At 40.5% G+C, this 122,239-nt stretch overlaps 12 protein-coding genes, 1 long non-coding RNA gene and 4 pseudogenes across 16 annotated transcripts; 10 read left to right on the forward strand and 7 right to left on the reverse strand.

Moving 5' to 3' along the window:
• The first annotated feature begins 12,717 nt into the window (after window positions 1–12,717).
• Window positions 12,718–14,699, forward strand: LOC115731509 (annotated as a pseudogene).
• A 4,131-nt stretch (window positions 14,700–18,830) lies between these two features.
• Window positions 18,831–31,253, forward strand: LOC115730785 (probable starch synthase 4, chloroplastic/amyloplastic). Of its 2 annotated transcripts, XM_048285379.1 has the most exons (17): window positions 18,831–19,084; window positions 19,226–19,460; window positions 19,762–19,843; window positions 19,934–21,032; window positions 21,106–21,157; window positions 22,536–22,658; window positions 22,743–22,818; window positions 22,894–23,078; window positions 23,171–23,365; window positions 23,706–23,777; window positions 25,182–25,391; window positions 26,534–26,659; window positions 28,723–28,872; window positions 29,112–29,173; window positions 29,270–29,345; window positions 30,654–30,825; window positions 30,922–31,253. In XM_048285379.1, exons 1-16 carry the CDS (start codon window positions 18,846–18,848, stop codon window positions 30,822–30,824), a joined length of 3,153 nt encoding a protein of 1,050 aa, XP_048141336.1. In that variant the 5' UTR covers window positions 18,831–18,845; the 3' UTR covers window position 30,825; window positions 30,922–31,253. The 2 variants fall into 2 exon arrangements, with proteins under 2 accessions (XP_048141336.1, XP_030517250.1); XM_030661390.1 differs by having other exon boundaries at window positions 30,654–31,253.
• A 535-nt stretch (window positions 31,254–31,788) lies between these two features.
• LOC115730786 (chlorophyll a-b binding protein of LHCII type 1) lies at window positions 31,789–32,756 on the reverse strand. The gene has a single exon (XM_030661392.2). The coding sequence runs from the start codon at window positions 32,685–32,687 to the stop codon at window positions 31,893–31,895; it is 795 nt and encodes a 264-aa protein (XP_030517252.1). The 5' UTR covers window positions 32,688–32,756; the 3' UTR covers window positions 31,789–31,892.
• A 2,231-nt stretch (window positions 32,757–34,987) lies between these two features.
• Window positions 34,988–51,872, forward strand: LOC125316435. Its single transcript, XM_048284760.1, has 3 exons — window positions 34,988–35,795; window positions 38,947–39,842; window positions 51,862–51,872. The coding sequence occupies exons 1-2, from the start codon at window positions 35,003–35,005 to the stop codon at window positions 39,825–39,827; spliced, it is 1,674 nt and encodes a 557-aa protein (XP_048140717.1). The 5' UTR covers window positions 34,988–35,002; the 3' UTR covers window positions 39,828–39,842; window positions 51,862–51,872.
• LOC125312566 lies at window positions 41,921–43,079 on the forward strand. Its single transcript, XM_048285621.1, has 2 exons — window positions 41,921–42,558; window positions 42,919–43,079. The coding sequence occupies exons 1-2, from the start codon at window positions 41,947–41,949 to the stop codon at window positions 42,970–42,972; spliced, it is 666 nt and encodes a 221-aa protein (XP_048141578.1). The 5' UTR covers window positions 41,921–41,946; the 3' UTR covers window positions 42,973–43,079.
• On the reverse strand, window positions 43,036–47,339 carry LOC115733542 (LRR receptor-like serine/threonine-protein kinase FLS2). Its single transcript, XM_048285617.1, has 2 exons — window positions 44,122–47,339; window positions 43,036–43,548 (listed from the first exon to the last, which is right to left on the reverse strand). The coding sequence occupies exons 1-2, from the start codon at window positions 47,261–47,263 to the stop codon at window positions 43,205–43,207; spliced, it is 3,486 nt and encodes a 1,161-aa protein (XP_048141574.1). The 5' UTR covers window positions 47,264–47,339; the 3' UTR covers window positions 43,036–43,204.
• A 963-nt stretch (window positions 51,873–52,835) lies between the features above and the next one.
• On the forward strand, window positions 52,836–79,774 carry LOC125316685. Its single transcript, XR_007199777.1, has 5 exons — window positions 52,836–52,921; window positions 67,132–67,134; window positions 70,860–70,870; window positions 72,944–72,951; window positions 79,748–79,774. It is a non-coding gene; the product is annotated as an uncharacterized LOC125316685 (long non-coding RNA).
• LOC115727998 (transcription factor bHLH144-like) lies at window positions 52,845–83,142 on the reverse strand. 3 transcript variants are annotated; one of them, XR_007199775.1, is made up of 6 exons: window positions 83,016–83,142; window positions 82,462–82,551; window positions 81,921–82,096; window positions 79,751–80,855; window positions 59,058–59,061; window positions 52,845–52,924 (listed from the first exon to the last, which is right to left on the reverse strand). XR_007199775.1 is itself a non-coding variant. In XM_048285618.1 (4 exons), the coding sequence occupies exon 4, from the start codon at window positions 80,550–80,552 to the stop codon at window positions 79,830–79,832; it is 723 nt and encodes a 240-aa protein (XP_048141575.1). In that variant the 5' UTR covers window positions 80,553–80,855; window positions 81,921–82,096; window positions 82,462–82,551; window positions 83,016–83,142; the 3' UTR covers window positions 79,433–79,829. The 3 variants fall into 3 exon arrangements, 1 of the variants encoding a protein (XP_048141575.1); XR_007199776.1 differs by lacking the exon at window positions 59,058–59,061 and having other exon boundaries at window positions 52,891–52,922; XM_048285618.1 differs by lacking the exons at window positions 52,845–52,924; window positions 59,058–59,061 and having other exon boundaries at window positions 79,433–80,855.
• On the reverse strand, window positions 52,931–53,992 carry LOC125316683 (transcription factor bHLH144-like). Its single transcript, XM_048285619.1, has one exon. The coding sequence runs from the start codon at window positions 53,694–53,696 to the stop codon at window positions 52,974–52,976; it is 723 nt and encodes a 240-aa protein (XP_048141576.1). The 5' UTR covers window positions 53,697–53,992; the 3' UTR covers window positions 52,931–52,973.
• On the forward strand, window positions 60,946–62,848 carry LOC115727994 (epoxide hydrolase A-like). Its single transcript, XM_030658318.2, has 3 exons — window positions 60,946–61,507; window positions 61,765–62,006; window positions 62,344–62,848. The coding sequence occupies exons 1-3, from the start codon at window positions 61,034–61,036 to the stop codon at window positions 62,588–62,590; spliced, it is 963 nt and encodes a 320-aa protein (XP_030514178.1). The 5' UTR covers window positions 60,946–61,033; the 3' UTR covers window positions 62,591–62,848.
• On the forward strand, window positions 66,215–67,089 carry LOC125316682 (annotated as a pseudogene).
• Window positions 69,180–70,628, forward strand: LOC115733064 (forkhead box protein G1-like). The gene is made up of 3 exons (XM_048285620.1): window positions 69,180–69,829; window positions 70,190–70,261; window positions 70,511–70,628. Exons 1-2 carry the CDS (start codon window positions 69,206–69,208, stop codon window positions 70,241–70,243), a joined length of 678 nt encoding a protein of 225 aa, XP_048141577.1. The 5' UTR covers window positions 69,180–69,205; the 3' UTR covers window positions 70,244–70,261; window positions 70,511–70,628.
• On the reverse strand, window positions 70,307–74,563 carry LOC125316681 (LRR receptor-like serine/threonine-protein kinase FLS2). Its single transcript, XM_048285616.1, has 2 exons — window positions 71,392–74,563; window positions 70,307–70,819 (listed from the first exon to the last, which is right to left on the reverse strand). The coding sequence occupies exons 1-2, from the start codon at window positions 74,531–74,533 to the stop codon at window positions 70,476–70,478; spliced, it is 3,486 nt and encodes a 1,161-aa protein (XP_048141573.1). The 5' UTR covers window positions 74,534–74,563; the 3' UTR covers window positions 70,307–70,475.
• Window positions 83,143–85,558: 2,416 nt separating the features above from the next.
• On the reverse strand, window positions 85,559–89,248 carry LOC125316436 (annotated as a pseudogene).
• A 1,763-nt stretch (window positions 89,249–91,011) lies between these two features.
• On the forward strand, window positions 91,012–97,153 carry LOC125316684 (annotated as a pseudogene).
• A 5,471-nt stretch (window positions 97,154–102,624) lies between these two features.
• Window positions 102,625–107,039, reverse strand: LOC115727995 (DNA replication complex GINS protein SLD5). The gene is made up of 6 exons (XM_030658319.2): window positions 106,757–107,039; window positions 104,724–104,846; window positions 104,330–104,412; window positions 104,127–104,236; window positions 103,117–103,192; window positions 102,625–103,010 (listed from the first exon to the last, which is right to left on the reverse strand). Exons 1-6 carry the CDS (start codon window positions 106,937–106,939, stop codon window positions 102,896–102,898), a joined length of 690 nt encoding a protein of 229 aa, XP_030514179.1. The 5' UTR covers window positions 106,940–107,039; the 3' UTR covers window positions 102,625–102,895.
• A 4,339-nt stretch (window positions 107,040–111,378) lies between these two features.
• LOC115727991 (agamous-like MADS-box protein AGL29) lies at window positions 111,379–111,923 on the forward strand. The gene has a single exon (XM_030658317.2). It carries the CDS (start codon window positions 111,379–111,381, stop codon window positions 111,913–111,915), a length of 537 nt encoding a protein of 178 aa, XP_030514177.1. The 3' UTR covers window positions 111,916–111,923.
• The last annotated feature ends 10,316 nt before the right edge of the window (window positions 111,924–122,239 follow it).

Genomic DNA, 122,239 nt, shown 5'->3' on the forward strand with positions numbered 1-122,239 from the left:
AATGCAGCATGTGAACAGATTGGAATTTGGTGGCGTTGTCAAGTCTGGATGAACCACATTGTAGAGGAAGTTCGCGGTGCAGACATAATGGATAAATACTTCACTGTGTTTCGATTTGATTCCAATTTATATTGGTCCTTTGGCCAAAATTTAGGCTTTGGATTCCACAAAGAAACGTTCTTGAGAAGTCTCCATGAGCTGTATGAAAATGTTGAACATTTTCATACAGTTCATGGACTGAATTGAACATGTATAACATAATTAGGGGTCACATTGAATAAATTAAAAGTTCATGGACGACATTAGACTTAAGCTAAAGTTCGTGGACTACATTCAACAAATTTAAAGCTCATGGACCACATTACACATTGGGTTCACGGTCCATATGTGTCATTTACCCTTTAAAAAGAAAAAAGAACGTCTTCCCTCTCGTGAGTCTCTAGTCGGCACCAACGGAACGTAACAAAGGAAGGAAAGCGAGAGGAAAATCAAATAGTTTGCAAAACGTAGGAAATCACAGACCTGTCGATCATGGCATTAGGAATATCGTCCGCCGATTCCGGTGAAGGATTATAACTAAGTGCCCGTCTCTTTCACAGACAAAGTGCCTCATTTTTCTAATTCATGTCTCCTCAAGGCTATATCAGCAAAGATATTGATGTTCTTCCGATAATGGATGGGAAGATTCTGATGTTCCTGTTGAAAAAAGAAAAGAAAAAAGAACATATCTTTTTGGAAAATTTTCAAATAAGGGTCGAAAATGCCCTCATTTTCTCAAATAATGGCATGAAGTGGATATTATTTCAAATAAGAGTGTGAAGTGCTCTTATTATTTCAAACAAAAGCTTGAAGTAGATATTATTTTAAATAAAGTAGCCATATTTTCTCAATAAAGGGCCTCTCACTAGTTGGTTAGAGACATTTTCGTCATTTAAACGTTTCCATTTTTTTATCTTTTATCTTTTTTTTCCTTTTTTCTGTTTTTTAAGAATTAAAAAGACAAAAAAAAAAGAAACATGCCGCGCCACCGTCGGTGGGGTGGCGATGATGGCCGTCGGGGTCATCGACACCTCGGTTAGGGCTAGTCCGGCCCTCACCTCTAATTAGTAGTGTCACTAGCCCTTGCCGAGGCGCAAGCAACCTCAACGGTATCGCCACCGCCCACCGGCGGTAAGGCGGCCCCGTATTTTTTATTTTTATTTTAACTTTTTGTTTCTTTTTTGTATTTATTACTTTAATTTGACTAAAAACTAAGTTAAAATTGTATTTTGATGAAAATTCTTTTGACCGGCCAAAATATTTAGCCGATCGGCGGTCTGGGGAGTTCGGACCCTTATTTGAAACAGTCATGACCGCTTCAAACCCTTATTTGGAACAATAAAGGTATTTCATGCCTTTATTTGAAATAAGAATCACTTCATGCCCTTATTTGAGAAAATGAAGGCACTTCAGGCCTTTATTTGAAATTTTTCCTATCTTTTTTTATACTAATAATTTTTGAAAGAGTTAGTTAAAAGAAACCGTTGATAAAAAAAAAAAAAGTTACCGATTGCATCGATTACTCATTGGTAACTTAAAATACTTTTATGAAATAATCACTTTTATTGATGGTTCAAGTTTTACTCATATTTTATTAACTTTTATCGGGAAAAGTATACTAAAAGTGTCATAACTTGTGTACGGCGTTCACTTGAGTGCCATAACTTTCAAAACGTTCACTTAAGTGCTATAACTTTAAAAAATCGTTCACTTGAGTGTTACGTCGGAGCAAAATTGTTCACTTGAGTGCTACAGTAACTTTTTCGGCGTGCCACATCAGCTTTCCGACGTGCTACAGTAAATTTTTCGGCATACCGCATTAGCTTTCCGGCTGCTGCGTCGGGTTTTCTAGCCGCCACGTCAACATGGCACTCAAGTGAACAATTTTTGAAAGTTATGGCACTTAAGTGAATGTTTTGAAAGTTATGGCACTCAAGTGAATGCCGTATAAAAGTTATGGCACTTTTAGTGTACTTTTCCCACTTTTCTCTCTCTCTCTGTTATCATCGTCTCAAATATATCAACATATATGAATTAACTAATCTTTATTTCAATGACTTATCGGATTTTTTGAATTAAATTATCAATTAATTTTGGGCTACCAACTCTAACTTGAGTTGTTCAATTATGTTTATTGGGTTTCTGAATTTATCATCTTGCGTTATCATTTACCGATCTCTCATACGAAAGTCTCAAATTTATTAACTCTTATCTAAATTCACCGATCTCTACTTTTGTAATTTATCGGTTTTCCGCTCATTTCTTTATTGACAGCTTTTGGTTTATCAAGTTTGATTTGATTAGCTTATCGATGTTTTTTTTTTTGGCAAATACCATGAAAAATCTCAAATTATGTTGATTGTGACATAAATACCCAAACTTATGCATATGTGACATATATACCCTCTATTATAGCTCCATCTATGGTATATTTGTCACATTGATATAAGATTGGAAAATTTTATGACACAAAAAAATTGTGATATTTTTTTAAACAACTTACCAAATATTCTATGGAGTTACTAGTTTTTGTTTTTAATGCTTACTTAACCGTTAAATTTGCCAGTTTATTTTAGAAACTATCAACCTTAATTGGAGTGGTTAGTAGCATTTGCCTAATTAAGTTACCAATAAGCTTTGCATTACCAATTACAATTTGAGTCGATTAACAATGTTTATTTGGTTTTCTAACTTACCAACTTCTCATACTATTTTTTTTTTTATCTTTTACAAATATTATTTACGTTTCTTACCAACTCATTAAATGTGCCAACCATAATATCAATTTAGTAACCTTTATTTGAGTGAGCTATCACTTTTCAATTAAGTTATTATCATTTGACTTACTTATTATCAATATTTTTTTAAGGCTTGCCAACTTTTCTATTGACTTATCTCTATCATTTTTCTTAATTATCAACCTTTTATTGAACGAACTCTTTTTTAGAGATTACTAAACTCAATCAGAACTGTTATCAAATATTCTCCGATTAAGTTGTCAGCTAGTTTTGCATTGCCAACTCCTATTTGACTTAACTTTCAATTATTTACTAAGGGGCAATATTACCAAAAACTATAAACTGATATACCAGGGTTACACTTACTCCATACTAATGTTTATATCAAAAAACTCCTAAACTAGTACACATATATCACATTTATTCCAAACTAATTTGTATGTCGCGAGCAATCCCTAACTAATACACTCATGCTACATTTACCCTAAATTGGTGTACTTGAGCCACATTTACCCTAACAAATCCCATAGGTCACCACTTTGGGGACAATTGAGGCATAGATGTACCAAAAAGTTGGCACAAGTGTGTCGGTTTGGAAATTTTTGTGACACAAAAATTAGTTTGGGGTAAATGTGATATGAGTATATCAGTTTGGCGTTAGGTGGTATTATTTCTTTTTTTAAATCCTAAATTTTCTTATCATTGTGAAAACAAAAAGCTAGTCTAACTACTTACCAACTTTTATTTGCATTTCTTACAGCTACCTAAATTTTCCTTTTTTTCAACTTGTAAAACTCTTTTAAGAAATTATTAACCTTCATTTTAGTGATGACAAACCTTTTTTCCGATCAATTTATCGACTAGTTTTGCGATACTAACTCTTATTTGAATTAGTTTCCAACTTGGTTTTTTGTTTTTAAATTACTAACTTCTCTTGCCATGACAAAAAAAAAAAAAAAGCTTATCTTATCTTTTATCAACTTTTATTTACCTTTGTTGGCAGCACTGTAAATTTACCGACTTTCTACATGAAATTAACAACCTTTTTCTTTCAAATTTAGCAACTTTTCTCCTATTAAGTTAACAATTAGACTTGAAATTTCAACTCTCATTTTAGTTTCTTATCATCATCTATTTGGATATTGATTTTCATATGGAGTTTCCACTTTTGTTTGCTTCATATACAATCCCTTTTTATGATTGGATTATCAACTAACTTTTGGTATTAATTCATAACTAAGTTAGTTGCCAACATCTATTTGGAAAAGACCTATTTCTTTTATCTCTAACAAAAAAACCTCTATTATTATTACTAACTTTTATTTAACTTTTTACCAACACCTTAATTTTACTCACTATTACAAGAAATCTAGACTTCATTTTTTAACTTATCAACTTTATTCTCAATTAAGCAACCCAATAAAAAGCACAATAAATTTAAAAAATCTAAATACATGATGTTAACTGGCTCAAATGAGAGTTGAGATAACCTGAGTTTTATTGATTCCTTAATAGGAGAAAAGTGGATAAATCTCTTAAATTAAAGTAGTAAGTTCATGTAAGAGGTGGCACATATAAGACGTTAGTAGAAAAGCCAGATAAAAGTAAGTGAACGACAGGAATAGTTGGTAATTAAAAAATAAATAAACTTGACAATAAGTCAAATGAGAGTTGGTAACCTAAAACTAGTTGGTATCTTAATAAACAAAAAAAAAACTTGATAAGTTACCCTAGTTAAGGTTGGTAATTTTTTTTTTAAAGTTTCAAAATAAAAGGCGTTATTAAGAAATGCAAATAAAATTTTGTAAATGACAAGGATGGAAATCAAATAAAAAAGCAAATAAACGTTGGTAACTCAATAAGAGTTTGTAACCCGATTCTAGTGACAAATTAATGAGAGAAAAATTGATAAATCATGCTAATTTAGGGTGGTCAACCCTGAATTTAATAGAAAGGTTTGTTCACCCAAGCCAAATAAAAATTGTAACTCAATAAAAAAAGTTGGTAAGTTAAAAAAAAAAAAGTGAGAGTCGGTAAGTAACTCGGATAAGAGTTGAAATTCCAAAATTAATTTGTAATTAAACATGACAAAAGTTCTTAAATTACTCCAATTTAGCTTGGAAATTTTATATAAAAGTTAGTAAATTCAAAGTGTTAGGAAATTATGCAAATAGAACTTTGTCAAGAAGTATAAAATTGCCGATCAACAAGGAATAAGAAAAGTTGGTAGTTTCATATAAGTATAGGTAAGATACCAACAAGGGAAAAATCAACCAAAAAGTCCTAAACCTATTGCATGGCGGCTAATTCAGTCTTAAATTTTTCAATTTGCTAATTTATTCCTCACCATTTTGACAACTTGCCAATTTAGTCTTAAACCTTGTGATTATTTGTCAATTTAGTCCTAAACATTCTAACGATTTGCTACTTTAGTTCTTCCGGTCAATTTTAGCTAGAAATGGTTAATGTGGCGATCTAATCAGCGTCAACATTCTTATGTGGCACAGCCGTTATTCACTTAGATAATTTCATTTATATTTTTTTAATTATCCACATTTGTTATATTTTTATATTTTATTTTTCCTTGTCATCGTCTTTTTTGTTTCTTTTCTTTCCCCCTTCCTCCGGCCGATCGTTAGGCATTAGTGATGTCTCGCGATCAACCGGAGGCAAGGTCCGGCGAGGCCGACCTCACTAACCTCTAGCTAAGCTCGTCCTCGCCATGGCGAGGGTCAAGCCTCACCAAGGCGGGGAGAGGTCGACCTCACCAATGCTCACCTCTGCCCGATCGCCGGCCATTGTTGAGGCCCGGCGACTTGGTTAAGGAAGAAGCGAAGAAGAAAAGCAAGAAAAGAAAAAGGAAAAGTAAAAAAAATACCTATAATAATTCAAGAAAATTATATATATATATATAAAGTAACCACGTAAGCGTCGGCCATGTCATGTAGGATGGCAGGTTCGACTACACCGCCACTTTAATGATTTCTAATCAAAATTGGCTGAAATGACTAAATTGGCAAATCATCAAAAGATTTGGGACTAAATTGACACAATTAAAAGGTTTAGGATTAAATTAGCAAGTTGTCAAAAGGTTTACTGAAAAGTGTAAGACTAAATTGGCCGCCGTACAATAGGTTTATGATTTTTTGGATAATTTTCTCGATTGGCAAGTTATAAGGGATAACTACCAAGACTTATTGAGATTTACCCAAATGAAAGAGAAAAATCCGTAGTTTTTGGTACAAGGCAAAAGAATTCTGTTAATGGAAACTATATACTTGATTTAAAAAGAATGACCATTTTGGGCAAACAAAATATCCACTAGAAAATGATGATACCCTCTTCAAGAAAAGAATTTTCAAGGCCTTGTTTATCACCGTTGATCGGCCACCATTACTTTCGCCGCCAAGACTGTCCAAGCCGCACTAGACATAGTGGTCAAAACCACCATCCAATTGAGGATAAATCCCATTATTATGGTGTGTCATTGCTATTGTAAGTAATAATGTCAATCATTCTAAAATATTTTCTAAAAACATGGTTCATGAACATGCTATCAACACGGATCGGTTGTTCCGCGTCCCCATCTGTACAAAAATATGATGCAGCGGATCAAAAGACTTGTGTCCACGTGTCCTCCCACACTCGTATAACCTTGAAGTGGAGTTTGTTGGTGTCATCATGGTGAGTGAATGATGCAAAAGGGAAGAAATAATTGGGTTTGTGAGAGTGGTGTCAGAGCAATTTGTGCTAGGAGTTCTATGATAGAAAGAATACATCCCTTAAGAGCTTTGAAAATGGGGTTGGCCTTCCGTGTACAAATTGGTCGGGAGATAACGCCGCTCTCCTAATTAAGCCATGGCGGATCGAAACCGGTTGTAGTGCCTAAAGTAATCTGTTCTCGCTCGATATAATGGATGCCTAAGCTAATTTGGGTATGGTATAATCCGATACGGGAAAATTACTCGCCTAAGTGCTTTAAGGGACAAAAAGAGAAACAAGGCGAGCTTGGCGTGAATGACTTGCCGGGCATCGCACAAGCTATTCCACGGCTAGGAAAGTGTAGAGCAAGGATCCCTCTAGTAGGTGCGTGAGTCGGAGAAAATATGTGGTCCATCCGATCCTACGAGTGCGGAGAGTGAATTGCCGAAGCAAAAGTGGCTCGAACAAAGTGCGGCTCTCGACTTGCTTCTAGGATGCCAATGGAGGCACAACACTAAACCGATTTACCACCGAAATGGGATAATGTTCCTTCATCAATTCAATGAATCTTAAGGTGCGTCATCTACCATGTTTTCAACGGGGAAAAACCTCAATTGGTCAACTAATACTATGAAGTGCTTAGTAAGGAAAAGAGGGGAAAAGTACACTAGAAATGCCATAACTTGTGAACGGTGTTCACTTGAGTGCCATAACTTTCAAAACGTTCACTTAAATGCCATAACTTTCAAAAATCATTCACTTGAGTGCTATGTCGAAGCAAAATCGTTCCTTGAGTGCTACAATAACTTTTCCGCGCGTGCCATGTCAACTTTCCGGTATCTATAGTAACTTTTCCGGCGTGCTACAGTAACTTTTCCGACGTGCTACGGTAACTTTCCGGCTGCCACGTCAACATGGCACTCAAGTGAACGATTTTTAAAAGTTATGGCACTTAAGTGAACGTTTTGAAAGTTATGACACTCAAGTGAATGTCGTACAAAAGTTATGGCACTTATAGTGTACTTTTCCCGAAAAAGAGAATCTTGCCAAACAACGTGGTTTGCCAAAAATGCCACTCTTGAAAAGTGCAAGTGACCGAAAGAAAAACATAGTTGGCCAAAAGTGCCAAACTTGAAAAAGTCGCGGTGACCGAAGAAACCCGAAAGGCCTTTGATAAAAAAGAAGCTATCAATGAAGAGAAGTTATTTTGTTGGGCGAGCGCACACCTGCCATCTATGTAAGACCCTACAACGGCGTTAATGGTAGGAAAAGGTGCAAGGAAGCGACAGAACAACCCACAATCGTTCTATTGGACAAGTGCGCGCTTGTCATCTATGTAACATCTAAAAAGTGGCATTGATGGTAGCAAAAGGCCCAAGGAAGTGATAAAATAACCTGCAACGAGAGAGGATGACACGGATTGGTTATTCCGTATCCCAATCTATACAAATGTACAATGTAGCGGATCGAAATACTCGTGTCCTCGTATCCGCCCACACTCGTATAACCTTGAGTGGAGCTTGTTGGTGTCATCATGGTGAGTGAGCAATGTAGAGGGAAAGAAGCAATTGGGTCCGTGGGAGTAGTGTCAGGGCGATTTGTACTAGGAGTTTTAGAATAAAAAGAATACATCCCTTAGGAGCTTTGAGAGCGGGGTTGACCTCTTATGTACAAACTAGTCGAGAGGCGATGCCGCTCTCCCGATGAGATCATGGCAGGTCGAAACTAATTGTAGTGCCTAACATAATCCGCTCTCGCTCGATATAATGAATGCTCGAACTAAACTAGGTGTGGTATGATCCGATACGGGAAAGTTATTCGCCTAAGTATTTTATGAGACAACAATAGAAACAAGGCCGGGCTGGCGCAACCGGTCGCCCGGACGCCGCACGGGGTATTCTGCAGCTAGGAAAGTGCTGGCCCGTAACACTAGAGTGTAAGACCTCAAACACCTACTTCTCCGTGGAAATGGTTTCTCAAGAAGTGCTTTCACCTATGGAAAACTCAAGAAATAGTACGACTAATTTACAAATTTGATCTAGAGATAAGTGCATTAAAAGTCTTAAACTTATCATGTAAGTGTTATTAAGTCCTAATGAGGGTGGCAGAGTCCTTGACTTGATTGTACTTTTTGAAGGTTTCAAGACTCGATTGCATTTTCGGGACAAATTTTAGGAATTGATTATACATTTGAAAAATTTTAAAACTCGGTTGCACTTTTGTGATAAGTTTTAGGACTTGTTTGCACTTTTAATAAGTTTTAAAATCCAATTACACTTTCGTAATAAGTTTTAAGATTTTCAATATACTTATGTTTTTAATCTAGGGTGGCGCTATTTCCACTCCTTACATAACTTAATCACTCTCTTTCAAAGTGTACTATATTATTCCTCCATGTGGGGCCCATTTTGGTTTTTTTTTTTTTGTTTCTTCTTTTTCTTCCACTTTCCTTCTTCTTGTGTCTCACTTGTGTTGAAGCGCGTCGTAGACTTCTTCATCTTCCTCCTCTGAAACCTCTATGCACACCAACGGATAGGTTCTAGACGGAACATGGATCAACCCTACAACTGCTCACCCCTACTTTTGATCCGTCATGTTTTCTTCTTCTTCTTTCTTGTTTTTTTCTTTTTTCCGTAGTATACTTGTTATGATGGAGATGGGAAATTGTCGAAGTCATCCGGTTTCCAAAGATAACGGAGGAAGCTTTCAAGAGTGCATAGATTAAGTACATGTACAATCAAGTCCTTGAAGGATGAGAATCTGTGGAGTAGTTACTCAAGCAGTTCTACTCATTTCAAGTAGAACAATCAAGAATTGGATGAATGGCATAATCCCTTTGAAACTAGAATACCTCAATGACTTTGATAATTACTTGATTGGAGTGATATGGGAAATCAACTCACGATCTTTAGGCTGCGAATGAGAAGCCACTTTTGCTCGAATGTTTATAAATTCAGTCGAATATTTTGTTGCTCTAATTTACCAGAAATTAGCAGCTATAATAGACGGTACAAATAAAGAGAGAATTTGATTACTTTGATCAGCTCTTTGAGATTACTCATGTAGATAAAAGAAAAATCAGATCATGAAAGTATCGCGGACTAAATCAGCATAATTGTTCTAGGAACAGTTTCGTTCATGTTAAGAACACAACTTTTCATCTCCGGTAATCATTGAATAATTCAAGAGCAATATGTTCTGGGGCCGATACAATTCTTTTACCGCATTGGTTGATTTTTTCTTGTCGTTGATCCTCGGATCACGGGAGGCAACGTCATCCTCGGATCCGGGAGTCCCTAATCAACAAAACCACCAAGACGAAAAACACTACAAAAAAATAAGAGTTTAGCCACGGATTTTGCCACAAAAAATTGACCAAAATTCGTCGCTAAATTGATTTGCGACGAAAATTAGCGACGAAAAAATATTCGTCGCCAATTCGGCGTCGTAAAATTTAGCGACGAAAAACTAAAGTTCGTCGCTAATTAGCTACGAATTTTGCGACGACTATTTATCCGTGGCTAATTAGTGACGAATAAGTTTCGTTGCAAATTAGCCACGAATTTTGCAACTAATTACTCTCCGTGGCAAATTAGCAACGAAACTTATTCGTCGCTAATTAGCCACAAAAAAATGTCGTCGCTAAATTTAGCGACGAATTTAGCGACGAATTTTTTGTTCGTAGCTAAATTTAGCGACGAAAAAATAATTTTCGTCGCTAAACTTTGCGATGACTGATTAGCCACGAATTTTTTTTCGTGGCAAAAGTCATTGTAAAACCCAATTAGCGACGAATTTTACCAAATTTTTCGTAGCAAAATTTGCTATGAATTTTTATTTGTCGCAAAATTCGTCACAAATTTGATTCATGGCAAAATTCGTCACAAATTTGCTACAAATTTTTATTCGTCGCAAATGTTTGTCGCAAAAAGCGTGTTTTTTTGTACTGTTCCTTTTTATTTAGTGGCGGAGGTGAGGGAGTCGTGGGTCGCAGCGGGTTGAGGGAGTCCCCGGGTTGGTGAGCTGGACGGTGGCGGAGGGGGTGGGTCTCAGCTGGAGCGGGGGCATAGCGGGCAAAGGAGGAGCAGAGGAGGAGGGTAGTCGGGGTGCAGGGACAAAGAGAGGGAGAGAGACCGAGAGATGGAGATGGAGATGGAGGTCGGGGGTTCGGGCTCGGGCTCGGGCTCGGGGCGGACGGCTGGAGGGACGACGACGAGGCCGACGGTGACTGGAGGAGGCGGCAGGTGGTGGCGTCGGTGGTGAGCTGGAGGGTGGTAGAGTAGCAGTGGAACAGAGGAGGAGGGCGAAGCGTCGCGGGTCTAGCGGCTTGCGAGGTTGGCAGGGCAAGCTCAGCGGGCTCGTGGGGTTCATGGGACGATGGAATGTCGCGGTGACGGTGCAGCTGGAGGTGGCGGCTGCAGGCTGTGGGCGTCGGGGCTTGCGTTGTGGGGAACAGAGAGGCGGTGGGGTGGAGGTCGACGACGGCTACGGGGGCTGGCGGGTGAACGACGACGGCCGCAACGGCAGGGTGACGACGAAGGTGGGTGGTGGTCAGCTGGAGGCTGGCGTCGGTTGGGGGGCTGCCAAATGAAGAAGAAGAAGAAGAAGAAGAAGAAGAAGAAGACGATGAACAGGGGGGAAGGGGGGTCTGTTCGCACAAAGAGGAGGAAGAGAAAAGGTGAGTGGGGGAAGGAGGAAGAGAGAGAAGGTGAGTGGGGGAAAGAGAGAGAAGGACGAAGAGAGAGAAGGTGAGTGGGGTTAGGTGGGGGAAATTGAATGCTGTGGAGAGGGGAATGATAGAAAGGGGCGGGAGAATTTATAGAAAGGGATTAGGCGGGAGGAGAGAGTGGGATCGCTAAAATTCAAAAGGTTCCTAAAAAATTTAGCGACGAAATAAAGTTTTTCGTCGCTAATTAGCGACGAAACACATAATTTCGTCGCTAATTTAAAAAAAAAAAATTGCGGCGAAAAATGAAATTCGTCGCAAAATTTACGACAGATACTCATTTAATCGCAAATTGCTTATATAAATTAAATAAATAATAATAATAATAATTAGCGACGAAAAAATAATTTCGTCACTAATTTCCAGAATAAATTAAATAAATTTGCGACGAAATGTATTATTTCGTCGCAAAATTTAGCGTCGAACATTATTTTTTCGTCACAAATTAAATAAATTGAATATTTTTTTTTTATTTCCTTCATATTAGCGACGAATAATACATTTCGTCGCTAATTTTAATGTTTTCTTTGTTATTTTTATTCATAGTGCTAATTTTGCGACGAAAACAAAAGTTCGTCGCTAATTAGTGATGAACGTTTATTTTCGTCGCTAATTAGCGACAAATGTCGATTTTCGTCGCTAACTTTTAATAAATGAATTTGTGACGAAAATAGACATTCGTTGCTAATTGGCGACGAATCCCATTTTCGTTGCAAAGGAGATAGCCACGAATAATAATTTCATGGCCGTTTTCGTCGCTAATTAGCCACGAAAAATATTTCGTGGCTATTTTCGTCGCTAATTAGCCACGAAAAATATTTCGTGGCTATTTTCGTCGCTAATTAGCCACGAAAAATTTTTCGTGGGAATTTTAATCGCAAATTAGCGACGAATTATTTTTCATCGCTATATTCGTCACTAATGAGCGACCAATTTTTTCGTCGCTTATTTCGTCGCAAATAGCGACGAATATTCATTTTGTCACTATTTTCATCGGAAATTAGCGACGAATTTTTTCCGTAGCAAATTTTTCGTGGCTAAATCCGTGTTTTTTTGTAGTGAAAGGGAAGTGGAAGAAAATTTTGAAACAAATAAAATAAAATCCTAGATGGACCTCACATTTGAGTTTTTGCCGATATAGAATTTTAAAGGAGAAAAAAGTAAAGGGTAATATGGTCAGTACATTGTGAAAGTGAGTGTCTAAATCAAATTGGGAGTGAAAAAAGCAGACCTTTAATCTAAAGAATAAACAACTGAAAAGCACCTTTCTTTATCTGCATTTATTCATTAATTGTGGAAGGCAGTCTTCCACTTAGTGGGGACTGCAGAACACAGCCGGCCAGTAGGATGGTTGAAAAGTGACATCATGTCTAGAAGGAAAAATCATTGTTAACTCCAAAAATCAGTGCAATTTGTCTGATTCTGGCGCTTTCCCATTTCTGATGAGTACGTTAAAAAGTGGAAATTAAATAAATGAAGGAAGAGGATAATGGCAAAGAATGATGTAAAAGGGTACTTGATTACCCACCCATTAAGGGATGGTGCATAGACAAGACATTATAAATATATCAGCTTGAACATTATTGGGGACTCTGCAGAACAAAGACTCTCTCAGGTGGATCAATTGACAAGTTTCCATGGGTGAACAAGTTCAGGAGACTCAGCTCAGCGTCAGGGGTAAGTAGAGACTTTCACAAGTAGGAATAGAGCACCAGATCAGTATATTTTCAGAATGAAAGTAATAGTCCTTTTTGCCTCTTTTACTAGAGTTCTAGCTAAATGTCCAGAACTTTTAGCTCTTGTTCATGGGCCATATCCATGGCATGAGGCAAAAGGTAGGTGAAAATGCTTGTGATCTGTGTTGGGTGTTTGGCAGGTTTTATTTTCTTTCTAGTTTCCTTGACTATTACTTACTTGATAGTATTTTCCTTCATGGGAAAAAAGGAAGCTGTCTATTTTTGCCTTGTTCAGACTAGATAAACCTGTTTCCATACATTAACTGGATCGATATCAGCTTGCATTCCTGTTGGCTTTGAGTGTCTTTTCTTGTGCTCAAGTGACTTGCTTTTGTGCAACTTATTGTTGCTGAATTCATATGCAAGTGTTCAGAAAGTGTAATCTGTGTCGCACTCTAGTACCTAAAACTTTAGAGCAAATGTCTGCGCATCCGGCTTTAGATAAAGTCATAATCCGAAAGTTATGTGCTTGATACCAGATGAAGAATCCAGAGAAACAAAATCACCTGCCCACATGAGCAACGCCGGCGAACCCGAGGCCGCCCCGTCTCCGGCAAGAAACTACAAGTGCTGGCTGAAAATCGCGGTATTTTCGCTGTTTGTCCTCTCAGGTCAATCAATAGCCACAATCTTGGGGGAGACTCTACTATGAGAAAGGAGGGAAGAGCAAATGGATGGAAACACTTGTTCAAATTGCAGGATTCCCAATCCTCATTCCTTACTTATTCTTCTCACCAAACAAGCCCTCTTCCACCACAAAAACCGCTCTTGACTCGAGATTGCTTGCGCTTGTTTACGTTGTTTTCGGCATAATCTTCGCGGCGAGCACTATGATGTTCTCGGTCGGACTTCAATACCTCCCTGTGTCGACTTTCTCTCTAATCACCGCGTCGCAACTGGGCTTCAATGCCCTACTCGCCTTCTTCATCAACTCGCAGAAGTTCACTCCCTTGACAATCAATTCTATAGTGCTCTTGACTGTCTCATCTACCCTCTTAGTGTTCCAAACCGATTCAAATAGTACTACTACGGTGTCCACCGGAAAGTATGTGGTCGGGTTTATATGCACATTAATCGCGTCAGCTGGATGCGCATTAATACTAAATCTCACGCAGCTTTACTTCCGGAAGGTCCAGAGGAAGGACCCGATTTACATGATCTTGAGCTGCTGACATACGAGTCCATGGTCGCGACATTCATCGTCTTGGTGGGGCTATTTGCTAGCGGGGAGTGGAAGGGACTAAGGGAGGAAATGGAGGAGTTTTCGCTAGGGAAGGTTTCTTATGTCATGACCTTAGTTTGGACGGCGATAACTTGGCAGGTGTTTGCGATCGGGATGGGAGGACTGATCTTCCAGGTGTCGTCGGTGTTTTCGAACGTGATCGCGGTCGTGGGTTTGCCGATCGTCCCGGTGTTGGCTGTAGTGTTTTTGGATGACAAGATGGATGGAGTGAAGGGGATTGCCATGGCGTTGGCAATATGGGGGTTTCTCTCTTATGTGTACCAGCAACATCTTGATGATGTTGCTTCCAAGGCTCAAGATAAAAGTGACAAGCAGTCCGGCCAAATTCAGAATGGGAGATGTTAATGCTCTAATTTGAGGTGGCGCTAGGGTTTTGAGATTTCTTTCTCTCTCTTTAATTATGCTCAGTGAAGTTCTCGGTTTTGTTTTTCGTTTTAGTCGTTGCTTTCGATTTTGCTTAAACTTTATTCATCTTGTCCCTACTGTATCGGTTGATTAGACTACTGATGTCTTCACTAAAGCACATCTCGTCGAGTGTATTCTTTTTCAATTTACATCTTCTGCATTATCTTGAGCTTAAAAAGGTATTAGGGATATGATTTTCATATTTTCCTTGATTGTATATGGACCGTGCTTTTTCATTCCTTATTTAACTTAGACACTCCCTATCATAATATTATGACTATACTGTCCCTTGTGTGGTCCGCCTTTTAGCATTATTCTCATCTTTTTATTTGGTCAAATGTATTGTCTTTCTTTTTTATTTATTTATTTTATTTCCTCACAGTCCCATTTTTCTTCTTCTTCTTCTTCTTATCTTTCCCTTACTATTCCCCTTTTTTCTTTTTCCTTTTTTTCACTTCAGACAAGCCTTTAGAGCAAGTATAGACTCCACAAGGAGGATTCGTGGAAGAGAGATTGAGCCAAAAAGTTCCATAACTTTGATGAAAAGGTCGAACCGATCAGTGAACTCGTTGAACTCAAGCTGGCAATGGCAGTCACGGAACCAATAGAAAAAAGGTCCAATCCATAGCATTCTATCGGGAAAAGTACACTAGAAGTGCCATAACTTTTGTACGGCGTTCACTTGAGTGCCATAACTTTCAAAACGTTCACTTAAGTGCCATAACTTTTAAAAATCGTTCACTTGAGTGCCATGTTGACGTGACAACCTGGAAAAGCCGACGTGAACGATCGAAAAAGTTACTATAGATCTTTGGAAAAGTTACTATAGCACGTTGGGAAAGTTATCGTAGACGCGGAAAGCTGACGTGGCACGCCGAAAGGCGACGTGGCATGCCAAAAAAGTTACTATAGCATTCAAGTGAACGATTTTTGCTCGACGTAGCACTCAAGTGAACAATTTTTGAAAGTTATGGCACTTAAGTGAACGTTTTGAAAGTTATGGCACTCAAGTGAATCGTACACAAGTTATGGCACTTCTAGTACACTTTTCCCCATTCTATCATTTGTTAGTTCCCTCGAACGGAGAACTGAAAATTAACCGATGAAGCAGCTCGCAGACGTAGGGATTAATGACCACGAGGGAGATCGAAAGTCGCACCGATACACCTTCCTCAAACAAGACAACGTCCACGGTTCGGTCCCTAGTCAGTTCGCTCACCAGATCCTGCCTCTGGGACTCCTCCCTCGTCCTCTCCAAGTGGCTCTCCACCGGAGCCCACTTCCACTCGTTCCCCTCTCGCCGGCAAGAATGTCATCAAGCTCGGCGCCGGGTCTGCCGGTCTCCCGGGGCGCATGGCGCAGGGGAATGAATGGAGGCGAGGGAGCTGGCATGGAGATCGGAGGAGTTAGCAAGGGGAATCGGGGAGGAGTTCGACGTCGTGTTGACGAACACGTGTTCTTGGACGCTGAGGTGGTGAGGGAGTCGTCGGCAAAACGCTGCGGGGTCGTGCGTTTTGGAATTGCGTGAATGTAACTGATGATGAAGTTGCGAGCGGAGAGGAGCAAACAATAACTCCAGCAAGTTCATTTGACATTTTGCCTCATAATTTGCTCTTCCTTATGTCCTTTTGCCGGAGACTCACAAGAAGAACAATGCTAAAAGGGGAGCCACATAACGGAAGATATGGTAAAGACATTATAATAGGGAGTGTCGAAGCCAAATGGAGAATGGAAAAACGCGTTCATCGTATATATCCCTTTAATTACGCATAATCTTGATTGATTATAAATATCTAACGTGCTCTCTATTACGAGATACACAAAAATCATGCGATTTTTTGCCATATTCTTATCTTAATAAGGTAAAATGAAGAAACTTTAGGTTTGACTCAAATAAGACTCAAATTTATCAAGACTTGAAATCACCCTAGACATATGAGAAAAGAGAATTTCCCCATTCGAAATTTTGGTAAGAATAATTCTGAAACTTGTTCAACAAAGTCAATGAGTGGAGGCACTTGTCCTCAAATTAGCGGTTTGTGTCCTCCCAACGGGAGCGACCACCGAATCGGATTCGACCGGTGTTGCACCGGACCAAACCGGCCTGGACCACCGGAATCGCAGTATCTACCCGAGAACCGGTTCGGAAGCCTTTTTTAAATAAATAAACATAAAACAAAACACTTTTGCATCCATTCGAGAATCGAACCTTCAACATGAATAAATAATCACAATCAATTGATCTGCGTATGTTTTCATAGTGAAATTGTGCGACTTGTTACTATGTATGTATGTTTGTTTGTTTTTTAACCAAAAATATTACATGGACCAATTCTCTTTTAAAATCGGGATTCGAACCGATCCCACCTAAACCAAGCTGAGAGTTGACTAACTAGAAACCGATCACCCTTATCTTCTAGGGATGATCGGTTTAAGTTATCATGGACAATTTGATGTCTCGATAGATGATAGAAAAATTCGGTTATGCTAATTATTATTAGGGGTGAGCAAAAGAATCAAATCGAACCGAATCGAACTTATCGATTTTGGGCGAATCACTTGGGAACCGGTTCCTAGTTTCATGGCTAGACCTACCCCTCTGGACCATCCGAATCGCACCGATTTTTTACTTCTTATTACTTCAAAATTTCAAGACCCTAATTCTCGTTCTCTTCTCGCCTAGACTTAGTCACACACGCTCGTACCATACGCCTCTTACTCTCACTTCTCTCAATCTTAGTCATGCAGTGCTCACTACTCCCTCGAGGCTCGACACCTCTTGTTCAATGAGCTTGTTCTATTAACATCACTCATATAGTAGTTTAGACGGCAAACAGACACTTTTAATGCCAAAAGTTGTGTACAAAGATCACTTTGATACCAAAAATTTTAATTGGGTCACTTTAGTGCCAAATCGGAGATAAAATGATCACTTTAGTGCCTCCAACGAGAATTTACGGTGAAATAAATACGTGGCATTTTTAATTAAATTTTAAATTTTAATTAGTATTTTTAAAAAAATAATGAAGTCCACTGGATTCCACGTGGACTTCAAAATTCAAAAATAAATTTAAAAATTAAATTAAATTTTTAAAAAAGAAAAATTAACATAAAAAATTTAAAATAAAACTTTATTAAAATAATAAGCCCAAAAAATTAACAAAAAACCATAACAAAAAAAGCAGATTATGCGACGAGGGTTGTTGTAACCCTTGCTTCTGTCGCCGCCGTTGCTCCATCGTCCCCGACCCTTGCCCCGATCTTCGGCGACCCTCACTTGCGGCCGGCGGGGGTTGCCGACACCCTGCTAGCCATGCCCCATCGTCGTCGACCATTGTCGGCGATGGTGGGGCAGCAATGGCGAGGCTACGGCCCTCCTCGCCACCTGTCAACTGTTTCTTTTCTTTTCTAAAAATTTTTTAGCTTTTTTTTTTTAAAAAAGTTTAGCTTATTTTTCAAATTATTTTAAATAAAAATTTAAATTTAAAAAGAAAATGCCACAATGGACCTCAAATGAGCTACATCACGACATATATTAATAAAAAAGTTCTACGTTGGATTTCCGGCAAAGAATATCGGAATTGGCACTTAAGTGATTCTTTTTCAAAGAACTTAATACTAAAGTGATTCGATTGAAACTTTTAGCATCAAAGTGATCTACATGCATAATTTTTTGCACTAAAAGTGTCTTGTTGCCCAGTTTAGACTATGCAACAACATTTATAGTCTTATAGGGAATAAGCAAAAGAAAGAAAGAACGGAAAAAAGAAAAGAAAAGAAGATACGGTGGATTCTTAACTCTATGGCCGGATGGGCCGGTTTCCGATTTCACAAATTGAGAACCGACCATTCTGGTCTAGCTCCTAATTCTAAAATAAGGACAAATCACCCTTACTTATCATATATAGTTGCATTTCTTTCGGACCGGATATTTTCTTACATCAAGGTTCCCTAATTGATGGTTCCATCTCACATCGATTCCTCTTAAAGAAACCTTGCTTCAAATTCCTGCCGCTGGAGCTGCTCTCCCCTACGCTAACCCTCATCTAACTACGCTAGTCCCCCAATCGCGTATGGACCCCACCGACCTCCCACCGTCGGATCTGGATAACGTTCTCGGAAAAGCGCCTCGCAACCGCGACCAACCGTTTGTTTTCTTGTACACCCGCGCGCACCGTAACCATTTCTCCGACCCAACCAAAAAAAAAAAAAAAAGACGAAAGCGAGAACGAAGATTCGAAGCCTCCGCAACTGCGATGACTGTAACAAGCGCCGTTTCGGCACTGGCTAATGGTGGTTGCTCGGTGAAGAAGATACCGTTGTCCGAGCATTGCGATCGGGGTCCAATGGCCGCGGCGATGTCCACGTGCTTGCTGAGTCGGGGGCTGAGTGGACCGAGCCGGAGGGACTCGAGCTTCCCGCGGCCCTTCGCTTCGCTCGCCTCTCACCGCCGGGTTCTCCCCGCTTCCTGCAAGATGCGGCAGCGCAGTCTCAGGTACTCGGCCTGGCTGATTTCTCGATTTCCGCGGGTTCCGATTCCGGGCGTGCGAAGGAGCGGTCGGAGGTTGATTGTTTCGTGGTTTCTTGGGGATGGGCGCGAGTTGTGATTCTCACTTTGTTTTTGCGTAATGATTAGTTCTCGGAGTAGGAGACCGCAAGTTAAGAAGGCTTCGCCGGATAGGCCGCCTTCGATTGTTGTTAATGGAGAGGGCGAAGGCGGTGGTGCTTCGGCCGAGAGCGCGCGTAGCGCCGATCAGGAAATTGTGTCTGAATCTGAGGAAGATGATTCCGATGGAGTCGTGATCGATGTGGAGAATGAGAATGTTGATACAGAAGAAGTTTCTAACAGTACGGCGTTGGAGACAAATTTGGTATTCTTCTTGAAGCATTTCTAGTGAATTCTTGGTTTTTTTTTTCCTGTCTAGATATGCGTATGCAATGTGCACATCGGTTCTAGTTCATGAATAGCTCGCAAATTGGGAATTTGAGAGTATGTTTTGACTGTGTTTTATGCTTTTGATTTCATCATATGGTGCCTAGACTTTGGTCACTTGTTGACCATGAGAGAGAGATAGATTGCAAAATAATTCACGCGTGACTTTGAGGAAATGTGATAAGCTCTAAATTTTCATTTTCCTGTGTGCCATCCCACCAATTTCACGTTCACTGGAGGCGATTGTCAGTGATACGGGGCAGCACTTATCCAGTATTCAAGTTGATGATCTGATGGGCATGATAAAGAGTGCGGAAAAGAGTAAGAAATTGCAAGTTCCTAATTTTTTGCCTTGATTGGAGTTTAAGTTTTAAAGAAATGGTGTGCTCATGTATGTCATCTACTTGCTAGATATTCTACTCCTCAACCAAGCCAGGGTGAGTGCACTTAAGGATCTTGATAACATACTCTCTGAGAAGGAAGCACTGCACGGAGAAATTAACAATTTGGAGATGAAGTTAGCAGAAACGGATGCACGAATAAGAGTTGCTGCCCGGGAAAAGATGCATGCAGAACTTTTAGAAGATCAGTTAGAGGAGCTACGGAGCGAATTGATACAAAGAAGTGAGCTAAGCATTGAAAAGAATGAGCATAGTATTTATGAGAATCAGAACATCCAATTGAATGCAGAAAAACCTTCATCGTATCAAACTAGCTCTCATTTCCTTAGTAAGGAGCTTAGTTCCCTGAGGGCAGAGAATATCTCTCTAAAAAGTGACATCGAAGCCCTTAAGGCAGAGCTTAATAGTGTTAAGGACACAGATGAGCGTGTGATGATGCTGGAAAAACAAAGGTTCCATCTTGAGTCAGCTCTAAAGGATCTAGAATCTAAACTTTCAGTTTCTCAGGAAGATATTTCCAAACTTCCATCTTTAAAGTTTGAGTACAAGGACCTATGGGAAAAGGTAGAAAATTTGCAACCATTGCTTGATAGGGCCACTGCACTGGCTGATCAAGCTATTGTAGGGTTACAGCAAAACCAGGTACTGCGGAAGAAGGTTGATAAGTTGGAAGAGACTCTTGAAGAAGCCAACGTTTACAAGGTGTCCTCTGAAAAATTGCAGCAATATAATGAACTGATGCACCAAAAGATTAAGCTGTTAGAGGAGCGCCTTCAGAGGTCGGACGAAGAGATTCATTCGTATGTTCAGTTATATCAGCAATCCGTTAAGGAATTTCAAGATACTCTCAATACCTTGAAAAAGGAAAGCAGGAAAAGGATGCTTGATGAACCGGTGGATGATATGCCACATGGATTTTGGAGCCATTTATTGTTGAAGTTTGATGGTTGGTTACTTGAGAAAAAAATATCTGCTGATGATGCTAAGCTTTTGAGAGAAATGGTGTGGAAAAGGGATAGACACATTTGTGATGCGTATATGGAATGCAAAGACAAAAGTGAACGCGAGGCCTTGGCCATCTTTTTAAGACTCGTATCAGCACCCTCGAGGTACTACCTTGCACTGAAAAATTTTGCTAAATCTGTTTCTGTTGTTTAATTTGCTCCTTCTGTTGATATTTAGCCCAGGATTGTATGTCGTTCATATAGCTGCAGAGATGGCACCTGTTGCTAAGGTAAAGCTCGAGACAGCTACAAAATTGAATACTTGATCTTTTGATGTGTTGGTGAAACATTGGTTCCAATTACGTTAATTTCTGCTGTTACAGTAGTTACCCTTATGTTGAATGGTTTGTGGCAGTTGTCACATGTCACCACTAATTTTGTGGCAGTTGTGGTTGTGGCAGCCCCGGTAGGATACTGGTTGTAGGATTAGCTTTCATATTAGTCATGTTCCTTTGTTTTTTGGGTAAACTTTTGTTAAACTTCTTTGTAAAGACTGCATGTGGCAGTTATATGACTGAGAAAAGTTGCAAGTCATTTCTCTTTGTTCATTGTACCTCCAAAGGAAGTTCATGACTAGCACCTATGTAGTTTCTGGTTAGAAGCTTTCTCTTTTTTAGTCTTCCTAGTGAAGTTTCTATGTATGCATCTTGGATATATGGTTTTTTGAGTATTTGTCCACACAGTTTGGTTAATCTCGGTTGAATTATCATTGGAACCTTATTGAATAATTATCTGCAAGAATGAAAGTGGATGTTAATGGACAGATACTTAACACAAGCATGGCCATGACTGAATTAAAATGGCAAATTGCATGACTACTGAACTGGTTAAGACTTTGTACTTTTTGTGACTCCTAGTTTAAGTCATCAGCTGTTGTCACTTGTCACCAAAAGCATTAGCTTAACAAACAAAGCTGTCCCATTCGCATGGCTTCTCGCATTGCGAGGTCAATGGTGTAGATGGTTGACATGCAGCCTTTCCCATGCATGCTGGATAGGCTCTTTACATGATGTTCTTCTGGAGTAACCATTACGTCACACCAATACTTGCCCTCATCATCCAAATAGCCATCACGAACTGAAATTTTTAGAATTGGAGTTGTTCCTAAAACTATGTCATTATAATTATTTCTCCTGATCTTTTAGCGTCTGCATTGGTTCATAGCCACTTAGCATCTTTATTCATGCTTTTTGATGAGATGATGATGTAAAAATGTTTGGCAGACTATGGAACAAGTGAGGTCTGATCTGGCTGATATGCTTACTGATGTTGAGTTTCACCAAAATTTTAGATAAATTTAACAGTACTCTAGCTCTATCTAAGCATGAGCAGTTGTACTGACAACGATCCAACATCTAGTATGCAAACAAATTACAATGTCGTGCAAATTTGAATAGCTTTTTTATTAGGCCACCTTGACCATTTAGCAGCTAAATTAGGTATCTCTCATTCTGAAAAAGTAGCGGAGTCATCTTTCTGTTTCTATGAACATAGATAAATTTAGCAATGAAACATTGTGTTATCTTTAAGCATCTTTCATATGTTTTGGTTGCATTGTTCACATTATATTCAGAATCAATAAGACTGCTCCTTTTGCAAATATGTCAGGTTGGTGGGTTGGGGGATGTCGTGACTGGTCTTAGCAAGGCACTCCAGAAGAGAGGACACCATGTTGAGATTATTGTTCCGAAATATGACTGCATGCAATATGACCGTATGCTCGACCTAAGGGTAATTGACTCTGTGATGGTTTGAGTTAATATTTGAACATCTGCAATTTCACTTAACAGATTATGTTCAACTTATCTTATGTAGGCCTTAGATGCTGTTGTAGAATCTTATTTTGATGGCAGACTGTACAAAAACAAAGTCTGGGTTGGCACAATCGATGGTTAGAAATCTCTTATTATCTCTTGCTCCTCATTTGATCTTCGTGTTCATGTGCTGATTTGACTTCTTCATCCAGGCCTTCCCGTTTTTTTTATTGAGCCTCTTCATCCCGATAAGTTCTTCTGGAGAGGACAATTCTATGGAGAGCATGATGATTTCAGGCGGTTTTCATTTTTCAGTCGTGCAGCATTGGAGTTGCTTCTTCAATCTGGCAAGAGACCTGACATTATCCATTGCCACGATTGGCAAACAGCTTTTGTTGTATGTTCAATTGCAAATGTTGTCGGTTTAAGTGTGCTTTTCTTGAGAGACTCACTCTTGATTCTCATACCAGCAATCATCTGCAATCATAGGCACCATTGTATTGGGATTTGTATGCCCCAAAAGGCTTGGATTCTGCAAGAATTTGCTTTACATGCCACAACTTTGAGTATCAAGGGACTGCACCTGCTTCGGAATTGGCATCATGTGGTCTCGATGTTCAAGAACTAAACAGGCCAGATAGAATGCAGGACAACTCTGCACATGATAGGGTCAATCCTGTAAAGGTATAAATTGCTTCCCATTATTAGAGAGAACAGAAAGTTTGAGTCATGATGAAATGTTTGGTAGGAATTTATCTGAACTGGAATTAGAAAGTACAGACTGAACAGAAGTGGTCTTTCCTTTTAGCAAAACTTGGAGCTTCATCTTATTTTTTATTTTGTATTCTAGATATACATGCATGCTCTACTCAACATTTAGCATTCTCTTTTTTCTGAGTATAAGTTTAGAATCTTGAGGAACCTGTCTGGAATATGTCTTCTGTTTTCTGAGTATATTTCTGTGAAAGTTCCTTCACGTTCATATATGTGGATTAATCTCTTCTTTCCAAATCACGTTATCTAGGGTGCAGTTGTCTTTTCCAATATTGTCACAACAGTATCTCCAACCTATGCACAGGAGGTCCGGACAGCTGAGGTATGGTCATTGGCCCTTTACTTTTGCTTGCTCTCTTGTTCATGAACTTGTTTATTTGTAGATTATAGGCTGAATAATCGAATCATATTTGTTCCGCAGATGAGCAGAAGTTTGCCTCTATAACCTTCAATAACTAGTTAGTTATTATGTGAATAGGCATAATCAATCACTCTTAATTATGTGTTAGAAACTGTGCTTATGCATCACAATAGACATATGAACCTCCGTAACTCTCTGCTTTGAGTACATGTTAAATCTTAGGGACAGTAGTCTACATCTTATGGTGCTGGTGCTTGATGTTTTGCATATTATGTCGTCATAGTACCATATTTTTGTATACTGAGGGTTCATATGAGCTACATATCAAAGAAGGAGAAGGGGAAACTATGGCTGCCATTAAAATGCTAATTGAAGGTTTCTGCATTGAATGTCTGTTAACTTTGTTATCCTTGTTGATGAGGAGTCCTGTCACAGGTGGATAAACAAATAAGTTTAGGAACATAATTTTAGTAACGTCAGTTAGCAAAAGGAGTAAAAAGGCAGTAGCTTTCTTGTGAAAATAAAGACGATGATCAAGTTGAATACTCTACTGCATCCTTTGGTGTTAATAATTTTTTTTCAATTGCTTGTGGCTTAATTAACCTTTCTTTTCAACTTTTGATATCTGTCATAGGATAGATGTATCTACATTGTCTCAATTCCATTAACCACTGCCATTCTCAAAGGAAGGGTACACCTTATTGTGGTGATTGGATGTATTTATTATTCCAGAATAACTCACTTAAGAAATAGGAAAGAAAACATGATTCCAGAATGCAAAGAAATGAGAGCTAAATTATATAGCAAGCAGGTGCATCTAAAGGAGTCAATCTACTGTATTATCATTAACATTGTAGAGTTTTCTGCCATATGCCAAAATATGGACAGTTGTGATTATTAGATAAAGTGCATTCTCTAAAAGCTTTTAATGTTTTGTATAGTTTCTGTTATGTTGTTTTTCAGCGAGCTACTGAAGCTTTCTGCGCCACAAAATTCCACTTTATTAGCTTTTTCTCACCGTGAAGATTGCATATTGCTGAGTCTCTGTCCTCATCTTTTTCGTTTCCATACCTTCTTCCATTTTATTGATTGTGTAACTCTTAAAGGCATAGTAGTTTAATGGATGAAAGTTTCATTTTTTATGAACTTCTGCATATGCATTATTTGGGAAACAATTCATATCAGTGCCATTTTAGACTAGTTTTCAGAAGAGTAGGTTCTAGAAAGTCTGAAGGGATATCTTGAGTTTCTAATGCTGAACAAGTCTGACAGAACTGTTCTAGCCGATACTTCTGAGCCTTTTTTGTTGACAGAAATGTTCTGTGCTTAAGAAGGGTAAATGTAAATGTTTTCTGTCTTTCACAGGGTGGAAAGGGTCTGCATTCAACACTGAATCTCCATAGTAAAAAGTTTGTCGGAATTCTTAATGGTGTCGACACAGATGAATGGAATCCTGCAATTGATGCTTTCCTTGAAGTTCAGTACAGTTTTAATGATATCCAAGGAAAAGCAGAAAATAAACGAGCAATAAGGAGGCAACTAGGTCTCTCTTCTGCAAATGCCTCGAAACCAATGGTAATCAGTCACGAGCTCACTTATAGCACAAATTATTGTTGTTTTGTGTAAGAAGCTGTAATCTATCATGGTTGAATTTGTTATATTTGACAACTCAGGGGTGTTAGATTGCTGTAAAATACACTCAATTTGTCTGCATCTTGATACTTTTTAATACGATAGCTTGCCCGTGCAATTAGTCTGCATTGCTATGTGCTTGTGTAGGATCTGACATCCTTACTTGGCATTGTTAATTTATGGAATGGTATGTTCATGAAAATAAATGGATGAAACACAAATTCAGTGACGGTGCTGTAGTAATATATCCAAGAATGATAGATTTCCTTTATCTCTCATTGTTACTGAAATATTCTTCCTCCCTCCTATGCCCAGACAAGTCAATTAATTTTTTTCACAAGTTTCAAGCTGAATCCAACTGATGGATTAGGTTAAATTGCTTCTTGGTGGTTCAACGTTGTTTCCTTTGTTAATCATGTTGTTGTACTTTAAGTTCCTCCCCTTTTGAAATCATGTTAAGCTGAAATAACTCAAATTCCTCCAATGAACTATTTGTGTCAATGGATCCGATAGATCCAAAACTTGAGATAATGGCCGTAAACCCCAAAAAAAAAAAAATTGCAAGTGATTGTTAATGGAACATGGAATGCCATATGAATCTAGAGAAAGTTCTAGTTGTTTTCCAATTGAATTAAACACAAGTTCTTGATTTAGTTTTTGTAACATGCTTGATGAAGTAATCCATATGAAACCATCTAGAAATCAGTGTGACTTGAGATAAAGTTTTGGAAGTGTGGCGGGATGAAAAGTAGCCTAAATTTAGGTGATTCTTCATGTCAGTTACTTCTTGAGAAGCAAAGTTTTCATCTGATTTGTTTTGGCTCTTTTTGGCTTTTCAATTTCCTCTTTTGCACGTCTAATTTTAATCGAGGCGGGTGAGATGATAAATTTTATGTATTCAACTTCTTTGGTTTGGTTTGATTTCCTTTTCTAACTTATGCTTGACCTTCTTTTTCCCTTTTCCTCTTTTGTACCCCTTTTGTAAGTTGTCACTCACGGTGCTGTTAGATTTAGCAAATTGCTTTGTGAAATTCCAATTCTTTTGCTTTTTATCATGCTCAGTCGCTCAAATATGAATTGATCAGGTGGGCTGCATAACAAGACTGGTGCCACAAAAGGGTGTACATCTTATTAGGCATGCTTTGTACCGAACACTGGAGCTTGGAGGGCAGTTTCTACTACTTGGTTCAAGTCCTGTGCCACATATTCAGGTAATAATTCACTTAGAGTTCTACCTTCAGTTGTTTGTTATTTTACAGGGAATCTGGTACAATTGTGGAACTTCCGTGGAATCCTGTTGTACTTATCCTCTTAGAGAAGTCTTTTTGGCTTAGGGAATCATGGGTTCTAATGACTACTATTTGCTTATTCAGGTTTAAGTTATGGTGTTATAGTAACTCAAAATAAAAGAACACGGATAAACTCTGGTGGTGTTGTATAGAGTTTAGTTATAGTCAAATGAAGAAGACATCACCTACTGGGTTTTTTTAATGTAAAGCTTTTGAATGGCATGAAAGGTGAATAACTCAAGACTTGACATGGTAGCTAATTATCCACCATCTTATTTAGTTGAAATAGGAAATCAAATAGTTGTCTAATTATCTTGTAAAGGTCTAAGAGAGCTTTTGGCTGATCTGTGTGAGGCTGCGTGTTGACAAACATTTCACCATATTTCGTGCAGTTACTAATAAAATGACTCTGTCTATGGACTTTTGCAAACTACAGTGGAATTTCTCTTAATGTGAATCTATCATATGAGGTCATCTTATGGCATCTAGTCTTATTTTCTGCAAGTGGACCAACCCTTTAAGATTTTGTGTATTATATTTCTTTGCAAATTAGTCATTAAAGTTCTGATGCATGCATTCTGATAAGATAGTCCCCGCCTGATGTTGGATTGAATTACTCTTCTTGATCATGGTTTATTGTATAGTGCTTTTTCAGTTCGTTTCCTTTTTCTTGAAGAGTCACTAAAACCATACTTTCATTTGATTGCTTTTGTTATAGATAATAGGCAATGGTAGCAAAAATCCCTGTTTTCAAATATCTCTCCAAGACCTGTCATTTGCCTCCCCCACTGTATCTAGTTGTCCTGGTTTATTTTTATACCAAATCCCTTCTCATGAGTGACTCATTTTGCAGCTTAAACTTTTAGAAAATGACAGCGATCTTATAATTGTTGTGGATGTAACTTGTGTATTTCGAATGAGTTACTTTGAGTTGTGTCCAGCAAACCTGACACCTACCATATTATTTCTTCCTGGCATTTCATGTGATTCAGTTGTTGTTTAGTAGGGATATCGGATTACTTAACCATTGATAGGTGTGAAATTTTGCTCTTACAACACTGATGATACTCTTATTCTTTTCATAATGTCGGACCAATTTTCCTCCAGTGTTCAGATATTCCTTCACTTTTCTCTTTTCCCATTCTTATGGATGGAACTCGGTTAATGTTCATGCACATATGCATGTGTGCAACTATGCTTATATATGTAATTGTGAATTTTTCCTGGTTGGGGCATTTTTTTAGTCCCCTTTATTTGTGGGAGCCTTGTGCAATGGGACACCATTTCTTGTGCATTAAATTGTCAATTACATGTGTTGTTCTGAGGGCCAGATTTGCTGCCATGCTCTTGACTGATTGATTGCACACAAGTATCTGGACATCGTGGCTCCTATTTTGACAGTCTAATCAACAGCTGATTTAATTGAGCTTCCAACTTTATGCTCCTTTATCTTAAACAGATCAGTTACTTTATGCCATACACAAACCTTTAGCTCATTTTATACATCCACATCATATCGACCATAATGAGATGGACCTTCATATAGTCTAACCAAGGAGCACCCCTGTAGTTCCATGTACATCATACAAGTTTCAGGAAGTTGAAGATTTTGGTGATGCACATGCTTGCACATCAATATTCATATACTGTGAAGTAACTTCACCACATCTATTTCTTTAAGATGATCATTTTATTCTGGAAGTTGCAAATCCTACACACATGCGCACGCGCGCATACATATACTGGGGTTCATAATCGTATGCGTGCATCGTTGTAGCACGGAGACATTCTCAACTTACTATAGTTTCCGTGCTTTGAATCTAATCGAAGTCATGGTTACAGCGAGTTAATTTAACCAGTTTTGAAACATGTTGTAGTTATCATCTGCATAAAATTGGTGCCACAGATATGATGAGCCAATTTCATTCACTTGTATGGACTGACGTTTGTTTTTTTATTGTGTCTCTTGTTTACTGTGAAATCAGAGGGAGTTTGAGGGTATTGCAAAGCAATTTCAAAATCATGGTGACATTCGGCTGATATTGAAGTACGACGAGTCTCTTTCCCATCGCATTTTCGCAGCATCTGATATGTTAATCATTCCATCAATCTTTGAGCCTTGTGGTCTCACCCAGGTACATTCTGCACATATTTTGCAGATATGCAAATTGTTTAATAGATGAAGAAAACTAGTTGCTGTGAGTTACTAAATTACTCATGTGGAGTTTTCCTCAGAATAATTTTTTAACAACTTTTTGATCTGTGGGGCCAGCTTATGGTCTTCAGATGTTTCATGTCTATGGATCCAAGCATCCTTTACATGCACTAATTAGAGCTGTGTTCTTGTTATATCTAATAATTTTTCCTTGTGCAGATGATAGCAATGAGGTATGGATCAATACCCATTGCAAGAAAGACAGGTGGACTAAATGACAGGTGGGACTACTATAAGTTGCTTAGTCGGTCTTCATGTTTCTTGGTTCCATTGATGGGAGATTACTGATGGAGGATCTTTTGGTTTGCCTTTTGTAGCGTTTTCGACGTAGACGATGAAACTATTCCTTTCCAGTTTCGAAATGGATATACATTCTTGAATGCCGATGAACAGGTAATTTACCTTACTGTCTGCTAACTCTCCTGCCTCTTATTCGAATATCATTTTGATAGTTACAGGAAACGTAAGGCTGAGAAAATGGTGGAGGGGGCGCTACGATTTGATAGTTGGGAAAATTAAGTGCATTTTTTTGGTCAAAATTTTAAGTACAGTTTAAAACGAAATTCTAGGTAAATTTTACTTTGCCCCTTCAAAATTAAATTCTGTCGGCTCACCTCATGAATTTTGAATTGCCTCTCTTTTCTTTCAAATTTGTATGCTAACTCTTTCACAAGTGATACTTATACCCTCCTAGCACATTTTCCACTTCAACAATGAGCATATTTGTCAAAGGCATTACTTCGTTGGGAACGACATGCTTCTTAGAGCTGCAAAAGTGCTTCATTCTGCAATTTCTTCAACTCACAACCTGAAAAGGGAAGGAGCGCAAAGAGTGCCGTGAAGTTCTTGCATTGGTGCAAATTTTAGAAGGCAGTTTGATGGCGATTGAAGGATTCGCAGAACAAACCACTTTTCAGGCTAAGAAGCATGTCGTTGGTACCGAACTGATGAATCTGGGTAAATATGATACTCATGAGGCTGAAAACTAGCCATACGAGGAGAATCATAAAACTTGTTTTATTTTAGAAGCTTGGGACAAACAAAGGCCTCGACTTACTTTTTTGCTTCAGCTATGAACTTTTTTGGCTTTAGTGGTGGGCTTTTATTGAACGTGCAGTTAAGAAATTGTAGCTCACGAAATTCTCATTTCTGTGCTGATAAAAAAAATCTCACGGAATTTTTTTCCAGTTTGCTCAAGAAAAAAAGTTTTTACTTGGGGACGGGACAGTTTTTCTTGGGGCATCTTCTTCTGGGTGGGCTTTTGATTGGCTTTTGATGCCAAATGACAAAAGTGAAAAGCTGAAAGCAAAAAAAAAAAAAAAAAAAAGGAAAAAGATGCGAAAGCTTCCTAGAATAACCTCTCAAGCAGTTCCCTAAATTTCAAAAGCAAATTGACACTGTTAGCTTGCATATAAACTAAGTTTAAGCTGTTTCCCTTAATCAGACATCTATCAACTCAAGTATGATGAAGTCGCTGTCAACTAAAATGTAGTCTTACAAGCAATCAAAGAAACATAGAACTCTTGTGGTCTGTTTCAACCCTGATTCCATAGAGAGTACTTGTTTGGGTAACAGCATATAAGCTTAAAGTAGTGGGACCTGTGGCACCGGAATAATCAGATAGGCATAACCTTTCTCTTTCCAGGAAAAGTTTTGTATTGTCTTGGTCTTTGTGGTGATATGAAGATACACAATTTTCAGGGAGTGAACGGTGCTTTGGAACGTGCATTTAACCACTACAACAATGACCCACAGAGCTGGCAGCAGCTAGTTCACAAGGTCATGAACATTGAGTTCAGTTGGGATCCTTCAGCATCACAGTACGAGGAACTCTACTTGAGATCTGTGGCAAGAGCTAGGGCAGCACGATGAAGCTAAGATTGCTCGACAATGGTTTGTGATGGAGCAAGTGCTTGTTCTGTCAACCAGAGTATTCTCAATGGCACAGTTTTCTACATGGCGGGTGCAGGATAAATTTCAGTCAATGTGTGGACATTCAGAGAAACCTAGATATCAATCTTGCGCAGCTGAATGGAGAGTTCATCCTCAATGTCGTAATGTTCTCTCATCATTTTTGACAGAGCAGTGCCATTGATTGGTACATACTTGCAGCACATCGTAGCCTATGCAATTTGTGTTCATATTCTTTAAATTATTCTTTCACTCGTTGTATGGCAGCAGGCGATGTCTGCGCCGCTTCTTTTAAGCTATAAACAACGAAAAGTTGTGTGTATATATAACTGTATAAAGTGTTGTAACATTTCGGATATGAGCATGACCATGTTCTTTTCATTGGTTCTACTTCTGTTGTGGCTGTATTTTGGATCTTCGGTTTGATTTACAACATGCTACATTTTCATGGACATTGAATTTCCAATGAAGTACTCGAAGACCCTGGAAAAGACTTGAGTTGTAAAGCGAGATAACCAATCGCCATTCAGTTGAAAAAAGTTTCTCCAACGGTCCTGGTCAGGAGCTCTGTACTGCATCTATGATCTCTGAAATGGATACTTGTTCGGTGAACTAGGCAATGCATGAACCTCTGATCAGTTAAAACATTGATAAGACTATAAATCTTTGGATTGGAAATCCTTCGATGGTTGTTAAGTTATTGACTCTATAACCAAAGATTTGACAAAATTTCACTTGGTTATGCTAATTTATCTGAACAATGATGATGCATTTTTTTCTCCCTTCTTTTCCGATGCCACTGCAATTAGACTTTTCGTATTAATTTTTCGTTACACATGTTAATAAGTATTTCCAGCCTATTACCGTGTCGAAGCAACGCATTAGTAGACTGGAATCATGAAAATGAAAAAATCACAATGATCACTGGATTAACGACAAAACTCACATTAACCTCTCAATAAAATTTGCACAAATTTACATTACACCAATAAGAGCACACTTGAAGCAAAAACATGTTGCTTCTAAAGCTCATTTGCCGGGGACGAAGTTGGTGGCATAGGCCCAAGCATTGTTGTTGACAGGGTCAGCGAGGTGATCAGCCAAGTTCTCCAATGGACCCTTTCCTGTCACAATGGCCTGCACATAGAACCCAAACATGGAGAACATGGCAAGCCTGCCGTTCTTGATCTCCTTCACCTTGAGCTCCGCAAAGGCCTCAGGGTCATCGGCCAGGCCCAACGGGTCGAAGCTCCCGCCAGGGTAAAGTGGGTCGGTGACCTCACCGAGAGGCCCGCCGGCAATGCGATAGCCCTCGACGGCTCCCATCAAGATGACCTGGCAAGCCCAGATGGCCAGGATGCTCTGGGCATGGATCAAGCTAGGGTTGCCCAAGTAGTCGAGCCCACCTTCACTGAAGATCTGGGCCCCAGCCTTGAACCACACGGCCTCGCCGAACTTGACGCCGTTCCGGGCCAAGAGCTCAGGGAAGACACAGCCGAGGGCGCCGAGCATGGCCCACCTTGCGTGGATGACCTCGAGCTCGCGGTTCTTGGCAAAGGTCTCGGGATCGGCCGAGAGCCCGGCGGTGTCCCATCCATAGTCGCCGGGGAACTCGCCGGTGAGGTAGGACGGGGGCTCGCCGGAGAACGGGCCCAAGTACTTGACACGGTCCGGGCCGTACCACGGGCTTCCAGAGGAGGCGGGCCTGACGCCTCTCCTCATGGTGACTCTCCCATTGCCGAGGAGCTCGGGGGTGGCAGGAGAGAGCTTCACCGCCTTGCCGGCAAAGGATGGGGAGGAGAGAGCCATTGTGGAAGCAGCCATGGTTTCAAAGTGGGGCTTTTCCCGCCTTGTGTTTAGAAACTTGTAGATGTTGAGAGGTCGTGACTTGTGAGAGGGTGGTGAGGTTAGAGGGGTATTTATATGCAGGGGTTCATACAAGTCTCTTATCTTGGGATATCTATATCTATCTTTCCATTGGGAGTTGAAGATTTTAGCTTTGGTTTCTTGTGTCCTCTTGGGCACTCTCTGATCCACCCAAGATTTTCTGTGCTCTTAAAATTGGGCCCAAAGAAAAAGCAGAGAGGGAGAGCTGAAGGCTTTCACTTGTATATGATGGATGACATGTAATTCAGTGTAAATTTGAACTTTCTTCACCATGGAACAACAGTAGAAACAGTAAGATCAAGATCGAGAACACTAAATTCCGGTATGAAATCTTGCTCTTGCATATCCTTGCCACAAATAAACATCATCGCACAAAAAAAAATTAGTCAGACAGTGAAACTGAAACATCTTATGTATGTTTCATCAAAATCAATGACAAACATCTTATGTCGCAAAGGCTACACACACCTTGCGGTGCTTTTCAAGGAGATATTTCAAGACGGTGTGGTGTGAAAGTAACAGTCTGACTTGTTCGGCTGAAAGCGTTTCTTGCATCACATCAATTACAAAAATAAAGAAAAGTGGCAGTTTGAACTTTTCAACATGTCTTTTTTTTTAAAGTGAAATATGATGTGCAGAAAAGATATCAAACCCAGCATGAGATTTTCCCCTCAATAATCGGAAATTACTTTGTTCCAATTCCACGATGTTCTATCTGTAACGGAGAAAAGTGCCAAAAAAATCCTAAACTTATTGTATTAGTATCAATTAGTCATAAATTTTTCAATTAAACCAATTTGGCTGGTGATGGTCACCATCAACCCTCACTGCCCATTGGGCAAGCTAGCCAGCCCTCGACAATCATTGGTGAGGGTCGGTGGAGGCTGCGAAGGCCCAAGGCGATGGCCTTCGCAGCCTCGAATGCCCTTGCTCAATGGTCGCCAACCAAAGTGAGAGGACAAAAAAGAAAGAGGGCCTTCGCGGCCTCGAAGGCCCTTGCTCAATGGTTGCCGACCAAAGTGAGAGGAAAAAAAAGAATAATTAAAAGAAAAAAAATTATTAAAAAAAAATATCTATGTTAGCTTGGCCACACCACATGAGGATGACCAACGTCCACGTTAGCTACTCCGACCTAAATTGGCCAAATGAAATGGATTGATACTCTTGCAAAAAGTTTAGAAGTAAATTGATTGTTTATGATCGAATTGGCACTAATGCGATATATTTATGACTTTTTTGATAATTTTTTCACCCGTCTCGGGAAAAATTTGGAGCCGATCAATTTAACGGGATAGTATTTTACGAGCTTCCGAGTAATTGGAACTCTGTGCTCGTGCACCTAAATCATAATTTCTACAATTACCTGGGAACATGTGAAGCCTAACTTTTAACAAAGTTTCAGTAAACTCCCCTAGCTTTTGCTGAAAAACCGAGGGGTTAGAAAAAAGTCGTTCTCCTGTTTAAGAACTTAGAAGTAAGAATGTTCGTTTTCCATGTACAACCCGCGATTTATCTTCTCCATTTTCTTCCAAATCAATTCTTATAAGGAGAAGCTCCGATTAATTATGGATTTAGCGCTTGAGTAATGATATCGATGACTTAGTTCATTGCAACCTCCATTGGATGTGCATATCTTTTCAAGAACATAAGTATGCATGGCATTGATTATACCATAGATATAGGCCGAGTTAAACCAAATTAGAGGTCGATGGTAACTACACAGAAGCGATTAATTATCCATTTAATCAACAATCCCAAATTCTCCAATCAATTTTTCTAGGGATATCAACATTCAACATCCTTCCTTTAATCATTTTGGTGGGGATAGCCGTGTTGGCACAAGAATTCTATGAAACCAAGAAGCTGGGCGGTCCCACTTGATGAACAATGAAATTCATGCAGAGATAGGGTTATCCAAATTAATCCAAGTGGCGCCCTCCCATTGGTTGAAAATGTCTGAATTGACAAAATTATCTCTGAAAATTTCTCCACTACTTGATACAAACAAACCTCAACATAAATAAATAAATAAAACGAAGGATCAGAAGATATAGTTAGTGGAGTAGGGAGCGCCAAGTAGATAGGAAAAAAATCGAACTGACTTGCAAAGCCAATAGGAATTCAGATAGAGATATCTAAGATAAGGACCCTCGTGCATTTATATAGCCCAACACAACCATCACCACTCCATCTCAACTCTCTCTTTCAAACACTTAAGACACACTCATCAAGCTCCCAAATCCACCACCTCAATGGCAGCTTCCACCATGGCTCTCTCCTCCCCGTCCCTTGCCGGGCAGGCCGTGAGGCTATCCCCCTCCACTCCCGAGCTCCTCGGCAACGGGAGAGTCTCCATGAGGAAATCAGTCAAGTCCGTCTCCTCCGGGAGCCCGTGGTACGGCCCGGACCGTGTCAAGTACCTGGGCCCGTTCTCCGGCGAGCCCCCTAGCTACCTCACCGGCCAGTTCCCCGGCGACTACGGCTGGGACACCGCCGGGCTCTCGGCCGACCCCGAGACCTTCGCCAAGAACCGCGAGCTCGAGGTCATCCACGCCAGGTGGGCCATGCTCGGCGCCCTCGGCTGCGTCTTCCCCGAGCTCCTGGCCCGCAATGGCGTCAAGTTCGGCGAGGCCGTGTGGTTCAAGGCCGGTGCCCAAATCTTCAGTGAGGGTGGGCTTGACTACTTGGGGAACCCTAACCTGATCCACGCCCAGAGCATCCTAGCCATCTGGGCCTGCCAGGTCATCTTGATGGGAGCCGTCGAGGGCTACCGTATTGCCGGCGGCCCGCTCGGTGAGGTCACCGACCCGCTCTACCCCGGCGGGAGCTTCGACCCGTTGGGCCTGGCCGACGACCCCGAGGCCTTCGCTGAGCTCAAGGTGAAGGAGATCAAGAACGGCAGGCTCGCCATGTTCTCCATGTTTGGGTTCTACGTGCAGGCCATTGTGACGGGAAAGGGTCCATTGGAGAACTTGGCTGACCATCTTGCCGACCCAGTCAACAACAATGCTTGGGCTTATGCCACCAACTTCGTCCCTGGAAAGTGATTGTGAGTCTTGAGCGGGATTGGCATTTCATTGATGTGACGTGGATTGGTTGGAAATTTATCAATTGTGAATTACATGTATTGGCTTGAGTGATATATTCAATCATCTCCCTTCCCTTTTCAACTCAACTCCCACGTTTCTTTGTTTTTCTTCGTCATCTGCTGCTTAAGATCCATAGATTAATCTGCAAACGCCGTCCTCAAAAGCTTTCTATCAGACAAGCGATCTTCGGCTCGCCCAATCCTGAATGACTTTTCGAGTTGCGAGTCGAGCCCTCAACCAAACGGTGCTTATCAACCTCTCTTCAAATAACATATGCTCGCAAGAGGGAAGGATTCGTCGGCGTAGGGTCTGCTGTCGAAGCAAAAATGAGCCTTTTGATAGCAATTATGAACATATATTGAGCTAACTAGATAGACTAGAAGTTTTAGGTCGTGTCAGATGTGCATGTTCGTATTTCGGCTAAGAGATGTCCGATCCACACATATTCACGAGCAACGTAGATGGACAGGCCAAAGTGCGTACATGACTTTTTTGTTGAACTGGTTGGTGATTTTTCAGTGAAATATGTAAAGCCTTTGACCTTATTTGTCTTTCGCTATCACGCCAACTAGTCGTCCCTGAATCTTTCCTACGCGACATTGGAGCGTAGACACCGAACTCTTCATGCGATAGAATCGAATTTATCTATCATAATAAGTCCATTTACACATCTATTCTTCTCTACTCTTGATCGTAATTATTAAAATAATGGAGTTTCGGTAAAGTAGAAGTCTTGAAGGAGCCGAGGAGAATTAAGTACAACAAAGTCATAATGATTTTTCTAATGTTTATTTTTTTTTCTCTTTTCTTTGTTTCTTTGTTTCCTAAACTTTTTTTTGTCTTACGAAGTTGGGCTAGAGTCGCCGGCCACAAGGCGAGGGCCGCGAAGCCCTTGACGGCAGCGGGTGAGGGTCGCAGCCCTCGCCCCATACAGCCACTGGAGCTCGAGGTTGTCTTAGCTTAACTCGAGCTAAAATCCCTTCGGTTCTTCCGGTGCTGCTACTTGCTACTCTCGTCCTTCACAAGGATCAACCTCAAGCTCCCTCGTGGCGTCGAGCTAAAGCCCCCAGATCGAGAGGGCTCAAGCTTCATTACAGCATTGAGCCCGAGAACCAGATCTGGCGGCTCGAGCTCCATGCCGCGGCAGAGGTTGAGGTCCAGAGGCAAGGCAACGAGCACATCCAAAGGAAAAAAAATAGTCAGGTCAGATATTTGAGAAATTAGGACGAAGGAGATGAGGTCCATAAGAAAGAAGAGAAAGAGCAATGCTCTCGTTAAGTGACCAATTAGTCTAGAGATACTTTAATATCATCGCTACAGTTCAGATTCTATTTTCAAAAAGTTTGTTTTTTATTGAATTCTTTTTACAATTCTAGTGGTTCGTACTTCTTCATAATTCTTAGACTCTGTTTGTACCACAGAAAATAAATGATTCGAAAACACACACTCACACACATATATATTTATTTATTTAAAAACGATCACTTATATCGCTTACAATATGCATACACATATTCACAAAATATTTATACATAAATTGTTATCGATAACGAAAAGAGTTTTCGATGAACTAATCATTCAAACGATCCAAGCTGATCGGTAAATATTTTCAATAAACCAAGCGGAATCACCCATTTTGCCAGTGAGCAAGTGAAGCATTTTGAAAATCGAGAAAAGAACAAAAATTTCTTATTATGCATATGTAGCGGAAGTCATTCTCCTGTCGCAGAACTTAGAATTAAGGATGTTCGTGTTCCATGTGCAACCCGCAATTTATCTTCTCGGTTTTCTGCTAAATCGATTCTTATATTATTAGTTACCAATTCACCGCTTGAATAATGATGGTGACAACTTATGCTTCGTTTGTTTTGCAAAAAATATAACCGTTTTAGAAAATGATTTCCAGAAAGTCATTTTATAGGAAAATGATAATATTTTTCGGTGTTTGGCTTATCTGAAAATGAGTTGAAAAATATTTTCTGTCTCATTTGGCAAAGAAAATCTATTTTGATTTCTAGCATAGTCGTTTGGCCGAAAATTATCGACGGGAATACTGATCGTCCTACGTGGTACGGCCGGTGTTAACGCAAATAATTTTATAAATTTAAAAAATTGATTTGTTAATATATATTTTCATGTTCTTTTGTTTTCTTTCTTTTCCTTTCATTTTCTTTTTTTTTCCTTCCTCCACCTCTGCCTTGGCCGGTGGTCAACCACAGAAGAAGGAAAAGAAACAAAAAAAGAAATAAAAAGAGAAATGAAAATAATAAAAGATATAAGGAATGTGAAGGAGCAGAGGAAAGATGAGAAAAAATGTTTTTTCTCTTTTCAAAAAGAAAAATCATTTTCCTCACTTTTGAAAGGTGTTCTTTTTCATGGGTGAAAAATATTTTTGTTGACTATTTTATTTTTCGCGAATCAAGTACCTAAAAAAAAAAATTCAAAAAGTTGTCTTGTGTGAAACAAATGGAGCCTTAGTTTGTTGTTAACTTCATTAAGTGAGTCGATAACAATTACACAGAAACAGTTAATTATCCATTTAATAAACAATATCAGATTTTTTAATATTTTTGCTAGCATAAAAATCATTAAGTGACTTTTGAGAGTAACAACATGTTGTGGATCACAAATTTTAGAATGAATGAACCCCACAACAATTTCTCATTACTTATTTTATTTTATTTCTTTGTGATTCGAAATAAACTATTAATCTCATAGTGGATTAAAAATAGTCACATAATTATTTCTTCTGCTCAATATTCTAAGGACATCTGGGATATTCGTGCTGATACAAGAATTGTACAACCAAGAAGGTGGCGGTCCCAATTTGATGAACATGCAACTTCATGCAGATATAGGGTTGTCCGAATTGGCCCCAAGTGGCACCCTCCGATTGGTGGGAAAATTCTGAATTTACAATAATTATCTCCCAAAAAAAATAAAAATAACAAAAAAAATTATAAAAAAAAATAAAACGAAGGATCAGAAGATATAGTTAGTGGAGTAGGGAGCGCCAAGTAGATAGGAAAAAAATCGAACTGACTTGCAAAGCCAATAGGAATTCAGATAGAGATATCTAAGATAAGGACCCTCGTGCATTTATATAGCCCAACACAACCATCACCGCTCCATCTCAACTCTCTCTTTCAAACACTTAAGACACACACATCAAGCTCCCAAATCCACCCCGTCAATGGCAGCTTCCACCATGGCTCTCTCCTCCCCGTCCCTCGCCGGACAGGCGGTGAGGCTATCCCCCTCCACTCCCGAGCTCCTTGGCAACGGGAGAGTCTCCATGAGGAAATCGGTCAAGTCCGTCTCCTCCGGGAGCCCGTGGTACGGCCCGGACCGCGTCAAGTACCTGGGCCCGTTCTCCGGCGAGCCCCCTAGCTACCTCACCGGCCAGTTCCCCGGCGACTATGGCTGGGACACCGCCGGGCTGTCGGCCGACCCCGAGACCTTCGCCAAGAACCGCGAGCTCGAGGTCATCCACGCCAGGTGGGCCATGCTCGGCACCCTCGGCTGCGTCTTCCCCGAGCTCCTGGCCCGCAATGGCGTCAAGTTCGGCGAGGCCGTGTGGTTCAAGGCCGGTGCCCAAATCTTCAGCGAGGGTGGGCTCGACTACCTAGGGAACCCCAGCCTGATCCACGCCCAAAGCATCCTAGCCATCTGGGCCTGCCAAGTCATATTGATGGGAGCCGTCGAGGGCTACCGTATTGCCGGTGGCCCGCTCGGTGAGGTCACCGACCCGCTCTACCCTGGCGGGAGCTTTGACCCACTGGGCCTGGCCGACGACCCCGAGGCCTTCGCTGAGCTCAAGGTGAAGGAGATCAAGAACGGCAGGCTCGCCATGTTCTCCATGTTTGGGTTCTACTTGCAGGCCATTGTGACGGGAAAGGGTCCATTGGAGAACTTGGCTGACCACCTTGCCGACCCAGTCAACAACAATGCTTGGGCCTATGCCACCAACTTCGTCCCTGGAAAGTGATTGCGAGAGTCTTGAGTGGGATTGGCATTTCATTCATGTGATGTGGATCGGTCGGAAACGACACTTCAGCAGGTGTGAATTTCGTGTGTTGCTGCTAGCTTTAGTGACATACTCAACTGAACTCCCACGTTTCTTCTTTGTTTTTCTTCATCCTTTGCGGCTTAAGATTCACAGATTTATCTGCAAACGCCATCCTCAAAAACATTCTATCATAATGAAGGATTCTCCGGCGCAGAGTCTGCTGTCAAAACAAAATAATCCTTTTAGCCATCATAATGATCTAATCAGACAAGTTAGAAGTTCTAAATCGTGTTAGACGTGCATGTTCGTATTTCATGAACAATGTAAATGGATGGCGCATAAGTGCGTACATGACTTTCCCGTGTGTGATTTTCCAGTGAAATATGTAAGGCCTCTCTTTGCCATATTAGTGTCGGGGATCGGCGTCATCGCCCACATTTGGTATTCCAGTGAAACGCGAAAAGCCATTTGTCTATCGCTATAGATACACCAACTAATCATCCCTGAATCTTTCGTCCTCGACATCGGAACGTAGACATCGAACTCTTCATGCGGTAGAATCAAGTCTGGAAGGAGCTGGGGAGAATCAGACTTAAAAAATTTTAAACTCTTGGTCTCAACTGAAGAATACTAATGGAATACATAATAACGTCTTCTTCTTGTGAATGGAAAAATCTGAAATGGAAAGAAGCCAATAAAACTAAAACAATATTCATTGTACATTTTTATACAAGATACAAGTAAAGATGCACCGTAAATTATTATCAAATGTCGATATAACTAGTATTCGGATGTTTTTTTTTTTTTTTTTGGGAGGGATAGTATTAGGGTGTGTTTGGTTAAGCTAAAGCCCCTTGGGAAAAATGTTGGGGAGGCAAGCCTTTTCAAGAGCCATTTGGCCAAATGTTAGCCTTGAGAAGCTTGAAAACCCAATGTTGGGAGGGACAGCATTGAGTTTTCAGCATATTTCGGAATACTGAAGGCCTCATCGATGAAAATAGTCAGTTACCTATTTTGCCCTCAAAACTTTACTAAAAACTCATTTTACTCTTTTTTAAAAGTGAAACCCTAGAATCATCTTCGTCTTCTTCAAGGTGGTCGGCGAAGGCCGCCTAGGGTCACACGACCCCAGGTGGCCTCAGATGACGATTGCCGGTGTTAGATCCGGCTCACCGTTGGCCAAAGCCGACCGGCTAAGGGTTTTGATTTTTTTTTCAAATAAAAAATAAAAAAGAAATATGTGACCAAAAGCCCTTTGAAATTTTTTCTTTTGCTAAACACTACTTAACCCAAAGTTGCATTTTATACAATTTTTTACCAAATGCCTGTTGCATTTTCACAAAACCACTTAGGCTAAAGACATCTGCATTTGCTTAAAGCCCATTTCCAAAGCCGGACCAAATGCATCCTTATTCTTTCCGAGGATTATCCCGATGGTCAACCTGGTCATGGCCCTGGTAGCCTCGTGGGCCCGTCAAGCCAACGAGCCTCGGTAGTCCATGGGCTTGTCTAACCCTACCGCTAAGAGGTATTGCCATAACTAAACAACGCAATACACGCCACTTACGTACATTCCGTTTGTTTCGCTGGAAATAAACGATTTGGAAAGTATTTTATTAAAAAGGATCGCTTGTATCGCTTGAAATAATTAGTCAATTCGAAATCTTGTCATTATCAATAATAATATATGTATAAATAATTTGGCGGACTTTTTTGTAAGTTATATAAGCGATCTTTTTAAGAAAAATATATCTCAAATCATTCATTTTTTCGCGAAAAAAGATATTAGGATAGTGTTTCATTTTGATTGCGTCACTATGAGAATCGCAAATCTCTCTCTCGCTCTCTCTCTCTCTCTCTTTCCCCTTGACCGATAACACAAATTACTTTTGAATTTTTATGAAATTTCTTATCATTAAAAAAGATTAATTTGATCTCGATATCACGCGAATAATGTGATTGATCGATTATAAATTATATTTGCAAAAATGGTATAATTGTCCCGGAAAATACTAATTCTCGACCGCGCGACCATTTTTCCCTCCATATCTTGCTAATAAACTTAAAAACTGCCGCGTCAGCGTTCGCCGTCTGAAGGATGCGCTCCAACTTCTTCTCTTCACTCGAACGAGTCGAAAAGCGACTCAAACTCGACCGCCCCCGCCGCCGCCAAACGCCGCAAACCACTGCTTCGTCATCACTCGACCATTCTCCGGCATCCCCTCTCCACCTTCTCTCCTCCCTACCCTACCACCACGACCACCAAGCCCTCGATCCTCCCCCTCCTCCTCCTCCTCTTCAAGATAGCAGCGAAGCACCAGAGGCGTTCCTCTCTTGCTCTCCCCAGTTCCATTCTCCGCCCGAATCTCCTCCGCCGCCGGCGACGGAGATCGACGCCGATTCGGCCGACGACATCGACCGGTTGATGCGGATGCTCGGTCTGGGGAACCGCGAGCCGAAGCCTCGTGGAGGAGGAGGAGCGGGCTGCGGAGACGCCGGGGCTTGCGAGTGCAAGGGAGGGTTCTACGAGCGAATCGCCGGCGTGAAGGGGCCGAAGTGCCGGAAGGAGGCTGAGAGACTGGATCGGTGGATTGAGTGCTTTTTGAACGGCGGCGGCGGTGGTGATGGGGATGAGAGGGTGGAGCCGTTGAGGTTGGTGCATCTGCTTCTGGGTAAAGCCGCGTCTGTCTGCGAGGGCGGTGGATGCGGTTCTGGTGGGTTGGTGTTTCCTTCCACTGTGGATGAGTTTCTTCGTAACGATCCTCCTGGTCCTGATGGTTAAGCCCCCAAAAAGGTACATAAGAGTTGACATTTGAGCAATCTTCACAAGGTTTTGGTAACTGTTTGAGGTTGATCGTCGTGATCATTTTGGTTATTCGCGACGAATTCTCAATTTCCTTTATGGTTAAAGTCTTGAGTTCTTGTTTGTCGGAATGTGATGCTCTGTAGAGAGTGAGGTTGAGTTTTGATGCAACGAGAAGATATATCTGTGCAATTCTTGTTTCTGGGCTTTTTTGTCTGATCGAGCTCTCTGGTCTACTTGCCATTCGCCATCTCTTTTCCGGTTCGATCTGAAATTGTGATGAAGGAAGCTAGGGACAAGCAGCTGGATTCTCTAATGTGATTAGGATATCCAATGCAAGTAACTAGACTGTCAAAGTTTCTTCAAGACTGGATTGAGATCTTCTATTTCCTTATGCCGAACCTGCTAAAATTTTCGAGAAATGGGACGAAAACAGCTGAGCGAATGTAATCCTGCTTCAAAATCGGTTCTGCTGGTGCAAGAACTAGCAGGATTCAACTATCATGCTCTTTACAATGCTTCCCATAACTCATAGCATCAAAAGTTTTCAGTTTTAGCTTGCCTTGGCCTTTATTTTTGTAAGGACAGCCAGGACCTCATCAATGTCTGGTCGGTTTGCCGGATCTGGAGAAGTGCACTGATGAGCCAGTTGGAAGAGCTTTTCTACGATTTCCTGCTGCTCCTTGGAAACATTCGCAGCTAGAAGCGGGTCCAAGATTTGGAAAATCCCACTGGTTCCTCTTGCAAGAGCCGTCTCTGCCAGTTGATGCAAACTGATTGGGTATTCATTCTCCTGAGTGAGCGCAGTTGGTCTCCTTCTTGTTAGCAGCTCCAGCATTATCATTCCGAAGCTAAAAACATCCACCTTAGTTGTGACTTTTCTCATGTAGGCAAACTCTGGCCAAAGGGAGAAGACAGAAGATGCTGATTGAGTGAGAGATAGAGAGAGTTGTTATTTACGGGTTAGAAATTGTACCGGAAAGATCATGAAAAGAGTCCAGACGGAGGAGGAATCATAGGACATTTCTCAGTTGTTATGCAATCCATTATCATGCTAATTGGAATGAACATGTTGAATGCCAGCTTTGATGATTTGTGTCTCAACTCTACGGTCGACACTTCAGTATATATACATGCATAAATATATTCCGATACGGTTTGCTTGCTTATATACTCAATTTTCGCTTGCATACATGTTCAAATATGTCATAGTATGAGTATGAATGAATGAGCTAAATACCAGCTGATTATGTTTTGTGTGCAACACTACAGTCAAGATTTCAGCTTGTATGCTTGCAGAAGCAGGCTGTTGGCTTTGACGCTTTTACCTAGTGAAAACTCCAAGGAGAGTGAACTCTTTGGGCTTATTACGCTCAAGAAATGTTCAGAACTCAAGTGAAATGAAATGGCTACTTGGGATGTTTTGGCTTAAATCACATGGCCATTGACTTGTATGAGCAAGATATTTACCTGGTGCCATGTAGCCGATCGTGCCTTGGAAATCTGATGAAGCAGTAATGCCAGTCCCATTCTGGGGATGAATCCCTAGCATCCGAGCGGTTCCGAAGTCACTCACGTGAGCCTCCCAATCTCCATCCAAAAGGATGTTAGAAGGCTTCAGGTCGCAGTGGATTATGGGGAAACCATATCCAGAGTGCAAGTAACTCAACCCGCTTGCAATGGAAACACAGACATCAATTCTTTTAGACAGCGTCCACCGCGACCCATCCATCTGAGCATCGTGTATTATGCTATCCAAGTTTCCATTCTCCATGTATTCCAGGACCAAAGCTTTCAATTTCCCGCTCTCCCAAGCATAGCCGATCACCCTAACCAAATTTCGGTGCCTCAGCTGGCTAAGGATCTTTACTTCTCTATTGAAGCATTTGTCGGATTCTGCGGAAAATTGACGTAAATTCAGTTTCTTCACTGCAACAACCTTCCCTTCTTCCAAGAGGCCCTTGTACACAGTGCTCAAGCTGCCTGCACCGATGATATTGTCCTCGCCAAAAAATTCAGTCGCAGCCTCGAGGTCTTTCTGCTCAAACCTCTTGAGGTTCATGGCAGATGCATAATGTGGTTCTGTATTCTCAAGCTCTTGTGACTTTTTTCTGCCTGCTTTGTACTTGACGATAGATAGTATCAAAACTAATGCAAAAAGTACAGTGACAGACCCCAGTGCCAATAAAATTCGTATGGTTCTCTTCGACAATTTCTTAGAACTCTTATTGTCACAAGAGCCGAGAAATTCGATTCCACAAAGAGCATCATTACCCGTCAAACTCGACGCATCGATGTTCACAAATATGCCTTTCTCTGGCACGCGGCCTTCAAGATGATTGAAGGAAAGGTTGAGGTGCTTCAAGCTAGAAAAATTGCCGAAGCTTTCAGGGATCACGCCCATCAAATGGTTATATGAAAGATCAAGCAAACTCAAATGCTTCATCTTTGCCAAATCATCGGACAGTGACCCATTTATCTCATTCTTCGAAAGATTCAGGCTTGTTAGGGAATCCATTCCTGTAAAAGCTTCAACCGGAAGTGGACCGGAAAGTCTATTTCCTGAAAAATCAAGTGAAAGCAAGTTTTTGCAGCCTCCGAGTGTTCTAGGAATGGTTCCTGAGAGTTTATTGTTCGAGATATCAATAGCCTGTATCATTTCCATTTCACCAAGCTCATCTGGCACACTTCCTGTCAGTGAGTTGCGTGAAAGATTCAGATATATCTGCATTCTTTTCATGCTTCCAATCACAGATCTGGGAATTGAGCCAGTAAGACTGTTATCAGAGAGATCTAAGGTCATTAACCGCGTCAGCATCTCCATCTCTCTAGGAATCGACCCACTAAGCATGTTTCCACTGAGGCTTAACAGAGAAAGTGACTGGAGTCTTGAGATTAAAGTTGGAATCAGACCCATCAACCTGTTCCGCTGCAACTGCAAGTTCGTCAACTGTTTCAGTTCAAATAGTCCATCAGGTAACGTTCCCTTCAGGGCGTTGTCATGGAGAGAGAAGCCTTGGAGGAGAGAGAGTCTCGAGATTTCTGGAGGAATCGGCCCGGAAAAGTTGTTTTCAGCCATCGACAGAATGAGTAACTGGGTCAAATTGCCTATCTCTGGTGGAATTTCACCCACAAAAGAATTGTTAATGATTTTCAGAATGCGGAGATTAACCAGGTTGCCGATGCTGGGTTTTACGAACCCACTTAACTTGTTGTCGCTTAAATCAAGAGTAGCAAGTCTGGAACAGTTGAAGAGATCATCAGGGATTTGACCAGATATATTATTGGCCCAGATAGATAAAAATGTCAGATTTGACAAATTTCCTAAGCCTAGGGGAATTTCTCCACTCAGATAGTTCATGCTGAGACTTATGACTAAAATACCGGTGCAGTTGGTAATGCTAGCTGGTATTGATCCCTCGAGAAGGTTGTCATAAAGGGTCAAGTTCTTCAAGTTGTAAAGCGACCCGATATTTTTCGGAATCTGACCTGTGAGAAGATTGGAGCTCATAGACAAGTATGTTAAATTGGTCAAGTTCGTCAAGGACGAAGGAATTGCTCCAGTGAACCTGTTGGAATGAAGGGTCAGAACCTGTAAAGATCTCAATGAACCTATCTCATGAGGAATACTACCAGTCAAATCATTCTCTGAGAGTCCTAATCTGGTCAGCGACTTAAGTTGGAATAGAGATGGTGGAATGGTGGAATTCAACCTATTCTTATGCAAATGCAAGCTTTTGATTTGAACCAAATGCCCAAGCTCTGTGGGAATGGAGCCCATGAAGGAGTTGATGTATAACTCAAGAGCGACAAGGTTGGTACAATGGCCGAGTTCTTTCGGGATTTCTCCAACGAGGACATTCTCAAATAACTGGAGGTATTCTAAATTGGACAAGTTGCTGATTTCTCTAGGAATGACTCCTGACAATTGGTTTTGACTCAAGTCTAATGCTTGGAGAGACTCCAGTAAACCGACAGAACTAGGTATAGGACCAACCAAGTTGTTTCCGAAAGCTGTAAAGAGCTGAAGATTGGTCAAGCTTCCTATTCCGGCAGGAATCCTGCCGGTGATATTGTTGCCGATGAGACCAAGCGCCAACAAGGATGTGCAGTTGCAGATACTTTCGGGGATACTTCCACTCAGGAAATTGTCGCCAAAATCAATTGACTGCAAACTCCTGAGATTCCCTAACTCTCGCGGTATCGGACCGGATAGAGAGTTCTCATAAAGGGTCAATTCCAAGAGCTGCGAGCATTTTCCGAGATCCGCCGGAATTTTCCCTGTAAAATTATTTAGAGTTAGATCGAGAACCTGCAGGGCTGAGAGGTTCCCTAGGAAAGGCGATATGCCTCCTGCGAGCTGCTTGTCCACCAAAGAAATGGACACGACCTGTTTCGACGCCGGGTCACAGGTAATCCCCGACCAGTTGCAGTGAGAATGACTCACTTCATCCCAATCATCAAGAGCTCCCAATGGGTCACTGGTGATGGAGCTCTTGAAGGCTTTCAGTGCTTGAATCTCAACCTGTGTGTTTGTTTCTAGAGAAAGAGAAGGAAGAACCAGAAGGAAAAACATTATGAACAACACAAAATCAAGACCGAGCATTATCATTTTTCCCTGAACTACTTCGAAAGTGAGTGGAGCTGAAACACTCAGTGAAGACCCTTTTATAGTAGAACGCTTGAGAATTATAGAGGCCTTGACATCATGTGAAGGGAAGTCGTCTTCTTCCTGCGTGCGTTCAAACCTAGATCAATGCTGAGAAGACAAAATTGGTGGTTCTAGGACAATGAAATGAGCACCAAAGTTTGACCAGATCACTTGAATGTTGTCACAAAACTCCATCGGCCACTAGCTGGAGATGAAGACGAGACCATGCCCATCAATCGAATCCCTCAAATCTACAGAATAATAAGATCTGGAGCTTGGCCTACCCTCCAAACTGCAATGTGAAATTTCTCATTTTCCTAAGAAAATGATGCTCGCTTTTGCTCTACCTTGGATCATTTAAATGCGAAAATTGGAGGTGGCAAAATGGGTCTAGAACCCATACTTGACTCATATTCCATGGCGGTTGGTCATAAATGGGTTGCTTCAATTTTAAAAGTGAGTCATAAATGGGTTAATTAGAAACTTTAGTCCGAAATGGGTTTTAATTGAGTCCTAAATGAGTCGGATAAAAAAAACTATACAAAAATTTAGCTATATACATATAAGTGTATAAGAAACAATTATCTTTAAACTGGATTTTAATATTGAAGTGTTCTAACAATATTGATCGAGTCAAGTATGGATCACTAGATCTGTGTAGCATGAAAATGGATTAAAACGGGTTAAATTGATCAATATGGGCCGGACAAGATTCGTTTCGATCCAAACCCGACCCGACCCGACCCGACCCCATCCCGTTTGACACCTCTAGCGAAAATAAACATCCTGAGAGAATGTCTTCCCTTTTTATTTTAGAAAGGCTATATAATCACACATAAAAAATAAAAAATAAAAACTTGAAAACTATGGATTTCTCCTATGCTCGTTGGCCAAATCCTTTGTATATTTGACCACTAACATGGCAATGGCATGGCTTACTTGATGGAATTTATGGGTGGGGGACATTCTTCATTGCACCCGTGATTAAAGATTCCTTTCAACGGGGCAAGTTGGATAGACAGAGCGTGGGGGGGCGGGGGGGGAAAGGACAAAGTCAGCCATTTGCACTGCGAGAACCAGACGAATAGAACAGATAGTGCTCGTTGAGCTGCCAAACGCGTTTGCTCCTTTTGACCGAGGCAGCGTGGAATGGATACGATTTCTGCAAATTGCAAATGACGGCCAAGGAATGGATCATTGGCGGATCATAAAGTGACCCAATGGATTGGAGTTAGATTGTGATATTCTTGGGTCAACCTGGTTTTGTGTTTCGTTTTTCTTTGTTTGGTCCCATCTCCCGAAACATTCGACACTATGGCGATTTGAACAAATTTATCTTGGAAAAATTATTCGAAAAGTCATAAACCTATTACGTTTTTATCAGGAAAATTGTCAAAAAAAAGTTCTAAACTTATTACACCTTTGCCAATTCAGTACTCAACCTTTTAATTTTGCCAATTTAGTCATAAACCTTATACATTTATGCCAATTCAGTCCTAAATCTTTTTTTCCGCCAATTCAATCATAAACCTTTTGCATTTGTGCCAATTGAGTCCATCCGAACAACTTTGACTAGGAGGAGCTTACGAGCGATTTCTAATAATATTTTAATATTTTTCTAATTTTTAATATTTTAAATTTTCATTTCTTTTTTTTTTATTTTGTTCATCTTCAACCTCCGATTTGGATGATCTGCATCGCCGGTCACTAGCGTCTCCGGATCTAGGCGAGCTCGCCCGACCATGGCGTCACCGTCGCCAAGCGAGGTCAAGCTCCCCTAGTGATGGTGGCCAGCTGGAAGTTGAAGATGAATCAAAAAAATAAAAATAAAAAATTGAAAAAAGTATTAAAATCCTATTAAAAATTACCTCGTCGGTGTCAATCGGCGTCCACGTCAGCATCAACCGGTCAAAGTTGGCTGAATGAACTAAATTGGCACAAATACAAAAGATTTAGGATTAAATTGACACAGATGCAAAATGTTTATGATTGAATTGGCAAAATTAAAAGGTTTAGAATTGAATTAGCAAAAGTACAATAAGTTTATGTATAATTATCCCTAATGTTTTCGAATCGTACTTCTCCTAAACTGCTGCTCCTGCGACGAATCTATCCCGCGACCGCTACCATAGTCAAAATCAGAAACATTCCATCAATATTTTTTGTGTTTTTTTTCCTTTAAATTTTTCAATCTATTTCCTGAGAGGAATCACTTGATTAAAACTGTTTCAAAATGGACGATCCCAATCTAAATCTCTTGAGAGCATAATAAGTACTTCGATCTCAATGCATCCCTTATCAGATTTTCTAAATCGTTATCATCAAACTTCTAAGCCAGCATATTCCATTTCATCTCGGCCATCAAGCCTAGGAATAGAAGGGCTTCCCACTTACCAATGACTTTCAGAAAATAGTTTTGTCCTTTGGCAGTCAGATATTCTCCATTGTTCGTGCTTTCACCACGTACGTAACTAAAGAAGCTCTTGGCATCCCAGGGTCGATGAACATGGTTTCATCACGGATGTGCCCTAGTGTTCCCCCTCAGATTGTCAAGAGCTGAATCAAAAATTGCAGAGATTACAAAACACAAATCAATCCTTTTCGAAATTACAGCTTTTTCGTACCTATCAGACTGTACTACACGCGCGTCGTGCTTCGAGACCCGCACTCAACACGTTAGCGGATCCAACGCGGTCAAGAGAGGCTCGCCCGATGCTTCGTGGTTATATTTTTTCTGCACCTATGTTGAACGGGATATGTTACCTGATATGACAAATTCTTTTCTCGTGAATTGGATTAACCATATGCATACGATATAATATTTAAATATTAAATCACGTTTTCATATAACAGTTTAAGCTTTTAGAACAGTTAAGAGTAATCTTACAAAATCTCATATGTTATCAAAGCAGGAGGATCTGAGGTCAAATCTTCCTGCCTCCTCCAATGAAATCTTTACAGAAAGGAACTTTGGAACTTGCTCTTGTGTATTAGTTGGGAACTGGAAAGGAAAGCAGGTAGTTCTAACATCAGTAGTTTTTGTGCTTTCTGGTTTGAGGGTTCGACTAGTCCAATCGCCGGGCGGGCATTTGCCGCTCCCGTCAAGTTTCTTACCAAACTGACAGTGCCGGAGTTGCCCAGTCCAATATCTTCCCAGTCTTGGCAATGCGTAAGAGCACACGCCTGTCTTTTACAATTTTTCTGGTGAGACTGTCCGTGGCAAAAAGAGTTCTGTGAGCCATGAAAGTTATCAACAAAAAGGTGAACCGCTTAAGCCATATCTGTCAATGTGGGGAGTCGCCCTTGTGCTTGCATATTGGATGACTTCTTCCTGGTGAAGCTGAGGGTACCTTTGCAATGAGTTTTTATTAGAAATGGTTTAGGAGTTAAAAAAAGTATTTACAAAAGAAAAATTCTGCGCCTTTAATTTTTGCTAATATCTCTGTTTTCAGTTGTCGATAATTAATCTCGGCTTTATTAAAACTACCCCTACAATATTTTCCGACAAAAAGTGATGAAAATCGCCGACAAGAACGGTAACTTGCATCTTTTCTCAGTTTTGACAACAAATGTGTCTTGAGTAGTCCAAGTCCGACGTCCGTGTCTTTCTTAAGCATAATAAAAAAGGCATACTCCCCATTGATAATGTCCTTGTGGAGCACCGAAAGTTGTTAATGGAATGTCATCCTCTGCCATCTTGATCTGCCGATGGCCACTTTTACCGTCATTTTCGAGAACCAGGAGGTACCCTCTTTTCTGTTAAATGATACTGTTCTGCTGGGAATGAAGTATTCCGTTAAGAACCAAATCATTGTTAAGCTTTCGGTGATTCCGGCTTCCGGTTATTCCCATCTTTCCTTTGGAATGGTATCGAACCATAAATGCAGGACTTCTGCTTGATTGAATGAGCTTCTTTGGTAGCAACTCATCGATTTGTTTGGCAAATTCTTGAATGTCCTTGTAAGCGTGTCATTTGGCGTGCTAGGATGCTTGTCTTTGGATTTGCAAGTTCTATTCTTACTGTCGAAACAGCATGATTTGAAAAATCAATCCGAGTGTTTGTACGCATGGTGAATATGACCTTTGAAATCGATTTCTAGTGATCATCTCATGACTTGGCTGATCAGTTGCGCATAACTTTTGGATTAAACATCTTATTCGTTCTCATTCTATTCCTAGATTTTCTATTAGTTCCTTCTTCCCGAAACACGGGGAACAACTGGTATCTATCGGTACTTCCTACATTAATTTCTTCTCTTTCAATGTATCTCACAACTGCTCTTTTCTTCTCCCTCGTGAATTGGTTCATTCAATGTTCTATAATTCCTGTTTATGAAAGCATAACCATCTTTTCTAGTTCTGTCCTCGAAATCACGGCTGTCCATGGGTGGCGTGGAAATTCAGAGTTAGGCCAGGGATGTTCTCGAAAAAAACAAACGAAAAAACAAGTCCACAAAGATAACTCGTACGAAGGTGCTAACAAATCAACAAAGACAAAATTCAACTGGCAAAAGAATAACTTCGAGAAAAGAGGTATGGAAGTTGTATCAGAGTGAAAGTGAGGCCTTGTTTTGTAGTGGGGTTGCTTTCCTCAATCACATACAACAGCACATGGTCAGAAACAAATTCACATATAGCGAAATTTATGGGCCACTTCATTAACTTGATTATGCAGTAATTAATAGGGAATTGCGCATACGGATCTAGCTTGCTAGGAGCTTAAAATCCACAGCTATAATAGTTATGAGCAAAACGTACTTGTGAATCCCCAAGTAAAAGTTAACTCGTACCAGAAAAACTGGGACTCCCTGTTGTTATAATGCAAGAGATTGTAGAATGGAAGAAGCCAACAGATAATAGCAATAAGCCCAATTTTTGAGATTGTACCCTACTGATAAACAAAGACTAGTTACAGTACCCCTACTAATGGAAAACAACTTGATAAATGACAGTGAAGCCAGTGAGGCACCAATGACAAATACTTTTTATTTTACTGTCTACAAGGCCAAGAGTCGAGACAGCTACAACATAAGAAATCTGCATCTTACACAACATATAAATGGTCATTTCTCAGTCTCTCTTCTCTTCAAAGCAGCTAACTAGGGTTCATAGTCCCAACATTGGCTTAAGTACACTACAAGTGCCAAAACTTGTGTACGGCGTTCACTTCAGTTCTAAAACTTTCAAAACGATCACTTAAGTGCTAAAATTTTTGAAAAACGATCACTTCAGTGCCAAAACTTTCAAAACAATCACTTAAGTGCCAACTTTTTTTTAAAAACAATCATTTAAATGCCAATTTTTTTAAAAAACGATCACTTTAGTGTCAACTCTACCGAGCCACGTCAGCTCAAATATTAATAAATAAAAAACACGTGTCGGATTTCCGGTAAGCCACGTCAGCTGAAATTGAAGTTGGCACTGAAGTGATCGTTTTTTAAAAAAGTTGGCACTTAAATGATCGTTTTGAAAGTTTTGGCACTAAAGTGAGCGCTGTACACAAGTTTTGCCACTTCTAGTGTTCTTTAGCCTCCCAACATCCTAACAACCATTAGCAAATATCTTAACAGCATCTACAAGCTAGCAAATGCATATTATCAGCACAAAGAGAGAGAGAGAGTGCTACCCGTATGTAGCAGCCCAGTCCCAGTGCCATAGCATGGACACCAGTCTAGTCCTTAAAGTCTCCAAGCTTCTCTGCTTCAATCTTCAAAGTCCTGAGGTATCTAACAGCTTCATCAAACAAAGTAACAGTGCTCATCTGATTGCCACCCGGAATGATTCCTCTCAGCGCCTTTACCATCTTCTTCATTTTCTGCTGCTTGGGTTCATTGCTCGAACTGCTTGTACTGCCCGAGGACTTCTGGAGAAGAGAAGAGATGCTAAGTTTCCTAGCCTTTGATCTGTAGCTGGAGCACGAATCGGGGGACGAGCTCCCATAATTGCCATTGGTCCTTGCAGTGCTCACCTCATCCTCGTCATACTCTTCATCTTCCTCCTCTTCCAAGCTCAGCAAAGCATCAATATCATCTGAGTCCTCTTTATCAGAAAATGAAACCTCCCTTTGTTCGTTGAAAGCACATTTTATCTCACCTTTCTTCTCCACATAGGTCGGATAGCTTTGAAAGCCTGGATTTCCAAATTTGGGGGCAATTGTCGGGTGAAACATGATCCGGCTCTGGTAAGCAGTCTGGTCAAATACAATGGAATTCTTCGGGCACAAAGTAGATGGTTGGAATTGAAGACCATGGACCGGTGGAAGGTGTTCCATGGCCTGTGGTGGTGGCACCGCACAAAATGCGTATGCAGTCGAAAAATCCATGTACTCACCACTCATTTGATTAGTCATGGAATATGATTCCTTTTTGGGAGGCAAGTGGTGGTTGCTCTCCATCAGCGTTACAATTTCCTACTAATAATCGTCTGCAGTGAAGATGTAAATCTTCGGCTGTTCGAGTTCGTAACACTGAATTTCAAGTGGCTGAGAAGGCAGCTAAAGTGACGACAGAGTCACAAAACTAAATACTATATAAGGCTACTGTAATGATTATCAGAACCAAATATTTCACTTTCACGGCATTACTCCTGCATATGCACAACCAGATCGCCTCTCTATTCTCCCTAATGTCCCAATTCCCAGAGCTTAACGGGGTGGAGACTACGTAACAGGTTTAAGTAACTGACGGAAGTATTCAGCCTGTTTTATTAGTGCTTGCATGATCCCGCTCTGAATATCGATATCAAGAATCAGCAATATGAACCCAATATGCTTGAGCACGTTCTACTGACTATCCGGCTTCAACTAACCCCACAGCTTCTTGAGCTCTAGCTTCGGAGTAGGCACGAAACGGATATCATTGCGACTCATTCGTATATAGATCGCGTGCTAAATAAATCAACATAAACCATGGACCGACCCAAAATTAGTCAATCATAAAGACATACATATGAATTGTGGATTTGGATTTTAGTTCTTTTAGCAAAGTGAAATGAAGGATGGGATGACATGTCGCAGCCTCGCGCACGTTTATCATGGCTAGTTGCCGCCTCGCATACATAGTTATGATTAGTCGGGTCCAATCATTTCGGCTTGGTTTGGTCGACAAGGGCAACTCTCGTGTATCATAGTCTCACGTGCATGAGAACGACCCTTGAGCCATTTTTTGTAGAATTTGGGATCCAAGTGGGATAACCTTTAGCGAAGCCTTATCACCAAGGTTAAAGAACCACTTAAATACCATCCTAAAACTATCGGGTGACCTGGTTCGGTCACAAGTCGATGTGGTGTAGTGCAATTATACTAGCGGCATGCACGACATTTTTAAAGCAATCAGCACTCCAACAATTCAAAAATCAAAATTCTCATCACTAAGCCTGCAAAATAGAGGTTAGCCACAGACTCCTCCCCTTATAACTCCGTTCCTACAAAACCATTTAACACCTAAGGATTAAAATTCAACCAAGATTACCAAACCAAGTCTTTTTTTTTTTTTTATGAAATTATCTAGCCTAAGTCCTCCTTAAATTTCAAAAAATCTAAGTTAAATCCCTAATGCAGTCGTCAAACCGTCGCAACCTAAAATTCGTGAAATTTCAATTTCAAGTTAATGGATTACCGGATTAATTAATTAAATTAACTAACTTGGCTCGAACTCTCCCAAGTTCTACCAAATCGTGACTTATGGTTCGAGTGATTATTTAGCAAATGATTTTAATCTTCGGAGTCGCCACTAATCATTTTTGGTAAGTCGATTAGAAACCTAAGTAAATTAGTGGGAAAACTAAATTACTTCTACGAACCGGAAATTCTAAATCCGGGATTTGGTTGCATTAATTTTTAAATTAATGTCCTTTCGGTACCAAGTTCATGAAAAATGTTTAGTTTGGCAATTTTGATGATGAATTCTGACATGAACCTTAAAGGTGCAAATTTTTTTGGGTTTTCTTTTTATGAATTTTTTTGTGTAATTTTCGAAATAAAAAAATAATGAAAAATGATGGTGAATTGGTTCAAGGCTATCTTAAATTTTTTCGGATTCAATTTGCATTAATTCCCAAAAATTTTAAGAAAATCTTTTTTACCCTATGTCTACATCTTTTAAAACCTATCCTAATAGATTCAAAATATTTTATTTATTGAAGGCAATCCATAAGATAGGATTTATAGAAAATCCTATCTTTCTAAAAACTCGATAAGACGTGGTTTTTAAGAAACCATATCTTTCTAATTTTTTGAGATTTTGTGACACGAAAATTAACATGAGGCATGAATGATTCTTATTTGTTTCTTTTTTTGAAATTTTATGATTTTTTTTATTTTGGGTTTTCATTAATGAACTTAAATTCAAGTTGCAAATTCTTAATGAAAAAGATAATTACCGCTGAATCATTCGAATTAAGTTTCGATCTAAAGCCTAACATATCTACCCTAAAATTTGAAATACCCGCTACGAAAATAATTCTATTTAAAGCCCGATAGATAGATTTATTTCCATATATGCGGTTGCGGATTAGGATATTTTCCTAATCAATCATATTTTGAAGGATTTTTGATATCTTGAGTATCTTGGATATATTCAAAAGATTTCCGACATCTTCTGATTTTATCCAAATTTGACAAGTAATTCAATCCAAGATTTCCAAAGAATATTCAGTCAGATTGCAATTTTTTAAATTAGGCAGGAAATATATTACGAGATTTTCGAAGATATTCAAGATCGAATTCCGACGTGCAATTTTCGAACATGCAAACCTTCGGTTATGCCAATATACACAATCGGGCATCAATTCAAAAATAGGCAATGCAATATCTGAAATATACAATTTCAATCGGCAATTCATGCAAGATATTTCATGAATATTTAGCGGTACGCCTAGATATTCAGAATTTTCAAACAAGGCAAATAAATATCGAGAAATTCAAGATAAAAAAAAAAACTAACCTAATATCGCAATGCTGTCTTTTCCGAATTTGGATCTACCAATCTAGGGACTGAAACTGATTTTTTTGGACCGAACATCTAAGAGATTCCACGCAGCAAGGTTGGATAAGGTGGCGTGATGCGGCAAGTGAAATCCCGCTAAGCAGAGGCTTTTAACGATAATAATTTGGCAGTAGCAGCTTTTGGACTTGGATTAGCAGCGAGCCTTCTCGCTTTTGGCCACCGAAAAAGAGAAGGATAATTGCAATCCACTGCAAAAGAACCTCCTGAAGATAGGAAGACGTCAGCCTCTTTCTACTGGACACCAATGGGTTGTTCAAGGAAGCTTTTTGGCCGAAGCTATCTCCTCTCACGTATATTGCTCCCGAGAAACTCACGTGTAATCTGATTTTTTCTGAGTGAATTCCCCCGCCCTCCCCCGCCTTCAAGGCATTGTGAAGGATCCTTTTATAGGCTCAGGAACCTGAGCTACTTGAGGGAAAGAAATCCCTCGCGGAATATTTTTTTTCAAAATATATATCCCCGCGAACAATTCGTGCAATATCTCTTCCTTTCTTTCATTTTTTGCCCATTATGTCTATCCCCTCTCTGACCCCGTCGGTCATATGTCACGGTTTTCCTTTATATGCGGGGTTGCTTAAGGAAAAAGAGTCAATTTTTTATCCACTTGTGGGACATATTACCTTTTTTTTTATTCTTTTCCTTATTTTCCTTTTCCTGCTTAAACTTTTTCCCAGCCGTGGATGTGTAAGAAGAATCTCCTATATTATTTTGTCACTTCCTTCTTTGACTTTTCTACATGAAGATCTTCCACGAATAAAAACTCTATTTATTTTCTTGTCCAAACCGTGAGTTCAAGCATGTGTCTCATGAGATGTGAACATGTGATTTTTGGTCCCGTGGCTTAATCCAATTGGCTCGGTTAAGCTTAGTGCCCCTTCAATTAAGTCCACTTACCGTCCATGAAGTTTGAATTCAAAATGTGATGCGATAAATGCTAAACACTAAAATGTGGAATATATAAAAAAATGATGTGATTAATTTTTGGTAGGGACTAAACTTAGTCCCTAATTTTCAAATGCAATTAATGACTAAATGACTAGTCAAAATTTAGGTGTCAACAGTCATCGACGTAGCACATCGAATTTTGCAAATCGGGATCGCTAGGTAGTACCTCCTTCGCTATCCAAATTAGAAAATCACTTTGGTGTCTCGAATAGCGGTTGTTAATAATCGGCCCTATGTCACATCGCTAGCGGAACGAAGCATTTCATTTCTAACCAAATTAAAAGGAAAATAATTTCCGTAGTCTCACGACTTTAGAACGAAATCAAATCATTTGATGGAATCGCCCAAAAAAAAGGAGGAAAAAAATAAAAATAAAAGAGAGGAAATGATTTTGTTCTTATCTATCAATTGATTGGTTTCACTTTTCAAGATTGTGACATCGGTTGAGGTTTTCATGCTCAACCGATCGTGTAGAAGGCCGAGAAATGCCCCAGGACTTGCTATGTCTGGGTCCCCTAGGGTTTATCTAGGGTTTTCTACTAGTTTTCTATAATATTCTGGAAGGTTTTCGGGGATGGGCGAATCGGTAATTTGACAAGGTTCTGGAACCTTTCTATTTAATCTCGGTGGTTGGGGAGTCGGTAGATGAAATCTAGGCCGTTAGATGAGAGTAAGAACTACGGTTGTAATTCGAGGCCCCCTCTTGTATAAAGGGGAGTCCTTCTTCTCATTTGATCATCCACCAAAGAAATACAAAGCTTCCTCCCCAGAGCCTCTCTCTCTCGATCATCTCCTCTCTCTACACAATCCAGGTTAGAAAGGCAACGAATATAGAGAAAAGGTTTAGCACAAGCGCTCCAACGATCCAAAGGAAGCCCGAGTTGCCGCACGGGTCTATCACAATCTCCCGGCTCGTGACAAGTAGTATCAAAGCAAAAACGAAGAGACGAGCTATTCGTGAGGTCGAGGAGCATCAAACGGGTTGAGGTAATGTCTAACTCAGAAGTGGATCATGTTTATGTAGTTATAGATGGGGAACTTCCCCAAGACAAAGCTCCACGGGAGAAACGGGGTAAATCAAAAAGAAGAGAAGCATCGTCGGACGCGGTCTCCGTGCTTGCCGACAAGTACGACATGATGAGGAGAACGGTGCAAGAGTTACTCGATGGTCTTGAAGATGCCAAGGACTGGATCACCAACATGGACGAGAAGATTCGTGAAGACTTCACCATCGGACTCAACGCAGCCATCGGACCACTACACATGAAAGACGAAGCTCTCGAAGCGTCAGTCGAAGCTTTGAAGCTTAACGTCGAAGAAAAGGAAAACTCCTGCCCAGCCAAAATAGAGGCGCTCAAGGTGGAGATTAGAGAGCTCAAGATGGAGTTAGTCTTGTGCAAAACAAGCATTGCTAATGGTGCGACGGCGAGCGATGCACTAGTCATGCAAGTGGCGCCAAGGATCGAGGTGCCAAAACCAAAAGACTTCAAAGGTGAACGATCCGCCGGAGAGGTTGAAAACTTCATCTAGAGTATGGAGCACTACTTTGACGCCGTGGGGATTCAAGACGAAGCGGCTGTGGTACAAACTATTGTTCTATATCTATCCGACCAAGCCATGCTTTGGTGGCGATTCATGTGCGATGAAGCCAGGAAGGGCAACTCAAACATGATAGAAACGTAGGACGAGTTTACCAAACAACTCGGGAACAACTTCTGCCCAGTGTTCGTGGCACAAGAAGCTCGTAACAAGCTTCATCATCTTGAGCAAAAGAGCTCGATCCAGGAGTACATCAAGGAGTTCACAGAGCTCAAACCGCAAACCCCCAACTTAGGCGAAGAGGAGGCTCGCGAAGCATTCATGGACGAACTCAAGCTGTGGGTGCAGCTCGAGATAAAATGAAGAGACATCCTAAGTCTCACAAAGGCGATATCCGGGGCTAAGTCACTGGTCAACTTCAGCAAGCTCGATTTGAAGTCCAAGGGAAATGGAGGGAAGGATCGAGACACGGATCGCGAGAGATGATGAAAAAATTCCGGTCGTGGTCAATTAGAACATCAAGACCGAGGAAGAGAAAGAAATTGGGGAGAAGGGTCTTCTAGAAATCAACCCTACCAATATCGAGGTAACCGACCCCAAAACAACTACATCAATCCGGAGGACAAGTTCAAACATCATCCCTCTCATTTGTGTGCGATTTGCGGTGGCGGCCATTGGATTCAACAATGTCCGAAGAAGAACAATAGCAAAACTCCCAACTCCATCGTTGCCAAGCATAAGGAGGATGAGGAGCAAAAAGAGGAAGAACCAAAGATTGTGCGACTTGGTGGCGTGGCTCGACTCAACACCATCCAGGCTCAATCTCCATCAAAGAAGATTACAAGAACATCAATGCTGAACTTTGTGGAAGTCAAGGTATGTAGTAAAATGCTTGTTGCTTTGGTTGACATAGGGGCGACAAATCTATTCATATCGAGCGAGGCGGCAAAGTGGCTGGGACTCCACGTGGAACTAATCGAGCATTTCTTCAAGCCGCTCAACACTTCGGACTAGCTAGCTAACGGCATAGCTAGAGGCGTAGAAATTCAAGTCGGCGGATGGAAAGGGAAGCTTGATTTCGATGTAATCCCACTCGACGATTACGATCTTTTGCGGGGGATGGACTTCTTTGACAACGCACTAACAATGGTTGATTTGAGGTCCAAGACGATCATCATCACGGATCCTAAAGCCGCATCGGTCGTACCGATGTTCAATGGAGTGAAGGAGCCGAAAAGCATCAACACGATTCGACTCGTGGAAAAGAAGACAAGTGTTGAGTCACCACCCAAGTCAAGCGTGAAGACCCGACCTTTGGAGAAGACAAAGGAAAAGTGGGAGCTACCTACAAACACTCAAGATACTCTGCCGATCAACGTGTTGTTTCTGTAGCTGGAAGGCATTGATGCGGCCAAGACATAGAACGAGTCGCTGATGACTCATGAAGCTATCCAAGCACCGAAGAAATCCTAAGTCCCGAAGCCGAAGAAGAAGCACTCTCGTGGACACAAAAATAAAAGCCGGAAGAAGCCGACGATCCAAGAGAAGGATGCGGGCGGCCAAAACAAAAATTCCGTTGTGCGTAAAAGCCCCGAGCTAAGAGCATCGAGGACGGCGCTCAAATGGGTGGGGGAGAATGACACGGGCCGAGGTTTTTGTGCCCCAACCGGTCGTGCGGAAGGCCGAGAAACGCCCCATGACTTGATATATCCGGGTCCCCTAGGGTTTGTCTAGGATTTTCTACTAGTTTTCTATAATATTCTAGAAGGTTTCCAAGGACGGGCAAATCGGTAATTTGGCAAGGTTCTGGAACCTTCCTATTTAATGTCAGTAGTTGGGAAGTTGGTAGATGAAATCTAGGCCATTAGATGAAAGTAAGATCTACGGTTGTAATTCGAGGCCCCCTCCTATATAAAGGATAGTCCTCCTTATCATTTGATCATCCACCAAAGAAATACAAAGCTTCCTCCCAGAGTCTCTCTCTATCATCTCCAGTGATCCAAAAGAAGCTGAGCCGCCGCACGGGTCGATCACAATCTCTCAGCCCGTGACAATTGTCTGCTATTATCCAGGTTGCGATCTAACCTTTTCCATCAATCTCTCTACTTTGTCCCGTGCCATCTGTGAGTTTTGTTGTTGCACTCTTTCTCCTCATCATCTTCTTGAAAAGTTCAATCACACAACACAAATCGAGGAAACACGCTCCCTACGGCGAACTTCACTCAGACAGTCCCAAGCAAAGATGGAGACCATCAAGCATCGCATGGTGAAGGTCAACGGCGTGAACCTCCACGTGGCGGAGAGTGGCGAGGGCCCACTCATCCTCTTCATCCACGGGTTCCCAGAGCTCTGGTACATGTGGCGCCACCAGATCCTCGGCCTCTCCATGCTCGGCTTCCGTGCCGTCGCCCCCGACCTCCGCGGCTACGGGGACTCTGAGGCTCCGGCCCCGATGGATGCCTACACAGCCCTCCATGTGGTGGGTGACTTGGTGGGGCTCCTGGACGCTGTGGCAGCGGAGGGGGAGGAAAAGGCGTTTGTGGTGGGCCACGACTGGGGGGCCCTGATGGCATGGTACTTATGCCTACTCAGGCCCGACCGGGTCAAGGCTCTGGTCAATCTCAGCGTGCCGTGGCTGCCCCGGAACCCCGAGAGGAAGCCCCTCGACGGCTACAGGGCCACCTATGGCGATGACTACTACATCTGTAGGTTTCAGGTTCGGGTTTTTCTTGTGTTACTCTTTGAACACCTAACTAGGTTGTCATCTAGAGTTTTGCACTGCATTTGATTTCGAGAAACATGCGACGCTTTTTTCCTGTAGGTATTGATCTTCTTGTGATGAGTTAGAACCGAGTGAACATAACAATCATAAACTCATTTGATTTTTGTGTAGAGATCCATCGTGACAAGGGTAATATCAACTCGAGTCCATTTTAAGGTGCATAATTGTTGTCATAGTTGCATTAAATGCAGGAACCTGGAGAGATTGAGGCCGAGTTTTCAGAGATGGGGACCAGGAGAGTTCTCGAGGGGATGTTGACATACCGCATTCCCGGCCCGCTTTTCTTTCCCAAAGGGAAAGGGTTCGGGCACCCAGTGGAAGACCCAGTTGTGTTGCCTTCATGGCTGACGCGGGAGGACGTCGATTATTACGTTGACAAGTTTGAGAAGAAGGGCTTCACTGGAGGGATCAACTACTACAGGAACATCAATCGGTGAGCTGTTCTTTCCCCGGGATGATCAATCTAATCTCTTGTATGTATGTGCACAGGAGAAGGGATGAGATCGCATTGTGCTGTGAGATCGCAACTGTCTACTTGAAATTCACATTGCTCTGAAATTCCGCGTAGTTTGGTACAAGACTTAGATCTATTCCTCTCTGCACTGTGCAATCCATGATCTGAAAGGAAGGGTGTCCATATGTTGTCACCAATTTAGTTATAGTTTCAGCGTGATTTTCACCGGATCGATTAGCTTAGCAGGCCAATAATGGAAGTAGGAATCAAGGAGCTTCTTTTGAACTGATACACTCTCTTGTATTAACTGTTGCAGCAACTGGGAGCTGATGGCACCATGGGATGGAGCTGAGGTGAAAGTGCCTGTGAAGTTCATTGTGGGTGAGCTTGACCTGGTTTACCACATGCCAGACATCAAAGACTTCATACACAAAGGCGGGTTCAAGAAGACGGTCCCTCTCTTGGAGGAAGTGGTGGTCATGGAAGGTGTGGCGCATTTCCTCAACCAAGAAAGGCCTCATGACATCAACCAACACATTCATGATTTCTTTAGCAAGTTTTGAGGTTGCTTCTTGCCCCATCGAGTGACCGGTCGGGGTCCTCATAAATTATGTCCTCTATATATGGCAGAGTATGGTTACTTAAGCTATGACAATGCGTATCAACATAAAATAACTTTTGCCCAAGTAACAGTCAAAAAAGAAATACTTCAACAAACATCAATTGTGAATAGCTGCATTTCGCTCCAAAATCCTTATCCTAGACTATGTTACATCAGCGCATCAAGTGGTGAAAATTAATTTCTTTAAGGCTGCGATTGATAATTTCTTAATTTATTGGTTTGAGCAACAACAAAAAAAAGAATTCACTTATTGTGGTAAGTAAGAAATGGTTATTCATTCATTCAATGGGAATATATATAAACCACTCTTGAATGTAAAACTCACAGCATAAATTATCGGATGTCATTTCCTATTCTTGGATGTAAAAAATAAACAACTCCTGCAAGTTCTTTTTCTATCTTCCTACTTCCTATGGCGGCTCAAGAAGGTAGCCATTGTTCAACAGCTTGAAAAAGGGATATATATACCGGAAGTCCTAAAACTTGTCGTGGAATTGTAATTGAGTCACAAAACTTATAACAAACACAATCAAGTCCTAAAAATGAGTCTTTTCATTAACTCCATCCATTTAGATTAATAGAAAATGTTGATGTGATTTTTTTTGGAGTATTTTATTTCTCCTACGTGGCTAAAACATGAAACATAAGGCTAAACAACGTTGTTTTAGCCTAAGTTCTAATTTTTTTAAATAGAATATTCATTAAATAGAATTAAAAAATGCATTAAAAAAATAAAAAAAGAAAGCCAAAGGCAAGGACCTCCTCCTCCCTGTCGCCAAAAAAGGCCGGTGGCCTTGCTGACCACGGGTGAGGGCCCGGTGACCCTCACCCACCCAGATTGTGGGGAGGGTTGCTGGCCCTCGCCTAGCTATGGCGGCTCTCGGCGACGCCCTCGAATATGAAGGTTTCGATTTTTAAAATAAAGCCGATACTACATAATCACTATATGGCAAATTGCAAATTTCAAAGATATTTCAGACATTTAAATGTATTTATTAATGTGCAAGGAATAAAATCAATACAAGAGGTGCTCAATAACAGATGAACATCCATAAGGATGATTTCAAGTAAAAGTTGAGTTTTTAACAAAGTAATTGACTCCAATTTATAAGTTTTTAATAATGAAAAATTGCAGTGTTTTTATAGCTGGTGGCACGATTGAAGGCTTTTAGTGTTCAAGCGAAGGCTTCTTCGGAAACAGTGCAATGTTGAGTGGGTCACTGTTCCCATCAATAGTCTGTCAATTAGGTAAAATAGAGATCTCAAAGGGAAATTCATCTCCATTAATTTGCACATTAATACGATACTTTTGACAAGGAGTACAGTCCTTTCTTTTTCTCCAATAATGGAAACAAGGATCAAGGGACATCTCGTTGTTGCATAGCTCAGGTAGGAGCAAGGTGCCATCGGACCTTCAACAAGCGGTCTCGCCGACATTTTCGCTTCCGCTTCATCCACCCCTGCTCTCGCCGGTGCTTCCCTCTAAAGCGGAACTCTCCCCTAACTGAATCCGTAAGTGGCGCAAGGTAGGATGGAAGAGAAAAGCACCGAGAAGAAGACAAATAGCGTTAGCACGTCACTCGGCTCCTCGGCTCACTTCGATTGCAAAGGCTTTCTCCTTAGGCGCATGTCTCAACAACACAAAATGAAGGTTTCGCTCTTTATAGGATTTGACCAAACATCTCACGACACAAGCTGACGACAGCCATGCAGCACCTGTATGAAAGTCAATACCATCCCGTTTGTGAACGTGTCACAATTAATTGCTCCCTTTTTTTTTTGTAAAGACGAAGAAAGAAATTCAATTTTCTTCCCTATTTACTACGGCAATGAAGAATCAAATTATCACTATATTTCTTCCTTTTTCTACTTCTTTCTTCCAAGTGTAGGATAACCTCAATATCTTACAACTTTTTCATTTTCAAAACATAAACAATCATGAAATAATTGTTCACTCACACTTAAAAACATGTGATTTCATGATCCATAAAGTTTTTATGTGCAAAATGGAAGACCAAAGTTTAATTGCCGTGAGATATTTTCCACATAGTACCAAAGGGATTTAACCTATTCAATTTGTCATATTGATGTCCCTTAATTTTTGACGAATTTTGTAACAAGGGATATAGGAATGAGGAGTTTTGACCTACGTAGTTGCAATGCGAATGCAAATAACATGGATCTGGTTGGGCAGAGCTAATTTTTTGGGAGAAACTACCACTAGATCCTAAGCCTATTGCAATTATACTGATTCAGTCATACATTTTTTTTTTTTTTTTGCTAATTGAGTCCTAATCCTTTTGGTTGCATTTGGTCGTCGAAACTTTGATTGGGATATGGCAGGATAAAGTGGAATACCAAATCCTCTAGATAATAAAGATGGATATATTTAACCCCATCAAGTGTTTGCTACATTTCAAGATAAGATTATAAATAAAGAAAAATCCAATTAAATTAAAAAATTCAGTTAATTGAAAGCTAAGGAAAAACCCTAGATCTCGGAATTGTGGCCACCGCCTCCATAATGGTCATGATCTAAAATGGCAACCACCAATTTTGCGGTGCAGAAATGACGCAAATCGGTAAATCTGAGGCCGTGATAGAAGTGGGCAGGAAATTTCGGGCGACCAACGGAATTGTCCTTGCTTCGTCTCAGATTAATCAAGATCTGGATTATCGGTGATATGAAAGATTTATAGGATCTTCATCACCATCTTCCCCTCTTCTTTTTGAGATGTTCAATGCCTCCATGAGGTTTAGAGTGTCGTGGTAGAGCCCTGGTTTTATCCACAATGATATTGATCATTATGTCAATGGGGTGGTGCGGGGCGAGCCACGGTTCTTGTGATGACCCGAAAATCCTAACATGAATCTTTTTTTTTTTTCAAGAAGTTGTCTTATGTGAAACAAATGGAACCTTAATGCATTGTTAACTTCATTAAGTAAGTCGATGACAACTACACAAAAGCAGTTAATTGTCCATTTAATAAACAATATCATATTTTTTTAATACTTTTGCTAGCATAAAAATCATTAAGTGATTTTTTAGAGTAACAATACGTTGTGGACCACAAATTCTAGAAGATATGGTCCCCTCAAAAATTTCTAATTGCTTGTTGTATTTTATTTTTCATGATTCGAAATAGACTATTAATCTCTAGTGAATTAAAAACAGTCACATAATTATTTCTCCTACTCAATATTCTAAGGACATATGGGATATTCGTGTTGATACGAGAATTGTACAACCAAGAAGGTGGTGGTCCCACTTTGATGAACATGCAACTTCATGCAGATATAGGGTTATCCGAATTGCCCCCAAGTGGCACCCTCCGATTGGTGGGAAAAATCTGAATTTACGATAATTATCTCTGAAATTTCTCCGCCTCTTGATACAACCCCACAAAATAAAAATAACAAAAAAAAAATTTAAAAAGAAAATGAAAATTTCCCAAAAATCGAACTGACTTGCAAAGCCAATAGGAATTCAGATAGAGATCTCTAAGATAAGGACCCTCGTGCATTTATATAGCCCAACACAACCATCACCACTCCATCTCAACTCTCTCTTTCAAACACTTAAAGACACGCTCATCAAGCTCCCAAATCCACCCCCTCAATGGCAGCTTCCACCATGGCTCTCTCCTCCCCGTCCTTCGCCGGGCAGGCGGTGAGGCTATCCCCCTCCACTCCCGAGCTCCTCGGCAATGGGAGAGTCTCCATGAGGAAATCAGTCAAGTCCGTCTCCTCCGGGAGCCCGTGGTACGGCCCGGACCGTGTCAAGTACCCGGGCCCGTTCTCCAGCGAGCCCCCTAGCTACCTCACCGGCCAGTTCCCCGGCGACTACGGCTGGGACACTGCCGGGCTCTCGGCCGACCCCGAGACCTTTGCCAAGAACCGCGAGCTCGAGGTCATCCACGCCAGGTGGGCCATGCTCAGCGCCCTCGGCTGGGTCTTCCCCGAGCTCCTGGCCCGGAATGGCGTCAAGTTCGGCGAGGCCGTGTGGTTTAAGGCTGAGGCCTAGATCTTCAACGAGGGAGGGCTCGACTACCTGGGCAACCCAAGCTTGATCCATGCCCAGAGCATCCTGGCCATATGGGCCACCAGGTCATCTTGATGGGAGCCGTCGAGGGCTACCGTATTGCCGGCGGCCCGCTCGGTGAGGTCACCGACCCGCTCTACCCCGGCGGGAGCTTCGACCCGTTGGGCCTGGCCGACGACCCCGAGGCCTTCGCTGAGCTCAAGGTGAAGGAGATCAAGAACGGCAGGCTCGCCATGTTCTCCATGTTTGGGTTCTACGTGCAGGCCATTGTGACGGGAAAGGGTCCATTGGAGAACTTGGCTGACCACCTTGCCGACCCAGTCAACAACAATGCTTGGGCCTATGCCACCAACTTCGTCCCTGGAAAGTGATTGCGAGAGTCTTGAGTGGGATTGGCATTTCATTCATGTGATGTGGATTGGTCGGAAACGACACTTCAGCAGGTGTGAAATTTCGTGTATTGCTGCTAGCTTTAGTGACATACTCAATCATCTTCCTTCCCTTTCAACTGAACTCCCACGTTTCTTCTTTGTTTTTCTTCATCCTTTGCGGCTTAAGATTCATAGATTTATCTGCAAACGCCATCCTCAAAAACATTCTATCATAATGAAGGATTCTCCGGCGCAGAGTCTGCTGTCAAAACAAAATAATCCTTTTAGCCATCATAATGATCTGATCAGATAAGTTAGAAGTTCTAAATCGTGTTAGCTGTGCATGTTCGTATTTCATGAACAATGTAAATGGATGGCGCATAAGTGCGTACATGACTTTCCCGTGTGTGATTTTCCAGTGAAACATGTAAGGCCTCTCTTTGCCATATTAGTGTCGGGGATCGGCGTCATCGCCCACACTTGGTATTCCAGTGAAACGCGAAAAGCCATTTGTGTATCGCTATAGATACACCAACTAATCATCCCTGAATCTTTCGTCCTCGACATCGGAACGTAGACATCGAACTCTTCATGCGGTAGAATCAAGTCTTGAAGGAGCTGGGGAGAATCAGACTTCAAAAATTTTAAACTCTTGGTGTCAACTGAAGAATACTGATGGAATACATAATAACGTCTTCTTCTTGTGAATGGAAAAATCTGAAATGGAAAGAAGCCAATAAAACTAAAACAATATTCATTGTACATTTTTATACAAGATACAAGTAAAGATGCACCATAAATTATTATCAAATGTCAATATAACTAGTATTCGGATGCTTTTTTTTTTTTTTTGGGGGGGGGAGGGATAGTATTAGGGTGTGTTTGGTTCAACTAAAGCCCCTTGGGAAAAATGCTGGGGAGGCAAGCCTTTTCAAGAGCCATTTGGCCAAATGTTAGCCTTGAGAAGCTTGAAAATCCAATGCTGGGAGGGACCAGTATTGAGTTTTCAGCATTTTTCGGAATACTGAAGGCCTCATCGATGAAAATAGTCAGTTACCTATTTTGCCCTCAAAACTTTACTAAAAACTCATTTTACTCTTTTTTAAAAGTGAAACCCTAGAATCATCTTCTTCTTCTTCAGGGTGGTTGGCAAAGGCCGCCTAGGGTCACACGACCCCAGGCGGCCTCAGATGACGATTGCCGGTGTTAGATCCGGCTCACCGTTGGCCAAAGCCGACCGGCGAAGGGTTTTGATTTTTTTTTCAAATAAAAAATTTAAAAAAAAAATATGCGACCAAAAGCCCTTTGAAATTTTTTCTTTTGCTAAACACTACTTAACCCAAAGTTGCATTTTAAACAATTTTTTACCAAACGCCAGTTACATTTTCACAAAACCACTTAGGCTAAAGACATTTGCATTTGCTTAAAGCCCATTTTCAAAGTCTAATCAAACGCATCCCTATTCTTTCCAAGGATTATCCCGATGGTCAACCTGATCATGGCCTTGGTAGCCTCGCAGACCCGTCAAGCCAACGGGCCTCGTTAGTCCACGGGCTTGTCTAACCCTACGGCTAAGAGGTATTGCCATATCTAAACAACGCAATACACGCCACTTATGTACGTTCCGTTTTTTTTTTTTTCGCTGAATATAAACGATTTGGAAAGTATTTTATTAAAAATGATCGCTTGTATTGCTTGAAATAATTAGTCAATTCGAAATCTTTTCATTATCGATAATAATATATGTCTAAATAATTTGGTGGACTTTTTTGTAAGTTATATAAGCGATCTTTTTAAAAAAAATATATTTCAAATCATTCATTTTTCGCGAAACAAAAGGACTATGATAGTGTTTCATTGTGGTTGCGTCCCTATGAGACTTGCAACTCACTCCTCTCTGTCTTACTTTCCTCGATCGATAACACAAATTACTTTTGAATTTTCATGAAATTTCTTGTCATTAAAAAAGATTAATTTGATCTCGATATCACGCGAATAATATGATTGATCGATTATAAATTATATTTGCAAAAATGGTAAAACTGTCCCGGAAAATACTAATTCTCGACCGCGCAACCATTTTTCCCTCCATATCTTGCTAATAAACTTAAAAACTGCCGCGTCAGCGTTCGCCGTCTGAAGGATGCGCTCCAACTTCTTCTCTTCACTCGAGCGAGTCGAAAAGCGACTCAAACTCGACCGCCCCCGCCGCCGCCAAACGCCGCAAACCACTGCTTCGTCACCACTCGACCATTCTCCGGCATCCCCTCTCCACCTTCTCTCCTCCCTACCCTACCACCACCACCACCACCACCACCAAGCCCTCGATCCTCCCCCTCCTCCTCCTCCTCCTCTTCAAGATAGCAGCGAAGCACCAGAGGCGTTCCTCTCTTGCTCTCCCCAGTTCCATTCTCCGCCCGAATCTCCTCCGCCGCCGGCGACGGAGATCGACGCCGATTCGGCCGACGACATCGACCGCTTGATGCGGATGCTCGGTCTGGGGAACCGCGAGCCGAAGTCTCGTGGAGGAGGAGGAGCGGGCTGCGGAGACGCCGGGGCTTGCGAGTGCGAGGGAGGGTTCTACGAGCGAATCGCCGGCGTGAAGGGGCCGAAGTGCCCGAAGGAGGCAGAGAGACTGGATCGGTGGATTGAGTGCTTTTTGAACGGCCGCGGCGGTGGTGATGGGGATGAGAGGGTGGAGCCGTTGAGGTTGGTGCATCTGCTTCTGGGTAAAGCCGCGTCTGTCTGCGAGGGCGGTGGATGCGGTTCTGGTGGGTTGGTGTTTCCTTCCACTGTGGATGAGTTTCTTCGTAACGATCCTCCTGGTCCTGATGGTTAAGCCCCCAAAAAGGTACATAAGAGATGACATTTGAGCAATCTTCACAAGGTTTTGGTAACTGTTTGAGGTTGATCGTCGTGATCATTTTGGTTATTCGCGACGAATTCTCAATTTCCTTTATGGTTAATGTCTTGAGTTCTTGTTTGTCGGAATGTGATGCTCTGTAGAGAGTGAGGTTGAGTTTTGATGCAACGAGAAGATATATCTGTGCAATTCTTGTTTCTGGGCTTTTTTGTCTGATCAAGCTCTCTGGTCTACTTGCCATTCACCATCTCTTTTCCGGTTCGATCTGAAATTGTGATGAAGGAAGCTAGGGACAAGCAGCTGGATTCTCTAATGTGATTAGGATATCCAATGCAAGTAACTAGACTGTCAATGTTTCTTCAAGACTGGATTGAGATCTTCTATTTCCTTATGCCGAACCTGCTAAAATTTTCAAGAAATGGGACGAAAACAGCTGAGCGAATGTAATCCTGCTTCAAAATCGGTTCTGCTGGTGCAAGAACTAGCAGGGTTCAACTATCATGCTCTTTACAATGCTTCCCATAACTCATAGCATCAAAAGTTTTCAGTTTTAGCTTGCCTTGGCCTTTATTTTTGTAAGGACAGCCAGGACCTCATCAATGTCTGGTCGGTTTGCCGGATCTGGAGAAGTGCACTGATGAGCCAGTTGGAAGAGCTTTTCTATGGTTTCCTGCTGCTCCTTGGAAACATTCGCAGCTAGAAGCGGGTCCAAGATTTGGAAAATCCCACTGGTTCCGGTTGCAAGAGCCGTCTCTGCCAGTTGATGCAAACTGATTGGGTATTCGTTCTCCTGAGTGAGCGCAGTTGGTCTCCTTCTTGTTAGCAGCTCCAGCATTATCGTTCCGAAGCTAAAAACATCCACCTTAGTTGTGACTTTTCTCATGTAGGCAAACTCTGGCCAAAGGGAGAAGACAGAAGATGCTGATTGAGTGAGAGATAGAGAGAGTTGTTATTTATGGGTTAGAAATTGCACCGGAAAGATCATGAAAAGAGTCCAGACGGAGGAGGAATCATAGGACATTTCTCAGTTATGCAATCCATTATCATGCTAATTGGAATGAACATGTTGAATGCCAGCTTTGATGATTTGTGTTTCAACTCTACGGTCGACACTTCAGTATATATACATGCATAAATATATTCCGATACGGTTTGCTTGCTTATATATACTCACTTTTCGCTTGCATACATGTTCAAATGTGTCATAGTATGAGTATGAATGAATGAGCTAAATACCAGCTGATAATGTTTTGTGTGCAACACTACAGTCAAGATTTCAGCTTATATGCTTGCAGAAGCAGGCTGTTGGCTTTGACGCTTTTACCTAGTGAAAACTCCAAGGAGAGTGAACTCTTTGGGCTTATTACGCTCAAGAAATGTTCAGAACTCAAGTGAAATGAAATGGCTACTTGGGATGTTTTGGCTTAAATCACATGGCCATGGACTTGTATGAGCAAGATATTTACCTGGTGCCATGTAGCCGATCGTGCCTTGGAAATCTGATGAAGCAGTAATGCCAGTCCCATTCTGGGGATGAATCCCTAGCATCCGAGCGGTTCCGAAGTCGCTCACGTGAGCCTCCCAATCTCCATCCAAAAGGATGTTAGAAGGCTTCAGGTCGCAGTGGATTATGGGGAAACCATATCCAGAGTGCAAGTAACTCAACCCGCTCGCAATGGAAACACAGACATCAATTCTTTTAGACAGCATCCACCGCGACCCATCCATCTGAGCGTCGTGTATTATGCTATCCAAGTTTCCATTCTCCATGTATTCCAGGACCAAAGCTTTCAATTTCCCGCTCTCCCAAGCATAGCCGATCACCCTAACCAAATTTCGGTGCCTCAGCTGGCTAAGGATCTTTACTTCTCTATTGAAGCATTTGTCGGATTCTGTGGAAAATTGACGTAAATTCAGTTTCTTCACAGCAACAACCTTCCCTTCTTCCAAGAGGCCCTTGTACACAGTGCTCAAGCTGCCTGCACCGATGATATTGTCCTCGCGAAAAAATTCAGTCGCAGCCTCGAGGTCTTTCTGCTCAAACCTCTTGAGGTTCATTGCAGATGCATAATGTGGTTCTGTATTCTCAAGCTCTTGTGACTTTTTTCTGCCTGCTTTGTACTTGACGATCGATAGTATCAAAACTAATGCAAAAAGTACAGTGACAGACCCCAGTGCCAATAAAATTCGTATGGTTCTCTTCGACAATTTCTTAGAACTCTTATTGTCACAAGAGCCGAGAAATTCGATTCCACAAAGAGCATCATTACCCGTCAAACTCGACGCATCGATGTTCACAAATATGCCTTTCTCTGGCACGCGGCCTTCAAGATGATTGAAGGAAAGGTTGAGGTGCTTCAAGCTAGAAAAATTGCCGAAGCTTTCAGGGATCACGCCCATCAAATGGTTATATGAAAGATCAAGCAAACTCAAATGCTTCATCTTTGCCAAATCATCGGACAGTGACCCATTTATCTCATTCTTCGAAAGATTCAGGCTTGTTAGGGAATCCATTCCTGTAAAAGCTTCAACCGGAAGTGGACCGGAAAGTCTATTTCCTGAAAAATCAAGCGAAAGCAAGTTTTTGCAGCCTCCGAGTGTTCTAGGAATGGTTCCTGAGAGTTTATTGTTCGAGATATCAATAGCCTGTATCATTTCCATTTCACCAAGCTCATCTGGCACACTTCCTGTCAGTGAGTTGCGTGAAAGATTCAGATATATCTGCATTCTTTTCATGCTTCCAATCACAGATCTGGGAATTGAGCCAGTAAGACTGTTATCAGAGAGATCTAAGGTCATTAACCGCGTCAGCATCTCCATCTCTCTAGGAATCGATCCGCTAAGCATGTTTCCACTGAGGCTTAACAGAGAAAGTGACTGGAGTCTTGAGATTAAAGTTGGAATCAGACCCATCAACCTGTTCCGCTGCAACTGCAAGTTCGTCAACTGTTTCAGTTCAAATAGTCCATCAGGTAACGTTCCCTTCAGGGCGTTGTCATGGAGAGAGAGGCCTTGGAGGAGAGAGAGTCTCGAGATTTCTGGAGGAATCGGCCCGGAAAAGTTGTTTTCAGCCATCGACAGAATGAGTAACTGGGTCAAATTGCCTATCTCTGGTGGAATTTCACCCACAAAAGAATTGTTAATGATTTTCAGAATGCGGAGATTAACCAGGTTGCCGATGCTGGGTTTTACGAATCCACTTAACTTGTTGTCGCTTAAATCAAGAGTAGCAAGTCTGGAACAGTTGCAGAGATCATCAGGGATTTGACCAGATATATTATTGGCCCAGATAGATAAAAATGTCAGATTTGACAAATTTCCTAAGCCTTGGGGAATTTCTCCACTCAGATAGTTCATGCTGAGACTTATGACTAAAATACCGGTGCAGTTGGTAATGCTAGCTGGTATTGATCCCTCGAGAAGGTTGTCATAAAGGGTCAAGTTCTTCAAGTTGTAAAGCGACCCGATATTTTTCGGAATCTGACCTGTGAGAAGATTGGAGCTCATAGACAAGTATGTTAAATTGGTCAAGTTCGTCAAGGACGAAGGAATTGCTCCAGTGAACCTGTTGGAATGAAGGGTCAGAACCTGTAAAGATCTCAATGAACCTATCTCAGGAGGAATACTACCAGTCAAATCATTCTCTGAGAGTCCTAATCTGGTCAGCGACTTAAGTTGGAATAGAGATGGTGGAATGGTGGAATTCAACCTATTCTTATGCAAATGCAAGCTTTTCATTTGAACCAAATGCCCAAGCTCTGTGGGAATGGAGCCCGTGAAGGAGTTAATGTATAACTCAAGAGCGACAAGGTTGGTACAATGGCCGAGTTCTTTCGGGATTTCTCCAACGAGGACATTCTCAAATAACTGGAGGTATTCTAAATTGGACAAGTTGCCGATTTCTCTAGGAATGACTCCTGACAATTGGTTTTGACTCAAGTCTAATGCTTGGAGAGACTCCAGTAAACCGACAGAACTAGGTATAGGACCATCCAAGTTGTTTCCGAAAGCTGTAAAGAGCTGAAGATTGGTCAAGCTTCCTATTCCGGCAGGAATCCTGCCGGTGATATTGTTGCCGATGAGACCAAGCGCCAACAAGGATGTGCAGTTGCAGATACTTTCGGGGATACTTCCACTCAGGAAATTGTCGCCGAAATCAATTGACTGCAAACTCCTGAGATTCCCTAACTCTCGTGGTATCGGACCGGATAGAGAGTTCTCATAAAGGGTCAATTCCAAGAGCTGCGAGCATTTTCCGAGATCCGCCGGAATTTTCCCTGTGAAATTATTTAGAGTTAGATCGAGAACCTGCAGGGCTGCGAGGTTCCCTAGGAAAGGCGATATGCCTCCTGCGAGCTGCTTGTCCACCAAAGAAATAGACACGACCTGTTTCGACGCCGGGTCACAGGTAATCCCCGACCAGTTGCAGTGAGAATGACTCACTTCATCCCAATCATCAAGAGCTCCCAATGGGTCACTGGTGATGGAGCTCTTGAAGGCTTTCAGTGCTTGAATCTCAACCTGTGTGTTTGTTTCTAGAGAAAGAGACGGAAGAACCAGAAGGAAAAACACTATGAACAACACAAAATCAAGACCGAGCATTTTCATTTTTCCCTGAACTACTTCGAAAGTGAGTGGAGCTGAAACACTCAGTGAAGACCCTTTTATAGTAGAACGCTTGAGAATTATAGAGGCCTTGACATCATGTGAAGGGAAGTCGTCTTCTTCCAGCGTACGTTGAAACCTAGATCAATGCTGAGAAGACAAAAATGGTGGTTCTAGGACAATGAAATGAGCACCAAAGTTTGACCAGATCACTTGAATGTTGTCACAAAACTCCATCGGCCACTAGCTGGAGATGAAGACCAGACCATGCCCATCAATCGAATCCCTAAAATCTACAGAATAATAAGATCTGGAACTTGGCCTACCCTCCAAACTACAATGTGAAATTTCTCATTTTCCTAAGAAAATGATGCTCGCTTTTGCTCTACCAGGGATCATTTAAATGCGAAAATTAGAGGTGGCAAAATGGGTCTAGAACCCATACTTGACTCATATTTCATGGCGGTTGGTCATAAATGGGTTACTTCAATTTTAAAAGTGAGTCATAAATTGGTTAATTAGAAACTTTAGTCCGAAATGGGTTTTAATTGGGTCATAAATGAGTCGGATAAAAAAACTATAAAAAAATTTAACTCTATATATATAAGAAATAATTTTCTTTAAACTGGATTTTAATGTTGCAGTGTTTTAACAATATTGATCGGGTCAAGTATGGATCACTAGATCTCAGTAGCATGAAAATAGGTCAAAACGGATTAAATTGACCAATATGGGCCGGACGGTATTCGTTTCGATCCAAACCCGACTCGATCCCACCCCGTTTGACACCTCTAGCGAAAATAAACATCCCGAGAGAATGTCTTCCCTTTTTATTTTAGAAAAGCTATATAATCACACATAATAATAAAAAAAAAACTTGAAAATTATAGATTTCTCCTATGCTCGTTGGCCAAATCCTTTGTATATTTGACCACTAACATGGCAATGGCATGGCTTGCTTGATGGAATTTATGGGTGGGGGACATTCTTCATTGCACCCGTGATTAAAGATTCCTTTCAACGGGGCAAGTTGGGTAGACAGATCGTCGGGGGGGCAAAAGGACAAAGTCAGCCATTTGCACTGCGAGAACCAGGCGAATAGAACAGATAGTGCTCGTTGAGCTGCCAAACGCGTTTGCCCCCTTTTGACCGAGGCAGCGTGGAATGGATAAGATTTCTGCAAATTGCAAATGACGGCCAAGGAATGGATCATTGGTGGATCATAAGTGAATCAATGGATTGGAGTTAGATTGTGATTCTTGGGTCGACCTGGTTTTGTGTTTCGTTTTTCTTTGTTTGGGCCCATCTCCCGAAACATTCGACACTATGGCGATTTGAACAAATTTATCTTGGAAAAATTATTCAAAAAGTCATAAATCTATTATGCTTTTATCAGGAAAATTGTCAAAAAAGTTCTAAACCTATTGCACTTTTACCAATTCAGTCTTCAACCTTTTAATGTTGTTAATTCAGTCCCAAACATTTTGCATTTGTGCTAATTCAGTCCTAAATCTTTTTTTTTTACGCCAATTCAATTATAAACCTTTCGCATTTGTGCCAATTCGGTCTATCCGAACAACTTTGACGGGTCGACGTTGGCATGAAAACCGGCCGGAACTTACGAGCGATTTTTAATAATATTTTAATATTTTTTAAATTTTTATTTCTTTATTTCTTTTTTTTTCGTTTGTTCATCTTCAACCTCCAATGTGGATGATCTGCATCGCCGGCCACTAGTGTCTCCAGATTTGGGCGAGCTCGCCCGACCATGGCGTCCACCGTCGCCGGCGAGGTCGAGCTCCCCTAGTGATGGTGCCCGGCCGGTGGCCGGTTGGAAGTTGAAGATGAACTAAAAAACTAAAAATAAAAAATTGAAAAAAAATATTAAAATATTATCAAAAATTATCCCGTCAGTATCAACCGGCATCCACGTCAAGATCGCCCGGTCAAAGTTGGACGGATGAACCGAATTGGCACAAATGCGAAAGGTTTAGGATTAAATTGGCACAAATACAAAAGGTTTATGATTGAATTGGCAAAATTAAAACGTTTAAAACGGAATTAGGAAAAGCGCAATAAGTTTAGGTATAATTATCCCTAATTTTTTCGCATCGTACCTCTCCTAAACTGGTGCTCCTACGACCGCTACCAGAGTCAAAATTAGAAACATTCCATCAATATTTCTTGTTTTTTTTTCTTTAAATTTTTCAATCTATTTCCTAAGAGGAATCACTTGATTAAAACTGTTTCAAAATGGACGATCCCAATCTAAATCTCTTAAGAGCATAATAAGTACTTTGATCTCAATGCATCCCCTATCATATTTTCTAAATCGTTACCATCAAACTTCTAAGCCAGCATATTCCATTTCATCTCGGCCATCAAGCCTAGGAATAGAAGGGCTTCCCACTTACCAATAATTTTAAGAAAATAGTTTTGTCCTTAGGCAGTCAGATATTCTCCATTGTTCGAGCTTTCACCACGTACGTAAGTAAACTTGTTCTTGGCATCCCAGGGTCGATGAACATGGTTTCATGACGGATGTGCCCTAGTGTTCCCTCTCAGATTGTCAAGAGCTGAATCAGTTTCCAAACTTTTGACAAAGAAAAATTGCAGAGATTACAAAACACAAATCAATCCTTTTCGAAATTACAGCTTTTTCGTACCTATCAGACTGTACTACACGCGTCGTGCTTCGAGACTTGCGCTCGACACGTTAGTGGATCCAACGCGGTCAAGAGAGGCTCGCCCCATGCTTTGTGGTTATATTTTCTCTATGCCTATGTTGAACGGGATATATTACCTGATATGACAAATTCTTTTCTTGTGAATTCAATTAACCATATGCATACGATATAATATTTAAATATTAAATTACGTTTTCATCTAACAGTTTAAGCTTTTAGAACAGTTGGGAGTGATCTTACAAAATCTCACATGTTATCAAAGCAGGAGAATCCGAGGTCAAATCTTCCTGCCTCCTCCAATGAAATCTTTACAGAAAGGAACTTTGGAACTTGCTCGTGTATTAGTTGGGAACTGGAAAGGAAAGCTGGTAGTTCTAACATCAGTAGTTTTTGTGCTTTCTGGTTCAAGGGTTCGACTAGTCCATTCGCCGGCCGGGCATTTGCCACTCCCGTCAAGTCTCTTACCAAACCGACAGTGCCGGAGTTGCCCAGTCCGATGTCTTCCCTGTCTTGGCGATGCGTAAGAGCACACGTCTGTCTTTTACAATTTTTCGGGTGATACTGTCCGCAGCAAAAAGAATTCTATGAACCATGAATGTTATCAACAAAAAGGTAAACCGCTTAAGCCATATCTGTCAATGTGGGGAGTCGCCCTTGTGCTTACATATTGGATGACTTCTTCCTGATGAAGCTGAGGGTACCTTTGCAATTAGTTTTTATTAGAAATGGTTTAGGAGTTAAAAAAAGTATTTACAAAAGAAAATTCCGCGCCTTTAGTTTTTGCTAATATCTCTGTTTTCAGTTGTCGATAATTAATCTCGGCTTTATTAAAACTACCCCTACAATATTTTCCGACAAAAAGTGACGAAAATTGCCGACAAGAACGGTAACTTGCATCTTTTCTCAGTTTTGACAACAAATGTGTCTTGAGTAGTCCAAGTCCGACGTCCGTGTCTTTCCTAAGCATAATAAAAAAGGCATAACTCCCCATTGATAATGTCCTTGTGGAGCACCGAAAGTTGTTAATGGAATGTCATCCTTTGCCATCTTGATCTGCCGATGGCCACTTTTACCGTCATTTTCGAGAACCAGGAGGTACCATCTGTTCTGTTAAATGATACTGTTCTGCTGGGAATGAAGTATTCCATCAAGAACCAAATCACCGTTAAGCTTTCTGTGATTCCGGCTTCCGGCTATTCCCATCTTTCCTTTGGAATGGTATCACACCATAAATGCAGGACTTGTGCTTGATTGAATGAGCTTCTTTGCTAGCAACTCATCGATTTGTTTGGCAAATTCTTGAATGTCCTCATAAGCGTGTCATTTGCTGTGCTAGGATTCTTGTCTTTGGATTTGCAAGTTCTATTCTTACCGTCGAAACAGCATGATTTGAAAAATCAATTCGAGTGTTTGTAAGCATGGTGAATATGATCTTTGAAATCGATTTCTAGTGATTATCTCATGACTTGGCTGATCAGTTGCGCAAAACTTTTGGATTAAACATCTTATTCGTTCTCATTCTATTCCTAGATTTTCTATTAGCTCCTTCCCGAAACACGGGGAACAACTAGTATCTATCGGTACTTCCTACATTAATTTCTTCTCTTTCAATGTATCTCACAACTGCTCTTTTCTTCTCCCTCATGAATTGGTTCATTCAATGTTCTATAATTCCTGTTTATGAAAGCATAACCATCTTTTCTAGTTCTGTCCTCGAAATCACGGCTGTCCATGGGTGGCGTGGAAATTCAGAATTAGGCCAGGGATGTTCTCGAAAAAGAAAAACGAAAAACAAGTCCTCAAAGATAACTCGTGCGAAGGCGCTAACAAATCAACAGAGACAAAATTCAACTGGCAAAAGAATAACTTCGAGAAAAGAGGTATGGAAGTTGTATCAGAGTGAAAGTGAGGCCTTGTTTTGTAGTGGGGTTGCTTTCCTCAATCACATACAACAGCAAATGGTCAGAAACAAATTCACATATAGCGAAATTTATGGGCCACTTCATTAACTTGATTATGTAGTAATTAATAGGGAATTGCGCATACGGATCTAGCTTGCTAGGAGCTTAAAATCCACAGCTATAATAGTTGTGAGCAAAACGTACTTGTGAACCCCCAAGTAAAAAGTTTAACTCGTACCAGAAAAACTGGGACTCCCTGTTGTTATAATGCAAGAGATTGTAGAATGGAAGAAGCCAACAGATAATAGCAATAAGCCCAATTTTTAAGATGTACCCTACTGATAAACAAAGACTAATTACAGTACCCCTACTAATGGAAAACAACTTGATAAATGACAGTGAAGCCAGTGAGGCACCAATGACACATACTTTTTATTTTACTGTCTACAAGGCCAAGAGTCGAGACAGCTACAACATAAGAAATCTGCATCTTACACAACACATAAATGGTCATTTCTCAGTCTCTCTTCTCTTCAAAGCAGCTAACTAGGGTTCATAGTCCCAACATCCTAACAACCATTAGCAAATATCTTAACAGCATCTACAAGCTAGCAAATGCATATTATCAGCACAAAGAGAGAGAGAGAGAGAGAAGGGGAGTGCTACCCGTATGTAGCAGCTTAGTCCCAGTGCCATAGCATGGATACCAGCCTAGTCCTTAAAGTCTCCAAGCTTCTCTGCTTCAATCTTCAAAGTCTTGAGGTATCTAACAGCTTCATCAAACAAAGTAACAGTGCTCATCTGATTGCCACCAGGAATGATTCCTCTCAGCGCCTTTACCATCTTCTTCATTTTCTGCTGCTTGGGTTCATTGCTCGAACTGCTTGTACTGCCCGAGGACTTCTGGAGAAGAGAAGAGATGCTAAGTTTCCTAGTCTTCGATCTGTAGCTGGAGCACGAATCGGGGGACGAGCTCCCATAATTGCCATTGGTCCTTGCAGTGCTCACCTCATCCTCGTCATACTCTTCATCTTCCTCCTCTTCCAAGCTCAGCAAAGCATCAATATCATCTGAGTCCTCTTTATCAGAAAAAGAATCCTCCCTTTGTTCGTTGAAAGCACATTTTATCTCATCTTTCTTCTCAACATAGGTCGGATAGCTTTGAAAGCCTGGATTTCCAAATTTTGGGGCAATTGCCGGGTGAAACATGATCCGGCTCTGGTAAGCAGTCTGGTCAAATACAATGAAATTCTTCGGGCACAAAGTAGATGGTTGGAATTGAAGACCATGGACCGGTGGAAGGTGTTCCATGGCCTGTGGTGGTGGCACCGCACAAAATGCATATGCAGTCGAAAAATCCATGTACTCACCACTCATTTGATTAGTCATGGAATATGATTCCTTTTTGGGAGGCAAGGGGTGGTTGCTCTCCATCAGTGTTACAATTTCCAACTAATAATCGTCTGCAGTGAAGACGTAAATCTTCGGCTGTCCGAGTTCGTAACACTGAATTTCAAGTGGCTGAGAAGGCAGCTAAAGTGACGACAGAGTCACAAAACTAAATACTATATAAGGCTATTGTAACGATTATCAGAACCAAATATTTCACTTTCACGGCATTACTCCTGCATATACACAACCAGAGCGCCTCTCTATTCTCCCTAATGTCCCAATTCCCAGAGCTTAACAGGGTGGAGACTACGTAACAGGCTTAAGCAACTGACGGAAGTATTCAGCCTGTTGTATAACATGGAAACAGGGGATTTAGGCTACAATATTTCTTCTTCAAATAAGACAATCAGGTTAAGGCAAACATGCATAGAAAAAGCAGCAAGAACATGTAGCCAGTATATAGACAAAAGGCGCATAATCCAATGAAAGGAAACCAAATAATCAAGTATATATCAAAGAAAAGGCAGTTAGCTTTTATCCCATATTTAACATTTGATGCGCTATTAACATGATAGAGACAACTTGAGGGATTGAAGGAAGGCATATTGGCGATACATGGGCCAATCACAGGCAACTACAACAATTGACATATAGGAAATGCAAAAGGGGATTCCATTTTATCCCTCAACTTTGGGGTGGTCTGAGTTTGCACCCTAAACCAATAACTTCAAAGCCTGGCATTTTCACCCCGTCAACTTTGTAGCGTGAACTTTCTAGTGTGTCATATTTTGCATCGTCGACTTCAATAAATGTGGAATCCCACAAGATAGTCACTTAAAGGATTTATGTTAGTTTACGATGTAAAGTGCAAAAAACCATGCATTTCAGGTTTGTAGAAGCGTCACATAAACTGAAAAGTGCCTAAACTAAAATGTTCATTGAGGTAGATGCAACTTTTAAAAGTTTAGGGTCATACCATTGCCAAACTTTCAGTGAACAAACCAAAGTTCTCCCCAAACAGTACTGAAATGCATGCCCAGAAGATGATTGCAGGAACTGATAAACATTGGACCAACGGTGCACAAGTAGGTCACATATATCATCATAACGAAGCACTAGTGTGGATTTTAAACATTTACAACCGCGCAACTAAGCACAGGAAGCAAAGATGTCATTAATTAACTCAAAATTCTCTTTTTCAAGAATAACATTTCTTTCATTGCAATTTGACGTAAGATACTGAAAAGCAAAGTGGCAGATGTTAGTCCGGAAAAGTAACACCCACTCAGCAGTAACCAAAATGGCTGCATTTGGGCAAGCACATTCGGTAGGTTCAAGGTAAACACAAGGAGAGCAACCTCATAAGAAATTAAGTTCTCGACCAAGCAAACATCAAAATAAGCACTTCACCTGACAAACTTGCATCAATTGGTAATGGGCAATCAATCCAACACTCATTTTAATTTTGCCAACTTCCTTCACTGCTCGATATCTCTTAAAGGTGACTCCAATGTACATTCTCAATTCTCCCACAAAATCCAAATGGCCAAACCGGATGAATGCGTTGCTTTACTTTGAAAAACTACCTGCAAAGGGAAAACCAGGAAGCTAAGCAGAACATAGCCATTCTCTTGCCCACGATGCCAAAAATGTAGTTGAGAAAGAATTTAACAAGAATAAACTTATACTCTTGACAGTTGTCACTAACTGCTCTACTTCATAATGGATAAAACGACCACCTTATCACTCTTGGTGTGAGGTAAAGCATACGGAAATTGAAGACCTCCAGCAACTTAAATTTCACAGACAGAACACCATCACCCGTAGAATGAAGTTCCCCTCAGGAATCCCACACTCCCGCCCCATTCATTATTGTCAACTTCTTGTGAATAAGACAAGTTACACGACAAACTGAAAACAGACTGCAGAACTTGAGAGCAAAAGGACTTACCGACTCGATGAAATTATAGGATAAAAAAGAAGGCAACCAAGCGAACGAAGTTCCTGAACATCCACGGCATGTTGATCCGCTTCTTTCAATCTGATTCGACATCAAGATGATGTGTATAAAAAGAGAAAAGAAAAAAATAATCAAGCAACGAGACCGCAATTGCAATTTCAGAAATAGCCTGGCCAACAACCCATTCAACACCATCTTACCACATATAACTAAAAATTCAAACTTCAGGATACAAAGACACGGGCAAACCCCTAGTTCCTACAGATAGCATCATCTACTCCCAACAATCCTCACGAACGAGCAGGGCGAGATCTAACGCGACAACAGAGCAACAAAGCGCGACGTTCCCCTCGATTCGGTCCCCCGACGAGCTCAAACAAGAGAAGCTCGACTCGAACGATCGGGGAAAGGAACGGGGAAAACCCCCATTTCCCTAAGCTCGAAAGCAATCAAAAGAACGGGCGAAAGAGAAACGACTGCGATGCGGATCGAAATCACAAGCGGAAACGAAACGAAACGGGAATACCGGGGACAAAGGGACGAACCTCACCTCTGATTCTTCTCAGGAAAACGAAGACCTAATTTCGAAGATCGCAGATGCCCGCAGAGAGAGAGAGAGAGAGAGTAAAGTGATGAGATGCGAAGAGAGAGCGAGAGAGAGTAGTGCACACCAGGGAATATATTTGTATTTTTTGTTTTATTTTATTTTTGGTTGGGTTCCAAGTCAAACGCGGGGAATCTGGGCCGTCGGATGGGGGGCATCGGGAATGCTTTTTCCGGGTCCAGCGGATGGTGTTCCGGCCGTCGGATCGAGCACGCGTGAAGTGAAGGTGGGGGAGTCTGTGGGGCCCGCTAGCTTTGACAAAATCTTCCGCATCTTCGATCGAAACTGATAGCAACCCCCCTCCAGGGGGGGAAAAAGTGGAATGCCCTCCCTGCCACTTCTTAAAAATAATATTCTCCATGAAATATAACAGAATTTTTCTAGTAATATTAACATTCGCAAAAATTACATAGAGTTTTAGACGTTATTGTAAAGACATTATACCCGAAAATTTATTATGCAATTACATTTTTTTTTAAATTATACCCGAAAAGAAAGGGATTTTTTTGTAAATTACATATTATAACGACGATAAACGCCTCCTATTTGTTACTTTTTTTTTATAGATATTTCATTTTCGACTCATTTGATTAGGTAAATTCATTATGGTAGTCTATTCAGGTGCATCGGATAAGATTTTGTCGATGGGGAATTAGGGATCGCAAGCGTAGTCTCAAGAGGTCATTTTGAGTAGGAAAATTACGAGCGTAGAGTTTACGGCATGGATATATGCCTAGCAATTATGATATACCATTAATATGAATTTACTGAGAAGTGAAATGAAACTTGCCCCTTGGAATCTTTCTCATGTATGTGTTGTGTTGAAACCTTAAAAAAAAAAATCATTTGGGAATGGTTTACTTAGGCTCCGTTCGTTTTGTGAAAAATATGGTGTTTTTGGAAAATATTTTATGGGAAGTCATCTTTTAGAAAATGATAGCATTTTTTGGTGTTTGGCTGAAATATTAAAATGCACTCGAAAGAAAATTTCCGTTTGTTTGGTAAGAAAAGTATCTTCCATCATTTGATGTTCGCCTTTGTCGTTTGGTCAAAAATTGTTGTCATGAACCCGACCATCCTATCCAAGACGGCCGGCACTAACTTGAAATTTTTTTGTAATTTCTGAAAAAAGCTTATGAATATTTCAATAATACATTATTTTTTCTTTTCTTGCTTTTCTCTTTTATTTCTTCCTAGGCAGGGTGAGGCCGAACCTTGCCGTATCCAACCACTTTGGCGAGAGGAAGAATAAAAAAATAAATAAATAAATAAATCCAAACATAAAAAAAAAAAAAATTTTTTAAAAAGAAAAGGAATGTGAAATTGTGTAGGGAGGAAAGAGAAAGGAAAATGATTTCTCTTTTTTTATGGGAAATGTTTTTCTTGACTAGTTTGTTTTCCATTAACAAAATATTGAAAAATTCGAAAAACGTTTTCCTGGAAGTTATTTTCCACAAGATGAACAGAGCCTTCAATATAACTTTCTTGACGTTTGGAATTGACTTTTTTTTTTCCCAATAAAAAATCGGAATTAAACCAACCACATTTTCATCTTCGAAAAAAGAACTTTAAAATTGATTGTACATAAACAATTTTAATTGTTTTCATAACAAACATTTTAATCTAAGAATCACATAAAATGACTTGGAAATCTCTTATCCATTTCTTTTCTATATTGGTACGCACGACAGCTACCTTTTGCCCTCTTGCCCGTATGATCTGAGTAATTGATTATGAGGGTTTCATTTTTGCAAATTCACTGTCACGGACAATATAATCTACTTTATGTCATGGTTGTATTATAGCCATCATATATTCCAAATATGACATCATTAATTAATCGCAGTGAAATGCCAAAAGAAAAAGATAATGGGCCCAAATATAGAAAAGAAGTAGAATATTAAAAAAAAAAAACGTTGAGGAGTGCAAGATTAGCTCCAGCTGCGCACTCAGAGTGTGTACGGAGTGTTCACCGCACTTCAGAATCGACTAGCTCTGATACCAAGGCTCCGCCTGTTTAACGAAAAAAGAGTGATTCGAAAAATGTTTTTTTCTTAAAGTAATCGCATGTATCGCTAGAAATGATTGATCAATGAAAAATATTTTTCATTACCGATGACAATTCATGTCAAAATATTTGCGTAAACGATATGATCGATTACTTTTTTGGGAAATGCTTTTCGTGTCATTCATTTTTTTCGCGGATCGAACGTAACCTAAGATAAGAATAATGTAAAGAATAGGTTTGTGGAATTTCTGTGTATTTCAAGCCTATGTATAGGCCTTTATAAGATGACTATTTAAGATAACATATATCAATTAATATATGTGGAATTATAGAGATTAGTTCGGTCTTAAGAGAATCCCTTTCAAGTTTGCTTATAATTTCCCAAACTACGGGGAGCAAACACGACGAATTTTGTAAAATGACTGTTTAACATAATATGTCAGTTAACATTATGAACAATTTAAATACGTTCAGTCTCGAGAGAATCCTTTTTAAGTTTATTTATAATTACCCAAACCAAGACAACACGTCAACTAAAAGTTGACCAGAAATGGAAAAGAAAGAATATCACATCCAATCACAATCGAGTGACCGCCAGATGGCAAGATACGATTCGCGCCGGAATTGACTATTTCCAAGCCCTCACGAGCGTTGATCTCGAAATGAACTTTTTGGCTACCTCCAGCACGAACGAGGGCCCTCTTGAACCCAATCACTTGCTTTACGGGGTGCGCCCAAGATCCCACGAGGAGGCTTGGAGTGCACCAGGACGACGTCGCTCCTGTCCACGGTCCCGGTGTTCCTCACCTGGACTTCGAAATCGATGCCCGCCGTCGTGGCAGTCCAAGTCGTCCACGTGTGCCACGGGACATGACAGCCTCTCAGCGCCATGCGCGTAGTATGCGCGTAGTCGAGTTCCCGGCGGTACTCGAGATTCGCTCTCCCGATGTGGACAGACCGCTTCGCGAACGTCAACGAGTAATTGAACGAGATGTAGCTTAGCTCCGTAGCCGAAGGGGTGCACGACGGAGCCCTCGAAGAACTTGTAAGTGCGTCCTTGGTAGCCCAGGGAGTCGACCGGCCTTAGCCGCATCGATGTCATGGGCAACATGTCGACATAGTCAGTCATGTGTGCCATGTTAGTGGTAGCCTTGCACCTAGTAAATAAATCAACATAACTCACCATACCACGATTGCTTATTACAGTAAATAATAGTACGATATATAAAAGTCATTTTTTTAGCTTTTCTGTAAAATTATACACTTTCAAACGTGTGAAAGTTTCATATGTTTTGAATTTAAAATATGTTAAAATATATGCATTGTAAGATTTTGATTTAATGAAAAGTATAATTCGAAATATATCCACTTTGATATGGTAGGGCAATTTCCTATTTACCGGGATTATAGTTGCCAAAGACAACATCGGCGATAGCTTGACCACCTTACTCTCCGGGATATCCAGCCCACAAGATGGCACCGATTTTCGAATTCTCCGTCGCAAACGAGACGTCGACGCAGCCGGCCAACGGAATCACGAGGACGACGGGGCCCTTGGCGACCTCCGCCGCTTGATTGATGAGTTGAGTCTGGAAGCCGGGAAGAAGGAGGTCGGTCCGGTCCAGACTCTTGGCCTCCACCGACAGATTACCGTGGCATCCGCACGCCTGGCGGTTTCCATGGCCCTGGAAGAAGAAGCTCTCGTTCTTGCAAGCGACGTCTCCGCACCCCATCTCGTACTTCACCTGTCCGTAGCTAGCGAAGCCATCGACAGGCGCGGTGAACCGGCACGGGACGCCTGAATTCGAGTCACAACATCACAAAGGGAGATCGAAACCGGGAAGCAAAGTAGCATGGGCAGCTCGGGGTCACACACCGGCGTAGTTCCCGATCATGGCCTCGGTAGCGTTGGCATGGGGGCCGACGACGGCTAGGGTTTTGACCTTGCGGGAGCTGAGCGGGGAGCGTTCCGTTCTCCTTCTTCAAGAGAAAGATTCCTGCCGTCGCCGCTTGAGCGGCCAACTCGATGTTCGCCTTGGAACAAACGTCGACGTTCTTGCCGAGAGATTTGTACTTGGGACTTCCGTCGAAGAAGCCTAGCCTCACGAGCACGATGTAAAGATACTTCAACGACCGCTCGCTCTCCGACCTTCCCTTGCGCCACCGCACCGGCCGTGAAATTAGTGTAGTAATCTCCACAATCCAAGTCCAAACCTGTTATTGTAAAAAGAAAGAAAAAATACATATTCAACAAGGGCAAAAAATCACAAAAAATCCCAAACCATGCTTACTCGTGACACATTTATCTTAACTTTTTATGGGATAAAAAATCCTTAAATTTGTACGTAGGTGACACATTTACTCTTCGTCGAGATTCGGTCAACGAGCACTTTCAAAATTTTGCCTACACGGATGCTCGAAAGCAAATGGTGTTAATGCCCACTCGGCTTAATTGAAATAATAATGATGTTGTTTTGCCCGATTAAAATCATTTGACGGAATTTTAATGGAGGGTAATATGTCAATAAGTTTAAGTTTGGGGTTTTGTATGTCACAAACAAAAATTTTAGGGTAAATGCGTCACATTGAGTTTTGATGTCACAAAAAAAATAATAATAATGTGACACAATGAGCGTAATTTGAGATTTTTTGTGGCTTTTTTTTTCATTTAACGAATAATCGAATGAATTAAGAAATTAAGGGAGATTAGCCAAAACTGGCCTGCTTTAATTGTTCTTGCCACGGCGTCCTCATTTGAGTCGTTATGGAATTTGTGATTGTCCACCATCACTTCGATTGAGTCGCAGTCGGACACTATATACCTGAAAATAAATTTTTAAAAAAAATTAACAAAATAAATCTCTATAAACAAAAATAAAAAAGAAATTAGAAAATGGGTCGAGGCGTTTTCTTATAAATATAATAATAATATTATTATATACCCATGAAGATCCCACTCTTCTCTAATCTTATCCTTTAAGATTAGGAATTGCATCGTAAGAGCAAATGACGCTGCTAACGTCGCCGTTTTTGACGCACATCTCGAAAGGCCTAAGAAATGTCTCCATTGGATCTTGCTCGTGCACCTTCAAGGACAAGCAACCGACGTAAGTTTCTCTCTTTCTTTTTTTTTTTTTTTTTTTTTTTTGCTTCTCTATGAACGAAAAACGGGCAGCTTCGCCCTTACCAAAAAAAAAAAAACGGGCAGCTTCACGATCGCCCGATGTGAACCCTAGAATGAGAAAGAGGGACTGGACATTTTTTTTTTGAAGGATTGCCGTCCCGTCAAAATGGGCGATCGACCCTGTTCCAGTTGTCGACGTCGTAAACTGCGTAGTGCTTGCAACTTGAGGAGACCTTGAGAGGCCTTTGGTTCGGGTCGGCGGCGTCCGCCTCGGCTCCCTCGACGTCTTGCAAGCCGTGGACGTAGTTCACGGCGTACATCCCGACCACGAACGGGTCCTCCCCGGGGGGGTCTCCAGAGCTCGTCCCCAGCTAGGGTCTCTTACCACGTTAATGTTGGGGCTCCAAAACGTCAGCCCGGCTCTTCCTAGGTTGTACATTGCTCTCGCTTCGGTCGAAACGGCCTGCGTTAAGCACGCATAGCGTCGTTTTTAGCCTCTAATTCTGTGATTGTTACGTGCATTTTGAGTGCAGGGGTTTCGCTCACCTGGCCAATACTTTTCCATACAGAGTCGTTGAAGGAGGCGGCCATGAGGATTACAGTGGGGAAACTCGTCGCGCCGGGGACGACGTCATCGAAGAAGGTCCCGAAGCCCACTTTTGAGACGCCGTAGTGTGCTTCGGACCACCACTGGTACTTGGGAAGCCCTAGCCTAAGGACGCCATAGGCGTGGTTGCCAAGCTGCCGTGCCTTCTAGTCGAGATTCATCCGCTTCGCAAGATCTGTCGCTCTTGCCTCGTAGGGCCCCGAGGCATTGCAGAACGAGAAGGCCGAGTTTCGCATAGCGCGAGGCATCGCACACTTAAGTGTAGTTAGCAGCACTCGAAGAAGAAGGCGACAGCGCCGACACCGACGCCGACGCCGACGCGGACAAATGGTCAACCCTAAATTTAGGAGGCTTGGCTTTTGTAACTGTTCTTGCGGCCGTACAGGCCGAGAAAAGAGCGAGAAAGATGAGGGTGATTGTGGCGAAATGAGGCATTTCTGAGATTTCTGATGGAAGAGTAGCTTGGAGATTGGACTTGACTAATGGAGAGCTCAATTGGAGATGAACCTAATTAGAACAGATAAGATATGTGCAGAAGAGAAATGGGTTTGTGTAATTTCTCAAAATACAAGGCATCTATAGGTTTAAACATGGGTAGATAATGTACATTATCCGCCACGATCAATTAGATGAATTACAAAATAACGTAACTCGAAATACGTATAATCAAACGAGATGGCTAGAATATCCTAATTGTCTCCGACGAAGATTAATCGGGGTCTAGACAAGTTCGATGAGTTTAGCAGCTCGTCATGATCAAAGTTGGCTAGATTTTGCCAAAAAAGAAGAGTGAATCAATGGAGATAAGATCACATTCTCACGTACATGGAAGAACGTTGTGTTTATCCCTTTTGTACCCTGCTGAGAGCTAGGTGAGTCATGATGAGAGGATCTAGTTATAAGTATAACCAACAATACGTGTGATTTATCAAACACATTACTTAAGTTTGTTGACTATAATAGTTTTGATTTTGTGTTTTAAGTTCGGTCTTGGAAGATTCTACAAATCGTGTCGTCCCGTGCATGCAATGTGATGACCAGGAGATTCATGAAATGGTGGATTTCCTGATGTGATTGTAGTGTTTTTTGTTGGCGATGAGGTAATCTTGGGAGGCTAATCTTGCTTAATTTGTTCCGTTTAGTTCATTGCCGATGCATTTGGGGGTGTTTTGTTCGTTGTGTCTAGACCCAAAACCAGTAGACCTAATGACTGTCGATTTTGAGGGATCCGCGGTCGGGATAAAATTTAAAATAGGATAAGACTTAAATGATATTATACGCAATGTGCTTTTTGCATTTAACATTTGCAAAAACCTATGTTTTTCCAGAATTGAAATGTGGTTAGTTAACATGGTCAAAATTAGTAAAGATGTTCACAATGATGTTTTGCTCTCTATCGTTAAGTTTGAGCTACTAATTTTACCCCCAAGGTAAGTTGGTTCTCAATTTAGGGTTTGAAGAAGAAGTGAATTTGTCCCCCCCAATTCTTTTAATTTGGGGAAATATGTGCTATGCGATGTCATTTAAAGCGATTAAAGCTGACTCACTTTGCCGGCAGACCACGTCGGATTTTCTAGCATCTTAAATGGGTGATAACACTTAAGTGATCATTTTTCTAATAATGTGGCATTGAAATGATCTCGAAAAGTTTTGGCACTAAAGTAAGCGTCCGAAAATTATGGCAATCTTAGTGTGATTTTCCAAACTACAACTATATTGTAAATCCAGCAATTAAAATAGAATCTTGCGTACAAGTCATTAGATAACTTCAACTGTTAATTATAGTTACGATGTTCTTTTGCAATATCAATATCTTCGAAAAAAACATGTATTTGCCATGGCAACATCTCGATGTTAATGTTATCGAATTACTAGAAAAACTTCTCGAGTCTCGTTTATGATTCACATAAAATCTAACTAAGAGTTGAGAAAAATAATTTGGAAGGAAAAACAAAAAACCTATCTATAATTTGAAAGAAAGTAATTAATTTTGCAAGAAGAAATAAAACAATCTTAGCAAAACGTTGTACGGTTACTTTTAATTAATTAATCACTTGCTGTTTTTTTTTTTTTTTAACGAAGCAACTCAGGTAATGAAATAAAATTTGCTAAAGGTAAATTATAAGTCTATCCATTTCTTCTATTGTCGCTCTCTCATAGAGAGGCTCACTCCGCCGCTTTCGAGGCTCCCCCCCCGTCGCTCGCAACGGCTTCGCCGCCCTGTAGCTCGCGGTGGCTTAGCCCTCGCCGCTCGCCCTTCCCTTGCAGCGACGGCACGCCACGACCCCGATCCCACGCAAGCCCCGACGTCGTCGTTGGACCCTCAGGTACCCATGCCGCCGCCGCCGCCGTGGCTCTCTGTTTTTCCTTTTTGGTGCGTTAAGTCAGCTGATTTTCTCTCTGGAAGCTTATGTGTATGCTGCTGAGTTGATCAGTTGTGTCAAAACAGGGATACGTTTAGAAAAAATTGATTGAGAAATTGTTAGCCGAAATTTTTGCCTCCGACCGGGGGGGGAAGGGGGGCGCGGGGCTTGGGTGGGGCAATGGGCTCAGGGCGTTGGTGGGGGATCCCCATCCCATGCACACTCCTAAACGTCAGATATGTTCCTCGAACACCAAACCAGGTTGCTAGAGACATCTCTTAAAGTGGAATGTGATCCCATTTACTTTTTGGTCTCTTTACTACTCTCTGCAAATATCCAAATTGATTACATGATTGACCGTATTCGAGATGAGATAAGAATTTTTTTTTTTTTAAATTTGATCCTTATGTTTAGGTTAATGGGATGCGATTATTTGTCTAGACTTACTAAAACATATTGCGATGATTGACTCTCTTTGAAGTAAGAGTTCCTTCTTTACTTGTATTTGCCTATGATAGATGCAGCCTGTGACATGCACATGTCGCCCTGGTAGTATTTTGTTAGAGGTAAAAGAATTTACTTGTCTTGTGTTTTATTCGAATAGTTTCTTAACTAGTTTCAGTTTAGTGCTTTCTCATCTGATGTACATGAGGTGGATCTATCCTTCTTCTTGGACTGATAATCGACACATGGAATGGAAGGAGCTATTATACTTCTTGAGTTTGTGTTTGCTAAGTCGTGTAAGGATGGAAAGATCTTATGTCCTTGTGTTGAACTGTGTCAACACTTATTAAGCTAAATAAAGGCATCAGTTAAAACTAACTAGTTGATATTTAGTTTAACAATGTAACTTGCGATTGAAAGGTTTTGTCGTGCAATAAAATAATAAAAAGTATAACTAGCAATCAAACGTGAGATATGTTGTTTAGTGAAAATGATGTTAATTACACATCTAATTCTTTGGCTTAACTAAATATTTTTAAGTACAATATTGCAAACTCAAGTATATTTAAATTGTCATACCTTTCTCATACTACAAGAAAAAGTTTACTACTTCAATGCTATTATCAAATGCTATAGCATTAATGTTTTCATAGTCAATAATCTGTCTCTGTTTTGGGCTTTTGAAAAACAGAAAATTATACTTTTCAAGGTGAGGTGATTACAAGTCTAAGTTATAGGCATAAATTTAAGTAGGATGATTTCATCATGATTGCAAACAAAACCACCTCTGTTCTATCTTTATATTGCCTGAAAGTTGAAACTGCTACTGACCTGTAAACTTGAGAACTCCAAATTTATTTGCAGTTTTGGAGTTGATTTTAAGATTGAGGGAACTTGCCACGCTTAAAATTGTTTGGTATTAACTTGTGGCTGGCTATGTCTCTTAGTTGTATCTTTGTGTAGACAAAAAAATGTATGAGTATGGTTCTTTTGTTGCTTGATGTGTTGATTTTTTAACTTCATCGTACGATTTATAGAAAGAGGTGATTGACTGGAGTTGAACTACTTTCCTTTTGCTGATATTTCCATCTGTTAATTTATAATTTTTTAATTGGTCACTGTTTACATGCAGAACCAACACTTAGAGGACCTTTAGTAACTGTAATAGTACTCCAGCCATTGTTTAGGTTGTTTTGGCACCCATCATTGCTGTAACAGCAGTTAAACGCACCGGGGGATGCTGTTCAGGTGCTACAATAGCATGAAAAGCACCCAATAGTGCTGTTCCTGTGCTGTCGCAACCTGAACGACACCCCTTAGTGCAATTCTTGGGCTGGCCGAGCAACAACCTCTAGTGCTGTTTTTAGTCTGATATTAGGTAAACAGCAGCATTTAGCACTCAAATTGATCCATTACTTGATTTGGTGAAGCATACATTTTGTAAAGACTAACCTTCTATTGTCTGGGCAGATTTCTAGATAATGCAAAGGTGAAAAAGAAAAGGAGACGGAGGTGTTGAGATAAGTGCAACAATTAAATAGTGGGGTGGGGAACTGTTCATTTAGCTCACAGGTTGGTTGATGTCATCTCCCTTGATTATGTCATCAAACTTTGTGGATTAAAAGCCGTGCTTTTTCACTGTTTATTGAGTTATCGCTAGGAGATTCAGAAAATGGAAGAGCTTATTGTGTAATGAGTGACTTCATTCAGGCAAGTCCATTTGAAAATCGGTTACTTTGGTAGGTCATGTCTATTGTAGAAGAAGGCCAAAGATAAAGGGAAAAATGTGCATTTGCAAGGATCAAGAAAGAATGTCACAAGGGGAGATTCCATGCTGCTTTGAAACTGACTTTGGACATGTCATTTTCTTTTACAATATGTTGCACAGTTGTACTTATTCCTTGAAGTGGGTGATGGGGGAGTTTACAATTTACTAGGATCGTATTGTTGTAGGTTTCCAAAAAGGAAAATACTTTTTATATGCAATTCAGGTGTTTCGTACAAAAGGTACTAAAGTGGGGCCCTTGCTATACTACAGGACTTTGCAAAGCATAATTGGTTACAGGTGGTCACGCGTGTTATACAGTGACTCACGGTTAGTTCGGACACAGCAAACGACCTTCCAGATAGACATAGCCAGCGACATAGTCTCATCAATGGTAGTGGGAAGTCTAAAGCTATGGACTGATCTGGTGGTAGAAGGATTCCAAAAGTCACTTCGCGTCGGCAAGTTCCTGTGCCTCCTCCATGCCATCGACACCTATGTCTGCACTCCTGTGTTGGTAAAAATTGAATCATCATCAAATACCTTGCAGTTTCAATTCCATTCCCTTTTTCTTTTTATTTTGTACCAGAAACACAATGGAAAATTTTCCAAGGAAATTCTTTAGTTAACAGGTGTTGATGATTCTATGTGTCACAGCCCTACGGCCCAAGCATGCTCCCGACCCTGAACTCGACCGGGCGACTTGGTCCTTGTGGAGCGGGTCTCCACCTGGCTCGGCAAAGTGGGTCGAGGTGACATGGTGCTCTTGCGCTCTTCAGAGGATCCAAGGAAGACTCTGATCAAGCGCATCGTGGGCGTGGAAGGCGATACTGTTACTTACCTCGTGGATCCCAAGTACAGTGATGCATCAAGAACTTGTGTGGTACTTGTGACCAGCTTTCTTGATTTTGTTCGTTTTGATTTCTTTGCTTTGGATTGGATTCTGGCAATTCATTGGAACTAGTTAGCGATGTTTGCTCAGTTCTAAATAGTATAGCGCTGGTTGATGATGCTTCTTGATGAATCTTGTATGTCTTGAACCGTTATTGTTGTTGTTTTAATGAGAGGTTGCTAGGGACTATGGAACAAGTTGACATAATTCGCAGTTGCTCTCCTGTCAATTTCACTTTCTTTTAGAGAGGCGTGTCAAGTTTTCCTTTATTTTGTTATTTTCTGGTATGCTGTTAAAGTTGATGTCTTTGGTTTCCATGTCAGAGTTATAAAGATAATGTCTGGTTCGTGTTATTTTTTTACTATGCTCCCTGTAATATCTCAAAAAGTTTACCTTTATTACTCCACTTTGTCTGCATTTTTGCCTGTGTATTGTATTACAGTAAGTGAAATGTCATCTGGAGTCCCCATGTCTGTGTAGGTTCCTTGGGGAAATGTATGGGTTCAAGGAGATTACATATATAATTCTAGAGATTCACGAACTTTTGGGGCTGTGTCCTATGGTCTTGTAGAAGGCAAATTATTCTGGAGGGTGAGTATGCTTATTCATTGGACCATTTCGGCATATTCTTTTCCCTTTTCTCCAATACTTCTGTTTTACTATTATGTTAAGGCCTTGAAGCTAGTAAGGTAGTGATTCCACTAGATCTTTCTCTATATTTAACTTTTGTATAGCTTGCAGATGTTTTTGGAAATTGTATAACTTGAGATTTCTTTTAGAGTGATATCTGGTAAGTTGATTATGGGCGGAGAACATCTGTGAACTTGCATTTGCTTTGTACAAGAAGAAGTTCATGCAGTCAGTCTCTGGTTGAACAAAACTACAATGAGTGATTAATTTGGAAAAAGGGTGCTTTATGATAGTATTCCATTGCTGTTGATCTGTCCGGCCAGCCTCAATTGAAACGAAATCAATATACTTTGCTAGATGGGTAGCTGCAACTGCAAGCAGATTTGTGTGCTAGACTTAGAGATTGAGATGTCATCCATATTGAAAGGCGAAGAGGGACAACTCTATAGAATTCCCCTGGTACAGCAAGTTATGGGATTGGTAGACTTAGAGATTGAGATGTCATCCATATTGAAAGGCGACGAGGGGCGACTCTTTTTGCATTTTCTGGAGTGCAATTGCAAGTTCACCGCCCCTCACATGTTTCCTCATATTTGACTCATGATAATAGGCAGCCCTTGGAAAGATGGAAGATGGTGTTGTACCTTCTGAAATTATGTTGATATTATAAGCCAAAATGTCAATAGAGCCAAAAGACATTTGAACTTGGGCCCATGTCTGTGCATGACGGTGCACACTTATGTGGAAGCAGGGTGTTCTTTTAGTCCTTAGAATGCTGCGTTCCCCAGATTCCATTTGGAGCATGTTGTGAAAGGAAGTAATTCGGTTTTCTCCTTTGATTTTTTGTGAGCAAACAAAAATTTTCTGGAATGCTTGTTCTCTTCAAGATATCTAACTTTTTTGCTTCCTTGCTTGAATATGTTGTTTGGGTCAAGAGGCCTCCTTCCTCATTGCTTTTCTTATGCGCAATTGAAACATCAGAGAAAAATGCATAGATCTTTACTTGATCCTGCCCTATGCACCACTTATTTGAAATGATTCTGTCAGCAGATATGGCCACTCAAAAGCTTTGGCTCTCTACATGGAAAAGCCAAAGAAGATTCGTAGGTCTTTTGAGGTACATTTTATTTTGTTTCAATCTATGCAGGGACTGCTGCTTTTGGATTTTGATTAATTGATTTAGCTTGTTTTATTACCATCAAGGTCTGGCGCCATCCTACTTTGGAGTAAAACCTGGATTGTGTTTCTCGTAGTATTATTACAGTGCATATCCAAAGATGGTGACATACGCTTGCTTCAACATTGTCAACCTTTTTTTGTTTTTGTTTTTTGCATGATAGATAAGATTTCATTAAGAAGGTACCAAGGGGGTACCTCCCTAAACTGCTTCAAGTAGAATCCACCTTAATTGTATGGATATGTACTTTTTTGCTGTACCTAAGTGAAGAGTATACGACTAATTATCCCTAAAAGAATCTAAGATGATTGAAATCCTTGAAATGCCTTTTTGTTCCTCTCTCTCTCTCTCTCTCTCTCTCTCCAAATAAGCCAAAGTACGAGAGGAATCATCTTAATAATCTGCTCCTTTCCACCGCACGAGCTGTCAACATTTCTTCAGACATAACTCAGTGCATAAGAAGCATATCTTGTAAAGCATACTCTGATGATGTGTGGTTTTTTATTGTGGCTCATTATTCTATAGGTGCTCTTATTCTAACTCCTATGGGAGGACAAATTCTCTCTCCTTTAAGCAAATGCCACTGTGCTGTCTATGACCACGCTGGGCTGTATTAGCTTTAGTGAAATCCTTCTTTAATTTTTTCCCTTTAGGTGACTAGATAAGATACGGTAAGATGAGATCATTGTACACGTCTTGAGCCGGTACATTTTGGTTGGATGTTGTGAGACGTGTTCTCCTCCTTAGCGAACTTATATCGTCAGAGCACTTGCGTAGTTTCATGGGTACTAAATTGCATCTTCCCCAACTCCAGCTGATGCGTTTCTGTGCAAGTAATCCTTGTGCTTGAATTGTAGGCATGGGAGGAAGTTCTTTTGTCAGGAAGATTGTCGCCAATATGGATGACGCCTTTGATCTAAATCGTCCTCACGTATTCTCTTCCATGGATGCACGGGTATATGTCGATTATATCCTGTGTATTGTTTGCATAGGAAGAGAGTAATTGCAGCTCTTTTAGCTACCTTGTAATCAATGAAATTTTCTGGCATCATGGAATGACATTGTTCATTTCTTTCTTTTAGTCCCAGACCAACAGTATTTGGTTACTACCAACTTTTTGTGACTTGCGAGTTTGTTGTCCCAAAAGTGTTTTAGGATGCGTATGATAACACTTCTGGAAGTGGATTTCTGTTCTAAAAGTGCTTTTGGAGCAGAAATTCGTTTGATAATGTAACTTCTAAAGCAGAAATCTGTTTGGTAAAAAATTTTACTTATGAAAGAAATTTTCACTTCTGAAATGAATTTTCATTTCTGAAGTTGTTTTTTTCCCCAATTTGAGAAGTTAAAAAAAATAGTTTCTCCAACTCAAAGAAGTACTTCTCTCCCCATCCATTTTTCGATCATATCCATCTCCGCCAACCTCCGTAGCCGTGGATCGTCGTCGGCCTCCGCCCATCGCCAATCTCCATCGACCGTTGCCACGACCACCATCGCCTATTGCTTGACCCCGCCCACCACAGACCTCCGCCGACCGCCACCTTTCAACCGTCCCCAGTAGCCAACCACCATCGGCTATCACCCATTGCCATCCGCGACCATTGACCACCGTCGACCTCCATCGGCCACTGCCAACCACCGATCATCGCTCATCGCCAACTTTCGTTGGCCGCTTTCGCCGCCAACCGACGATTTTCGCCGGTCGTGTCCGTTGCCAACCGTCGCCCGCTGCAGTCGCCCATCGACCACCATGCCGACCGCCGCAAGAAAAATAAATAATAAATTTCCTTATAAACTGTTTGTTTCATAGAGATTCTTGAGGATCTAATAGTTAGAGAACAATATTAAGGAATTTCCCTCATAGTCTGTTCTAAATATTCCATTAAATAAGATTAGAAATGTCTAGAGGAGTCCATATATCTATTCCATATTAAAAATGTCTAGAAGATTATGCATATCTGATGGGTAGATTTACTAATTATGAGGGTGGACGAGGATTAAAATCAACTCGTATCTGGTTTTGAAATCTAATTCAATGAATTGTTCATCATGTCTTAGATGGACCGCGATGCTCACGGAAAGGGAGTTGAGTCCTTTTCTTTTAAAAGAGTGAACGACTCATCTATTTTCACATGAAATGGTTATTTTATTTCTTTTTGAATAGCAAAAATCCACATGAATTAAAAAGAATTATTTCCTATGTTAGTATCACATGTCATGTGTATAATATTTGAGAGCCCCACACAATAATCAATTTTTTTTTTAGATTCTTTTGAACAAAAGATTATGTTCAATCATCTGATTGATTGGGTGCAACATCATTCATGGATCTATTGGTCTTTGTTAGAATCGAACTTACATTTTTGTTTCTGACATTGACAAAGTAAAAGGAACAAGTACCAAAAGTTAAAGTCCAAATGTTGTTCAAGGATTGTACATAGTAAATAGACTTGAAAATCACTCGCCATCTCTAAGGTAGGCTTAATTCTTTGATTGCAGCTCTTGCCAAGCATGCTGGACAAAAATTGTTGTTAGAACACAATATGATCATTATGATGAGTAATTGCAATCAGCAGAGCTCTTTCTATCCAATTATGCCTGAAAATAAGTTATTTGAGTCTAGGGTGCACTTGTTTATGCTGGGGCCAATGGACATATCATCCCCTTTTGTATCGCTTAAGTCAAAGCCGAGATACATTTGACGATTGCATGAAGTGATATTCTTAGAAGTGCATAGGTTCCGCAAGCTTATACTCTTTCTAGAAATTTTCCTCAGCTATAGCTATAAAATAAAGGAATATAGTTCCACATGCAAGATGGGTAAGGATGTATCGTGATCTATACTATGAATGAATATGTATGTTGGTCCACATCAATTAAGTTGTAGATATCAATTTCATTTATGGAATAGATAGTTATACAAATTAAGTATGTGCCAAGAACCAGATTTGAACCGGTGACGAGGATTTTCAGTCCTCTGCTCTACCAGCCGAGCTATCTCGACTATTCCTTACACATCATTCTCATTTTACTAGATGACTTAGTTCTATGTCAATTAAAAAGACGAAGGGGTAGAAAAAGTCTTATCCATGCCCTAGATTTTTTTGGATTTCAAAAGAAAAAATGAAAAAAAAGATATAGGATAAATTGTTAATTTAAGGAGTCAAATGGTCCTTTTTTGGGGATAGATGGACTTGAACCCTCACGATTTTTAAAGTCGACGGATTTTCCTCTTACTATAAATTTCATTTTTGTCGGTATTGACATGTAGAATGAGACTCTATTTTTATTCTCATCCGATTAATCGGTTCTTCAAAAGACTTATTAGACCATGGAAAAAATAATTTAATCAATGAATATTCAATTCTTTCTTCAACTTAGAATTTATTCGCAACAATTCTTTCCTTTTAAAATATTCGCATCATTAATCACTTGAGATAGTATTCGATATGTATACGTATGTACTTGGGTTTATCCTTTCCCTTTCTCGTGTTTTGAGAAAAAGGTTCCTTTACCAACGTAACATGGTTAACTCTCTTTGTTAAAATAGCTCCCACTGAGTCTCTCCACCTATCCTATCCTTTTTTATTCTCACTTTGTGAACCCTTATTGTTTTGTTGAAGTTCAAAAAATGAGATTTGGCTCAAGATTGCCCATCTTTAATTCCAAGGGTTCTCAAATTTGAAAGTTGTCACTTAGTAGGTTTCCATACCAAGGCTCAAACAAATTGAGTCCATAGCGTCTACCAACTTCATCATATCCCCCTTTTATTTATGCTGAAATCCTGTAGTTATTCAAATTAGATACCGATTTTTTCTTTTTCTATGTAAACCATAGAAAAAGCGTTTCTTGTTCTTTGAATTTCTTGCCTATCTTCTTTAATCTCTATCAGAGACCTACATTTGAACCATTTCAGGAACAAAAGGATGAAGATTCTACTACCAGGGACTAGTTTAGACGATCTATTAGCATTTTCTTCAGTTCCTCAATTGATGCGCTTGCTGACTCAAGCTCATGTGCTTCAAGCTCCTCAACAGGTTTGTCCCACCAACCATCACTTCCATCGGCCCAAGTCATTTGCATAAGCATCCTCCCACGTTTTTGCTCGGCCTTTCACTTGATCAGCTAGCTCATCAGTCTTTTCCCCGAGCTCTTGGATCCAAAATCTCCTATGGAAACTTACCAAAAAAGTCCTAAACAATTTTTCTTTCTCCAATTGAGTCCTAAACCTTTTTACATTTTATCACCGAGTTCATCCGGTCAATTTTGACCGACAATTGATGATATGGACATAGACCGTCCGCCGGTTGTTCTACGTGACATTGACGGCGCTAATATGAAAATTTTTTATCAATTATTTTTCTGTCTTTTTTTTCTTTTCTTTTTCTTATTGTTAAGGTTGGCCGGAGGCCACCGGCCACAAAGTTGAGGCTCGGCGACCTTTGCCGGCCACTAGGCGAGGGCAATGAGTCCTTGCAAGCCGCGAGCCCTTGCCTAGTGGCCTGTGAGTGTCGGCGAGGGCTTGTGGCCCTAGCCGACCGGGGGCCAGATCTGCGACCCTCACCACGGCTAGCAAGAACTTGCGGCCCTCGCCAACCATTGGGCAAGGGTCGTGAACCCCCTCCTAGTGACCAGTGAGGGCTCGCTAGCCCTTGCCTTGTGGCCAGCGGTCTACCGGCCTTATCGGTAAAAACAGATAAAGAAAAAGAAGGCCTAAAAATAAAAAATTCACTATATTAAGAATTTTTGCTTTATTTTCGGCAGTTCCATGTAGGGCGGACAGTGTCGATATCATCAATTTTCGGCCACTTTGTCCGAATGAACTTAATTAAAAAAATGTAAAAACGTTTAAGAATCACTTGAAAAAAAAGGTTGAGGACAATTATAACAGGCTTTGGACTTTTTTGGTAGCTTTTCCCCCATGAGCCTCCATGAGTTCATGTGTAGCATCATCCATTGAAGCATCTCTCTTCCAAAACCCTGTTAGCCATAGCTCCAATTGATGGATGGCCAAACAAAAAGGGCTTGCCGGTCGGCAGAAAGGCGACGATTCCGACAGCCGGCCCGCATGGTCCGCTTATCCTCCATGACCAATTGAAGCCGGTTTCAGAAAAATGGAACCAAAGACTCCGAATGCACATTGTTTTGCTGTGGATATTTATAAAAGACCGTCAATGACATCCAAATGATTCGATTTCCATAAAAGAGATGAACACTTCTTCTAATCTTGACTTAGATGTATTGAACGTTTAAAATTGTAATTCTAATTAAATCATTTCTTTTTCAATTATGTTGATAGGATTTCTTACGCTAACAAGTCACCGGTGCATTGTATGGGATTTCAATGGGTTCCCATGATCAGTTCTTACATAAAAGCGACCCTTGTACATAGCAAACTTTTGCCTTCCTATGTTTCTCAAAGGGAAATTCTTTCAATACTTAGACATGAATGATGTTATACACAATATACACCGTAACTAAATCAAAGTTAAACAGAAAAAAGAGTAATTTCAATTGGCTTTATTTATCGCACGAATGTAAATGTATCTCGTGCTCATTTGATATTACCTTCCCTCATGCAGTTCTGTTTCCTCTTACAAATCATCCCGATACATTTCGGATCATCTTTGTTTAACCTGATGATGTTTATCGAACATGACCTGAACTGCAAATCGTCTTGTTCTCCCTTTATACTCTAAGGGGTTTGCTCAAATTGCTTGGATTGACCTAATGCAAATTATATATTGACAAGACAATGAATGAGTTCTGGAATGAATGCCTCTTGGATCAAAAGAACGTGAATATCCTTGGTAGGTGGCACTGATGTTCAACAGACTGGGTGCAAATTGTTCTTCGAGCTACTTGCAATCATACACTTCTCTCCGATAGAAATCTGTGTTATGCAAGTCTTGCTGTTGTTCTGACAACCAATGCATAACCTTTCTCCCAGGATACTCAGCTAACATGAAAATGAGTTACATGTGATGTTTCGTGAAGACAAACGTAATTTAGATAAGATAGAGCTGCCATAGAATCTCATATTCTTCGCTTTGAGATCTCCTATTCAACCGGATATCTCCCAAAGCATAAACAGAAAAGAACAATAGAAGCAAAATCTAACTCATGATATCAGTAGGTTGCTTACCGAACCGCTTGGCTAGAACTGTGGTTGCTGTCGTCATTCCTTGAGGTCTGAGTAAACACTCAGAGGACAGGATGAAGATATAACCGGTATGTGGTTTCAACAGCCAGCTACCCAAGAACAAATAATAGAGTAGATTTTTTTACCAGTGACGCATGTTAGATTTGCACCCACCAAATGAATCATATGACTAAGCAAAATCTATTTAATGGAGGGTTGAGCCGAACTCTGGAAGCAAAAAAACAGAAAATGTATCTTTTGCTTGGGCCGAGCCACCAAAAACGATCAACCTCTCAAGCCCATCAAGCCCATGATCAGGTCATCCGTGCCTAATACAGATGGTCTCTTTTTCGTGGCCTTGCAACCATTATCGAACCTTCTGTAGACCTGTACTCATTTCTACTGATAATATATCAGCATTCGTCATTGGACTTTCAAGAAAATCCCTGAAACTATTAGCTCATCAATACAGAAGATAAAGAGATGGTGCACCGAAATGACTAACAAAGAGCTACTTCCGACAATCATGTGTTTTTTGACATGGATTTTGGACGAAACACCTGATATATTACAGCAAGAGGAGATGGCAAGCAATTTATGAAAAACCATCTACTGAAAGTAGAGAACATTTATCTTTCTCATCATCTTGCAGGAGCAAAACAATTACGGGGCTCAGACTAGATCGACTTTTCCATTCTCAAGAAGCTTCTTTATGCGCTTGAATGGTATGAAGAACAATTCACCTGGCTCCATCTCCATGAGCAGATCCGATGCCAAGGACTTGTTGCTGCCAGTTAGGAAGAAATCCATCAATTGCCAACATCAGATAAAAAAACAAGCTAAGGACATTCAACCACAAGTAAACTCTAGACATGGTAGGAAATTTAGATTGCCTGTCTTGTAATTCAGAAGGTCCAACATATTCCCTGGCTTTGCATACGACGAAAGTGTCCATCTGTGGCTCGGGGACTGAAAACAGGAGCGATTATTTATTAAAGAAAGACAAGAGTTCGGCTACCATCAAGTATCCACTAAGAAAAGCTTAAATTGAGCACATCTAAGCTGAAACTTGGTGAGCTTATTGAACTTCAAAAGAAACATTCAGAAACTTATTACAAAATTAACGAGTTACACATATTACTAACAGAGAGATCTGTATAACAGTCAGACTAATTCTGTATTTCTTCCCTTTATTGGTTCTAGAAATCAATGCAATCAAGCATAAGTAAAATCTCCAAGTTCGTTGGCCAAAAATAGAAATCCACAAGTTCAGTATGAGTGACTCTTCACTGTCTTGAAAGAAAAGGGCCTTCCCTGGTAAAAATGGAAACTTGCGATGACTAGCTTAAGTCTACCAATGTTATGGCTAGTTCTAGCACCAACTGCTGAACAAGCAGATTCTCAAGTGGCCACCCAACACTGAAGAGTGACAAGCACAATGTTCTCAGATTGAGTGACGGCACAGCCAACAGTTGGCAGCAAGGTACTGAAGAAGTGGAGGTTTTGGTTGTAGACATGGAAGTAGGGCAGGGGTACATGCAGCTGTGAATTTCTCAAAAGCCTTCACATTGTGAGAAAAAAATGTTAAAAATCAGGGTACCATTCTGATCCCTACCAAAATGGAAATCATGATCTTAACAGATGCGGCAATATTTAGGAAGATTAACCTGAAAATTTCCTAGGTATTTCCAGACTGAATTCAGAACTAAGGTTCTTTGAGAGCTCTGTATAAACAGATTACATATTTGAAAAGATGGAAATTCAGTTCATGCAAAGGCAAGTGCACTGACATAGATCAAAAGGAGCAAATCAGGAGTTAAGCAAAAGCATAAACAATATTGTAGAAGAGCTCATATTCTTTAAATAGGAAGAGATAAAGAACCAGGAAAGAAGATTGCATTACCCATGTCATCCTCTTCGCTAGTTGTCGATTGCCTGATTAAAGACTGGTAATTATCAGGCAAATTCAATAACACACTTTCCTCAAGATGTTTCCCAATAACTTCAGAATATCTGCAAACATCAAGTGAAGGCTTCAATTTCAGAAAAAACAAAAAAAGCGATAGCCCTGAAGTCATGACATAACGAAAATGTCGCCTCTTTCACCTTCTTGTGAAGTTTTTCTCTTGTTTAGAGAGCCGATCATGCAATTCATTTGTCTTCAAAATGTGGAACATAAACTTTTCAATCTGCAAAAGGATACCAATTACCAGAAATTAGTAGCTGGACAAAGAAATCCTTAATGTCATAAAGACTTTGGAAACCAAATTTTATTCACACGAGCATTGTATTTGTAGAACAGGATTAGTCTCTATGGTCATAATTATCCCTACTAAGAAGCACAGGACTGGTAGAAATGATCAGAAGGAAGACAGATTCCACCAGTAATTCCTATAGTCAGGATAAAACATCTATTTCTGGCATAGTGGAAACCAATAGCCAAAATTTGGCAGATTGAATTTCTTCGAAGAAAAGGAACGATGTTGGAGGGGGTCACTACCTTTTGGAGACGAATCCGGAGATATGATCTCAATAAGAACTGTGTCCTATCCAAGTCCATCTGGTAGAGAGACACCGTGAGAGGATCTATGCTACTTTCTACAAAGTCATCCACAGTTTCTTCCTGGACATGCATAGAAATTGCATTGATGAACCATATACAAGCGGATTATTGTTATCAAAAAATTAAAATTCGATTGGAATGAAAATATTACTTTGCAAACTCATCTAGATCTTCTAAAAATGATTGGGAAAAAAGGAAACATGTTGAGCAGTGCATGGAGGTAGTTTGAAGTGTCTAGTCAGCACAATTCACCAGTTTAGAAGCCTATAAATGCAGCTAACAAAATCCACATACTCCAAGAAGAGTCGAAGAGCCTGAGCAAGAATTTCATCGGAGTTGTAATAGAAAAATTAAAGAGTTATACTGCCTTCGAGGAGCTTCAACTGCATATCCTTCAGATGATAACATGGAAACAACAGGACAAAATACAGGATCTTGATGAACTCCGGAACAGGTTGGAGTTAGGCAGTGAAGGTCTGAGGGAGCTGTAGTTAACTATCATTAGAAGGAGACATAGAGCATCGTATGCATCAAACACGAACAGGACAACTGGATAGAGGGGAGGGAGAAATGGCTAACTGTTTTGAACAATATCTCCTCATTTGAGTAATCAAATACAGAAGTTCCTCATGACCTGGAGCATGGAGGATGTAATGACACCAAGCATTACAGGAACAAAATGTCTGCATCTGTCTTATACCTCTAATGGAGAAGATTTGGAATTCTTTGAAGCAAATGCACTCACTAGAAGCCCCCAGGACCTGGAGGCTTGTGTCTGGTATTCTTTATATAGTTCTGAGAAGGTTTATCAGATCAGGTTATCAACTGGATCCAGAGTTTCTTTACCAACGAATTAATGTGGAGGCAGTTGAACCAAACACTCTTCTATCCCAAAATTTAGGTAATGTGGTGATTTTTCCCAATTCTTCCCTATCAGCTTGTATAACATGGAGTTTATGGTGAATGCAAAAGCCATCGTCAGTAGATTTCGACTCGTGCTCGAGAAATGTCTCACCCTCTCATACTGCCGTTATTCCTTCCACATATCACTGGGCATGCAGTTCTCCCTGGAAATAGTCCGCTTCATCAAGAATAAGGTAGAAGATTTATGGAGATCAAAACTAAAATTGAGAAAAAAATATAACAGATGAGAAAGAAGCCTTGTCTCACTGCTAAGAAAACTTGGTTTGAACCAAGCAAATTGTGATTTACTTCTTCAACGAACCGCTATGGTCTCATATGAATTTTATCAAATGATTGCTCCTATGGATGCATGGTGCCTCAAAAAGGAGTCAGCCAAGGAAATCCCTTGTCAAATTCATAATCAACTTACACATGTAAAGAAGAAGCAAAAGCATCCAGGTACCGCAAACAGACTATCTGGCGTTCCAAAGTCAATGCGGGGGTACAAATTTACCACTACAAGAGCAACATAACATCCTGGGCTGATGGATCAACAACGTTGAAAGCTAAGCTACAAGCCACTCCATTGAATGTGGTATTGACTCTAAATATATGCCTATGCAACCACTCGCCAAATTAGACTCTATTGATGGTGGGGAATACAAACCGATAAGTCTCATTGTTTTAAGCTCGAAAAACTGGGAATACACGAGCCAATCGAAGGTGGGGGGGGTTGGGGGTATCCCATTTCGGAAAATTCACAAACTTCGCTCATTGGCCAGACGAGAAGAGTCGTGTTTTCTGAGTGGGGATTGGAACAAGCATAGATACCGGCAAGGAACCTCAGACACCAAGGACGCATAATTTCGAACATAAACCCAAGCAGGGCATACATTTGACAGTGTACCCATGAGGCTATTACGCAGAATTCCACTCCCACGCTAGGACCTAACTTGACTAATGCAAAATGTAAGCGAGAATGGAATTAAAAAGGAAGAAGAAGAGCAAATTGCAGCAAACCCCAAAGATTTGATTAGAGAAAAAGGGGCGAAGAAAAGAAAATTAACCATCAATTGGAGCTGCCCAGTGACTCGATCGATCAAATTGGTCTCGAAGCGGAGGATCTCAGGCGCCGCCTTCTCGTTTCGCCAAGCCCGCCTCAACAACTCCACGTCGGTGGTGGAGATTAAGGTCTCGAAATCGTCCATCCCATTGCTCGGCTTGTCGCTCGAGCCCGGCTCGGACTCCATCCGACTCTTCCTGTCTCTTTCAGCGAGCCCGGTATGCCCTTTGGCTTCGGGCGATCTCGATTGCTCGTTCAGGTCGAGATCGAGATCGACAGAGGGAGAGGTACAGACAGTGCGGGGGGTGTGGGGGAGCAGTATTTGGCGCGAAACTCGAAAAGCTTTGAGGAGGGAAAAAATGTGTAACCTCAGTGGTCGATCATGGGCCCCAGTTTGGTTTTTTTTTTTATTTTTTAATTTGGATTGGTGAAGCTATTTACCATTTGAAGTGGTTTTAACTGGAAACACCAGCCTGATATTTCAGATTCAGTGTGGTCTTTTGGATATTACCATCAATGGGCACTTCCATCGTTTCCGGTCTTCTCGTTTCAAAACAGAGGTGATTTTTTCTATGAATTTATTGAAGAAATCAGCTAGTGCACCACCAATGCTCATGTTTGTCTCTTTATTCATGGGAATGGCTTCATTGGGTCACTCGTGTACAATATTTTTTAATCGATATTGGTGCTCGGTGGGACCGGTTCCATACACCCATTCAAAAATCGGACCGGACCAATGGTTCGGTTCTCGGATGGGTCCACGGAATGAGCTGGTGGTTCATGGTTTCCATTTCTCTAGCGGTAGTTTTTGATTCTAGGTTGGGAACCACTCATCCTGGAACCGATTACCCCTAGTTGAGATGCTCTCGATCCATCAACCATGAAAAAGAGAGGGATCTAATTGTCATAATTTGTTTATTGATCACTTGAGTATTATAATTAAAAAAAAAAAGTGCACCGATGTCGATTTCTAATAATTGTAGTGAAACTTTTTTTAAAAAGTTACAACACTTAGATGAAGTATTCAAGTGTAGCAATTGAAGCAACCAACCGAAAAATTACAGCACTTAAATGAGCGCCATATAAAAGTTGTGACATTTGTGATATCATTTTTCCATCTATATGTCACCGAACCGCAATCGATTTCCATTCCGTTCATGCGATGCCAACATTTGATAATTGATGCATTTTTGTTGGGAAAATCTTTAAAAAAATCCTAGACATTTGACAATAGTGTCAATTTAGTCCTAAGCTTTTTTTTTATCAATTCAGTCCTAAATCTTTTGTATTTGAAACAATTCATTCTATTTGGCCAAATTTGGCCAAAAATCCCCGATATGTATGCCGGAAGTGTCACAGGTGCTAACGTGGACAAATTTCAATAACAATTCAATATTTTTAATTTTTGTTCCTTTTTTATCATTTTTTTCCTAGACTCCAACCTTGCCGGCAATAGGCGAGGGTGCCGCGGCCAGATTTAGGGTGGATCGGTTCCCACTTTGGAATTGGAAACCATATCAAAAGGATTGGTTTTTCGTTTGTGAAGCTAGAAACCGGCCCATCTGGTTCTCGACTCAGTCGAGAGCCGAACCCAACCGACGCCCAGGGACCTGATCCTCCATTTCCCTCTCGCCTTCACCATCCAACTCATCCTCAAGCATGAAGTCATCATCGTTAACCTTCAGAATCAAATCTTCCTCGCAAATCAAAAGCGTCATCACAATAGGCAGTAAATAAACAACCCCAAGAGCAGTAATGCAGAGAAACATCAAATTCCAAGGAGCATCCATAATGTTCGTTCAGCATTAGCTTAAGTACGGGAACCTAATCCACGGCCATGACTCAATGAGCTCGACGCAACCAACCAAAGAAAAATACGGAAGAGGAAAACTCGATCCGAACGCACTGCAGAAAAAAAAAAAACACCCACAAAGGCCGAAACTTCAATGAGCGAGAAATGAAATGGTACCAGAAAAACCATTGCTTTTCTTCAAATGTTCAGTGAAAGAGAGTTTGAGAGACTGAAAGTGAGCTTGACTAAGAGTGAGCGTGAGGTTGCCAGAGGCATGCGTCTTGGCGAGAGAGAGAGAGAGAGAGAGAGAGAGAGAGAGAGAGAGGGCGTCATGAATAGTAATTAGGGTTTTTAGTTTTGTAAAAACGAGAATGTATTTAACGGTTCGGTCCTTGTGGTCCAGATGGGTGGGTCCACACTTGGAACCGGAAACCATATCGATATTCACCTGTTCCACCGGAGCCACTCAGAATTGACTGATTCGGTTCAGTCCAGTTCTTTTACTCACCCTTAGCTAGAATTCCTCGAAAAGTTTCTAATACAAATTATAATTAAGGGAAAAAGCCTTTAAAAACCTCAAGTTATGCTCATTGTGACATATTTGTTCAAAACTTTTTTTTTGTGACATCAATAACGCCAAACTTGTCCCTGTGTGACACATTTTTCCTCTATCACCGAGCACGGTGAAAATTCCTATGTAGCTACCTACACGGACGACGGAAGGCAAAAACGGTGCCGACGCGACATCCATGTGGCAAAAATATGCTAACTCACTACATGTTTATCTTTTTTTCTAGTTTTCCTTCCTTCTTCGCCTTCTTCCTTGGTTTACCTGGCCGGCGTGTCTACCTCCGCCGCCTTTACCATCGCCATCACCATCGCCATCACCAACATAGATTTCTCTTCGGCCATTATCGACTGCATCTTGCAATCAAGAAAAAACAATAAAACTAGTCGTACATCAATTGTGCATCATTCTCTACTTGTTCTCTACTTCATATAGCAAATTATTAGAAGCATATGTAGTAGCATACTACCAAAGAGGTGATGTTGATACAGGTGGATAACCACACTTAAACAACTGTCTTCAGATACATAATTGGTTAATTCGGCTCTCTCTTTCACCCAATACACCACCACCACCACCGACAAGACGCCAGGTGGAGTTGAAGTGCTTGCGGTGAACAGATAGGCTCCGTTCGTTTTGCAAAAAAATGAATGATTTGAAAAATATTTTCCTGAAAATAGTCGCTTGTATCGTCTACAAAAAATGAAAGAGCGAAATATATTTTCATTATTTACGAAAATACTTGAACATAAACAGTTATTGAGAATGAAACTATTTTTCATTGACTAATTATTTCAAACAACACAAGTCATCACTTTTAGGAAAATGTTTATCAAATTATTCATTTTTCGCGAAACAAGCAGAGCTTAAAACACTCTTATTCTACTAAGGAGCATCATCACACTTAGTTTCATCTCCTAAATGTGCACAACAGAAGGGACAGATCCAACATGACGTTGGAGAAAGAAGAGAACACAAACAATGACCAATGCACTACCATCATCCTTATCAGATGTTCAAGCGTGATAGAGAAAAGAGGCAGGGAGGAGAAGACCTGCTTGGTGGTAAAGAGTGCACTGACGACTGAAGTCGTCCATGAAAGGAATTGGGGTTGTCGTCGGTGGAGGACGCAGTTTCTTCATCCACCTCCATGCCAATCAACGAAGAAGACGGAGGACGGATAAGAAAAAACGAGAAACATATATTGAGTTTAGCATATTTTTGCCATGTAAGCGTTGTGAAAGTACTGTTTGCCTCCCCTCGTCCTTGAAAGCAACCACATAAGATTTTTAACTGTGCTCATTGACCTTATCTTGACGGAAGGCAAAGGTGTCATAACGGTACAAATTTCGAGCATTTTCGGTGTCAGAAAAAATTGGGGTAAATGTGTCGCTTGGACAGAAAAGAGTTCACTGTAAATGTGTCTCCGTGAGCGTAATTTGAGGTTTTTTTGTGACTTTTATCTCTTCACCTTGAGCCAGGCTGCATGACAATTCTAGTTTGACACAGTACTGTCTTAAAAGATGAAAAAAAAAAAAATTTTGCCAACCTACATGATAAGATAGGCTCTCCAAATACAGTATTGTCTCCTCTCCAAGTTTCTCTCTTTAGGTAAGTGAGAAAGGAAGGAAAAGAGCCAGGCAAAATTGGAAAATGCTTGAGGGTAAGTAAAAACTCTTGATGATTGCTGGATTCATACTCAGCATCCGTTTATGGATGGTGTCTTTCCAAATCAAGACATAACCAAGATAATCACATTCTTGTATTCTAGAAAAACGACACTAGAAATTGCGATTATGGCTAAAAATTCGAATATTAGTTTGACTAAGTTGTTCCATTTTCTTACTAATATGACCCAAATTTCTTTTCATCATAATTAATTCTATTGCATTCAGATATATTGATTCTGCATGAATAATTTGAATTTCAAGTTAGGGAACACCAGTAAAATACAGTGACAGAACCAGGAGTGTACAACATTGGAGAGGAGAGAGAGACTTTGGATAGGAATAACCTAAGTTTTGTTCATAAGACAGCAAGGACTCATTGGAGGTTCATCATGTTTTAGTCACACAGAATTAAAGAACTTGCCTTGCGAGTAAACCCTAATCCGAATCTGGTAATTACGTTCCGGCACCCGTATTAGGAATCTCGATTTCCTCGAAATGGTGGCTATATATATATACACGTCCCGAGTTCTTCAGATTGCATTCTGCAATTGATCGTGTTGAGAGATCGTGGGAGCTTCGCGCTGAAGGAATTGATCATGGGTCGGCGCAAGATCGAGATCGCGATGGTGACGGACAGCTGCACGAGGCAAGTGACCTTCTCGAAGCGGAGAACCGGGCTTTTCAAGAAGGCGAACGAGCTTGCGATCCTGTGCGCCGTCCAGATCGCGATCATCGTGTTTTCCCCTGGAGGCAAACCCTTCTCGTTCGGGCATCCGAACGTGGAATCTCTCGTCCACCGATTTCTAAATCAGGAAAAGGCTCCGGAGGAGGGCACAAGCCAAGGCACCGAACCTCTCGACAAGAGCACGACCGAGGATAATCTGAACCAGCAACTCCTCGATCTACTCAAGCGATTGAACGCCGAGGAGAAGCGAGGAGAGCTGCTTGAGAAGATGGTGAAAGCGAAACGAGCTGCCAAGGGCCAACCTCCGGTTGATCAACTCGGATTGCCTGGACTCGGAGAGTTGAAGAGCTCGCTAGAAGACCTTTGCGAGAAACTGAAAGATCGTATGATCCATCTGGACGTGTGTTCGGCGATGTTGCTTCTCGCGGCACAACCGCCGAAGATGTAAACCATTCAGAGATCTGGGTTTAGAAACTTGCTATTGTATATGCTGTGCCTTCCCAATAATAATGAATTTGGTTGCAAGTATTAAGTCGTTCCTGGAGATTGCTTTCCATTAATTTAGTTGTGATTTTGTTTTCCTACTAAGGTTTTGGAGCAGGATAATCTTGGACGTCCTTACTCAAGCGTGATCTTTCTGCGCGAGGAGAACTGCAAAAACTTTATAGATGAACAAATTTTCCTGGACTATGTAAGCATACACATCATTTTAGGTCAGGAAAATTTCAAATAAGGGCATGAAATGGATGCATTTTCTCAAAAGAGGGCTCAGAGTGAACCTTGTCTGAAAATTAGGGCATGAAGTGGCAAACTTAGTTTCAGATAAGGCTCCGAGATCACCGACTAGCCACATCGTAATATGACTAGGGGCATTTTCGTCTAATAGCCTTCTGCTTTTTTGTGTTTTCTTTCTCGTCTTCTTTTCTCTCCTTTCTCTTTTTGTTTTCTTTTCTCCCTTTTCATTTACCTTATTGTCCCGCGCTGCGAGATTGAGGCCGATGCTGCTCATCGTCATGGTCTCGATAGCGCGCAGGGATTTGACGAGGCGGACGAGACGATTAAAAAGCGAGTAATTAGCGCGTTGTGGGCGCTCCTGTAATAGAAGCCGCGACCGAGGTTGGAGAGGGCGCAGATGATGCCGTCCAGGACGAGGGAGTTCTCTGAGGTGAGGATGTGGAAAGGGCGAAGAAAGATAAAGAAAATGAAAGGAAAGAAAACATTAATAAAAGGCGAAAAAAGAAAAGAAAGAAAATAAAAGAGAATTTAACGAAGATTCGAGTGATTGGTGAGCTTAAGCCCTTATTTGAGACTAATTTGATACTTCAGACTTTTATTTGAGATAAGATTCACCTTGGGCCATCTTTCGAGAAAACACCTCGACTTGGGGTTTTTTATTTGAAATTTTCTCTTTTAGGTCGGATCTTCACCTAAACTTAGTTAAAGACTAATTCGTCCATAAGCAGTTGTTGTTATGATAATCCTAATCTTTGACATGAAAAGAACAATTTTTGTGAATACTATACCAAAAAAAAATGAAGTCTCAATACTTATTAAATACATAATTTGTAACAAACAGAAAAATAATTCAACGCAGTAATTTCTAGAGAGCCATCGGTTGGAGGAGATTGAAACTTTGAATGGTAGAATATCCGGGATGCTCTTCTCCTATACGAGAAAGTAATCCATGGATCCAGCATTAGATTACGTATTGAGTTTCAGCCCACAGGTGAAATACAAATCGAACCGGAGCGAGTGAACTGCTCGGAGTCCGACAGATACCGGACGTCCAAAAGCACAACAACGAATGTCCGATCGAGTTCACGTATGGGATTCCCCATTTGGAATGTCCAGTCATTATCCAATGGACATCCAAATTGGGAAAGACGAAAAGGGGAATCGGACTAGTTGCTATATCAGGAATGTATATCCAAGTTGAAGTCGGCAACATAAATCAAAAAGGGAAAGTGGCGATATCTCGAGGAAGGGGAAACTCGAGGCAAAGGATTTGGGCTTGATGGCTAACTTAGGCTGCGTTTGGCAATGGCTTTCCCAAAGGCCGTTCGGCCTCTAAAGGTCAATGGCCAAATGCTATGGCGTTTGGCAGATTTTTTAAAGAGCTTTGGGAAAATGCATCGCATTTCCAAAAACTTCTAAAGCCTCTTAGCCCGAGGCAAATTCTAAGAGTTTTAGGCTTTAGCATTTCCAAAATGCTAATGCTTTTTTTCTTTCTTTCTAATTTTAAAGAGCTTTGGGAGAATATGTTTAGAATGATCATATGGCCGAGGCTATTTGGGATTTTTGGGTTTTTAAGATTTTACCCATTTGTTACCGTATTGCATATTTTGGATAAAATTGCCCTTGCTCTAACTGCCGAAATAAGTTGGCTGACGAAAATTTGGCCGGCTGAGGCCCTTGTCTGAGATTAACTTGGCCATTTCAGATCTTTAATTAAGACAACGTTCCCTCGTTATCCGGCTTCACTTTTAACCTTTATTTGAAAGTTTCTCCATGGGTAGTTTTTGTTTTGCATTGTTGATGTGCCGTTGATGGAGAGTTCTCCGTCCGTGGAACTATCGTGCCAGTGGTGGACAATAATACATGAATTGCACCCCCATGAAGTTAGTGTTCAAGCCGGGAAAATCTAGTGGTTAGATTTGTAAAGAGATCGGGAGATTATTTTCTGAAGAATTGTGAGGACTAAGCATGCTATAAGTTATTTAAATGTAATTAGGGCCACCTTTGATAGTTTTTGAGTGGCTTGAGTGCAGTTGGGCTCCAAGGTAGTTGTAATCTCCATTGTATTGCTTATTGCGTAGTGAAATAATGTGTTTTTCTCTTTAGAAATTGGACATCTGTTTTGTTTCCTTATTATGCTTATTTTATTATCCAATCTCGTGATATCCGCAACCTCCATAGAACGAATTTCTACTTGTAGTACTTGAAATTTGTTACGATAAATTCGAGCATTAATTGACTTGCTACCACAAGAAATGAAGAATCCATAGGATACTTTCTTGCCTTTAGCTTAATGGTTAGAGGTTTCTGAATTTAAACGCTAGTTTTTTGTTTTTTGGGAAGGGAAGGCAATTTTTTATTTCACTTCAATGAGAGATATGAATTTCAAGATAAAAATGCAAATTAATCAAAGCAAGTAAATCTAAAAGATAAATTAACTTGGTACAGCCTACAGAGAGACTCGTTCGTTACATAAAGACGGGTTTGTCATTGCATCAAAGCACAACTAACGGCCGATCACCGATTCTCACATCAACATCGTTGATGAGCACACGATGAGATTTCCTTCTCTAGTAGCGACAACTTTGCTAAAAGGGATGCGCACCTAGATTCGGCATCCCACACCATCACCATATAGATACAGTAACAACACCATTAGGTTGAAAGAGCATAGAAAACACATTGTAAGTCTCATATATATTTTTATATTGGAACAAAAGAACACCCAAATCTAAAATTACTTTTAGATCAGGAAAGAAAACTTGCAAAAAGATATCAGTTGATCACAAAATCACTTCCGGATAAATCGACTACGACTTATTACTTTTTACTCTTAAAAGGCCAATAGAAATGCTTGTAAAACTAACTTTTTTTTATTAATATTGTTAAAGGAAATGATTTCCTTGAGCGCATTGTAATTGTATATTCCTCTTCCTGCCAATTCCAGCGAACTAATCTATTCGATAGATTTTGTTCTATTTATGAAGTGCTATTCTATTTGGAGTCGCCACTAATCTATTGGGCTCGATTAAGAGCTGAATGGAACACTAGAGGTCATCCGATTTCTATGAACCAGATATTCTAAGTCTAGGGTTACGCTAATCTTCTAATCGGTGCCCTTTCGATACCTAAACTAATATTTCTGCTTACAAAGTGATTCAAGCGATCTTGTCAAGTTATGAATTCTAAGTTTCTTTTTGCTTAGTGTCCATGCATGGGCTATTTGATTGACTATGATCCTGGAGAGCAGCCCATACGTCAAATGAAACTAAGGAAATCAAGGCATCAAATGCAAAGAATTTCACACAAACAAAGAAGGTAGGTAATAAAAAAAATACAAAATGTAAGTACAGGAAAGTAACCGGATATAATCCGGGCAGAGGTATATGGCTTTGTTCTAAGCTTCAAGACACGATCGCCCATGAACTTGTTTCATGAAATTTAGTTCTAACCTAATCCTAAAGAGAAGGCTCTACAGGGCTATTGTTGCCGACGACCGTCGCCGGGGACCTCTCAAAAGATTACCCGTGACCTATTTAGGACCACCATGGTTCGGCGATCTGACCCGTGGTGAAGTCTGAACCAACCTTAGCCTGTTTTCGATGAGGGAGGTGACAGTATCCTAATAATCCCTTTTCTCTTTTATTACCTAAACCTATATTAACCAAGGTTGTTTTATGCCAAATAATTACTAACATTTTATTCTGAGGAATTATCCACTAAAATTCTGAAAGGAATCCTATGTCTAATTCCAAAGCTACCAATTATGCCGACCCAGTCTATTAAATTATTCAATCGACTTTCCTAAATCATAGGACTAGTACCATGCCTTAAGTGAATTTAAGGGCGCGATTGTTTCACGAAAAAATCAAGATGTGGAAAACATTTTCCAAAAAATGATCATTTGTATTGCTTATAAAAATAAATGAATGAAAAATATTTTTATCATTCATGAAATTATTAGACATAAATTTTTGTGAATTGTGGAACATATTTTCCATTGACTGATTTTTTAAGGAGATATAACTTGTCATTATTTTGAAAAATATTTTCTGAATCATACTTTTTCAGCAAAATAAACAGAGTATAAAGATTACTCGAACCATAACATTAATCCAATGCCAAGGTAAATCTAAGAGCTACCCGAAGTATAAACTAGGCCTATGAATAATTGATTCTAAACTTACGAATAAGTGATTCTAAAGACTATCCTAGTGCCCTCTAGATTAATCCAAGGTCCCCAAGATCACAATAAAATTATCATCCCAGTCAAATTCAGATATCAAATTAAAGTTGACACCTCCATGTTTCAATATTCAACAATGGGGAAAAGGAAACATGAAGTGTCAATATTTGTGTACGGCGCTAATTTGGTATCATTTTTTTTATCACTTAAGTGCCAATCTTTTTGAAAAATGATTATTTTAGTGCCAACCCCGGCGAGTTTCACCGTAAATCATACGTGACTCGCCGGATGATCTAATCGGCAATTTAAAAAAAAGGTAAAAATCAGTAAAAAAATTCCATGTTAGATTAAACAAATTAAAAATAAGCTAAAAAACAGAAAAATAAGTTAAAAAATGAAAAATAAATAGAAGTACAGCAGCAAGGACTTGCACAGCCCTTGTCGCTGCTGCCCCATCATCGTCGGCATTTGGGGCAGCGGCGACGAGGGCCGTGCAAGCCCTCGCCACTCCACTTCAATTTTTTTTATCTTATTTTTATGTTTAATTTTAATATTTAAAAAAATTAATTCATTTTTAAGTTTAAAAGCCACATGGATGCCACGTGGCCTTTTTTTGGAAAAAAAAAATCCTCATAATTTTAAAAAATTAAAAATAAATGACACATAATTAGTTGGTCGGAATTTCTCGTCGTTGGCATTAAAGTGATCGTTTTTTCTCCGATTTGACACTTAAGTGATCAAAACAAAAATATTTGCACAAAAGTGAGTACCATACACAAATAGTAGCACTCCAGGTGTCCTTTTGCCTTCAACAATGCGTACAATTGATTAATTACAACCTGTTTCCTAATCGTAACTACCCCATGACATGTTAATTAATCGAATGAAGGTCAATGATCACCACGCACAACTTGGAATGGTAGCAGATTATTTCATTTTGACATTTCCAATTAAGACGTCCCACTCCTAAACACTAGAGATTAAAGGATGGTTACATGCATGCTTATGATTGATCAAAATAAGTTCATGGAAAAAAATTAAAACTCACCGTCCACATATTCAAGCTACCATTGAAAAGCATGTGCAAAACAGTACTTGACAAAAGAGAGAAGCAAATTGTACCTACCACCAACACTTCATTAAAATTTGGTTTCAAGCTTTTTTCGGTCCTAGCCTAGCCTATTGTGGTTCAAATCTAATGGGCCACCCACAGTTTCAAAGCTTAGGAAGTCTAGTAACCTTTCGAGATTAGGTCCAGGGATTTCCGAGATAAGACATTAAGCCAACCAATCAGATCATCTCAGAAAATTGCGAGCCCAATAGGTCGGAAAGCCCTTGAAATCCTTCAAAACTCTCTAGCTTACCACTATTTAAGATTTTATCATTAAAGGTCCGTTATCTTAGAATATCTAAAACATGTCAGTAAGACCCCTTAACTCGATTTTATTGATTATGGCATATATCAACCTATCAAGTGTTGGGAATATCACCAATCCGGTGATTGTTGGAAAATTCCCTATCTTGTTTTGACGATAATAAAAACAATCAAAGACTACTAATGTGTATATTGGCTGAGTTGTACCATGTGTCATATGCACAAGCTGAAATACATATGTTGTATAAAGGGCACCAAATCTTAAAGATGAACAAGATATTAGGCGTTGAAGATATATACGAGTTAGAAGGATCTACAAATAATGTGAACATTTGGAATGACCTTGATCAAGGTGAACAAGTCGAGAAGAGTGAGATTGTTTGTGATGGCTTTGAGGTACAAAGATTGAGCGAACAATGGATAGACCTTTGTGAAGGTGAACAGCTTAGTAGAATCACAATTGCCAATATGCTTGGAAGGATCAAAAGAAAGATCGGGTGTAGCGGATTTATATCAAAGCAGTAGATATTTAGCATAAAGCAGCTGCCTTATAAAGATCGAGCAGAAGACTATGACAATATCGACGATCCTTGCGAGTTTAGTGAAGATGAGGAATCGGGTAGAATGTTGATATCCTTGGAGATCTTTGGAAGCTAACTCAATCAAATAAACGAAGATGAGGTGTTAGTGGGGATGCTGATGTCCTTAGAAGCCTTTGTATGCTGAAGAAGCCAAGATGATCATTGGATAATTGATCATAAGTCATCAAGATGATTTTTTAATAAACAATACCAATGGATCCAAAGATCAGATGTGTCAATGTTTATGTCAATATTGGGTTTTGGTGTTATTTGAACAACAAACAAGTGCAAATGATTCGCTGGGAATATTATAGCTGTTGGTGAGCAAAAGATCTGTAAAGGAAGATTCAGAAATCTATCGGGGAACAAGATCGGGCATCCGTCAGCAATTTCATAACAGTGTCAGAAGTAGTAGCTGCAACAATTCTAATGGGTCTCTAACGGCTAATTTCTCTACTACAGCTACTCCAACGGATAGATTGGAGTTGGCTATATAATGGAAGACTTTCTAGGCCAAAATATTAGAGAGAACACAAAGGAAAAATGCATATATTTACTGTGACCTAATTTCTTTCGTTGTTTTTGTGTTCTCTCGAAAGATCTTCTCGGTCGTGATTTTTCTGTGTTGTAATTATGCGAAAGATCAAGTGTGTAAGAGTAAAAGCAGCAGTTGAGTCCTAAAAGTGTGATCTATCAAGTGAAAGGTTTAATGCTAGCCAATTGTGACTTGTTGAGCATATTACTAGTGGATTCTAACCTTGTTGTGGCTATTAGTCATGAGAGTGGACATAGGTTTGGGGTAAAGCCAAACCACTATATCTTGTTGTATGCTTTGATTTCTTGTAATATTTATGCACTTGCACACACAATCGGTTTATGATATTTCAAACATCTCTTGAGCTGATATCTATAATGTCTATGCAGATGTTTGACCCAACATTTGAAGTTGAACTTATTATTTTTCGCTAGTGTTTTCATAGTTCTAAAGCAACTTATTCACCCATCTCTAAATTGTATTGTTAGCCACAACATCAAGCGCACGCGTCCTCTATTTTTTATCAATTGAAGATTTTCTTTAATTTGGTCATTTAGTGAGTTATATTCCCTTATAAATATAGCATGCTCTCAGGACTCCAAGTCACAAGAATTCACTCAACCATTTCATCAATCATTGAGTGTCTTAAACCTCTCAACTGATTCATTTGATTTCAAATTAGATTCATTCAGCTTGATTCAAGACACAAACAACAGTCTCCATCATTATCAAGCAATTAAGATCAAGTGAGGCAATCAATTTACGAGGATGTTGGAGTGTGGTTAATATTCTCCATCGACAAAAAGCCACAAAGTCTCGGGGAGCCGCTTCAGCGGGGATTGTAGGGGGTAGCACCCTTGGGACACCAAAGTGTTTTTATAATTTGAGCTCGTATTTTATTGGTAGTTTGGATTTGGACCCAAGAATAGCTATAGCTATATATAATCTCTTTCTCTTGTTATTGAGAGTTATAATAAAAATGTATGAAGTGCTAATAATAGTGAAATCTTCTATTGGATACAATTCTAATTTAAGGGTGAACTATGACGAACCTTGTGCAAACTAAGCTAGTATCACATGCACATAAATGTTAGTAGGGTTAATACCACAAAAAATCCCAAATTGGTACACCTATGACAAATTTACCCAAAACTAATTTTTTAAATCAGAAAAAATCCCAAATTGGTATACCTATAACAAATCTACACTAAATTGATTTTTTGACTACCAAAAACTCCACACTGGTACATCGGTGATAAATTTACCTAAAAATAAATTTTTAAATCAATAAAAAATTCCAACTTGATATACTTGTGACAAATCTACCATAAAAAATGCCAAATTGGTACATCGGTGTGAAGTTTACCCTTAGTTAGTTTATGTTAAATTGGATTAATACCATAAAAAACTCTAGACAGGTACACTCTTGGTACACCCCTTAATTGCCACATGTTATCCAACTCAGCAATTTGACAAAGAAATTTAACAAAAACTAACAAAGAATAAATTTATCACGGGTTTACCAGTTTTGGATTTTTTATGGTCAAAAAATTAATTTGGAGTAAATTTGTCACATGTGTATCAATTCGATATTAACCCATGTTAGTATCATCAACTCCTCATCCAATTAAGCTCAAATTGACATCAAATCTAACCTTTTATTCTAAATATTGTAAGGACCTTTTATTTCATTGAAAACCGCTATCGATTCATTACGACAATCCATCATATATCACTACATGTCAATATGATCAAATCAATGACAAATTAAGGCTAAATGAACATCAAATTGACATAGAACAGCCATGATCAACATGCTTCCATCGAATTTCAGCAAGTTCTAGGTTCAATCATGGCTTCATTCCTCTTAAAAATCAACATAAACTCATCACAAAACATTTTCATGAAAGAACAGGCTTCGACCAAAAAAAAAAAAAGAGCAGGCACTACCCCGATCAACATAGTATCCTTTGGCCGGACATAAGACTCATCAATGTGCAAGCATTCTTCTAGACACCCTAGTTCACAATCGACAATCATTATTCAACAAATATCATGGCTCAAGCTTCAGAGAATGATTGTCCTATCCGAGCATTAATCGTGATGAATCAAAGTAACGAAACCTGATTTTTAAACATCACAGAACTCCGAAATCATTGGAGATGAAAATTAAGTAAGATTGAACCTACCTTTACAAAAAAAAAAATGTATGAACAAGCTTGAATAAGTCGTTGGACTTGCTGGAAATCGAAGGCAAGCTAGCTAGAACCGAATAAGGGTCGGTGGAAAACAAGTAATCGGTGATGAACTAGAGGCGTGAACAGATGAAGGAAGCACTTGGACGTTTCAAAGCGAGAGAGGATTTGTAGAGCTTTTTTCGAGAGCTTCTTGAGAGAAGTTTTTGAGAGAGAGCTCTAGTGTTTCTTCCTCTTGATGGACAAGAATGGAGAGTGGATTCTTGTGGTTCCAGAGGATCCAGCTACAAGAGAACTAGGAACAGAGAGATTTCCCCCCTTTTTCGTCCGACTCTTTGATGTTAAGAATGTTGGTTTTAAGAATGAGTAATTACTCTTTTTCGACCCTTACTACTCAACCTAAGAGCGAATAGCTAATGCGTTCCACTTATTGAACAAGATTTTATGGTCGGTCCGCGACCCCTGGATGCCAAAGGCATCGTTGGGGCAATCACGTAGTTCCTACCGCGTGGAGACAATGGGGTCGGTCCATGAATTTTCTTTCCTTTTGCTGCATTTCGCTCAAAGGGTTGAAGGAAGAAAAGCAAACATTTTGATAAAAAGAAACTAGTTAAATTAAAGCTCTTTCTTTGTCCTACTTATCAATTAGAAGATTTATCTTGTGTGAATCGATATTAGTTTGAAACCAATAAGGGGAGTAGCTTCACTATGATAAGGATACATATGTATCCACGATTGCAAATTTGTTAATTATGTGTTTTTCATATACATTATGTACCATATATGTATGGAATATGAAACAAAAACTTGCACCGCATGTATTGTCTTCCCTTCTAGTCTGATACACGAATACTAATTCAATGCATGTAGAGAGAGTTAGTGCCCACTTGAGGATTAGCCGAGAGAGAAAGGGAATTTTTGGCTTTTAAATGGGGAGAGAAATGGTTCTCATTAGTGGGAGGCATGAGCAAGGTTAATTCTTATTGGATGGAAAATTTCAAAAAAAAAAAATTCTTTGAATTCTCATTGGTTGGGCAATGGTTTTTTTTAAAATTTTTTGGAGAGTAAAAGATTTGACGACTTGGCAAGGCATGAGTGGTGAGGGTTTCCACTAATGAAAGGCTTAGATTAATGGCCATGAGGGAATTAATGGGCTGGCTACGAG

The sequence above is a fragment of the Rhodamnia argentea genome, chromosome 9 (assembly GCF_020921035.1).
Source record: "Rhodamnia argentea isolate NSW1041297 chromosome 9, ASM2092103v1, whole genome shotgun sequence".
Classification (NCBI taxonomy): domain Eukaryota; kingdom Viridiplantae; phylum Streptophyta; class Magnoliopsida; order Myrtales; family Myrtaceae; genus Rhodamnia; species Rhodamnia argentea.

What these genes read in the sequence shown, in the direction of transcription:
- LOC125316681 (XM_048285616.1), bottom strand. Translation starts at nt 74,533, where the DNA reads ATGAAAATGCTCGGTCTTGATTTTGTGTTGTTCATAGTGTTTTTCCTT. An exon ending in GATCGGCTACATGGCACCAG is followed by an intron (nt 70,820 to 71,391) that starts GTAAATATCTTG and finishes CCCTTTGGCCAG; the next exon opens with AGTTTGCCTACATGAGAAAA.
- LOC125316435 (XM_048284760.1), top strand. Translation starts at nt 35,003, where the DNA reads ATGGCAGCTTCCACCATGGCTCTCTCCTCCCCGTCCCTTGCCGGGCAG. An exon ending in CAACTTCGTCCCTGGAAAGT is followed by an intron (nt 35,796 to 38,946) that starts GATTGTGAGTCT and finishes GCATTTATATAG; the next exon opens with CCCAACACAACCATCACCGC.
- LOC115727991 (XM_030658317.2), top strand. Translation starts at nt 111,379, where the DNA reads ATGGGTCGGCGCAAGATCGAGATCGCGATGGTGACGGACAGCTGCACG.
- LOC115727994 (XM_030658318.2), top strand. Translation starts at nt 61,034, where the DNA reads ATGGAGACCATCAAGCATCGCATGGTGAAGGTCAACGGCGTGAACCTC. An exon ending in ACTACATCTGTAGGTTTCAG is followed by an intron (nt 61,508 to 61,764) that starts GTTCGGGTTTTT and finishes CATTAAATGCAG; the next exon opens with GAACCTGGAGAGATTGAGGC. An exon ending in TACTACAGGAACATCAATCG is followed by an intron (nt 62,007 to 62,343) that starts GTGAGCTGTTCT and finishes TAACTGTTGCAG; the next exon opens with CAACTGGGAGCTGATGGCAC.
- LOC115730785 (XM_030661390.1), top strand. Translation starts at nt 18,846, where the DNA reads ATGACTGTAACAAGCGCCGTTTCGGCACTGGCTAATGGTGGTTGCTCG. An exon ending in ATGCGGCAGCGCAGTCTCAG is followed by an intron (nt 19,085 to 19,225) that starts GTACTCGGCCTG and finishes CGTAATGATTAG; the next exon opens with TTCTCGGAGTAGGAGACCGC. An exon ending in GTCCTGTGCCACATATTCAG is followed by an intron (nt 26,660 to 28,722) that starts GTAATAATTCAC and finishes CTGTGAAATCAG; the next exon opens with AGGGAGTTTGAGGGTATTGC.
- LOC115727998 (XM_048285618.1), bottom strand. Translation starts at nt 80,552, where the DNA reads ATGGAGAGCAACCACCCCTTGCCTCCCAAAAAGGAATCATATTCCATG.
- LOC125312566 (XM_048285621.1), top strand. Translation starts at nt 41,947, where the DNA reads ATGCGCTCCAACTTCTTCTCTTCACTCGAACGAGTCGAAAAGCGACTC. An exon ending in GCGAGGGCGGTGGATGCGGT is followed by an intron (nt 42,559 to 42,918) that starts TCTGGTGGGTTG and finishes TTTCCGGTTCGA; the next exon opens with TCTGAAATTGTGATGAAGGA.
- LOC115733542 (XM_048285617.1), bottom strand. Translation starts at nt 47,263, where the DNA reads ATGATAATGCTCGGTCTTGATTTTGTGTTGTTCATAATGTTTTTCCTT. An exon ending in GATCGGCTACATGGCACCAG is followed by an intron (nt 43,549 to 44,121) that starts GTAAATATCTTG and finishes CCCTTTGGCCAG; the next exon opens with AGTTTGCCTACATGAGAAAA.
- LOC115730786 (XM_030661392.2), bottom strand. Translation starts at nt 32,687, where the DNA reads ATGGCTGCTTCCACAATGGCTCTCTCCTCCCCATCCTTTGCCGGCAAG.
- LOC115733064 (XM_048285620.1), top strand. Translation starts at nt 69,206, where the DNA reads ATGCGCTCCAACTTCTTCTCTTCACTCGAGCGAGTCGAAAAGCGACTC. An exon ending in GCGAGGGCGGTGGATGCGGT is followed by an intron (nt 69,830 to 70,189) that starts TCTGGTGGGTTG and finishes TTTCCGGTTCGA; the next exon opens with TCTGAAATTGTGATGAAGGA.
- LOC115727995 (XM_030658319.2), bottom strand. Translation starts at nt 106,939, where the DNA reads ATGGAGTCCGAGCCGGGCTCGAGCGACAAGCCGAGCAATGGGATGGAC. An exon ending in CTGGGCAGCTCCAATTGATG is followed by an intron (nt 104,847 to 106,756) that starts GTTAATTTTCTT and finishes ATGCATGTCCAG; the next exon opens with GAAGAAACTGTGGATGACTT. An exon ending in CCTTCTGAATTACAAGACAG is followed by an intron (nt 103,011 to 103,116) that starts GCAATCTAAATT and finishes CCTAACTGGCAG; the next exon opens with CAACAAGTCCTTGGCATCGG.
- LOC125316683 (XM_048285619.1), bottom strand. Translation starts at nt 53,696, where the DNA reads ATGGAGAGCAACCACCACTTGCCTCCCAAAAAGGAATCATATTCCATG.